The following is a 118,992-nucleotide window of genomic DNA, read 5'->3' as shown; positions in this document are numbered from 1 at the left end:
CTCAAGAATTATGAAGTAGGAATGTAAATTGACTAAGATAGATGTGAGAATTGAGGGAGACAGAAAAGTTTAGTGTATTTTGTTTTCTGTCTGAGGTTTCTTATTTAAAGAACTTCTCATACCCTTTTAAAAGGAATATGACTCTTCAAATAAAACACAACTCTTAAATATTATAAATAAATAAAATAAAATAATAATAAGTTTTTTATCTTTAAAATAAAATATTATTAAAATATTTAAAATAACCAACAATCCCCCACAAGATTCAAAACTCTATGAGGAATAAAAAAGACACAATTGAAGAAACGGAAGTTTAGGCAATTTATATACCATGCAATGGGTGTAGGTGTCTTTGAACTTGAACCTACACTTAGTATTCATAGTTTTCATCTGAAGGAATCATAGTGAACTAAGTCTTGAACTAGATTCCTCTAATTCAGATTACAACATATGACACACATAGTATTGATCAAAAACTTGGCGCGGGTTAGCGCTATTAATGGCCATGCGCTTAATCTTGATTCTCATGAGTGTTTTTAGAGAACAACCAAATTCTCACAGTCATGGCCTCACGACTGCTCTCATTTAGGTGAGTCTTCCAAGAGTACATGTGATCTGTACTCTGTGGGAGATTGCCTACCTTGGAACTCATTCAAGACAATGTCTTTCCTTAACATCACATATTATCAGCACAAATGTCATAGGGATGAGCAAGGGATTTTATTTCAAATCTCCTATTTTAGAGTGTTGGAATATAAGTCACGCAATATAGATTGTTTCTACCCATTGAACCTTCTTCATGGGATCTCCAATCACAAAGGTTGGGTTTCTTCCCTAGGTGACTTCCTTATGGGTTTAAGCACACCCCTCGACAAATCTAGGGCTCCATTCCTAGACAGACATTTGGTCAATTGATCAGCAATGTTCTTTTCTGACTTCACATAGTCCAAAGAAACAACTTCTTTATTTAACAAACTTCTCACAGATTTGTATCTAACATTGATATGTCTATTTAATTTCTTATTTGTATGTGTTTGCATCACTAAATCTATCACGGCCTTATTATCACAATGTATGGAGATGACAGGTATAGGCTTGCTCACCAATGGGATATCAAGCAAAAAATTCTTAATGCATTCAGCCTCTATACATGCAGTATCAAGAGCTATGAGTTCAGATTCCATTGTACTTCTATAAATTATTGTTTGTTTCTTAGATCCCCAAGATATAGCTGCTTCTCCCAATAAAAATACATATCCTTAAGTAGATTTCACTTCGAAGCTATCAGTGATCCAATTTGCATCATTGTACCCTTCTACTTAGATACTTAAACACTCGCCTTAAAGCATTCTAGTGTTCTTTACTTGGATTATGAGTCTATCTACTTAGCCTTCCAATTGCATAAGCTATATTAGGTCTAGTTTTATTTGCTATATACATCAAAGACCCAATCATTTGAGAATACTGGAGTTGACACACGGGTTCACCACTATTTTTAAGTAAGCACACACTTGGTTCATATGGTGTCGAGACATGATTGCAATTGAAAAAATTGAACTTCTTAAGTTTTCTCAATTGAACTAGCTTGGTTTATAATAAAACCCGCTTGTGTTCTTTTTACTTTCATTCCCAAAATAATATTGGCTTCTCCTAGATCTTTCATATCAAATCTCTTTGATAGATAAGACTTAACATCTTTCACAATTTCCAAACTTGTTCCAAATAATAATATATCATCAACATAAAGACATAAAATTACACACTGTCCATTGCATTCCTTATAGTAGACACACTTTTCATGCTCATTAATTTCAAAATCATATTCTAAAATGACTTTATCAAACTTCTCATGTCATTGCTTAGGAGCTTGCTTGAGTCCATATAACGATTTAACCAACTTACACATTTTATGTTCTTGGTCTTTCACTATAAATCCTTCGGGCTGCTCCATGTAAATTTCTTCATCTAAGTCTCCATTCAAAAATGTTGTTTTAACATTCATTTGATGAACTACTAAATTGTGTATAGAAGCTAATGCTATAAGGATCCTAATTGTGGTAATCTTAGACACAGGAGAGTAAGTGTCAAAATAATCAATTCCTTACTTTTGAGTGAATCCCTTAGCTACTAGCCTAGCTTTGTACTTGTCTAAACTTCCATCAGGCTTCAGTTTCTTCCTAAATACCCACATACAACCAATTGGTGTAGTACCGGGTGGTAAATTCGTTAACTCCCAAGTGTTGTTTTGTAAAATAGACTCAACTTCACTATTTATAGCTTCTTTCAAAAATGGAGCATCGACGGAGACCATGGCTTCCTTATATGTTGTTGGATCACCTTCAATTAGAAAAGTATAAAAATCATCACCAAATTTCTTCTCCATTCTAGGTCTCTTACTCCTTCTAAGTTCAGCTAGAGGTTCTTCTTCATTTGTAACTTGATGGCTAATACTTGTGGAGGCTTTGTCAATACTAGTGCATGATCTATCTACCACTTGCTTTTGCATTCTAGTCTTGAAAGGAAATATGTCTTCAAAATGTGTTGCATCCCTAGACTCCAATATAGTGTTATTCGAAATTTCATCTATTTCAGAGTTGATGACTAGAAATCTATTGGCACTACTATTATGAGTATAACCTAAGAAAACAGTATCCACGGTTTTAGGTCCTATCTTCTTTCTCTTAGGTTCTGGGATTGCAACTTTAGCCAAACACCCCCACACTTTCAAGACTTGGAGATTTGGTGTTCTCTTTTTCCAAATTTCATATGGAGTAGTAGTGTTGTCTTTAATGATTACTCTATTTAATATAAAACATGCAGTCAAAATTGCTTCCCCCCACAAATTTTCTGGTAATCCAGAACTCAAAAGCATTGCATTCACCATGTCCAATAAGGTCATATTCTTCCTTTCTGCAACTCCATTTGATTGTGGAGAATAGGGTGCTGTTACTTCATGTGTAATACCATGCTCTTCACAAAAAACACTAAGATCGATAAGAGTGTACTCACCACATCTATCAGACCTAAGTCTCTTTATCATTTTCTCTAATTGATTTTCCACTTCTATCTTGTAAATCTTGAATTTACTGAATACTTCATCCTTGGTCTTTATCAAATAAATATAACAATACTTCAAACAATCATCTATAAATGTGACAAAATACTTATTACTGGCTCTAGTAGGTAATCTATTTGAGTCATATACATCACTATGTATAAGCTCTAAAATTTGGGTATTCCTTTCCACAGACTTAAAAGGTTTCTTGGGTTGTTTTGCTTGTACACAAATTTCACACTTATACTTGAGATTCATGTTTGACTTTGGGACTAGGTCCAAATCCATCATTTTCTTAATTTTGAACAAGTTTACATGTCCCAACTGTCCATGCCAAACATTACTAGATTCAACATTAAGAACTTTTGGAATATTATTGCACTCAGAAGAAACACTTAATTTAAATAATCCTCCACTAATAAAACCTTTTCCAATAAATACATTATTCTTGGTTATTACAACCTTATTTGATTCCATTACAACTTTATAGCCTTGCTTTCCGAAGCATGATCCACTAATTAAATTTCTTCTAATATCAGGTACATGCCACATGTCCTTCAAAATTAAGACATTTCTGGACGTCATCATCAGTTATATATCACCAATTCCAAACACTTGCGACATTGAGTCATTTCCTAGAGTTACACGTCCTACACCTGATTTCTAATAGGTTTTAAAAAATTCACAATCAAAATCGACATGTACATTAGCTCCAAAATCTACCCACCAATCCTTATTTTCATAAGTAAAATTGACAAAGGAATCATACTTAAAATATGTTTGAGAAGATTGTTGCTCCATCAGCATATTCACTTGGGCTTTTGGACCATTATGATTTGACCTAGACTTGTTCTCCTCAGTCTTCTTGTAGAAGCAATCCTTAGCCTTATGATTGGTTCTTCCACAAACGAAGCAAACCCCCTTCTCTTTCCCTTGATCCTTAGTCTTGTGGAAGTTCTTATTTTTTTGGGTGATTTGAATTTAAAATTTGTTCTTCTAAGTTTGAAATTCTTCTTATTATTTATGGTGAACTTGTTTTTGTTTTTCCCAATTTTGTTGGTGTCATTCTCAACTAAGTTCACAATTGTTTGCCTTTCGGTTTCCTTCTTTTGGCTTGACCTATGATTCTCTTCGATCCTAATTAAATTTATGACTTGAACCAAAGTAAGTTCTCCTTGTTTATGCCTTAAGGTTCTAGCAAAGTCATTCCAAGATTGAGGCAGTTTATCAATAAGGCAGGAGACTTTAAAGTCCTCACTGAACTTCGTTCCTTTCTTTTCAACACCTCTTAATAGCTCTTGATACTCATGTATTTGTTCCCCCACAGACTTATTATTAACCATCTTATAATCATTAAAGTTTGGGACCGTGAACCTATCCATCCTAGCATCTACAATTCCATATTCCACTTCTAAAGTTTCCCAAAGTTCTTTGGCGGTGGATGTAGTAGCATGATACACATCATAGAGGTGATCAGAAAAGGGCACTTAAGATTCTATTATGACAATGGTATTCTATTAGGTCAGGGGTTAGTTTAGAAGATGACTCTTTAGAAGATGAATCTTTGTTTGATTGAGTTTCTTCAAGTGCGGATGCAAATCCTAAGACAGTTAACCAATATTTCACTTGTTTTTGCCACCTACGGAAATTATGGCCACTAAATTTTTCAGGCTTAACACTATTAGCTTCTTCTATACTTGCCATTTGTTATGTAATATTGACTAGTAATAAGTGAGAGAGAATTAAGATTGCTACAACACTGTAGAAATTAAAACAAGTTTGTCACTCAAAAGTTTCAACACATATAGTATGAACTATACTATTGTATAATATCCGTAGATCAATTAATAGTAATAACTACAAACAGATTTGATAAAAGCACCTTAGATCAAATAATATATCAATATTCAATTACAAATCAAATATAATAAACAGATTTAATTACCACTGGCCAAGTAATAGATCAATATGCAATTACGAATTAAATATAACAAACATATTTGATTAAAGCACCTAAGATCAAGTAATATATCAATATGCAATTACGAAATAGTAAACAGTTAACTAGAAAATTCAAATAAGATATCAATACACAAACTAATCTGATTTATGAAATATAATGCATAGATAATGACAATGGCATAGTAAATGTGTTTCTGTAGAAGAAGCCTAGGACCTAAATTTGCAGAATGGTGTCAAATTTATTCAATATGTGATGGTGATGACAATTTGGTTGTTAATTGATGTAAAGTACACAAATTTATGATGTGTAATGATGTCACCGTCAATTAATTGGAAGGAATTCCCCAAAATTCCTCTAGTTACTGCTTCTAGGTCTAAAATTCTAACATGAAATCCAGTAGTAGGTTGAAGTTTAATATTGGATATTTCCTAAGCACAGTGATTTGTCGAAAACATGACCAAAGGCAAGGTTACCCTTACTACGTGCAGAGAGTCAAATAAAAAACAACGACAGGACCAAATAATAATTATAAAAAAAATGCTAAGAGTCAAAGACGCATTCCCAAAAAGTTCAACGACATGAATATTATAATTATTGGGCTTTCAGAGCACTGTGAAAACTGGTTGTAAAATTTGCAATTATATTATCACACTTTTACGGCTTTAGATTGTGAAATATATTGCAGAAATATACCAATTATTTATATGGTCAAATATATCAAATCAAATGTATAATTACTATCAAACTTATGAAAATTAAACTAGGAGAAAAGGAATAAGAATATCTAACCTGTGAACCAAAGAGAGACGCGATGTCGTTGCCCTAAAGCCGTAGACGCCTCCCTAAGTGTAGGTTATGGCGGTGCCTACAACTCCATAATACAACCCAAAGCCTCACAGGATGTCTGATATGATATGCACGCCAACAGAAGACGAAATTACCAAGTAGTGATCAATTGCCCAAAAATTATGAAGTAAGAATGTAAATTGACGGAGAGAGATGTGAGAATTGAGGGAGATATAAAAGTTTAGCGTATTTTGTTTTCTGTCTGAGGTTTCTTATTTAAAGAACTTCTCATACCCTTTTAAAAGGAATATGACTCTTCAAATAAAACACAACTCTTAAATATTATAAATAAATAAATAAAATAATAATAATTTTTGAATCTTTAACATAAAATATTATTAAAATATTTAAAATAACCAACAGAATTTGATTAAACATTCTTTTTATAATTGTGGTGATTTTATTAGTAGTGTTGTAATTAATATTTAGCATAGTGTGTTGTGTAAATCCTAAATAGAGTTAAGTTAGGAATCCTTCAGAATCTAAAAGATCTTTCCTATTAGACTTTGTATTACTTGGAGAGCAAGATATATTCTCTCTTATTACTATAAATAAAGGCACTAGACATGAGGAATGTCACACACAATTTAGGATTCTACACACTGCACGTTTGCATTTTGTGGTTCAATGATCAAGATGAGTAAAAGTGGTGGCAAGCCACGTCAATTCTTGGTGTCCTTGAAGAACACAAGTGTGACCTTCTCTCCTTAAGGACAGGAAGGTTGACTCATCAAAGTCACAATCCGCCAACCAGGTGGTAAATAGATTTTATGTCAAGGGTTTCAGGCATGGTCTAAAATATCCATAATATCCCAATATTTCCATCAAAATTTCCGTGTTTTTGGATTACCAATATTTTTTTGGACTATCGATATTTTCGATATCATCGATATTTTAGACCTTGCTAAGTCACTCATGTATTTTACCATGCAATGTATAGAGTGTAAAATATTGTACTAATTCATTATATATAAATGATTATGGTGTGTTTAAACTTCTTTCATTAATTACTACATATTTTCTACACTCACAATGTTTGCCAGCTCGCTATATAATCAACTTAAATCAGTTATATCTATCATGCAATGCATTTCCTTCCAATTTTTTTGTGATAAACTAATAGATAATTGACTAAATAAACATCCTGCAAAGTTTCAATAAAATTCCAAGTTTTTCTTACAATTTTCGTGGTTTTTATTCAATTTTTATCGATATCGATAATATCCCGATATTTCTATCGAAATTTCAGTGTTTTTGGACTATCGATATTTCCGATATCATCAATATTTTATACCTTGGCTTCAGGTAATGGATGATGGAAGAGGACACGTAACTGATATAAGTTTGTTTCCTCAGTTGAGGGTCCACTTTGGAACATTGTGGCGGGGTAATTGGCACAAATATAGCCTACCTAAATATGCGTAAATACGAGACATCTGGCTCATACCCAGTCACCAACTGTTGTGCATAAAAGGGATTAATGGGTAACAGAGGGCCTCGATCTAAGCAAATTTGTTGCATGCATTATTGCTTAACCCCAGGCAGAAATCAAAAGCTTTAACCTCATTACCAAGTTTTGGGCTATCGTCTGGATAAACGCTTTTCGTAGGCCATTTTAAGTGTGAACATAAGCAACTAGATGTTCAACTTCAATACCTAAACTCATGCAATTATTGTGAAACAAAACGTAAACTCTACAACATTATCTAGTCCTACATGTTTTAGTGGATAATCCGGATGATGGTACCTCAACTTATTGATTTGGAAAATGAGTCTTGCAAATGTAGCACTCCTTGTGGACAATAGGGCGATGCGAGACTATCAAATCATGCATCAATCTAAATCATAGAGTAGCGAAAGGGTCCACATGGTGGTTGGATCGGTTGATAAATATCTCCTTGGATACTTTCCAATAAAGTGGCGTGATCTTTAGAACTGTTTACATAGGACAGCTTCTGGCTACTTTTACCTAGTGAGCAACCTTTACATGGTGCGGTCGATTGGATCACGTATGTCATTGTTTTCAATGGATGACCATGTGATGCACAGAGTATGTGACATATATCCCTTTCCGAGTGTGCTAAAATGGTTATTTATAGGGAGAGGATGATGCACAAACTTCAAATTTCGTCCATTCCTTTTGCTCCAAGCATATGCCATCCATTCCATGCCCAAAAATACTCCAAAAATGCTCCAAAATGCACTTATTTGCCACATTAACCCTTTGGACCTACAAATACACGAAAATAGCTTAAAATACTAAAATAACTACGAACTAACAACATAAATGCCAAGAAACAAGCTAACTAAGTCGCATAAATATGCTCATATCAACTATCGCGATAACCAAGGGTATCGCCATGATAATCCCCGACCTCAGGCAGTCAACACAGTAGGTCAAGCACGTGTCAGGACAGCCCCTACCCTGAGGTATGAGGCATACACACCTTTGAACGCCACATGCGTGGCCATTTACCCCAGCATAGCACACTTGATACTGAAGCAAAAGCCGAGGCACCCGGAATACAAGCCCACGAAGAACACGGGCACGTTTTGCTACTACCACGAGCATAATGGCCATGATGGCGAGAAGTGTACCACCATTCGTGATCATATTGAAGCTTTGGCACGTGAAGGAAAAATTGATCAATTCCTTCTTCACCCTCCAAGGGGTAACCGTAACCAACGCCAGGTAAATGTGATATATTCCATAAGTGGTGGCACACCCATATCTAAATCTTCCAATAGGGCCATGAAAAATAGTGAACGAGCTTTAAGGTCTGGCCACCAAGTGTTTCACGCGGAAGACATCAAGGGAGGTAAGTATCAAAAGCCCAACTGGGATCCAATATTTTTCTACCCTGAGGAAGAAAGAGGTATCATCTACCCTCACAACGACCCACTGATCGTGGAAGCTCACATAGCCAACTTTGAAGTATGACGAATCCTGGTAGACATGGGGGTTTCGGTTAATATCATGTTTGCTGAAGCTTTCAGGGCACTTAATGTAGCTGAACACTTGCTCGACCGCTCGATTTCCCCTCTGATAATCTTTTCCGGTGATATCGTGCAACCTTTGGGGAGCATACACTTACCTTTCACCATTGGTACAGGTCCTTACATAGTTACCATTACCACTAACTTCCTGGTGGTTGATTGCCCAACGGTATACAATGTCATCTTCGGATGCATAGGCATCAATGATCTCAAGGCCATGGTATCCACACATATGTTGTTGATGAAATTTCCAACACCCTATGGCAATGGTTACATCAGAGGAGACCAACTTAGTGCACGATCATGTTACAACACTTCGGTCAAGCAACAGCACCTGCATGTGCCCAAGGAAACCTTTTCTATACATGACCAAGTCATAAAAACCAGCCCAAACGATGGTAACAGTCAACCTGACGATCCTCGAGATGACTTTTTCACCCAGCAAGCATAACCCGCTGAAGAGTTGGAGAAGGTCTTTATCTCAAAAGATTATCCGGATCGCATGGTGAAGATTGGTACCACCTTGTCACCACCCATTCGGTTGGCATTGATCTCTTTTTTGCAAGAGAACACTGAGGTCTTCGCCTGGTCACACGAGGACATGCTACGCATCTCTCCCGATATAATCTGTCATCGCTTAAGTATTGACCCCAAGACCAAGCCAGTGAGACAGAAGCGAAGATCTTATGATGCTGAACGGTACGAGGCAATGAAGGCAGAAGTTGAAAAACTCAAAGGCATAGACTTCGTCGGCGAAGTCAATTATCCAACGTGGGTAGCAAATGTTGTCCTTGTTAAGAAAAATTCGACCAAGGAAAGTCTCCTGCTCTAAAAGGTCTTGCGGAGAATGTGTGTCGATTACACCGACCTAAACAAAGGATGCCATAATGATAGCTTTCCTCTTCCTCTTATAGACAGACTTATAGACTCTACGGCAGGGTGTGAACTCCTGAGCTTCATGGATGCTTACTCAGGATACAACCAAATCCTCATGAACCCTTCGGACCAAAAACACACAGCCTTCACTACTAACAGGGGACTATATTGCTATAAAGTCATGCCCTTCGACCTAAAGAATGCAGGAGCGACTTATCAGAGACTGGTCAATTCAATGTTCGTCGAACAGATTGGGAAGAGCATGGAAGTTTAAGTTGATGATATGCTAGTCAAGAGCAAACATGTTGACCAACACATCACCAACCTATCTAAAACTTTCACCATTCTAAAGAGATATGGAATGAGGTTGAACCCCAACAAATATGCCTTTGGTGTAAGCTCTGGCAAATTCTTAGGCTTCATGATAAGCCAACGAGGCATTGAGGCTAATCCCGAGAAGATCAAAGAAATCATCGACATGAAGGAACCGGTAACTTCAAAAGACATCCAGAGCCTTACTGGCAAGGTGGCAGCCTTAACTAAGTTCATCTTTAAGGCCACCGACAGATGCGTTCCTTTCTTCAAAGCACTTAAAGGAAGTAAGAAGTACATTACATAGACTGATGAATGTGCTGAAGCATTCAAGAACCTCAAAGACTACATAAGTAAAGCCCATTTGCTTTCCAAACCTGAGGTCGGTGACACTCTCATTATTTATCTATCGATATCGGCTTCAGCAGTAAGTTCTGTTCTCATTCGAAATGATGGTAATGTCAAACGGCATGTCTACTACGCTAGCAAGGCCTTACAAGATGCGGAGACACGATACTCCAACATTGAGAAATTGGCTCTAGCATTGGTCATGTTTGCTTGAAAACTTCGCCCTTACTTCCAAGCACACTTCATCATCGTGCTTACCAATCATCCTCTTCGACAAATACTTCAAAGTCTTGACACTTCCGGGCGAATGATCAAATGAGCGATAATATTGGGTGAGTTTGACATCTCCTACCAACCAAAGCCAGCTGAGAAGGGCCAAGCAGTGGCAGACTTCACATATCCGGTTGACATTGTTTCTACGCCTAAAGAAGTGGTTTCATTAACCTCAGAAGCTCAGAAAATAGAACCAACAGCCCCAGCATGGAGTCTATACGTTGATGGCTCGTCCAACCAACAGGGTTATGGAGCAGGACTAGTCCTTACGACCCCTGACAAAGTGGCGATGGAGTATGCTATTCGTTTCAAATTCAAGGCGTCGACCAATGAGGCCGAATATGAAGCCCTCATAGTAGGCTTACGTTTGGCCAAACACCTTGGGGTTAAACGAATTGATATCTTCAGTGACTCCCAATTGGTGGTTAACCAGGTCACCAACAACTTTGACATTAAGGATAACTCCATGGCAGCATATCTGGCACAAACACAATTGTTGCTCAAGCACTTCCACTACCAGATCACCCAAATTCCTCGAGCGGCAAACAGTCATGCAGATGCTTTGGCTTGCCTCGCCTCAGCGGTGGAAGACAAGATTGGGAGAAAAATTCAGGTCGAATTGTTGGCAGCACCAAGCATTATGGTTGCGGAAGTGTGCAACTTATAACAAGGATATAGTTGGATTACCCCGATTTATAAATTCCTTGCTCATGGCACCCTTCCAAATGACAAAGTCCAAGCTAAGCAGATTCGATACAAGGCTACCCGTTACTTGATCATTAATGACCAACTTTACAAGCGGGGTTTTAACCTACCATACCTAAGATACCTTAAGCCCGCAGAGGCGAAAACTGTCGTCGAGAAATACATGAAGGAGTCTGCAGAGATCATGCTGGATCTCGATCCCTAGCACACAAGGTTTTTCGCCAAGGATATTACTGGCCAACATTCCACCAAGATGTCATCAGAATATCCCGCTCATGTGATAAGTGTCAACGCTACACAACTATTCCTCACTCCCTTCCTGAGCCCCTCACTCCTATGATCAGCCCTTGGCTCTTCGCCCAATGGGGACTTGATTTGATCGGCCCAATGCCTGCAGGGAAGGGCAAGGTTTGCTATGCAATCGTTGCAGTTGACTACTTCACAAAGTGGGCCGAAGTAGAACCCTTGGCAACCATTACTGAGGTAAAAATAGAAGACTTCGTATGGAAGAAAATCCTTTGCAGATTCGGCATTCCCAATGCGATAGTCACTAACAACGGGCGACAGTTCGACAACAATAAGTTCAGGATGTTCTGCTATAAGTTCAACATCAACTTATGTTTTGCCTCCCCAGCTCATCACCAGTCTAATGGACAAGTTGAAGCCATCAACAAAATAATCAAGCGAACTTTGAAAACCAGCTTGGACAAGGCTAAAGGTTGTTAGCTAGAATTTGTTCCCCAAGTTCTTTGGTCATACCGCACTTCGTATCGGACATCAACAAGAGAAACCCCATTCTCACTTGCCTTTGGTACAGAGGCAGTGGTCCCAGTTGAGCTTGAGCAAGCAACGTTCCGAGTCCAAAACTACGTGCAAAACGAAAATGACAAACAACTTACCCTCAACTTAGATCTAGTCGAGGAACACAGAAACTAGGCTCACTTGAGGAATGTCGCCTACAAGCAGCGCATCTCCAACTACTATGACTCAATGGTCAAACCTCGTTCTTTCAAAGTAGAGGACTGGGTATTGAAGAAAAGATTACTCTGTGACAGAGTCCCGAGTGAAGGAACACTTAGTCCAAACTGGGATGGACCGTTTGAAGTTGTTGGCATCAGTCGCCCTGGCTCTTACAAGCTTAGAAGCTCCAATGGCAAGACCATTGGCCATTCATGGAACGCTGATCACTTGAAGTACTATTACAAGTAAACTCACATTGTACAAGTGTTAAGCTTCAGCCGTTCGGCATCCTATGTAATGAAGACTATTTGGCATGAATTCAATAAAGAGGTGATTTAGACAACTTGATCGTAATCCTCTTACATTCCTAGCAATGAAACACTCGGGTTCAAAGCTTCAACATGAATGCTTCCAACATGAAACAAAGTCTAAGTATATGTCACCAAGACTATACAAATAAACGAACAGCTTCACAGTATATTTGTTCAATCATACATTCCAACACATTCATACATAAGCCAACTGTGCTTTGAAAGGGTTCAATATATTTTGTGTCATTCGACACTTGCTACAATGTGCCTAGACACCTTGCCCTTATTCTCACCAACCAGGTGAAGAATGAACTTATCTTCATGCCACCAACCAGGTGATGAAATGTACAACCCGTACTCTCCTTCATGCCACCAATCAGGTGATGAAATGTGTAACTCGTACTCTAATATCATTTGGCAACTTGTCATTCATACCACTAACCAGGTGATGAAATGTACAACCCGTACTCTCCTCCATGCCACCAACCAGGTGATGAAATGTACAACCCGTACTCTCTCTCATGCCACCAACTAGGTGATGAAATGTACAACTCGTACTCTAATATCATTTGGCAACTTGCCATTCATGCCACCAACTAGGGGAAGAAGGAACTCATCCTCGTACCACCAACCAGGTGATGAAATGTGATGAAAGGTGATGAAGGAACTCACCTTCGTACCACCAACCAAATGATGAAAGCAACTCACCATTCATTCCACCTACTAGAAGACGAGTGGTACAACTTGTACATGTGAACTCCTAGCATTCACAAATAATCAAAAACCCTCAAGCTTGACAACTCAACTAGGGATCACTTATGCCCAAAAAGAGTTATAGTCACCAACAAAGCTTTATTGCAAGCCAACAACAACTTCAGTGCATGGCACACAAAAGCTTGACCCACAAAAGCTTCACCTACAAAAGCTTGACCCACAAAAGCTTCACCTACAAAAGCTTGACCCATAAAAGCTTGACCCACAAAAACTTGACCCACAAAAGCTTCACCCACAAAAGCTTCACATACAAAAGCTTGACCCACAAAAGCTTCACCTACAAAAGCTTCACCCACAAAAGCTTAAGATAGTGTGAAGCAAAATCAGTTCATGGTGCCCAACAAAGCTTCAACCTCAAAGTTTCGCCTACAAAGCTTCAACACCAAAGCTTCACCTACAAAGCTTTAAAATATATATATATATATATATATATATATATATTTTCGTAAATTCGAAAATTCGAAAAAAAATTCGAAACAAAAAAATTGCCTAGGCCTCATCTTCTTTAGGCTTAACAACTTTCATAACAAATATATATGAAGAATGAGTTTTGGGCTATCACTTAGAAAGAAAATGCCTCATTCGTCAACTCCCTCGACCGGAGACTCAGGGGACTCCTACCATATGCTACTGCACCTTGATACTCGGAAGTCTCACGACCACTCAGTGACTTGGATTTTTCAAGTCTCCAAACGAGAAGTTTTCCTCACTCGGGAAATTAAGGGAGCACTACCTTAACCTACATGCTTCACTCACAAGGCTTCAACATACAAACTTCAACAAAAGAAAAAATTCAAAGAACTTAGTGAAGAAGGCCTTGGTGTATTTAACACAATACGTTGAAATGAAGCAAGGCTTGTTTATTGATATCTCTGATAAGTTACAAATATGTACATATACATGAATCAAAATAAACAAACAAGAGGGAGTCTTCACAAAGGTTGCTCAGAAGAAGTCTCAGTAGTCGGCAGAGCTCCAGAAAGAGGAGGCACCAAAGGGTGATTATTCGGAGCCTCAGTACTAGGCAGAATCCCAGAAGGAGGAGGCACCAAAGGTTGATCATTTGGAGCTTCATTACGCGGTATAGCCCCACAAGACGAAGGCAATAAATGCCTTTGGAATAAACCCACAAACCTCTGATGATCAAGTAAAATCTGACCATCAGATTCCTGCATCTGGTTAAGCTTCCTCTTCATGTTTGTAGCATAGTCATGTGCAAGCCTATGCAACTGTTTATTCTCATGCTTGAGCCCTCTGATCTCCTGTTTAAGACTTATCACTTCAGCCGCCAATGATTCAACTTGGTCGGTTCGAGCAAATAGGCGTTGGGCCATATTAGATACAGAACCTGCACACTGAACACTGAGAGCCAGAGAATCCTTAACAGCCAACTCATCAGACCGTTTGGAAAGTAGTCTGTTATCTTTGGGAATGAGAAGGTTCCTGGCCACCACCGCAGCGGTCATATCAGTCTTCATCACAGAGTCCCCAACGGTAAGAGGATCAGTAGGGGATAAGAAGGATAGACGCCATATGTTGTCTTGAGAAGGCATGGCTGCCTCTTCACTAAAGTTCAAGTTAAAACGACGGTCGGATGGGCCAAACATTCTCAGAAATGATGAAGGAGAAATGAGGTGCAATAAATCTTTGAAGTAAGGGGAAAATTCCTACAAGCAATAACTCTCTGAATGAACTCCTTGCACACAATTGGTGCCCTTATAAAAGATAGGGCAACAGGGTCGTTGGTTCAAAAATCAAAGAGGCACCACTCTCCGGATTCCGAAGAGGCACCACTCTCCGGATTCCGAAGAAGCACCACTCTTCGGATTCCGAAGAGGCACCACTCTCCAGATTTCGAAGAGGCACCACTTTCCACATGCAACATCAGCTCCTCGGGTACCACAGATAACTTTGCCAAAGATCTCTGACAAAGCTTAGACACATAAATTTTGAAGGTACAGCTACCCTACTATTACCCACAAGGGTAAAAGAACAGCACCACTGCTTGATAACTAGAAAGTCTCAATATGTGTCAACCTCCGTGCTCCGTGGCAAGGCAGACTGGCAAAAATGCCCAACCTTTACTCACATTAGAGAAAACACTCCCAACAAGATTGCTTGCTCAAAAATCGAAGAGTAACCACTCTTCGAATCTCGAGAGCCAGACTCCCAACAGGATTACTTTCTCAAAAATCAAAGAGGCACCGCTCTCCAAATCTTAAGAGCCAGACTCCCAACAGGATTGCTTTCTCAAAAATCAAAGAGACACTGTTCTCTAAATCACGAGAGTCAGATTCCCGACAGAATTGCTTGTTCGAAAACCGAAGAGGCACCGCTCTCCGAACTTCGAGAGCCATATTTCCTTGGATAAAGCTTGTCTGCAATCTTCACACACAACATCAGCTTTCTAGATACCACAGACCACTTTTTCAAAGCGCTCTGACAAAGTTAAAACATGTGAAACTTGCAGCTCCCACTACATTACTATTACCAAGAAGGGTAAAGGAATACCATTATTACTTGCTCAAAAATCAAAGAGGCACCGCCCTCCGAATCTCGAGAGCCAGACTCCCAACAGGATTACTTTCTCAAAAATCACCGCTCTCCAAATCTCAAGAGCCAGACTCCCAACATGATTGTTTTCTCAAAAACCGAAGAGGCACCGCTCTCCGAACTTCGAGAGCCAGATTTCCTTGGATAAAGCTTGTCTGCAATCTTCACACGCAACATCAGCTTTCCAAATACCACATACCACTTTTTCAAAACGCTTTGACAAAGTTAAAACATGTGAAGCTTGCAGCTCCCACTACATTGCTATGACCAAGAAGGGTAAAGGAATAGCATTATTACTTGCTCAAAAATTGAAGAGGCACCGCCCTTCGAATCTCGAGAGCCAGATCCCCGATAGGATTGCTTGTTCGAAAATCGAAGTGGCATCGCTCTTCGAACTTCGAGAGCCAGATTTCCTTGGATAAAGCTTGCCTGCAATCTTCACACGCAACATCAGCTTTCCAGATACCACATACCACTTTTTCAAAGTGCTCTGACAAAGTTAAAACACGTGAAGCTTGCAGCTCCCACTACATTGCTACGACCAAGAAGGGTCTTACTACCTGTTGTTAGGGTGACTCCTATATATGTCAACCTTCATCCTCCACGGACAGGCAGACTTGCAAAAATACTCAACCCTTCCTCATATCTAAGAGGGCACTCCCAACGAAGCCTCTCGAAATACTCAGCTTTCCCCTCTAATAATACCTATGCAAACCAACCACACCAGAGCAAGAGTATCTCATATCATCAGGGTCAAAAGCAAGAGTATCTCATATCATGTTTTTTCCCTGTCTTTTCCTTTGCCCTTGTTCTTACCTGTAAGACTAGGAGAAAGAGAACAATTAGTCAGCACTTGGAATCAAGCTTTCAGTCAGGAACTGACTGCCTGGAACCCCTTGCCTGATTACTTACCTGGCATTGCTCTCGAGTACTCATTTTCAACATCTTATGCTTCCAGAAAAGATACCACATCTGCCTGAGGAACAGTTAAGGCAAGTGAGAAAGATACAAGGAAGCATGTGGAGACAAGCACAACAAAACACGTACCGATTCATCTATTACTTCGTCAACAGCAAAAGTATCCCATATCATCAAGGTCGAACGCACTCTTGATTTGATGGACTTGTTTTGACCCTCAAATTCTTGAGTCAGCCTTATACTCTGGAGGAAACCACTAAACCATCCAGCCCAGTTCAATAATAAGCCTATGGAAAGTTACTTCTTCAAAAGCAAAAGTATCTCATATCATATCTTCTCCATTTGCTTCTCCTTATCCTTGTTGCTGTTTACGACACAAGGAGAATGAGAACAATCAACCGAAAGCCGAAGTTGAACCTCCGATCCAGGTTGTTTACTTGGAAGTCTGATTGCTTACCTTGTCTGTTACCTCTTTCGACAAATCTCCTAGCTCGGCGACTTGAGGGACTCCTCGCACTTGACAAAGCCCGAAACTATAAGTAAGCTTCAAGTGAAATTGATACATTACCTTGTGCATCTTCATCGGTTAAAGATACCACCCCTGGATAAAGGAAAAGTACTTCCAGAGAAGATGCCACATCTACGTATAAGACAGATAAGGCAAGTGAAAATGATACCATACTTTGGTACTTAGAAGTTTCGTGATTACTCAATGGCTTAGATCTTGCAAGTCTCAAACCGATGAGCTTCCCTCACTCGGGAACTTAGGGGAGCACTGTTTGTACCATACTTGACCAATCCCGAAACTACTAAGCACCGGTCAACGTTATACCGTCAAGGACACAGAAGAGTTTCCCTCCAACCAGGAGGCCAATCACAGCGCGACACATGTCGACATCAGAAGCCAATCATAGCGTGACACGCGTCGACATCAGAAGCTAATCACAACACGACACGTGTCAATGTCAGAATGGTGCCAGAATGAAACTAGAAACTCTCTTCTATAAATAGAGATCATTCTCTCACAATATTTCCTAATGTCATTTGTACTAAATCATTCACTTGTACTCACTAAATGAGAGCTTGAACCTATGTACTTATGTAAACCCTTCACAATTAATGAGAACTCCTCTACTCCATGGACGTAGCCAATCTGGGTGAACCACGTACATCTTGTGTTTGCTTCCCTGTCTCTATCCATTTACATACTTATCCACACTAGTGACCGGAGCAATCTAGCGAATGTCACAAACTCAACACTTTCTGTTGTACCAAAGTCCTCGCTGATTTATGCATCAACACTTGACAAGCGCACAAACCTCAAAATCGCCACCTTAAATTTGTGCAACAATTGTCACTCTAAGATATGAGGTGAGTAGTAAGTCATAACCTTTGCTAAAGATCTACTCTTCAAAATGAGAAAGTGACCACAACCATAACCACAAAGGCTCTCCTCAACAAAGTGAGAGAGCGACCCTTCTAAAAATAGGAAAAGAAAGAGAAGAGATTAGGAATGAATGTTGTTAAGCCCAAGGCTAAAGACTGGGTCAGCGACAATATGTTTTTTCTTAAGGTTTCTTTTCCCTAACTGCTAAAGTTTTTTTTATTAAGAAATATTGAAACAATAATATAATAATTTTTTTTAAACAAACGATGTTATCTACACTTAGGGGGAAAGGGTGTGCTCAGTCTCACAATGGGCTAGCAATAATGTGGTTAGAATGCGCTTTTGGCAAGAATCGAACTTAAAAATGTCACTTACAAGTCAAAAGGAATACTACTAGACCGTAGTACTAAGTGGCATATGATAAGCTTTTAAGTGGATATATAAATTTTTCCTGAGTATATCGATATTTTTACACTAGGAGGAGAGAAGAGTTCGGCTAAATTACGCAATAGGCAACCTAATTTGGTATCAAATTCGCCATCGACGAGATTCGAATCTAAGACCTCTCACTTCTAAGCGAAGAGGAATATCATCAGACCGTAGTATTGAATGGCAAGTGGATATATAAATTAAATGAACATCCGTTTTTTTTTTGGATGAAAATGAAAATTTTGTAGAGAATTATAATTTCCTCTGTTGATTGCAACCAAAAGGCCGCTTTGTTTGGCATTTTTATTCATAAATGGGTCACACTCATAAAATACTTTGTTGAGTATTTGACAGCCCACGTTTCATTTACCCTTTGTTTGGCCCAAGTGCCATTTTAAGGCCCCATCCAAGAGGTTCATCATACACTAGTTTTTTTTTTTTTTTTTTTTTTCTGATTTTGTTTTTGTTTATATACAAGTCATAAAGCAGAAGAATAATCAAACGGGTAACTTCTGACAGTGCAAGAAACTGCCGATGGTGGGAGGAATAAAGGTTGTCGGCGGTGCAAGAAACTAAGAAACTGTCCGGTGGGGATGGGTGGTGTGGAATTGGGAAATAGAAGCGAAGTAGCAATATGTTCTCTGTAATCGTTTTACATTGACAACTGAATTGTGTTTATATGCAGATAAGTAGCGGCGGGGCCACGTGAAGGCCAGGGTTGGTCCAGGCCCATTTTAGAAATTTTCTAATGTATATTACTATGTGCAAGCTTAGAAAATACGAAGCATGGCGTGTCAGTATAGTTTGATCGGTAGAGGTTTGAATCTTCTTGTTTCTTACATTTTTTTTCTTTTTTTTTTTTTTTTTTTTTTTTACACCCAGCTTTATAACTAGCCTTGTGTTTTACCATATAAAAATCAGTTCATTTTTTGGGTCAGTTCATATGCCCTTCCTTCCTATTATTGATGTCTAATTCCGCCACTGCAGATAAGGGGTGGTGATCAAACAGGAAGTAGAAATATTCTAAAATACTACAATATACGAGAAGGGTGATTCACTTAAATGAAAGGGGACGAGTACGATGTCTAACCAACTGGTCTAATTCATATTGCATGTTAGATTAGATGGTCAAAGAGAATATTTTTCTTAAGATAAGAATCCAAATATTGTTTTAAGGAGTTAGGCAAGCAATTAGTCAATGCGGGTTTTTATCATCTCCCTCAATTATTGTGGGATTGGATCGAAAGATAAAAAGAAATCCATTGAATCTTATTAAACAAAGTGGAACACCTCAAAAGAAGTTCTCTCTAAATAGAAAATGCTTTGATTACTTTAGCCGTTCGGCCATTGACTTGCCGAAGAAGACCAGAAAGATAAGGCCGACCAAGTTTTTCGTACCATAACTTTCCCACTGTGAATGTTTGTTTTGTCACCGTCTTCACACCTATAAATGCACAACAAAATCCACCAAAACTAACATTAGGGTTAGTCAACCCAAAGAACGACATTGACAAAAGCAACCCACCCCATTAACCAATCCTTTTCCTTAGCCTTTTCGATTTATAGGCAGCTACATCCTCCATGCCTTTTGCTTTTAAACATCTTTTCCTACTTAACTTAAAAAGACAGGACTTGGATAGTGAGCTTCCACACATAGTTAAGTTACATATCTTAATATATTACATGCAATTAGGCTTAGTTTGACATATATTAATGAAAACAACCCTGGTAATTTGAAGCTGCCTAACATTTTCACCCCAACTTACCTAATTCTTAATATAGTGCCCCTTTTAATCCTAAAATAATCAAATCCATCTTTGTCTCAAGATTTGTGTTTTGTTGCGAAGTTGGATTACGCGTGCTCGTGAGCATCATACATTGTACACATAGGAACTAATTAGGAATTGAGGACAAACTACAAACTTTTCTTACAATAATCTATCTTTGTTGAGTACGTATACGTATGGAAATGCTTAATCTTTAGGTTTGGTTTTTCGTTTATGACGATTTATTTTCAACTGAATCATGATTAGGTTTTGATCAGCTTTCAGCTTAGATGAAGCATTTCTTAGGATACCTAGGAAACTTTTGAAGTCCAATGCATCAACAGAGATTAGTACAGAGAGTATTTCCCTTTGGACCTTGTGTGTATGAGAGAGAGGGAGAGGTGAAAATATGAAGAGAAGATTATTTCTTTATGTTTGTTCATCAATGTATATATCAGCACAATATTCCTTAAATCCGGCTTGAAAAAGATGCTGCAACAAACAAAATAAGGGTAAAATAGTTGGTTAATTTGAAATAATGACTCAAAAATTTTTTATTAATTATTAGCACGAATGTGAAATTCACTAGTACCACGTCATCACTTAACCGCTAACTTAACAGATTTTCAAACAGTTGTAGAGAATTGAAATGATATAATAACTAAACATATGAGATTGAAATGTTTTAAAGATTGTATGATGTTGTAATTGCACTCAAATCTGAAAGGTGAAATGAAATTTACCCATTAATATATGTAATAAAAAAAATTCCAAAGTGCTTTATCCTACTACCTTGAATCATTTGGTACACATATGCATTAGAAAGGATAACCTACAAAACTAAAGGTATGTTAAAGGTAGAACTTATAAAATTAGAGTTATGAAATGCAGACACACGTTTTGATACACATATTAACACCTAATGTGTAGAGTCTACTTCGTAATGTATTTCAATGAACCAAATGTTTATATTTTACTACATCGTTCATAGTACATCCTTGCAAAAAATTAGAAAAATCCAAGACCAATAAAATATTCATTTTTAGTGAAGAAATTGACGAATACAGTTTTACAAGGAAACACTAAATTTAATCCAAGGGTGATATAATTTCAGATTGAGTGGTTTTTATATAGATATGATCTTTGAGGTAATACATAAAAATTAGACGATTTGACTGTTGAAATACATTATAGAGTGTGTCCTACAAAATGTGTGTCAAAAGTGTAGGTTCTAGATCCTAACCTATTAGAAGATGGATTGTTTATGAATAAAACCTATCTACTCCAACTAATCCTCCTTAAAATAGTATTAATTTCCTTCATAACTGACAAGATTAAAGTGAACTAAGGGTGCGTTTGTTGCACCGAACTGTCTCGAACAGATTAGCTTTAGGGACTAAGCTGGACTGGCTTAGACTAAACTAAGTTGGACTAGCTTAGTGAAGCGTTTGGTGCAGTGTCGGATTAAGAAGCAGGATAATGAAAACAATACTATAACCAGCTTGGTGTTTGCTTAGACTAGGACTACATTATTGTTATATTTTAATTGCTTTTTTTTATTAAAAATATTATTAAAATTAATAATATTGGATGAGAGTAAGACTCAATAAAAATACAAAAACTGAATTTTCTTGCCAACGAAAGAAACATACATTATTCAAAAGTAGCATTGTTCCAAACTTCATGCATCTAGTAGAGCAACGAAACCCTAATCTAGTAAAGCAACTAAACAAAGAATCGAGAGATTAAACGAATCAGCTAATTTGTAAGGGTATTCTACTGTAGGCTCCCAATGTTGGCAAAGGACATGAAGGTGCTATCACATGAACTCAGTCACAAGACAACGACACAGTTTGAATTCCACAAGGAGTATTTCTAAAACTAGAAGACCACCATCATCAAAGTACCAAGTAGCTATCTTTTTCTAATCATATGGAGTATCCGTAGAGAAAGATAAATATAAATGTATAATGATCGTAGCTTAGAAAGATGTAAATGCAACTGTTTTTCATATATATCCAATATAATACAAACTGTCCATAAAACATGGGAAGAAAGATGACCTGGTCATATTGACAATAACAAAAATAAGAATCTACAATGACGAAACAAAATTCAAGCGAATATGCACCCAACATATTGAAATTTCGATGGAAAAACAAGAAAAGGACAAGAACCTAGCTTGGAGAGTATGAACAAGTATTCATGGTAGACAATACAAGGAAAAGAGATACCTTTCCGACTTGATATTCAGAATTCATCTGACTTAAATCACATTGATCATATAAGCGAGGCTAAATTAGCAGATGCAACAATTCCAAAGTACAGGAACAAAGGCACTGCTGATGGTTAGCTTGTAAAATTTATCATTAACATAATAAAAAACGAAGGGTAACAATATATGTTGATCAGGTCAGAATCGTCAGAAGCAGTGTTACTATAATCGCGGAAAGCTAATCAAAATTGCACCCTCTAGAGAAAACAACTATTGTTGGAGAATCATTCTTCTATGGAGAACAACACATTAAATGGATCAGTATAAATGCGATCCAGTTGCAATCAATCATCTCTGATCTTTTTAAGAAGTTTGGAAGCCCAACTTTGGACGCGTCGCTTCAGCGTATAACCAACAACAATTCCAGCAACAAAGTGTACAAAGCTTTGAGCATGTCCATAGTGAAACCACCTGCCTGCAAGTAGACATTGTAAAAATTGCCAGTTTAGTGTAAAAAAACAGAAGACATCTGCAAAAAGAATTTGGAAAGTCGATGTATTCTCAAGCAACATTACCCTATCAACCGATGTCTTCTGAAGAACTACCCAAAGAACTTGGTGTCTTCTGAAGAAGCACTGCAAAAAGAATTTGGAAAGTCAATGTCTTCTCAAGCAGCAATACCCGATCAATCGATGTCTTCTGAAGAAGCACTCCTAAATGAACTTAGAAAACTGCTTGCTGTTTACTGAAGAAGCACTTCCAAGAGAACTTGGAACATCAATTCTGGAAAAGCACCGCCAAAAGATCTAGGAACGTCGATGACTACTTATGGCTCAATTGGAACTAATTCAACAAAGAAGCAGAATTCTTGATGAATCAAGTCACTACTTTCTTGACTTCTTTTTGTTAGCAAGAACCCTTACCATTTGTTTCTGTGACTGGGACTGGAGAAGAAACTGGTATGTAATTGTAAATACGGCTTCAGAACTTGATTGACTATCTCTCTTTATTTACAACATATTTGCTCACCTTGAGCAGGCTTTTCTGCGATTTTTATCTATATATAAATTAATAGCACAATAACTAGCAAGCACTTTTAATAAGTTGAAACATACCAACCCATATGTTCCATCAATCCTGGCAAATTCTTCAAACAGTGGTTTCACCTACAAATTTCAGCACAAAATTAAACTACAAACTCTTTCTGTGAAAAGTTTGCACCAACCAAATCTAGTCATCACTATGATCATCAAATGGCATCAACAAATCATGCAAACTAATTCAGGTGTTGGGATACGCTCTCGGCAATACACTTACAACTATCCTATTCAAATGCACTTCAACAGCCATGAGAAACTGCAAATCAAGAAATGATTTTATGCATAGTTGCAACATAGCTAGTCAAATGCATATATCAATTAAATCTCATCCAAGAGAAACACCAACAAAAACCTAATAGCAAAAACAAACACAACAAATCAATGGAAACATAATTAGGATATACCTCACACAAGAAAAAAGAAACAAGTCTCACATTGCTTAATAGGAGCGATCTTATTGCACATAAGGGATGCCAAAGATGGAAAGAGAATCATATTTGATTTACATCATTATCTCTCTTTTTTTATAATAGGTGTTACCCATTAGTTCATCAATGCGTCCCCTCTTGTATCAATATTTTTCCATATAGGATTCTGGTCCTTCCTTTATGGTACTTGTATTCTTCCCTTTCTTCTTTTCAATGACCTAACTTTTGATCTTGGCCCAAATTATCATCACACCGATCTTCTCAGTCTCCCTTTTCACTCCTACGACGACCTTCTATGACTTTGGTTGAACCTCATCATAACAAGCATATATAAGAACAAACTCATGCATGAGTAATGCATCAACCTCAACTCTTTAAAAAAACACGCAAAAATCGATTATGGAAAATCATTGAAAGCTAAACCTAACAAAACCCAAGCCTGTAGAACCCTAAACCATGATTGCGGAAATCATTGAGCAAAAAAAATCCTACAATTTGAGATTTCAAAGACAACTCACAAATCCAAGCCCTCAAATCCTACAATTTCTAGCATTGTTGCATTCATAATTTTCTAATCACAAAAAATATATACAAAAATTCGCATATCGCCCTCAAATCTGATAGCCTGCAACAAATACAACAATCTATTATACATGTTTTTTGCACACAAAAAACAAAATTCATAAAACAAGCATCACCGAATAAAACCCATAAAACAAAATCAACAACAAACAACAAAAACACAAGATACTAACAAATACTCAGATGATCATATATTGGAACAAATTGCAGTTAAAAAAATGGGGATTAAATTTAATAGTGAGAAATTTATAGAAATGCCTGACGACAATCGAAGTTCCATTTTTGCCCAATTGAATCGAAATCTCGTACCCGATTTTTTATACTCTTCTCGTTAGCAAAGCCATGGTGACTCCATTGTTCTCTCTTTTTATCTCTCTGATAGACGTTTCTAACTTTTCTGAGAGAAGAAATGCGGCGAAGCTCAATTGGGATTTCTGGGAAGGGGATGGCGAAGTGGGGAAGTGGGGAAGGGTGAAGTGAAGCAGAGATGGGGCGAAGCAAGGACTAGCAATCCACTCCTTTTCGAGGGGTCTTACTAAGACCCCCTAGCGAGCGTTTTTGTCGGAGCAAGTGAGACTTAGTCTCATTAAACCTAGTCCATGTCGAGAACAAACATGGGACTAGACTAACCCTTAGTCCTGTCCAGTCCAGCACACTTTAGTGAGGGCAAACAAACACCCCCCAATAGTACTGGTAATAGCAATAGATCCTTGCCCTATTTCTAAACCATTCTAAAACTAATCAAACTGATGTTATTAGTTTTTATAATACAAAATCTTACAGTTTATAATTTCCAGAGGCCTAATCGGATAAACGGTCCCCGTGGTGATAAGGTAATTGGAAAGTAACCCCCATGGTAAAAAAAAATTAGGATTTAAACCCTCGTGGTGTAGTCCGTTAGCAAATTTAGTCCAAAAGTGATTTTTCGTTAAATGTTCGTTAAATACAAAGGTAAAAACGTATTTTGATGTGTGACTCAAATTCCCTGAACTTTTCCTTGTTCCATTCCTCGACTTTGTTATCATCGAAGTTAGCTTGGTTCGCCCACTCCCTCATTCACATTATCGAAGCTAGCTTCCTCATCTCCCTTGGGTGTGTGGAAAGATGCAGATGAGGAAGCTAACTCCAATATCCTTGAGGTCCTCCAATGTTAACATGGGCAATACCTCATCATCCACCTCATGAATTTCAAACACTAGCACAAACCACCCTAACCGTAACCCATTGAGCCAAACCCTAACCCCATCTTCCCCACACCTTCCTCTTCCTTCATTCCCCATTCTATCCCCACTTGTCCCTTTACAATTCCAATCCTTGGCATCGTTATCTGACGGCCCGAATAGCTCAATACCATCATAGTTATCCCTACCCTTCGAAATCCTGGTCCTAATGGGTCTTCTACTTCCATGGTAAAGCAGCTCCCTTCCATTGGTATGCCCATCCACACCCAAATTCTCCGAACTATGAATTGCCCATCCACACATCGGATAAACGGTCCCGTGGTGATAAGTAATCGGAAAGTAGAGAGACGAGGAAGGAGACAAGGAAGAAGAAGGCACACGTCAATGTACATTTTTACCTTTGCATATAACATACATTTAATGGAAGAATCACTTTTGGACTAAATTTGCTAACGGACTACACCACGAGGGTTTAAATCCTAATTTTTTTACCACAGGAGCTATTTTCCGATTACCTTATCACCACAGGGACCGTTTATCCAATTAGGCCATTTCTAGACATTGTTAAACAGAAAACATGGTCCTAACCGAACTAAAGGAGAAGGCATGCCTATAGCAATGATTAATGAGAAATGCTAAGGAGACTATCTAAAAGTAGAACTTTTCATGAGCTCTCTATCATCTCATAGTTTCACGTTAATTCATGTACTAATATTATAAAATATTATGCTAAAAACATAAGGTGACAAAGAATCCATAAAAATCTCACTTTTGAGAGAGTTTCTTAGCATTTCTCATGATTAATTATTAATAAATTAAAAGGTAGCTTTACAGTTACATTTTAGTATGATTGATATTATTATCATGCTCCAGCAAAGTGAGTCCAAGATATAATTGTATTTAAATCTGTCTCCAATTACATGGTCAATAGGTTTATATTTTTTAAGTAGGATTCTCTCATCTTCTTTTTTTTTCTTTCTTTTACATTTCTCTCTTATTTGAATAGTCACGATTAAATCACGTTAACTTATTATATTAATTTTATATAAAAATAAAAAAAGACAAAATATAAAATGTAAGAAGAAAAGAGAGAAGATGATGGAAAGAGAATGGGAGATGATTCTCATGCATGAGCTGGAAATCACTGAGCAAGTCAGAATGCAGATTACACATCAATTTTTCATATTTCAACCAATCCGCCCTCAACACCTCATGAATCATATGATCTTTATAGCACAAACCCCGTGAAGGCCACAAGACTCACTCACTCATCCACCAAGGCCTATGCATTTTTGCGTGCGGTACCTATATTCTCATAATTTTACTATAACACACTGTATGTGATGCACTGATAATTTAACGATTAGATTGAAACTGTTAAAATTTAATTATGCAAATTTAGTGGTTTCATGCATGCATCTCTCCATCTCACTCACCGAAGTATTGTAGAAGTCTCTTGTTTCTATCCTGTCATCAATCACCCCATTTCCAATCTTTGATAGATTCTTCACTATCCAATATGTTTAATTAATTTGTCCTCACTTAATTTGTAACTTGTCGTCCTTCACATTAATAATACGAAAATTATTAACAAGTGTACTTTTAAATATGTTGATAGTGGACCAACAACAACGATAGTTATACCCAAAAGATGGAGAGTAATTTATTAAAGATATGTTAGTCCCAAACTATCTTTTAGCACTTGCTAACAACACTTGGGGCATGCGTGACATTACTCTATTGTTTAATTTGTTTATTTTGATATGCTGAAGGATAAAATATACCATCACTTTTTCCATGCAAAAGCTTTCATCTTTATTTGGTATATTTAGCTGGACATAAAAGGCACGTAACCGATCACTGCACAATGCTCCACAATATCTCTATTTCCTTTTTATAATAATATAGTTGAAGTTTCAATAGAAAACGTCCCAATCCAAGGCATGATAGGAACCCACCAAGATGTCTCAAAGTCCAAATCAGAAGCACCATAACGAGGAGGGAAAGCGAAAGCTGCTTAATGCTTATGGAGGAAGGGAAGAGGAACAAGAACAGAAAAAAGGAACACTCACACCGCTTAATCGTACTTCCTGGAAAAACTTTAAAATATAGCTCTCATCCTGTTATGTAGTGTTTTTATTCACGTGTTATCATATAAGTATATATATTGTATTCATATTTTAAGATACAATATCTACATATAAACACATTGTGAGGATGTGAAGATAAAAGAGTCTCACATCGGAAAAAGGAAAAACCTTGCAAGTGCTTATAAGAAGTTGGGCTACACTTTATATTGCCAATTGATTTTATAGTAGAACCTCCACTTTCTTCATGGTACAAAAGCAGGTTAATCGATGTGTGAAGTCCAAAATCGCACGTGCTCCACGTCACCCAATTCGTGTCGTCTCATGTTTGGCTTGAAAACGTGAAGAGACGTGTGAAGATATGAAAGTAAAAGAGTCACACATCGATGAAAGAAAAAACTTTGTAAAAGCTCCTAAGAGGTTGGACCATTCATATTGCAATTAATTTTATGATGGAACTTCAATTTTTCTTACACACGGGCTAATACAAGTGAACTGATTACACTAGATATATGACGTGTGACCTCGAAAACTATCTTTGTACCTTCCTCCTTATGTATCTTGCATTGCTCTCGATCGTTATCATCTTTTTGGTGCTAATATGCAAAACCCACGAAGCAAGTAAAAGCCAAACTCAGCAACATATGGAAAAGCAAATACAACCAACAACCCAAAAAGAAAGAAAGGAAAAATCCCCCGACACCACCCAGCCACAAACATGAAAGTTCGTCCACAGAGAGTACTACCCCATTATATATATATAACACCATTTATTAACAAAACAGTGCTTGTTTGTAATTTGAATGCGACATTAGTACTAGTAAATCACACAATTTGGATTGTAGTCAATATCACATATTTATAATATTCCCACTACCCTTAACTAGAAAGATACTAATCAACTAGAACCTTATTAACCAAAAACAGAATAAGGGAAAAGGCCCCCTTCCCCTTCCCTAGCTAGCATATAATCAAGGACAAATGATATGGTCTAATCAAGGCTCCAAAAGTAATCTCGGAAAATGCTTATGTTATGCATATATTCCTTTCAAAGTTCTTTTGCATGCACAAACTCAAGAGGATATTCCAACGAGTGTCACATTGCTTAAGATTTTTTCAATGATAAATGATTCTACAATCTTCTTTTTCTCCGCATCCACACTTTTTGTGTACTTTGCTCAATCGAATCATCATAACTAAGTATAAAGTGTGCAAGTAGAGAAAAATGATGTGTCGAAATTAGTTCATTTCTTCATCACATATGTTGGAGATCGTCTAAAACGCCACATCAATTTACAAAAAACGTTACATGGCTAACTAGGAAAATATAAAGTTGACTCCAAAAACCCATCTTTCCTCTTCCTCTCGTGTTTTTCTCCTTAATTTCTTCTTTCTTCTCCATTACCACCCCCAACACTTGCTTACTCTACCCACCTAGGGCCACAACCAAGTTACAATGGCAGACCCAAAATTTAAAACCCAAAAAGAAAAATAATAAACAAAAAGAAACAAAAAAAAGAGAAAGTTGGAAACTAATTCGGATTCTTTACGGAATTAGATTTCTCTGGGGTCGACAAAAATGGACATGCCAGGTGCCGACTTTGTCCAGTCACCGACAGAGCCGTCACTGTAGTCTTCCCCGAGCCGCTTGATGCACCACATGTCCTCGTCGCACGATAGCCTCTTCCAGTGCGGGATTCCTAACCTCAGCGGTTCGCGGCTCGACACCTCCGTCGCCACCACCCCGCAACCGCGCTCCTTCGCCAAGTTGTGCGCGTGGCCGCACAGTGCCTTCACCATCTTTGCCGCGCGTGGGCCCTCTCCTCCGAGCCCGTACAAGAAGTGTACCCCGAACGGCCTGAAAATGTCCGGAACCGACGGCAGCCTCATCCACGGCAAGGCCCGATCCACCAACCTCGTCGTCTTCGCGAGCGTGCGTTTCACGAGCGACGCGCCTTTGACTTCTAATGTGAACACGTCCTTCGAGTTCCAGACGCTGAGGATGGCCCATGACTCGGGCGGGTCGGCCAAGAAATGATCCGCGCCGGGCCACGTCTCCTCCGTCACGCTGCCACGCGGCAGGGCGAGGAACGTGCCGAGGCTGAGGCGGTTGTTGAGGACTGAGTCAATGTCGCGGGGGAAGAACTCGGTGGTGGCGAACCGGCGGCGGTAGAGTGCCTCCGCGTCGGAGGGGGAAAGCTCGATGACGGTGACGCGGGAGGAGACCTTGACCCGGTGGGCGTAGACCGGGTTTACAAGGATGGTGGGCGTACGGAACTTGACGTAGCCGCATTTGTCGGTGAAGAGCTTGACGGAGGCTTGGTTGTCGTTCTCGGTGGCCATGTACGAATACTCCGCCCCGTTTTCTCGAAACCACTCCTCCACTCTGCTCACTAGCTTTAACCCTATTCCCATCCTCCTGTTACAAAAAAAAAAAAAAAAAAAAATGTTAAATTAATAATTATTATTTAAAAAATAAGGAAAATGGAAGGGTTTTTGTTTTTTTCTTTTCCGGATAACGTTTCAATTCAATAACTCAATGATATTGATTGTAGAACATGGCCGTAGCGGTGTACCGATGAAAAAAATAGGGGTGTGGAGGAGCGATTAGTATACCTGTGAGAAGGAGAGACACGGAGGCCCAAGATGTAAGCGAGTTTGGTGTAAACAGGGAGGGGCTTGAGAGTGACATCGCCAGCAGTAACGCTTTTACCATTTCTAGAGAGCTTCTTGCCGCATGTAACGGTTTTGATGCAACCTCTTATCATCCCAACTATCTCTCTCTCCTTCTCCGCCCCCACCACCTCTGCCACCTACAAAACCAAACACAAAATTTCAATTAACCGGCACCTAATATTCGTAAACTAAACTAAACCAATTATTTATTTATTTACTTATTTTTGGGAAGAAAAGAAGTTGATGAAATACGTGGTGGTTGTTAATTTGTTGACACATACCAGCATGAGATAGGCAGGAGAATGGCGGACCCTGCAAATCGGGTCGCCAAGGAGGTCGGTAAAGAGGGAGAGTCCGCCGCTGGGACCGACCTCGCAGCGCCTCTCAACGTCTTGAACCATTTCGCAATCCTTGATGGGGTCGAACTCTCTCACCACTAAACTAAAAACCATTCCGTCATCCTCGCCCATAATTAACGACGACGATCAAATTCGGGTGCGTATATCAGAACCAAGTCGTTCAAATTACTCAGTGCACCCGAGTTATTCGTGACGGAGCGGAATGAAAAGGGAAGGAGGAGGGGGTGTGTATAAAAGAGTGAGAGTGAGAGTGAGAGAAGGGAGGGAGCGAATATAACGTGAGTTGTAAGCAAGAAAGGGTAAGCTATATATGTCTTACCTCCATCATCACAATACCTTATATAGGCTTCAGCTTGCTAAGGCCCCCACTTATATATAATACTATCAACTTAAAAACCTCAACAAATAATTAAATAAAATAAGAAAATAATTTCGGAAATTAATCTGAAAACGAAGGGTCTGGGTTAAGGGTTTTGGAATCGGGATGGAACCGAGAGAGAGAGAGAGAGAGAGGGCCGTTTTTAAGTAGCTAGTTCATCATTGTGGAGATACAGAGTGCCCTTTCCCTTCCCTTCCCTTCCCTTCCTTTCCCTTTCCTAAACCCTTCCTTTCCCTTTATATACCTTATTTTTGGGCTTTTCCTTTTCCCATATTTCCCTCTCTCTCTCTAGAATCTCTCCACCTTCTTTTTTTTTTCTTTTTTTTTTATCATTCCACTTTTTGAATTTTATTTATTAAATAAAGAAAAACCAGAAAGCTTTATTAAATTCGGTGCTGCTGCCTGCTGCCAAGTGCTGACTATTTTTATGGCTTTCTATCTCCCATTTTCTCCCCTCTCCTGTCCCGTCTATTTTTGCTTTTCCATCCCCTCTCTAACACTAACACTAATATGTGGTAAAAATTTGTTGTTTTTTGACAAATTAAATAAAAATTTTGTCATCGTGCCTTATCTGTATATAAATTTTGTCTTTTCATTTTCTAAAATGCTATATAAATTTGTTGTTTTTTTACAAATTAAAGCTTTGGTGTGATTTAATAACAATGGCAGTCATGGCATTAAATGTAAAAAAGAATACGGGGGGGGGTTAATTCGAAAAATAGGAAATCATAACAGAAAAAGAAGAAAAAATGGGAAATGGCGGCTTTGGCTGCGCGCAGTTAGCCTACTCTTGGTTGTTTTCTCCCAGTTTGTATCATTTATTTCCACGGAAAGCAGGCGTTCGCCATCATTACCCCATTTCTAATCATTATCTATTAAATCGATTTAATCCCCTCTCTCTCTCTCTCATCTATCCATCATGAATACATGACCATCATCGTTGCTTCATTCTCCATACCAATCATCTTGTTACCCACAATTTTATACAAAATATAATCATTTTACATGAAACAGACACATATATTATTCGACGAATGCTTTAATATATTATTATAAAAAATAAACACTACATAACGATAAACCTCTCGTATATGAACCTTTCTCCATATGACGCGAGACCAATCGAATGGAATGAACGGCTTTTCGATATATTCCCCAAATCTAGTTCTCTAATGGAAGTAAACTTCTCTTAGACCATCTCCAACCATTGGGCTAAAAGTCAAATTTTTTAGCTCGGAAAATTTAGCTTTTAGTTCAGAAACATCTTTTCTGCTCCAACCCTTCTACCCTAAAATTTTAGCCCGGAATTATTAAAGAATGAAATTAGCCTAAATTTTTTTCTTAAATCAATTTTTTTTTTTAAATAAATATGTAGATTATTGTAAATTAATTTTATGAACATTTTAATCTAAAAAAATTTAAATTCCGATAAACATTTCACATTTAGCCCGGGGGGAAAGCTGGGGGGTATTTGGCCCAGAAATAGTATTTGGCATTTAGCCTAAAATTTTAGCATGGTTGGAGAGTGTTTGGGGGGGGTAATTTGGCTTTTAGCCCAGGGTTGGAGATGGTCTTAGAAAACAATGGAAGTGAAACTTGATGACGTGGCGTAGCGGATGCCATCCGGTTTGGGAGGGAACTCCCTGGATTTGGGGCCGTCGATCTTTAGTTCTGACCGACTACTGATAAGAAGTGAGTAGTGCAGCTGCCACTGCTGCAAAAGCGGCTTTCGCTTTTAACAACCACATCAATATCATCATACCACAATTTTGATGTTTTCCAGATGGACGGCTGGGATCGTATCATTCTAGGGACAGCTAAGCGACGCCGTCCTACTGCACTTGAATTGATGGGCAGCCACCCCCACCAGCCTACGGCGACGCTAAAACTTAGATATTTGATTATCCCAACCGTCGATTCGATTTTTTTTACTAGTGTGCAGCGTGGTCTATGGGACGCCGTAGCATCCAAGTGCTGCTGCTTCTAATCATATTAAAGCGTTTGATTATCCGCAACGGTCTAGACAATGATTGGGTAATTCAAAACAAGTGGGCACGTCGCCTAAACTTGGCCTACAATTAATACTTTTTTCAACCATTTATTATTCAATCATTTCTCTTAAAACCTTTATAATTATAGGTAAATGCACATAAAGTTTTTTATGTCATTGAAGGAGAATTTTGTTTGGACAATCAATAGAATAATGATATATTTATACTCAAGAATTCGCTATGCACGTCATTTATGTTGAATATAAGATTTCTCATTTTAAATGACGAAAAATACTACTAGACTATAGTAGCAAGTAATTATAAAATAACTGTATTGAATTCAACTAAACTATAATGAGGGGTATTCGAATTTTAGTATAGAGAGGAAATCACATTTTCCTAAGACCATCTCCAAAGAAGATGTCATAAAATGCCACATAAATGACGTACCATTTACTCTAACCGGAATGTCAAAGGTGACATGGATAAAGAGATGTCAAATTTGAAGCTGCCTTCAAATATGACTTTTGTTATTTCCAAATGCATTCCACTTGCCTTACCTTAAATTCTAGCATATTTGAGTATTATTTTATTATTTTTAAACCAACAACAACCCAACTTTTATGATTTTTGTTAAAAAAAACATAAATGAAGAAATAAATTTTGACATATCGGGTGGAATGAAAATATTGATAATATGTTAAATTGCCAAATCAATCATCAAATTGAATTTTGATGTTTTCAATTTGACGTTTCTTTTGGAGATGCTCTAACCAACTTGTCTCAACTTAAGATTGTGTAGCGAGCAGTTAAAGTGGGGCATAAAAGTATTTCGAAAAATTGTTTTGTTTGCTATAATATTAATGCTTTTGTGATAATGGCTAAAATTATTGAGCACATTAAAATTAAAAAGGTGGGAAAGTGGGAAAAAAATGCGAGGAAAGCAAATAAAATAGACGCGAGGTTTGGCACAGAGGCAAATATTTTATACACATTATTTTGCACACTACACTTAATTTATATTAGACATATAAAGACATTTTTTGTAAGTTGGGGGTGGGGCGTGCACATAGCAAACGTTTATATGACTGATATGCTTAATAAAATGATATACATAAATTTGCCAAATAAATTGATATACATAAGAGACAGATTATTAGATTAAGATCAGTGGGTCCCTACTTTTGTCGGTCTGGTTTGGAATATCTGTGGGCCACTACTTGTGGAGTGGAGGTTGGCCTTGAGATTATTTGGGTTGATTTTAGTTTTGGATTTGTCTCTCATTTGAAACCAGCAATTATTGTTAGAAAGGTGCTGTTCACACTAATTATCACTTTTCATATATTTTGTTAATTTTTTGTCATTGATATTTTTCACTTCATTTGATCCGATGACTATAAATTGAGAGAAATCTATGAGAAGTAAAAATGAGTTTGTGGATAATACTACCCTTATTGTTTTTAGTATTTTTAAGGGCTGGTTTAGTATTGTGCTTTTTAAAAATATGTTTCTGCTGTACTGAGAGAATAAGTTGTAAAATAAAGTTGTTGCGTGTTTGGTAAAATTTTTTTTTTGTAAAAATGCTTTTAACAAAAAAAAAAGTGTTTGAGTGTTTAATAAACTTTTATATAAATTGTTGTAAATATGTTAAATGACTTAAATTGATATGATATTTAATGTGATATAATAAAAGTCAAAGAGAATAATGAAAGGGCAGTGATAGTAATTTTATAAAATATGTGGGGTTATACTTGTCATTTGAAAATTTCATTAAATGACACTGATTACCATGCTTCTAAAAGCATGGTAGACCTGTTTCTGCTTTCCTATGCTTTTTTACTATTATTGACAACTGTTTTTAAAAAATAAATACTTTTTTTTCGTTTTACCAAATACATTTGATGTTGTAGATTTTTTAATAAGCTGTTTTTTTTTTTAAAGTATCACAATCTCAAACCAGCCGTTAGAATAAACTATAAATTATATTTAGATGGGGTTATATCTCTTTACAGGCATGCTTGTTGAATGAGCTACTATTATTTACGCTATAATTTCTTAATGTTTTAGTTTTTAGAAGCCAAATACTTCTCTTCATAAGAAGAACACTCTCTCTTATGAGTGATTCAGTTGTGCAAATGGACTACATGCGCTTACAAATAGATGTGACATTGAAGTGATGAGTGCTTGAAATCTTAAAAACTGTAGGCAATTGGTTGTTAGAGAGATTAAGGGTGCATTTGTTGTACTGGATTATTTCAGACTGGACTAGCTTCATGAACAAAGTTGGACTGACTTATAATAGACTAAGCTAGACTAATTTAATAAAGCGTTTGATGTAGTATCAGACTAAGAAGCAGGATAATGACAAAAAGAAAAAAAGAACCCTTGATAACAAAATTTTCAGATGAAAACCAAGAACCCAAATGAAATCAGAAGAACCGAAATGAAAATCACATTGATTTTTCAACTGAGGACTTAGAAATACCCAAATGGAAGTGGGCTTCCGCTATAGCTGTCCGCCAGTCAACCTCTATTTCTTTGTTTACCAACAAGGGCTCAGGCGACACAAGTAGACGAAGTGAGTAGCGAGAGAGGAGGGAAAAGGACGTGACTTGGTTCTGGGTTATCTGAGATTTGAAACAAACAGATGAAGCGATTCTAGGTTCTCTACTCTTCTGGGTTGGCGAGTGTGGGGTGATGTTGGCGACACAATTAGACGAAATGAGCAGATGAAGCGAGTAAAGGAGGACAAAGAAGACACGACACGAGAGACGCATCGAACGTCTTAGAAATCCCGTGGTTTTTTTTTTTTTGGGAGGGAGTCTTGCTAAGACCTTCTAACAAATGAGAAGTTGACGTGAGTCCCGTTAAACTTAGTCTATGTATGTAACAAACAGTGGACTAGTAGTTCAATGAGAGTTAACGAGCCCAAACAAATGCAACCTAAAGATCCTTATGTTATTAGGTAAAGGGTCAAATGGTAGCTCACGTAGTGCAATGAGCTTTTAGATAAGGTCATCTCTAAGTACCTATACATAACATTTGAGTTATATTGAAACTTATATTTGGGTTTCAATGTAAATATGAGTCTAAAATGTGGCCCGCTCCAACAAGGAAATATACTTACAAGAAAAGTAACATTCGAGTTACACTCTAACCATCTCCAATGTACATACTCAAGTTTAATTTTCTTTTAATACAATAATATGTTTACACTAAAAGAGCGGGGGATTAGGGCTAAACCAAATTATGGGTCAACCAAAATAATTTGGTTCAAACTTGCTTTTGACGAGAATTAAACCTAAAACCTCTCACTTACAAGTAAAAGAAATACCATTTAACCATAATACTAAGTGACACTCAAATTTAAATTTTAACATTTGAATGTGTTGGAGTAAATCAAAAACTCAAAACTTGTGCGAATATAAATTTTGCACTAGAGATGGCCAAAGAATAGTTACCCATTCACACGAGGTTGTGTTCAACTTTCCATCACAGAATATCGATTGCAATAAAAATAATAATAAATAACTAGAATTTTTTTCATATATTCTAAACATGAGTAATATTCAATTTAAAAAAAAAATAAAGAATCGCTCGATAATTTTCCTGTTACAGCAGCAAAAGATGCATGTTATTATAGTTAATTAGTCAAATTTTTGCACTTGAGGTCATCCATCCTTCTAAAAGTAGACGAAAAATCTAGCGATTTTGCTTTGGAGCTAAGGGCAGAACATAATTTGAATTTTAATCTTGATATATAACCACTGATCTTTTTTTCTTTTTTTTTAAACCGAAGATAGAATAAATTAAAGGCGAATAGAAATGTTTACATCGTGGGCTAAAACATTAAACAAAAACTTTGGCCCAATACAATCCCAAACATAATCACCACCTTGCTGCAAGGCAAACTTCACCACTGAGTGAGCCGCATGGTTGCTCTCCCTAGGTACAAACAAAAACGTCATGGACATTAACCTCTGTACTAGAATCTCAATGTCACCAAGGATGCATTCGATGCTGTAGTCTTGATATAACCACTGATCTTTCAAAGATTCTAAATTGGAAGCCTAGATTTCGATTATTCTTTAGTAATCAATTTTAGTTAGAAATATAGCAGTTAATAATGAATAACACGATCGTTAAAACAATTTAACAATAATGAACTTACGATGATGAGTATATAAAAAAGTTTGACGAGATGACGACGATGATAGTTTGGTAGAATATGAGTCGTCACACATCCATAAAATATAATTAGCTATTTAAGATTTGTAGCTAATTAAAACTATTTTCAATTTGGTTTTCTCAAATGATTGCTGGTCAAAATAGAAGAAACATACTACGTGCATGTACTTTGCATACAAAATTGTATATAAATATGTGTGTGTGGGATTAGAATAAAGTGACAAAGATGTAAATAAATGGGATTCTCTTGCTCTTGATTAAATTATGTTTTGTAGCTTAATTAAGTTGAACCTAAGAATCCAACTACGTACGTATCCACCATATTATTCTGTCAATGCGATTGTGGAGACTCTATTGGAAGATTATTAGGAATCATAGGAAGTATTTGGTCTGATTTTTATCCTAATAAAAAGTGTTCAAACTTTTGAATTATTGAATAACTACTTAATCTAAAACAATTCTTTTTTACAGGATTAATGTCTCTTGCTTTAGATTTTATCCAGAATCTCATTTATTAGTGAATAAATATTAATTGGCTCTGATCCGACCTCAATAATTTTGATCCCATGACAAAAGAGATGATCATGAGCATAATATATATGTAACCATCACGCCTATAAATGTGAACACATGATTCGTGCGAAGCTTTTGGCTTTTGATGCATATTAAACTCAATTAATTCCTTGATTAAGCATTATAATTTTGATTAGGTCGATGATGGATCAAAAAACCAATGTTCATTTCAACACAAATTGTTCTAGTTTGGCCAATCAACTATATATGAATAATAATAATAAGAGTTAGCTAGCTAACAGCTAGGGCATATATAATGCAGGACCACATTGTTGTTTGAAGAGATATATGCCCTCCTCATGGTTCATGCGCAATCTACAATATCACTTTGTAAATATATATACTTAATATCTTTGATTAAATATTAAGCTAGCTGGTCAAAAAAAAAAAAGAAGAACATGGGTCTGCGACACGTATCTTGTTTATACGTTTCACCAAGGTGATAAAATATTTGGAGGAAAGAAAACAGTTAGGGACAAATGTCAAGACAAATGCCTCGAAAACATTTCTGTTTAGGGATCTTGTTCCCTTCCATTGTGATCAATCTTAGGCATCCGTACGTGCCTTTTTACCCTATAATTGCATATACAATTGACTTAGGGTTGTGCACCACAACCAATATTGTAGGGCCGCCCGGTGCCAAACCAGTCCTAGCAGAATTAGGTTATGTCTCACCTTGGATATATATGACATGGGGTAATTGGAGCCGAGAGGACGAAATCGTGTCAAATTTTTTAAGCTTTGAGTGATATTTAGGAGCATATAAAGTTGGTGCAAGCAACTAGGCAAACATGTTCACAGGTAATATTTCCAAATTGTCTTTTGCTCCAATGGGAACGACCAAATAGCAGAATTGTCATTGGGGTTGATTAAAAAAATAATTAAGACAGTTGGAAAGTAGTATTTGAAGTTGACCCTTCATGCTTTAATTTTAGGGAGCTTAAGCGGTTTGTCCAAACTTTTTCTTAATCAATACCACCCTAATAGCTTTATTTAATGAAAATGATTCAAATGACATATATTTACCTCTAAATACGTGTAGCAAAGCCCATCACACAACCCTCCTATTTTTTTTTTCCAACCATTGCCCTAAACTGGCATTAACCTAGATTCATCAAACTACTGCCATTATTTCTAGAACTGAACACTGCCATTATTTATAGAACCAAATAAGAAAGTATCAATTTTGAGGAAGCACTTACGTGGAAAGAAAGCCCATAAGGAGAGGATTAAACTTCTCTCTTGAGTCAAGGACCAATCCCGTCAGGTTTGGTTGAAAATTGGCAAAAGTTGCCAGAAAACGTCACCTTTTGGCGAGCTATTGAGTTTCAACGTGTGGGTCATGTATTAGAAGAAATAGGGTGTTGATACGAACTCATAGCCTCCGATCTTGCATGATTTCGTTACCTTATGATAGACTTATGCAAAATCTAAGATTGGAAAGAATAAAATGAGAGGGAGGAACACTAGACCGAAAAAGAAAATGGGCTAGACTAAAACTAACAGGGGCAAATTGGAAATCGATCAATTATTTTGGCTGGGCCAGTCAAATTGCACTGGTTTGATGTTGAGTTTTGTTCTAACCATTAAATGAAGTTATTAAGGTGCTTTTGGTTAAAGATTCAAAGTTTTAATTTTTTTTAATTCTTTCTTTAATTTTAACTTTTTAGCTAGGGTTAGAGAAAATTGAGTAGTGGAGAGTGTGGCTCAAGGAATAATAGCATGAGTTTATTATAGTGGAGGTTCTATTTGCCATGGAGCTTCTCACTCACTTCGTTTTGTTATTATATGCTTCAGTGCTTGATGATTTGGGTTAATTCTTGGTCAAGTTGGTCAACTTAGCTAGCTAGCCAGGGTTTCTTTGGCATCGAGACCTTAAACATTTGCTCCGGAAAAACTGCTTTCCATGGTCTAGAAGTTCCACGAAAATACAAATTTTATATAGCCATATATGAGCTACCTTAATTAAACAGACCCTTGTTCCCTTCTCGTAGCATGTTTTTAGGGTCGGTGACATGCAAGCCAAAAGCTGCTTGATCTTCTGTCCATATAAATATGATGACCTAATTATATGATCTAGCAAAACCAAGGAAAAAAAATTATTCGTATCTTATAAACAAAGAATTAAGATTTTGTATGAACCCTAGTCACCTAAGAAGAAAAATTCATATGAAGGGTTGGTGACATGCAAGCTAAAAGCTTGATTTTCTGTCCATATAAATATGATGACCTAATATGATCTAGCAAAACCAAGGAGAAAAAAATATTTGTATCTTATAAACAAAGAATTAAGATTTTGTATATGAACCCTAGTCACCTAAGAAGAACATTTCTTATGAAAAAGTTATACCATGTCATTATACTGATATATGGTTTGTCAAACTATTTAGGAGAAAATATCAGTACATGCTATTGTGATATATAACAAATTTATACTAGTTTATCGCTCAACAAGATAGTAAATTCTGCCTTTGTAAAAAGTGATGGTCAAATATGACAAGCTTATAGAATTAAAATTATCAAAAATTTACTGTTACAGTAGTTTTGTTTCTCAATATATAACTAGTAACACTATTCTTTTGACCTTATCTAGTTATTTCAGTTTCAGACCTTTGCCTGCCATATTGCCATGTCCATTTGTTTAGGTTACAGCTTTTAAAGGTTGGGACTAAATGGCAAAAGAGGGAGACAATGAGGGCAGAGACATATGGTGTGATTTGGTGGTGTAAATGGGTAGATCAGATTGAGAGAGGGGGAGTTTGAAGTTGAAGGGTTGGGGAGACGTATTTGGATGGTTGAGGATCTGTCATTTCCAGCATTTGTTTTTATCTGTATGGTTTTGGGCATTTGTATGGTAAGAGTCCGACACTAGGGTGCGGCCCTGGCTGGGACGAATCCCCAAGATTATGCACCATGTTCCCCTCCACATTGAGACGTGCCCTTGCCCCCATCACCCATCTCTCTCTCTCTCTCTCTCTCTCTCTCTCTCTCTCTCTCTCTCTCTCTTATGATGATATATCTTCATGCTTTGACAAGACCCTTCATTCTTTCCCAAACCATAAACAATCAAATCCCTCGTGTGTTCACTTTGCCAGGAAAGTTGATTCAATTATTTATTGATTGATGTTGATGCAAATCTAGTGCTTTAAAGGAGATCCACCGTGGAGAAAAACTTCGTTACGGATCACGGGTCTTGTTCAACCATCAGACTTAACAATTTCTGACACGATCTGTTAATCTGATTCAAAACGATACGAAATTAATAGGTTTTTGGGTCAACATGAATGAATCGTGTCGTTATCGAGTAACCCGATAAGTACCTGTTAAGATAAAGGTTGGTCCAGGTATACACATGGATAACACGTACATGATAAGAAAAATATTAATTTAATCATTTTATACCACTAAAATAAATTTTAAAAATTGATGACCGTTGGATTGGCTGTCCAATGTTTTTCTCAGTCTTAAATCAGACTCTCTCTCTCTCTCATCAATATAATTCTTGAAAACAATAGATCAAGCCAAACTTCCAATACAATTTCTCCATAATGATTGATGAAAATTAAAGGATTTTGTAAAAACAACAACATGCAAGCTTTGAGTTTCATTGACAAGGTTTTAACTTATGAGAAGGACTTCACAACCTTGAAAAGAAAAACTCTTTCATTTTGCATGTCCTTGCACATTTGATATTTTATAGTAGTGTATTGATGTTTTTTTTTATTAGGCTCTTATTTTGGAGCATGCAGTACTTAACACCAAATATGTTTTTATGTTTTAAAGTAATATTTATGTGATAATGTGCAAGTTTAGAAGAAAAAAAATCTTGACAGGTTGAGTCATTTTACCCAACACTAAATGGGACACGACACGACACGATCCGTTAAGATAACATGTATTACATGAAAACGATACGAACATGAAAAACACCACCCGTTTGTCAGGCCTACAGACCACACACACAAAAATCCCTTTCACTTCTCTCATACAACTGATATGTGGCTGACACTTCTGTGTCAGCTATTGTATTAGGACAGTAAGATTTTCTCAATATATGCCGGGACAATTTAAGTACATATTAGTAATATTGCCAAGTATCGACTGATAATATATGAACAAAGGATTGAGAAAAGAAAAAAGTTAGGGAACTTTAACGAAAAGCTCATGATACTGTACACTTTAACGAAAACCCATATTTTTATACTAAAAAGTCAATCATAGTACTATTCACTTTACCCTTTATTTTGTCCTTATTGTTAAAACTCAAAGTTTTTAAACCCTTTTCATTAGTTTTCCTAAAAAGTTATTACAAAACTTAACATTTAGGCAGTGAGCTGAGCTGGTATCCAAATGTATTTTTAAAATTCACAATTTAATAACATAAATGGTTATATAGCAGTTTAAGTCTTACAAGAGCATATTAATCAATAATGTATACATTGATACCTATCACTAATTAATTAATTAACTGCATATCTTTCCTGTTGCTATGTTTCACACTTCACTAAATTCACTCAGGTATATACTTGATTCATATTTCCTTTAATTACCACATCCCCATTAATTACTTTTTAATAGCAATGCTAGGTAGATCAATTTTTTAGATTAAATTTGTAAACCATGTGGTGAGTCACTAATAAGAAATAAACACATTAATCAACATTTAAGTAATAATTCAATTATCAACGATCATGTTATATGATTTACAAAAATTAATTTAAATAGTTAGTCTCCCTGACATTAGTCATCGCCTTATAGCAAGAGAATACTAATTGAAAAAACAAACATTCAAAGCAGTTGGTTTCGTTAAGCTCAAGCAAGTGAAACAAACTCGATGGTCGGTCCAATTAAAACGTGCTACAGCTGGAGAAAGGCTTCATTTTGACTAGGGCACAGCAATTCAGAAGCAAAAAATTCCAGACTTCATGAAATGGTAATATATTATTACTGCACCCTGCAAATGACAGCTATTGTTGTCATCCTTTCTCTTCTATCTCAACAACAATAATTGTTTATGCAATAAGTTATATGCTTTTGTGTTCACTCAGTTGAAATCCAAATTGTGATCCAAAAGACATGCATGCATGCATGAGATATGGCTGTGTTTGTAAATGCTACTGTTTCCTTTTATCTTTTGCGCGTTCATCGGCCGATAGGTATAACTAGGGATGGATTTTTTTGCCAAATTGACGTGCCAACCGAATTACCAACTGTTCTATATCGATTTTGTGTCAATCGGTAATGGTACGGTATTGTACCGTGCCAAAATTTCATGGTATGGTATTGGTAATGGATACTATTATCACGGTATTACCATACAGTACTGAAAATATAATATAATATATAATTTATAAATTATATAATATATAATTATATAACACATATTTATAATATTCTAATAATTTGAAAATAAAACCTTACAGACACAGAGTCACAAACTACTCACTCTTTCTCATTTCAGCCGTTCTACTTCTATTCCCTATGCTGGAGACAAAAACTCACCCACCCATCTCAGATTCTCCCATTGAACACTTCCCGTCGAACAGTCTCATCCATCTCATCTTCGTCTCTCCCGCGACTCCATTTATCAAGGTTAGTTCTCTAGAGTTAGATAAAATAAATAAAAAATTTAGAAACCCTAAATTGATAAATTGGGGATTTGTAATTGATTTGTTAAATGGAATGACTCAATCGATTAGGAATTGCATGACCTTTTGATTGAGTTATCACTTGTCAATGATGCATATCTTTTTCTTCATCTATGCTTTTCTGCTTTTGGGTTGCTGGGTTTGTATAATTTGCTTTGTTGGGTTTAGTTTCGAGGTTTTGGGTGTGAAATGTGAAGGGATGAGGGATTAGCTTTAGCTGAGTGTGTCCGCGTGTGACAGAAAGGTGTGAGATTTGGAGCTGTGTGGGATGCATGTAGCATGCCTACTATCATTTCATACATAAAAGTGAAATACAGGGAGAGGGAATTTCCTTTTTCCATAATCCAATTGCTTACTTTGATCATGACTTTTTTAAAGGTGATGCATGATTCTGCTTACTTCGAACAACTAATTAATCATGACTTGTTTTTTATTTGCTTTTTAATTGATACAATTGGAATGGGTGATGTTTTTGGTAAGATGTGTATACGAATTAGCTTCTACTATATTTGGATATGATGTGTATACGATATAATGTTGTGTTTTATTTTCAGTATTAGATCTAGATGAAGTCTAGGATAAACCAATCTCTATGTGGCTCTACTACTAGTACACCTTCCACCACTCAACCCCAACCCCAACCCCAACCTCAACCCCAAACACTTGAAACACAACATCAACAACAAAATCAAGGAGAAATAGATGAAAGTGTGGGAAGTGGTAAGAAAGATGTGCCCGATGAATATGAAGATGTAAGTGGGTTGCGATCCATATGTGTTGGTTACATGCTAAGAGAGTGAAAAGAACCTTGAGTAAAGGGAACACATTCACCTTGCAATTTGCTCATATTGCAAAAAAGAGGTTCTGGCCGATCCTGGGAAAAATGGGACATCAAGCATAGGACATCACCTTAGAAAAGCTTGTAAAGACTCACCTCTTTACATGAAAACGGATAATAATCAACCTGTCTTAACAAATGAGTCTATGGGCAGTGGATTGGTCCCCCACACCTTTAACCAAAAAAAACTTGAGTCAAAGGTTGTGATGTTTGTCATTAAGGATGAACAACCATTTAAGGTGGTTGAAGGTAGTGGGTACATTGATATGATGAAAGAGGCTCAACCTTGGTTCAAGATTCCAAATAGGAAGAAGATTGCGGCTGGTGTGTGGGATTTATATGTGTTGAAGAGGTCTAAGTTATTTGAAGCAATGGTAGTTACCGCTCACTTCATGGATAGTGAATGGAAGTTGCACAAACAGATCATAAACTTCATAAAGATCACAGGTCATAAGGGAGAAGACATTGGGAAAGTTCTAAAGGTGTGTTTGAACCAATGGGGGATAGAGAAGATCTTTAGCATTACGGTTGATAATGCTTCCACCAATGATGTTGCGATTGACTACATGAAAAAGAGGCTAGGGGAAATGAATTCTCTCTTGGTTGGTGTGAAGTACATACATATGAGGTGTTCTTGTCACATCTTAAATTTAATTATCAAGAGTGGGTTAGAGGAGCCTGCTAAGTCGGTTGAGGGGATTCGAAATTGTGTTAAGTACATTCATTCCTCACTGGCTAGATTGGATAAGTTTAGGGATTTTGCTATCTTATTCAAGATGGACAAGATGTCAAATGTGCCTTTTGATGTGTATCTATAAGGTGGAATGCAACATATAAAATGTTTGACGTTGCATACAAGTTTAGGAAGGTGTTTCTTAGGATGGCGGAGGAGAATGTGCAATTTCATGATTATTTTGAAGAAATGGAGATGGATTCAAAGAAGAATTTGGGAAAGAGAGTGGGGCCTCTGGATGAGGAGGATTGGGAGAAATCACTAGCCTTTACGCACTTTCTTAAGAAGTTTCATGATTCTACTTTGAATCTTAGTGCAACAAAAAATGTTACATCAATTTTGCTATGGGAACAAGTGGTTGCTTTACAAATAGAGATTGAGAAGAAAAAGAACGATCCTACCAATCCTACTTTGCAAAAAAACAGAAAGAACTATTTGGCAATACCGAACTTCGGTATACCGAAAGTTTGATATGGTAATTGTAATAGATTTTGCCAAATCAAAAGTCTAGTACGGTAATTGGTACGAGAGTTTTGATATGATAACTATACCGAACTCACCCCTGAATATAACATACAAACAAAACGAAACGTACGCAGAGTCTGAAACGGTAAGCATGGACATTGAGTTGAGACCTATCTGTATCTGTATAATTAAGAACAAATATTTTACGAGCCTTGCATGCACACCATCACCATCATCATCAACAGTTATCATGCATCATCAGTTCCATGCATGGATGATGGGCACCATCATCATCATCATCATCATCATCATCATCAATAGTCATGCATGAATATCCATATCCATGCATGGAGATGGAGGGTACATGGGGTAGGTGCAAAGTAAACTAGTCATCATATCTAATTTTCACTTTAACGTTCTCGATCTACCCATTAATCTAAATAGGGTTGATCAATTCTTTCCCAAAAGCATACATATTTTACCCTAAAGAACAATAACTCGTATTTTAACTAGCATATTTTACACCAAATGATGGGATTTTTTTAAGACATTATTTGTGAAATTTTATGTGGATTTCCAACCAATCATATTGACCTTTTGCACAGTAATGCCAACAAAACAATTACGTAACTTATTATAATGGAAAATTGCATTGCCCCAAGAAATGAGTTTAAATAATATTTCACTTGGACCCTTATTATATTTCTTTATATGATTCGTAATTATAAGACACGAAATATATTTGAACAGAAAATTGGAGACATTGCCTTGTAGTTCCAACTTGGCAGTCTTCATACTTCGACCTAATTCAAATTGAAAATTAAAAAAAAAATGTTGTTCTTCTTCTTTTGAAATTGGTTTGGTGTATTGCTTTATGCCTTAATAATGTTGTGCACTGTGAAATAAAAAATAGGGATAATTTGATTGCGGTCCCTAATCCTTAACATTATTTGATTAAAACCTTAATAGTATTCAAAGTTTGATCAAGGTCCCTTGACTTTGTACACCTCATTATATTACTATTAATATTTATATTTTTATAGTTTTGACATTAATTGTTTGATATTTTATGAGATTTATAATCCTATAAATTTAAAATCCCTCATTATAATACTATTAGAAACGGTTACAATAAAAAAATTCAAACATTTTAATTGAATAAATGGATAAAAACTATGTAAAAATAAGAAATAATAAATGGCAAAAGAATGTATCCATAGTGTTAAAAAAATTGGTACATTTCACATATAACAAAGTGGTACATTAATAAAGAAGAATGGGTACATTATAAATAAATTAGGGTACAAATAAAAAATTAAAAATTATGAGTACAAATGAATTTTTAAAAATATAGATGCTAAAAGAAATTAATAAATGGGTACAAAATAAAACTAAAAAGAAAATACTACAAATTTAAAAAAAAAAATGTTGCAAATTAAAAGTGGGTACAAACTAAAAATATAAATTTATGATACAAAGTTTAGGCATAAAACATAAATATACCATATGTAATTTTTCTATCATTGATTAAATATACAATGTCACGTAATGGTATACACATGGGTACAATCACAAATAAAACTTTAAAAAATATGGGCACAAAAAGAAACTAATATATGGGTACAAATTAAAAATGAAAACAAAATTGGTACAAATTAAAAAATATTTGCAAATTAAAAATTGGTAACTAAAAATAAAAATATATGATAAAAAATTTAACCATAAATATAAATATACTAATTGTAACATTTTTAACAATAAAGGAATATATTTAAAAATAAAAATATTTTATTATTCAAATAATTAATGATGTTATTAATACCCAAGGACCTTGATCAAAAATTAAAAATAAATAGGATTTTAATCAATGGAGTAATCAATTGAAAATTGAAAATTGTACTCAAAATTTTTAATTTTTTATTTGTACCCTAATTTATTTATAATGTACCCATTCTTCTTTATTAATGTACCACTTTGTTATATGTGAAATGTACCAATTTTTTTAACACTATGGATACATTCTTTTGCCATTTATTATTTCTTATTTTTACAAAGTTTTTATCCATTTATTCAATTAAAATGTTTGAATTTTTTTATTGTAACCGTTTCTAATAGTATTATAATGAGGGATTTTAAATTTATAGGATTATAAATCTCATAAAATATCAAACAATTAATGTCAAAACTATAAAAATAAAAATATTAATAGTAATATAATGAGGTGTACAAAGTCAAGGGACCTTAATCAAACTTTGAATACTATTAAGGTTTTAATCAAATAATGTTAAGGATTAGGGACCGCAATCAAATTATCCCTAAAAAATATATATGTTGTCAAAAATAGTATGAGAATTATGCGTTGTAATGGTGTGTGGTCCCCTCTATACCAGTTCCCAATATAGGATTATCTGCCAAATGTTTCATAAGCATAGTTAAGCTTAAGTCCTCTATATTAACCTTGTCTTCAATTATTAGGTTTTTTGCTCTATCCCCCCATTCCTCATACCCTCAGTCAAGGTGGGTATTATACACCCCATTTGAGGTTTCATGTAGTCATTTTAATTTTAATTATTTTGTTGTAGATTGGGAAACAGTAACTCTGAAAGAGGAACAAATATATCCTATGGAAAACATTAATTTGGGACAAATCCTTTAAGCTGGTGGATTTATGGGAAGGTTGGAAGACCCCAAAACCCTAGAAACAGAAGGGAGAGGACCCCAAAAATCAACGCTTCTACTTTTCTAATCCTAATTTGGTGGGAAATTCTTGGAAAAAGGACTAAGGACCCATCAAACAAAGGAGACTAGGGATACCATGGCTGCTGACACGTCCCCAAACACCAGGGTAGGCACGTGATGGCCAACACCCGAAGGTAACGAAGCCATGTTAGGATGCATGAGGAATAATAAATATAATATTATGAAATTGAGGAACGTGTTCAGAGCATACAACTAATCTAGAACACTAAAAAGAAATAATATAAAATTGAATGCACAAAGAAGTGGGTCCTACACCGAGAGGACTCGAAGATGCCAATGTCAGAGTGCCTTGACACCGGGATTATACGCCTCGATTCTAAGTCCTGAGAGGGCGCTAAAAAAACATGAGTGGACCAAGTTGATATATATATATAATACTGAAACAATTATCAACATACTAACCCCCAAAGTTTTATAAAAACTCAATAGCATAATATGTAGTAGGTTTTCCAAAAACCTTCATAAAACATATCTCGTATATAATGTGCTAACTAGTGGTATCAAATCGCCCATAGGTACTATATTTCTCGGTCTGAAGCCAGTGCATATATCTCTCGGCACGATGCCATCTACATATATCTCTTTCGGCCCAAAGCCATCTACATATATCTCCCTTGGCCCGAAGCCATCTACATATATCTCCCTCAGCCTAAAGCCAGAACAATGACCACTAGATACGCACAAAACATTGAATATAATATTTCCAACATAAGTACATATATCTCAAAAACATCTTCATAGTATATAGTCATCCATCATATATACTATAAAGAAGTGTGAAAACATGTTCATAAATAGTATATAGTCATCCATCATATATACTACGAAGAACAATAATTCTAAAGTATGGTATTCCAGAATATTCTCAGTAAAGCATGATAATCATAAAGTGTAAATCTAATTTACTCATAAAATGTTTCATAAAACGTAACCATTAAATCATGCTTTTCATGTATGCATTTCATCCATTAAAGCATACATTATAGAAGGGTTCCACTCATAGATACTCCGTCGTCGAAGAGCCATACGAAATAGGAATGACGGAATCACCGCTAATATTCGTACCTAAGCACATAAAGGGTCCAATTAATAAAACTATATTCAAACAATTGAATTTGGGAAAACGGATGTCGAAATTAGCCTAGAAGGGGTCCCGAACAAAACCTGAAAAAGTCAACCCAAAGTCAATGTTGACCGGTCAACGGTCAAAGTCAATGGTCAGCATTAACCGAAGTCAACGGGTCAGACCGAGTCAGTCAAATGGGTCGAGTCATCGGGTTTAAGGCTTAGGGTTTGGACTTGGATTAGGGTTAGGTTTAGATGGGTTAGGCTTTAGGTTAAAAGGTTAATAGGTTTAAAGGTTGGGCCCGGGTTAAGGCCGAGTTACAAGGCCAATGGGTTTAGGTCATAAGGGTCACAGGTTGGACTGGAGGCCCGTGGGTTTTGGGCTAGGTTCAAAGGACTTGGGTCGGGTTGACCAGTTTTCAAGCCAATGAATTGGCCGGTTTCTGGGCACCACTTCAAACGCCCATAACTTCTTCGTTACTTAACCAAATCAAGTTATTTAAAAGCCAAAATGTAGTTAGGAATGTGGAGAAGAGATTCATACCAAGTGGGGACTAAGTAGGGGTGGGCACGAGTCGGGCCAGGCCCATTTTTTGAGGGACCGGACCGGACCTGTGTGAATAGGAAACGAGCCGAGCCGAGCCGGGGATAGCAATTTGTAATATAGAAATCGGACCTAATCCGGTCCGGTTGAAACGGGCCGATTCGGGCGGGTCCACGGGTCCTAGGTTTTTTTTCTGTTATATATATTATAAAAATAAAAATAAAAAAAAACAGTAACATTTGCAGTTTTGCACAAATTCAACATTTGCACAGTTTTGCACAGATTCAATTCAACATTTGCACATGTTTTGCACAGATCATATCCAATCACCAATCCAGTGCAGATTTAGCACAAACACAAAACTGGAAGCACAATGGACCTCGTCTCATCCCATCCGTCGACCGCGTCAAAACGGTCCTGGACTCGCTGTCCCCCACACAGACTCGCTCATCCCAACCGTCAACCGCGTCATCCCCACACAGACTCGGTTCTCCTCGTCGCCTTCCTCAAATCCATCCTCAAATCGCTCCAGGACCTCATCTCGACCAAGCCCTACCCGACCTAGACCCGCTCTCAGAATTCGACCTCCCAGATCCTCCGCTCGTTCCACTACATCCGAAACCTCTCGATCGAGCTCTGGTTGGGTGATCTCCGGTTCAGAAATGAGCAAAAACTGGCGCAAGTGCATTATCGGAGACTGAGGTGTTTGGAGAGATGGTGGGAAAGAGAGAGACTGTGGAAGAGAGAAAGAGATCGATATGGAGGAGATTGAGAATCAGATATTAAGATTGGGGTCTGAGATCAAGAGGGATAACATCGAGATTGAGGTCTGAGAGTGAGAATAAGAGAAAGAGGGTGAGGGGAGAGTTGAGTGGCAACTCGGGATAGAGAGAGGGTGAGGGCTTGAATGTGAATTGGGCCTGAGAGTGAGAACAAGAGAGAGTTTGTAAATGGGTAATAATAAAGGGCAGATCACAAATGCAATGAACGGTCCGGTCGAGGGCCCGTTTTTTCTAATTTTTGGAACCGGCCCACCCCATTATTTTTAAGAAATCGACCCGGCCCGGCCCGCCCAATTTTGTATTTTTAAATTTTGGAACCGCCCCGTACCCACCCTGAACCGCAAAGAACTGGCCCGCCCCGAGGGTTCAGGAACCATTTGTCCACTCCTAGGACTAAGTGGTGGCCAGAGTTAGCCGGAAAATGGCTTGAAAGATGGCCAAATGACCACGGCCTGGAAATTTCCAGATTTTCACATTGCTTTCCTTGAGCTTTTCCGAGTTCCTACACCACCAAAACAGCCCAAAAACATACTAACCATGAACCTAGACATGATCTACAATGATAGGGACCAATTTTGAGGCTTACCTTCGTCAAAAATGGCGAGAAATCGTCGGAGAAGTTCCTTGAACAATGCAGCTCAAGGGTGAGTTTTCGAATGGTTTTTCTTCTATTTTCTTGGTCCAATAACTCGTAGGGACAATGAGGAAAGGTTGTGGTGTAGTATAGGTTGTTGTTGTTTTAGTGAAAACCCTCTATGAGGGTTGGTTTTTTAGAGATAAATGAGAGGGCCAAGAGTAAAGGAGAGAGATGAGAGAGTTGTGAAAGAAAGAGAGAAAGTTGTAAGGGAAAAGAGAGAGATGAAGGATTTGCGCCTGGGGGACAAAATCAAGGGTGGGCCCCTTGGGCACACCAATTATAACCAAAAGCAATCCCATTTCAAAATATCTAGCCCAAAGTGAAAATTTACGAAAATACCGTTATGTTCCGTAATTTCCGGATGGTTTGTTACAATCTACCCCCATTAAGAAAATTTCGTCCCGAAATTTGAAATAACTTACAATACAAAAATACTCGAAGATAGGTAGAAGAAAATATATGTAATGAAGAAATCAAGTCAGAGCGGTTGCATAAATGGGAAGATGCCACACCATCACGATCGGGTTGCAATGACTCCATCTTTCATGTCTCCAAGCTCATACCTTCTTCCCCTATCCGTGTAAAAGTATAAACATACTTTGTAAAGATATAAAGTCAAAAATGTATAATAGCATAGGGTCAAAAGTAAGAACGTAGAATACGATAACGTCAAAATAGATATGTAATAACATAAAGGTCGAAAACTCCTGCTGAGCTTAAAACTGAAGACGAAAAAGACTCAACCAAACATTTGTAACTTCGAAAAGATATATTTAATATAAGGTAATTCAAAATACTTCTATTGAAAACCAAAACTGAAAATAAAAGTGGGTATCACCCAAGCATACGTAACGTCACGTACTACGAGAAAAGTTGTCTTTGGGTCGAGCCCCAATAATGACTACTCTGTAACATTTACCGTAGATGGGTCTACCTGCCCACTTGCTTAACGAACCCAACAAATAAGCTATCAATATCACAGTATGCAGCCTGCAATATTGACAACACATTGTTGTCTCGATATGTAAGTGAGAAGTTCCCAACGATGCCAAAATACCATTTTTCCCCGCACGTGAGAGTGTGCAAAGATCGTCTGATTCTCACCTCGACCGCGCTGTTGTACCGTTCCAGAGCACACCAAATAGATCTGCTAGAAGTGTCTCGACATCCACGTACTCACGAACAAAAAGGTCCTGGAGTGAAGCAGTGGAAAGATGCGTTGAGACGAACACATATCGTTGGAAAAGAACTACTAGAGTAAGATATGATGTTTATGAATTGTAGTAAGATAATGAGAAGTGACAATTCATTTTTGCGTGAAGATAGTGATTGGTGATGCAGTTCGCTGACTACTTGCACTACAACCTTCATCAATCTCTTACTAAAAGACGGCTCAAACCTCACACCCACGTAGAACTCTGGTAAGCTTGTGAAAAGATTATGCTCCTAACATTCTTGTCCAAATCGATATGAATTGGGTGTACACTTCAGCCGAGTCGATCCTTCGTGAATTCCTTACTGATTAAGTGAGAAACCATGTCGAGATGGCTAAAAGAACACTCAAGAATTTGAGGGTCAAAACAAGTCCAAGGATTATTCGTACTTCACAACTCTTGTGAGGAATTTCAATTTCCATTGGTCGCAACCCCTTTTTGGAAATTGATGAGAATAACGTCTTGTATCGAGAAGTCTCCCAAGAAAACTATTTAATCTAAATGAAAACAACACTCGAAGAATTTATTGTACAATTGACAATCAAGGTTTAGTGAACTTGACCTCGTGATTGGAGTAAGCGAGAATGCTAACGATAGAACAATCACTGAGGACTTATTATAAAGATCCACATGAATTTCCTTAGCGGGAACAAGTCCGAGGACACTGATTCGATCCCACCAAACCACTACTAACTAAGCTTCGTAACAACTAGCACTTACTTGCTTTCTCCAACATGCACTTCAAATGTTTCGAGCAATTTCCATATATGTATGACTCTGCCCGCTATTCCAAGGGAACACATGTCACAAAGTACATCACCATTTTGGATCTCCAAAGTTAAACCACTTAAATTTTTCCGTTTCACCGTAGATATGACTCTGCCCGTCATTCCTAGGGAACGTATGTCATAGAGTGGCATCATCGTTTTGGGTCTCCTGTTGGTCTTAACTAACTCATACCACGAAGATTTTCCGTTTCCCAAAACTTCTATGTAGATCCGACTCTGCCCGCAATTCCCAGGGAACGCATGCTGTAGAGTATCATCCTATGTTGAAAGTCGTCTAACAATCCAACTCGTCACCGATGAGTTACAATCTCGACAAGAGTTTATTCTTCTTCCATAAGATGTGACTATTCATGCAGTGTAAGGGTTGCACAACCGTGAAAAGACAACAAATCCGAAAGTCGTGATATCCAAATGATGTCATGACCGACACACTACTAAAGTAACAGAAGGTCCTAAGTATGCTCTAAACAACCATGCTCTAATACCAAATTGACACGCCCAACCCTGATATTCTCCCAAACACCAAGGTAGACATGTGTTGGCCAACACCCGAATGTGACGAAGCCATGTTAGGATGCATGAGAAATAATAAATATAATGTTATGCAATTGAGGAACGTGTTCAGAGCATACAACTAATCTAGAACACTAAAAAGAAATAATATAAAATTGAATGAACAAATCAGTGAGTCATACATTGAGATGACTCGAAGATGCCAATGCGAGAGTGTCTTAACGCCGGGATTATATGCCTCGATTCTAAGTCCTAAGGGGGTGCAAGACAAAAATGAGTGGATCAAGTTGATATATATATAATACTGAAACAATTATCAACATACTAACCCCCAAAGTTTTATGAAAACTCAATAGCATAATATGTAGTAGGTTTTTCGAAAACCCTAGCATGCCATAAAACCTTTATAAAACATATCTCATATATAATGTGCTAACTAGTGGTATCAAATCACCTGTAGGTACTATATTTCTCGGTCCGAAGCCAGTGCATATATCTTTCGGCCGAAAGCCATCTACATATATCTCCCTCGGCCCAAAGCCAAAACAGTGACCACTACATACGCACAAAACATTGAATATAATCTTTCCAACATAAGTACATATATCTCAAAAACATCTTCATAGTATATAGTCATCTATCATATATACTATAAAGAAGTGTAAAAATATGTTTATAAATAGTATATAGTCATCCATCATATATACTATAAAGAACAATAGTTTAATAAAGTATGGTATTCCAAAATATTCTTAATAAAGCATGATAATCATAAAATGTAAATCTAATTTACTCATAAAACGTAACTATTAAACCATGCTTTTCATGTATGCATTTCAACTATTAAAACATGCATTTTAGAAATGGTCCACTCACAGGTAGTCCGTCGTTGAAGAGCCGTACGAAATAGGAATGACGGAATCGCCGCTAATATTCGTACCTCAGCACGTAAAAGGTCCAATTAATAAAACTATATTCAAATGATTGAATTTGGAAAAACGGACATAAAAAAAGATTCAGGACATTGAAATTAGCCTAGGATGGGTCCCAGACAAAACCCGAAAAAGTAAACCCAAAAGTCAACGTTGACTGGTCAATGTTCAACGGTCAAAGTCAATGGTCAGTGTTGACCAAAGTCAACAGGTCAAACCAGGTTAGTCAAACGGGTCAGGTCACCAGGTTTAAGGCTTAGGGTTTGGACTTGGGTTAGGGTTAGGTTTAAGTGGGTTGAGCTTTAGGTTAAAAGGTTAATACGTTTAAAGGTTGGGCCCGGGTTAGAGCCGAGTTACAAGGCCCATGGGTTTAGGTCACAAGGGTCATGGGTTGGGCTAAAGGCCTGTGGGTTTTAGGTTGGGTTCAAAGGACTTGGGTCGAGTTGACCTGTTTTTAGGCCAATGAATTGGCCGGTTTCTGGACACCACTTCAAATGCCCATAACTTATTCGTTACTCAACCAAATCAAGTTATTCAAAAGTTAAAATGTAGTTAGGAATATGGAGAAGAGATTCATATGAAGTGGGGACCGAGTGGTGGCCAGAGTTTGCCGGAAAATGGCCTGATAGATGGCCAAACGACCACGGCTTGGAAATTTCCATATTTGCACATTTACTTTCCTTGAGCTTTTCTGAGTTCCTACACCACCAAAACCATCCAAAAACTTACTAACAGTGAACCTAGACATGATCTACAATGATAGGGACCAATTTCGAGGCTTACCTTCGTCGGAAATGGCGAGAAATCGACGAAGAAGTTCCTTGAACAATGCAGCTCGGGGTGAGTTTTTGAATAGTTTTTCTTCTATTTTCTTGGTTCAAGAACTCGTAGGGACAATGAGGGAAGGTTGTGGTGTAGTCTAGGTTGTTGTTGTGTGTTGTTGTTTTAGTGAAAACCCTCTAAGAGGGTTGATTTTTTAGAAAGAGATGAAATGGTCGAGAATGAGGGAGAGAGATGAGAGAGTTGTGAGAGATAGAGTTGTGAGGGAAGAGAGAGAGAGAGAGATGATGGATTTGGGCCCGGGGGACAAAATCGAGGGTGGGCCCCTTGGGCACACCAATTAAGACCAAAAGCAATCTCATTTCAAAATATCTGGTCCAAAGTGAAAATTTATGAAAATACCCTTCCGTTCCGTAATTTCCGATACGAGTTTTTACAGATGCCCCTCAATCTAAATTTGGATTAGACATATGATGATGTCCTTTCACTTTCTATTACTTAGTGTAGAATATTAGAGGGATTTTTGTCTTTTCAGGATCAATAATCATCTCCCTCTATTTATTTTTTCCCTTTCTTTTTCAAGTTTAACCAAAATGTCTATAGAATTAATAGGAAGGGATTTTCGATGGTGCTTTGGATTATCAAATATGTTAAGCTTTTAAATGATTAGATTTTAGTTAAAAATAAAAACCAATCAAGATCTAACTTATTACTTTTTAGAGTCTCTTATATTCTGAAATTTTTTACTATTAGATCTAAGTTATTATTATATTCAAGAAAATTAGAATTAGATGCCTCATTTTAGACTTTTGTAGACTAAACATTATGCTTTTTGAGTTTTTGATTAAGATTTTGAAACATTTATTTAAGATACTCAGACTTGAACTACTTCAGATCAATTGAAATTAATTTACATTTAAATATCCGCTATATATTTTAAATAATTTCAACTATATTTAAGCCTAAAAATTTAAACTTTTCAAATCTAAATGTACACCCATGCCAAATGGACATGTACCAACATTAAATGAAAACGTACCAAATTCAAATGAAAACGTACCCAATTATAAACTATATTGAAATGCATATTCATCTTTTTGGAATGTTTAAAAATATGTTTGATTCATACACAATGCTCTAGGTAGTCTTGTTTTTTGATAGATAAGTCTCTTGAACAACTTTTAGTTGATCGGTGATAAATCCTTATTATTGTAAATAATGCTAAATAATAATGATAAATCATATAATTTTGAATTAACAAAAAACTATTGTCTATTGGTTAATGACTCTTTCTATAAAAAAAAAATAACTAATTACAGTAATTAAACTTTTACATTGTTAACTACTCTTTCTATAAAAAAAAAATTAATTAAAGTAATTCCTCATTATTAGGACAAAAGTAATAAAACTTATGTTTTGAAAACAAACGTACCAAAAATTCAAATGTACCAAAAACTAAATGTACCAAAAATTCAAATGTACCAAGAAGCCAAATGTACCAAAAATTCAAATGTACCAAGTAACTAAATGTACCATTATAATCAAACGTACCGATATAACTAAACGTACCTAACAACGAGTTTTGTTACATTCTATTTAATTTACTAAAATAAATATTTTAATAAAAAATAATAAAAAAATCTTAAATCATCATAATAAGAGATGCATAAAAATAGGAGGAAAACGGGGAATGCTAATGTGAACAAACTTCTAATGAAATAAAATTAAAGTACCAGAACTGTGGGCCCATGTTTAATCAAATTTGCAAAATGAATAGAAGTTTAGTCTATGACATTTAAAAACGATGCGTCTATATTAAAACGTCCATATATTTAATCAAGAATATAAAGGCCAAAAACTCTACAATATATTAATATCTCGAAGCATATTACACGTATATAATTAAATTGGACAGATCATATAAACTACTATATATGAAGAAGTTGACTATAATACATGATGTTGAATATAGATGTGCAAATTAAATTGGACTACAATATTAGTTTCTCTCTTCATGTATATATAGGGCAACATTATACCGAATACACGTACTTTATGGTTCTAGATAAAACGATTCCCAGTTAACAACCGTACATAAGAATGCATGTGCAAGCAGAACTGATTGCAATGTATACAAATATGTATGTATAAATAGAGGTCAACAAGTTTTTTACGGAAGCGGTTTCCCCAAATGACAAGGATGACCATTATGTTGCACAATCGAAAGAAAAATAGCCATTTGCCTACGTAATGAATTAATTTGCTTCTTCCAAGTTGCAGGTACACAGACTTTCTAATTTCCTTTTCATTGATACAGTTACAGCATGTACGAATGATCATCACAATGAACATCTTTTCATTGATTGAAGAGGAATGGAGTAAATCAAATTACACAATCCAGCCGGAAATCGGATTACAAATGCATACACAAGTTTGAGCCACACATGACAAGTTCAACAAGCAAGTCCCGCAAAAATCTAATAAATCGAAATTCAAGTATTACGGTCAAAATGAACCAACAAGAAAGAAGTCTTATAACAACGCAAACGCTTGCAAACCCTGCATCTGAACTCAACCACCACAATAAAAACTGAGGTAAGATTACAGAGGGAGGATCCAACCGAGTGCGACACACAGCATGATTCGACAAGCATCAGAACTCAATTTACTGGGTGCGAGTCCGGCTGCTTTCTGCATTTCTAATCGGGTAGAAATAAGGATGGGCCTGCATCACGTAAAAAAGGTTATTTTGTCATTACCACACAATGAGCATGGTGCCCATGTTACAGGGATTAAGACTGTTCAAAGCATGCCCCCTTGAAAAGCCCTGATGTTCTTTCCCAGTAATGAGCATCCTATTGATATGAACATCCACTCCAATTTGGTACACCATTACTTTTTCCTCACATGCTTGGTAGATGGACACAACTGTAATGCTTATTGTTCATGCCCAGTAATGGAAAGGAAAATCATCTCAACGAGTGATGCTACTTTCAAATGACAAGCAATTACGAAACCAGTAGAAATTATGTTTCTCTTTTGGTTGGAGGAAAAGATATAAACCTTTTCTGTTAGCCACACAAACACCAAAAGGTTATACCTTTCATCTCAATGTCAAAATAACCATATAATACTAGCATTCTACTCATTCGTCATTCACAGATTAGTTGGTATTATATGGTTAGTTTGACAGTGAGCTGAAGTCTAACCCTTTGCTGTAAACAATGGCTACCAAAACAAAAAAGATAAAAGCTTCATAAAAATTTCTATTTGTTTGGTAATTGCTTGTCATTGGAAAGTAGTAGTACCTCTGAAATGATTCTGTCCATTAATGTGAAGGAAACGCTAAAGCTTCAGTTCCTACCATCTCTCATATGAGGAAGAAGTGAAAGTGTAACAAGTTGAACTGGAAGTATAAACAAATATGGGCTTCTGACTCTCTGTAAGGAGTAGAAACAGCCAGTCCAAATCTACAAGTTTACTGATTGTGGACCCAATCGGGCAGGGACCAAGCAGCGCTAGACCCTACTTAGGGTCATGCTTTGAATAGTCTGGGTTGAGGAAGAACTAGGATTTTACCATTGCTTCTTTTGCAGTTGGTCTTTCCTGGTGATCATAGTGCAACAACTTGTCTATAAAGTCAAGCGCCTACAGAAAATGACACCAGAAGAAATTTAGACCAAGGAAAACTCATTGCAAGTAGTATTAAAGACAATGACAGGAATTTACCTCAGGAACTGCTAAGTGCTGATTATCAACATTAATGAATTTTGTCCATGGTTTCCTGCTATGCCTGCATCAGAAAGTTTTTTACGGAAAAAAAAAGTCAGCATAGCAGGTAACAGAGGAATAAGAAACAAATTATGAGAGAACACCTACCTCCCAACTAGAGCTGCAAGGTGTGGGTCTAATTCTATGTGGTACTTGTGTAGATAAGCGTTTAATTCATCTGTCCCAAGTACCTGTTGCAGTAGAAAATTCCAAGACGTCAGATTTCAATTGCTCTTTCTTTTGAAAACAACACTAAATTATGATAAAGCACGCACAGACACACATTTGTTATATGAATTGAATATACTCCAAACCATACACAACATAAAAATCTTTTTAACAGAGTAAAGCATATGATTAATTGTTTTTCAGTATAATAAATACAACAGGAAGCGACAGAACTGAACTTTCTTATAAGAATGAATACCTTTGCTATTTTGACTAGCTGGTCATAGTTATCATGCCCATAGAAGAATGGCTCCTTACGAAATATCTGTACAGCACAAGGCTCAAGAATAAGCATCAGAAGAGAGTATCACATACTTTGACACGGTATCAAATTTTGAACCTCCTTGCCATCTGTCACCCATGGATAAGTAGACAAGCAGATCAAGATCACTGTCCATGGATAACTAAGAAGAAGAAAAAAAAGTTCATCCTTCCCATCTAAATACTCATTTTGGGACACAAAACCTATTTCTGATATTTCATCATCCCTAGCAAATGCACAATCATTTTATCAGGGGATGATTCTGGGCTGGATGGGGATAACCAAGATTACACAACACTTGATATTTCCAGGCCAAAATACCAGCATAACCAGTGTTCTAAAAATCCCCGCCTAGGAGCTAGGCAGTTGGCCACTGCCACGACGTTTAAAAAAGAAAGGCCGCCTTGATCGTCTAGGTCGCAACTCTCACATAGACAGAAAATAGATAACTTCCATTTGCATTTTATTTTTTCAATAGATTGTAAGAGACTTGTTGGATACTTGTTTGAACACTCATTATATCCTTGTTTCCAATGTTTTCAATATGTTCTAGTACATTATGATTTATATGTCATTCTATTTTGCAATTTATGTATCCCAATACAATTATGTATTCTTTTAAGTATAAGTAGACATCTATTTATATATTATATAATAAACTTAATTACAATTAAAAAAAAACTGCCTAGTGCTGTTTAGAACCTTGAGCATAACCATAGTCAGTGCAGGAGTATCTGATATCTATAGGGGTGCTTAGTAGTTAATAGAACAGAATAGATGGGAATGCTCACCATTCCAGCTAACATACAACCGAGACTCCACAAGTCTAAAGAATAATCATAATCTTGTAAATCAACAAGAAGTTCAGGACCTTTGAAATACCTGCAACCAAATGTGGATGGGGAAAGAGTATAAGACAAATTTAAAGAAATTTGGATAAACCAAATTTAAAGCAAAAAGGTGTCTCATGATCATTTACATTTATGAGTTGTAGTCAAACCATAAACATGAAACAGGACTCCTGATGCTAACGGCAGGTAGCTAATGAGAATTCAATTTAAAGCATAATGCTGCACATATAATGCAAATAGAAACTAAAAAGTGTCCCCTTCATTGTGCATCTGTCTGCTTCTTTACTATTGCTCCTCTGTTCCCAAATACTTCCCAAATAAATTGCAGGTATGATTTTGCCCTAATGTCACACATTTTCCCTTCAGACCATACCACATCATCTTAATCCAAAATACCACCTCAAGTCAGTTAACTTTCAACCCCTCCTTGGTAAAAGAAAGGTAATAACAAGTTAGCCTCTTATTGATAATAGTCCAACTCCTGGTTATATTTCAGCATATGTAACTTTACATCACCGCGTGCTTCAAAATTTACAGCGTGCAACATGCTTCAGGCATCTCAAGAACTATAACACATTAGTTTTTCAGCATGAGATCCATGATTTACAATTTCCTGTAATCTGTATTTAAAGTATGCATACAATGTCTTGTCATAGCCAAACAAGGAATTGAACAGGTCCTTTGCAAATTGCAATCCAAAATTACATGAAGCCCATAAGGGCACTACGGCACGAGGTTTAAAACATAGTAAACCCACAATAAAATTAAGTTATGGAAGTTTCAGATAACAATATATGGAATGTGACAAATCTTGATGTGTTTTGTGAAGTAGAATATCAAATGAAAATAACCTTGAAGCAACCCGAACATTATATTCCTTCTCAGGATGATAAAACTCGGCAAGGCCCCAATCTATAAGGCGAAGCTTACGCTGCTCATGATCAATCATAACATTATGGGGCTTCACATCTCGATGCATAATACCTTGTGAGTGGCAATAATCTAAAGCCTACAAAGAGATCAATAGAAGACCGAGTTAGCGGATCTTACAAGCCGAGGAACTTTACCTTTGAGCTAGAAAATGAAAGTGCACACTTTGAGCATTAAGCACAGAACATAGAACTGCATCAACAACAACCTGGCCCTTGGTACCAGTTGGTTCAACCAGAAACTGAAAATATTTAACAAAGATCATAAGAGACCTCAAATTTTAAATTCAAGATTGTATAGAATTAAGGCCCGATTGCCTCAAGTATGAAGAGATGAATCTTCCCTTCCTTCTTTTTCAATGGTTTTGTCCTACATAACTCCTGTGAGTTGAATTGTTCCACCTTTCAGTGTCTATTAATAGAACCTTATGCTTGGGATAATTGAGAAATAAGCATCTGAATGAACTTCTACTTTAGTATACGGACAGTAGATTTCAAGATCCAACCTAAAGTTCACCAATAAAAAGATCCAACCTAAAGAACATTTAAGATACGAAAGAAAATTCAAAAAGGATGCTGCCTGTATCTGAGTCCTATAGGGGGCTCAATCCATGACTTCTAAGTAGTAAAACTATAACCGTTCAGCATTCTCTTACAATACTCTAATAATCACAAGCAGAAAGGTATACCCCATCTTGTAAATTTCATTGAAACTCTTAGTGTTAGTCACTTTGAAGACAATATGCTTTCTCCTTGCTTATTGGGATCATCTACCTTTGTCAATATTTTCTTCCAACCAAATTTGTGGGTGAAGATTAAGGATCACTATAATCTCGTGAACCCAAGGCCCCAGAGGGGAAAACCTGCCCTAATGTCGCAGATTTGGGGGAAATAAATAGCAACTGAAGTGGGGTGGTAAATCCCACCTCACATTCAGGGCAGGATAGGGATGGCAAACTCCAAATCACATATGCTAATTCCAATATTTAACTTTTGCTATTTTATGATGTACATAGTTACTCAAGTATTGTGTGTAAAATGTATTATATTATGTTAGGGTTGTAAAAATGTATTTCATTTTTATTATCTAATAACCAAAAAAAAAAATTTAGGAAAGGGTGGCAATGAGGAGGGGTTAATATTATCGCAGGGCAGGGTGGGGAATTTCTGTATTCTTTAAAAAAACAAGGCAAGTGTGGGGATGAGGATTGAGAATGGAAACGGAGATACCTAAGCTAGACCATCCCACCTTGTTTCCAACCCTGGTGGACATGCATAAAGGTGAGCAAAGTACCTAGGCCATTCCCCAAAAGAACATAAACTAACTAGCAGCCAGCCAAATAAATCCTAGATCTGTACTGCAACCCAAACTTATTTCTAGTGTAAAGTGAGAAACAAAAATTGCACAGAAGAAAAATGCAGTGAAGTTACCAGTCCCAACCCATCACTCCCAAAGAGAAAGAAATCGATCTTTTTTAGGCCTTGAAAAGAAACTGACCTTTCAAACCTTGCAAATGTAAACAATTACCTCAGTTTAAACCTCACATCATTATGGACATCTAATTCATGTTTCTTCTAAGGGAATTAAAGTCTCACAACTCGTCATTTTAGAAATTGCAGAACCAAAACAGCAAGCTTACCTTGAGAAGTTCATAGATGTAATATCGTATGTCAAAGTCTGAGAGCGTCGGATAAAGGACCTTAAAATCTGTATTATTCACATATTCAAATATAAGACTAGGGGTCTTTGATTGCTGGTCTCTGACAATATCAAGCAACTTCACAATATTTGGTCCTCCACAAAGATTCTGCAATATTTTTATCTCCCTCTTAATCTGAATTTACAACCAAACAGAAAGGTAAGTGTCACGGTAGTGATTCAATACAAAGCTCTTGTACAGAAGAGAACTTTTACTTCATATGCCAGGTGCAGTCAAGATTGTTTCTTGGGGTTGGTTAAACCTCCAAATCAAAGCCTTTTTTCGGTTTTCCAGTGAATAGGTTGCACGAAACTTCAGGAAATACATCATGATAGAATTTCACTCTATACTTATCCTCATTCATTAGCTATACAACAAATGAAAGAACAGAAAATATACTAACTTCCCACTGTAGGTAACTAATCCTATGAAAACATTAGCTGTATACTAGTAAATAATCCGCGATTACATGAATATAAACCAGGCAGACATGATAACCAGAAACAAACAAATAGAATTACCCAACTGATAAGAACAATGAAATGTCAATCGTTTCGTTACACAGATAAGAAGGTAAAGGAATGTAATTTAGAACTCACCTTCTTCTTTTTAACAGGTTTGAGAATCTTGATAACACATTTTTCGTTATCGGTACAGTGAACCCCCTCAAACACCTCACTGTATTTTCCTCTCCCAACCTTCTTCACCACCTCGTAATCATCCTGCTCCCTGTACAATAATCCCAATTAATTCAGAAAAGCAAAAACATTTATCCCTCAAAATTCAACCTTCCCACCAACCTAAACCAAATTTTCCTCCACTTTCTCACAATCCAAACAAGAAACAGAGAATTTCATCAATTCGTTACCCCCATTGGACGGTGAGGGACTCGTAGTCCCAGTAATCCTTGGGTCGGATCACGTTGACATCGGCGTAAGTCCTAGCCTTGGAGGGGGCGCCAGGGCGGCGAATCGCTTTACAGATCTTCTGCGCCAGGGTTTCGTGATAAGGATGAAGTGGCCTCGGGGGGCGGTGAAAGGACGTATGGCGGTGAGGGAGCGGAGTCGCTGAGGACGCTATGCAGCGGACGAAAGGCGGCGGGAGCTGGTGGAAGAAGTGGGAGGAGAAGGAGAGAGGAGACGACGGAGGGTGGGGGCGCGCAAGGAAGAGGCAGAGAAGGTTGTGGTGGTGGGAGACGGTGAATTCCAAGGAGGGCCTTATGGCCATCAATCAAATCGCCCAATACAAAAAGTAGGACAGATGCCCGGTCCTTCGCCCTTCTCTCTCTCTCTCTCTCATTCTTTTTGGTATCACACATTTTTTTTTTTACATTTTACGTACTCTTTTCAACTTTCGATTATTAAATCGAATAAATTGAAGACACAAATGCGTGAAAAGTAAAATAAAAAATGTGTAAATGAGTGCTATTCACACATTTAATTTGACTTCTCACACACCTTATTAATTTTTTATCGTTAATATTTTTTAATTTATTCAATCTAACAATTGAAAATTGAAAAATATATAAGAAGTAAAAATAGTGTGTAAATAGCATTACTCATTCAAATTATGTGATTAAATTCCACATTTAAATTTTAATAAATGGGATTTTGGTACAGCTATTTATGTAGATTTATTAATAGTTTTGATTGCCTAATGACTCAGCCATGAGTAAGGATGATGGATGAACTCTCACAATAATACCCTTCTAACTGAAATATTTAAATTAATACTTTTGCTTTTATGTGGTACGCAGACATAACATGGTATTGTTATATTGACTAAAACGGTTTTGCTATTATAAAAGGAATTTATAATGAAGGGATTTCAAAACTCGTACTTTCGATTTTATGAATGCATAATATTTGACAGTGTAGTGGAAATTTAAAGTCTTTGTTGACTCGATGCATCAAGTCTTCAATTGGGCAGTGGAGTACAAGAAAAAGACAAAGACTATCACCAACTACTCTTTTAGTAACTTTCTCCTCTTAATATTGGAAATTTAACCCTCATGTTGCACTCAATTAAAATTTTCGAGATCTCATACGTCAAAAATTACAAAAAACAAACATTCAGAGATCAAGTAACGGGACAAAACTTTTCGACGGTTATAAAAAGAAAAATCATGATTTAACGGTTATTTTAACTCCAATTTTGATGATTCTTTACAGCTACACTCCTTGACCCTATATGAATACAATGAATGAATTCGATCTTCAATTTAAAATATTTACACTAGTGGATACCACAAAATCTCATGTTATACTTAATGAAATTATGAATAAACTCTTAAATTTTAGTGAATCTATTGTTTTGATGGGATACGCATTCTACGAAACTAGTTTCAACGATCCAACCGTCAAACATGATTCTATATACTTCGAGATCGCATACGCCAAAAATTGCAAAAAACAAAAATATAGAGATCAAGTAATGGGACAAAACATTTCGACGGTTATAAAAAGAAAAATCACGATGTAACGGTTATTTTAACTCCGATTTTGATGATTTTTTACAGCTACACTCCTTAACCCTATATAAATACAATGAATGAATTCGATATTCAATTTAAAATATTTACACTAGTGGATACCACAAAATCTTATGTTATACTTAATGAAAGTAAGAATAAACTCTTAAGTGTTAATGAATCTATTATTTTGATGGGATACGCATTCTACGAAACTAGTTTCAACGATCCAACCGTCAAACATGTTTGTATATACTTCAAGATCGCATACGCCAAAAATTGTAAAAAATAAACATTCAAAGATCAAGTAACAGGACAAAACTTTTCGACGGTTATAAAACGAAAAATCACGATTTAACGGTTATTTTAACTCCGATTTTGATGATTTTTTACAGCTACACTCCTTGACCCTATATGAATACAATGAATGAATTTGATCTTCAATTAAAAAAATTACATTAGTGGATACCTCAAAATCTTATGTTATACTTAATGAAAGTATGAGTAAACTATAATAATTATATATATTAATTTAACATTTTTATACCCCTAAAAACTAAAATAATTATATACATATATATATATATTACATTATGTGTTTTAATGTTTTGAAGTAATATTTATGTGGCAAAGTGTGGTATGTGCAAATTTAAGAATTTTTTTTTCTTAACGGGTCATAACAGGTCGGGTCACTTTACCGTGACTCGACCTGTTAAGGACATGTTAAGATAACACGTGTGACACGACACAACCCGTTAAGATAACATATGTTACACGAACACGACAGACACAGCCCGTTTGCCAGGCCTAATCGGACCACTCACACTTGACCAGAAAAAGCACTAGTCACACATTCATTCAATTTCACACACACATCCATTCAGTCAGGGTGGAGATTCGAGAGTATGATTCTCTCTCATTTCCTCTCTTTATATAAACGGTTATTATTAAGTTATGTTAACATTTTGGTTTTAAATTTTGTATATAGAAAAAAACAAAAAGAAAGTGTGAAAAGTGGGGAAAGAAGGAGATGAGGAATAAGAGGATAGAGAATTCTATTCCGAATATCCGACCCAAAAACACACACAAAAATTCAGAGGGGTGCCATGAGGAAGAGCGTGCACCTTTTTATCTCATCCTAGTCAGTACGAGTTCATTGAAAAAGTGTGTGCAGGGAGAAAGTGCAGGTCTTTCCCACGTGAGCCGTTCTGTGGCTATAGTATACACGGAAAAGTCTCCGGCCGCCGGAATGGAATTCCACAACTGCTAAAATGGAAAGAAACAACATAATTAATTAATTAATTAAAAAAAAAAACGAAATAAAATCATCATCAGGGAGGGCATTTACCTCTAATTAATTATTAATGATTATCGTGGGAAGGGTAACGAAAAAAAGACACCAGCAAAAGCGGGAAACTTGGAACCAGGCACAAGTCCCACTCTCTGTCTCTAGGGTTTGAACTTTGAACGCAGAGCGCCGAGTGGAAGCAGCCATGGACGATGTTAGGGCAAGCTCTGCTTGGGTCGCAAGCCATTCTTCTCACGTCCTCGTCGATTCTTCAGGTCTCTCCGCACCTTGTTCATGTTTCTCTAGTGTTGGTTTTTGATTATTTTAATTGGGTTTTAATTATTATTATTTTTAATTTTTAGGGATTGAGAAAGTGGCGGAGACGATAGATACAATTCCGAAGGTGGAATGGGATTTCGAAGGGATACACTATTTCGACAATGGACCTCTCACCGTTCAGTACCTCTTTGTGTTGGACGCTTTGAATTTCTGCTTTTGGCCTGGTATGTATCCATTTTTTCAAAATTTTAATTTGTTTTGTTGGAGCTCAAATTTTAGTGTATTTTCTTGTATTTTGTAGCTCAAATTTTGTTTTTGTTATTAGAATAATTCAAGAATAATGGTCAGTGAAACAGAGCACCTTAGTAGATTAGAGAACAAGGAAAAAATGTTTTGGGCATTATACTTATTCTTTTCTTTACCGAGCCAAGTTGCGAAATTCGGCTACAAAAAATGTTCTTTATAAATGTGCTTGCCAGTTTTATCAAGATTTGAACTTTTCATGGCAGTCAAACCAATACTTCAATGTGTGTATGTCTGCTGCTGTGTCGTTGTTGTAGAGCGGTTTTCATATGGTCGCTCATGGAACCCTATGTCAGTTGCTGGCGGAAAGTGATCAATTATTTTATGGATTGAAGAGATTATATTCATATCAATGTTGCCAAATGCACTTTATTCACTATGTTTTCTGTGCTAAAATTGTTTCTTTATAATTTTTTCTTTTTCTTGACAGATAAGGACTTAAATTACGACAATTTGGCTGCCGGTCTGAAGGCAGCAATACAAAATGACAAATCTGTGTTTGATGCTGATCGTCTGCAGAAATACACCGGTACTCATCTTCTTGAACACATATCTCCATGTCCATAAATATGTATTTTCACATGTACACACCAATTGCGATATATATATATCAAGTGTACTCCTTTGTCCCAATTGGTAGAAGAAAAATGACTGCCTCTACAGAATGTTAAATTTTTGGATGTGAAGCTGTGCTCTTGTTAACAAGTTTGGCAGTTTAAAAGTTCTAAACTCTGACTTAAGTGACACTCTTCTACTTGAAAGTAATTTGATTAAAGAGGTTTATGTTATAAGGTCCTGAACTGCGGGAGCTGTTGAAATGGCCAAGGTCACTACCTTTGGAGGACGAGAGAGTTCGTTTGTTACAAGAGGTAAAATTTACCTTTAAATTTACAGAAGCTTTTATTCTTACATTTTCTCTTATTCTCTTAAGAAATGCCCTTCCAGTTTCTTTTTGTTTGATTTTTTTATTACTCTGGGTCTGTAACTATTAATTTCTCTTGAATTTATCAGTCTAAGCAGGAGACAATATACGTTGATGTTATGGATTATTTTTTTATTTAAAGAATCATCCCACCCTCAATTGAAAATACAAATACCATTTTAGGAAAATGATGCATCCCTGTCAAATATTCAAAATATTGTTAACTTTTGTGGCCCAGGTTGGGTTTGAACTGGAGAGAAGCTTTGATGGCAAAGCATCTAATCTTGTGGAGTCATGTGGAAAGTCAGCTGTTAAGCTTGTAGCTCTGGTTACTCGTCACTTTCCTGGTACATTTTAGGGTTTAAAGTCATTTTTGATAGCTGCAGAGTTTGTAGGGGTTATTCCCAAGGAAACAGGCATATTTACTGTAACTAATTAAACTTTCTAGGTTTCCGAGACCACTCAGTATACAAAGGCCACCAAGTATTTTTGTATAAAAGAGCTCAGATATTTGCAGCAGATTTATGGGGTGCATTTGGAGGCCAAGGATATGGAGAATTTTATGACATTGGCTCAATCACTATTATGGCGGACTATATTGTTCCAGCCGTGCTTCAACAGCTGGGTGTGCTGAAGTATAGTGCAACCCTTGCCAGCGCTATTGAGGCTAATAGTCAAATAGTTGCAGGCAGTGAGGAGGAAGTTGAACTGCGAGCTTGCTCCATATATGCTGTCGAGAAAATGAAGGAGTTGATCAGTATGAAATCAGGGAAGCAGGTATGGTTATTTTCAGTCGTGGTCATAGTCTGTAATTTTTTGTATGTGAACATTTAAATTCTTCTTGTGGCTGCATTTAAGTAATAAAACATTCGGATTTTTGCACCAATTCTGTTCTCACCCAAGTGAACTGTTGTTGGACCATGTTGTGCCTTTGCACTTGAAACTGTATCCTGCATCAGTTTTCTTTTCTTTATCATCTCTAATCAATCCCTTTGATTTACTAGTGGGGTTTCTTTTTCAGGTGCTGAGTATTGAGTTAGACCTTTGGCTGTGGTCTTTTGGCATTCAGTGTCCTGCTCTGCAACACCATCGAACCCTCTCTATATATTATTGAGTGCACTATATCTTAGAGTACACCTTTGCTATCTATGTCATTCGGAGGATGGAAAATTTTTGGCTTTGAAGTTTCTAGTTAGTCTTTGGATTAGTATGAAACAATTTCTGACATCCTATTTCCTTTTGGAAGTGTTGTGGCTTCTATAATTTTGCATAGTTCAGCTAGTAATTGTTGAACAAATGAAGATCAAGAATGTTATCGTAACTAAATGATTTAGTATGTAGTTTCCGACTGAAATACTTTCTTTACCACGTGTCAATTTTTGTTGTGATTTTACTGAACATAAGAATTTTAATGCCTTTTGAATGTGGCAGCAGGCGTTTAGTAGTTTTTGTGATCAGAGAATTGCATTGAAGTCAAGAGTCCAATAGTAAACACTACTCCTGCACTCTACATGTGTCTGTTCCTCAATTGGTTTATATGCATTAAAAATTACCATCCATGTATAAACTTATATCATGGCTCTGATCTACCTTGTGAAGATTAGTTCAATCTTGATATATATTGGCAGTTTAGAAGATGATTGGTGAAAATAAACTCTCAGATTATTGCCAATTTAAGTAGTAGATGGGTAAGAAGACTCAGCTGATGAGGAGTAGCAACAGCATGCTTGACATCAGACCGATGACGCAAGCATATTCTATGTATTAGTGCCTTGTTCAGATTTTCGAGGTCCAGTCTAAACATTTACCTGCTGCTGCTATAATAGTTTTTCATTATTCAAACTTGACGTCATAGGGCAAATAGGGTTGAACTTTTTGCTGCATGATTTGTTCATGATCTTTTTACCCTATTACAATGTACCTGCACTGCTTACATAGAATGTAGATGGTTTGCTTTGACAATTCAGTTCTACTTTCTATATATCCCAATACCTGCATAACTTAGTAGGAATGAAAAATAAAGGCCGAAATGACTTTTATTTACTGAGCACTCTTGATGATGGTTATGTTGCAGAGCTAGGGTTCCTTGTCGTTGGCAAATTTCCATCATAACTACATTTTAGGACATCTGGTTTCCTCACTATCCGGGGACCAACAGGCACCTTGTTTGCTTTTGGGCGAATATCCTGTGCATTTAGAGAAAGTAATTTAAACATATCAATAGGCTTTACAACAAATCATTTCTGTTTATGAGTAATTTATTGTGAGCTTTGTTGTAGGAAAGCACATTGCCTCCATTATGCTTGTAGCCTTGGGTTAGTTACCTTGGTGTGCATATGAAAAAGTTTTTGATCAATTACGACTTCTACGGATAGCTTAGACCTTTCTGCTTGAGCATTAAGGTTGAGGGATCATCCAAGTTAAAGTAAAATATAAGTGTACTGTGTAATTAAGTTGTTATATTTTGTGATTGCTTTTGTTTTGACTAGACAAGCTCATTTTTGCTCCTTGAAACATGAATTTACTGTGAAAAAGTTCAGGAGAGGACTCTTATTTATATTTGTATGTAGTATGCATGAATATAATATAAGCTATTGCATTAAACATCTAGATATGTAGCTATTGTAACTTCAGTCATTTGAGTAGGTAGTGTAAAATAGCAACATGTTATAACTGGAAACATTTTGTGGATGGGAAAGTGGTAGTATTAGAATAGGGTAATATAAATCTTTAGGAGGCTTGGCCAGAAATAATTACCTGGTCAAAGATAGCTGTTGGGATTGCTAGGGTTGCAACAGCATTGGGAGAGTCAACTATACCGGAAATTCTTCCCTCACACGGGCAGCATGACAACAGAAGGTAGCTCTGATACGTGACAGATGCTAGATCAGTAAGGAAGACTGCAGTAATATGAATCTTTCGTTGTCTCTGTGTATGCTTGTGATTGTGAGTTGTTGGGAATTGGCTATGTGATAAGGAGAGAAGTCGAAACCTGTTCTTTGGAGTATCCAAATTTAGAGAGGTAGTCAATAGCATTGAGTACTGCACGCTTGTACGCCACAGTTGCATCTAGGTAATGCTGCTTCCCCCTCTCGTCAACACTGATGCCCTCAAATACCAACCACTCTGAGAATCTTGGCTCGACCGGGCCTATCTCAAAGATTGGGTTTACGTGAAGAGGTGTGGGCCCCATTGGTGTAAGGTATTCTTTCATTCCTCCCCTTATAATTTCGCACCTAATAATAGGATCATATAGGGTAAACTGAACTGTATTACATATATGTGTTTGTATACTTATCTGTATGTGTCACATTTTGTTTTATGCCAAATTTGAATGTATAAGTAGGATCGTTTAGCTATTATAACAAGTTCCTGCCCTTTCTCATGAAGCCTCTAGTTTGGCTGTAGTAAAAGTTTAAGAGATGAGATGTGGAATATTTACTTGAGCTCCAGGAATCCGCTCATCTCAATTGCCCCGCAGAATGAAATTTCTCCATCACCCTGGGAAAAGTGCATGTCACCAGTACTAAGATTTGCTCCTTCAACGAATACTGGAAGGTATACCTTTGAACCACGACTAAGATTTTTGATGTCACAATTGCCTCCATTTTCTCTTCCTGGAATGGTTCTTGCAGCCTCCATGGCGATCTTTTCCCATTCAGGAGTGCCCTCTTTGATCTATGTATAACCAGGACGTGTTAGTATAACAAGACAGCATGGTTATTGTGATATTGTCTCTGTGCAGTTGGCTGCAGGGTTTTACAATTCTTGTAGTATGCAGCAAAGCAATTATAAAAATTGAGTTGTGCTGCAGGTTCATTGTTATTTTGATAGCCTAAATTTTGTAGTTTTCAATGTCGCATACCCCTCCAAGGACACAACCTTTTGTTGATGGTAGGTTAGCCAAGGGTCGTTGATGCAAAACCTCACATAATTTCATAGTCTTGAGTCCATTTTCTTCAAGTTCCCTCTCCCTTTCATTCCATATTTTCAGGAGTTCCATTGATGGTGCTGTTCCAACTATTCCGGGGTGGGTTAACCCTGGGAATCTCACTCCTGACATGCATATACAATACCATGTTAGTGACAGGAGTACCCTACTGAATCTTTTAACAACGTTACTGGCACGAGAAAAGGAAATAGGTTGAGATTTCACCTGGTATGTGAGGCGAGTAGGCATATATCCCTTCGAAATACCAGATAGCTTTGGTTGCAGAAGGAAAATGGTCAGTCAGAAAACCCCCTCCATTTTCTCTGTCAAATGTCGCAGTGAAACCCCATTCATCTCCTGGGAGAGGACCCAAGTTGCATATCTCAACCACCAGAAGATCGCCTGGCTGTGCTGGAATTCCATCGGAATCCGAAATTCTAATCGGCCCACTGAGGTAATGAACCTGCACAAGTTTGAAACATATTACTCTTACATTAATTTACCATTCTAGATGTTCTTGTTCTCCATACTACTGATTACATTATAAACGAGTAGTGACTGATGATCTCAATAATTTGTAGACTCAAGATCTTAACTCGATCCTATATGTACCATTTTTTAACATAGGATAAAATCCATACTTACTGTTGAGAGGTCTATGGACTTTATATCTAGTGCAGAGTCATCATCTTTAATAGTACCTCCAGTCCAGTCTACCATCTCAATTCTAAAGACCTCACCGGTTTTAACCTCCGCCACCGGGGGTAGGTCAGGGTGCCAACGGTTGTGAAGGGGTAGCTTTTGCTGCCACGGTTTTCTGCTCAGGTCTACTGGCACGACTAGTCTCGGAGTCCGGGGAGCCATAGATGAACTAGTGGAAAAACAGGGAGCATAGGGATGTATGTTTTATACAATTAGGTCAACTCAATAGCATCTATTGTAGGAAAGAGGAAGGACGATGGTATCCTTACATTCGCTGGATGACAAATGGGGTGATATATTTTTCCAAAGGTCGGTCCCCAACTACCTTTCAAGTTTTCAGCACGGGACAAATACAACACAACAGTTTTCCTATTTTTCACTTGACTGACAAATCCAGCATTTAAATTTATTTCCCCAGAAACATGTAGATCTGGAATCATACTATGTTTGAGGATGTTTGGTTGGAAAGGTAGAACTGCATGATACTCTGCACATACAATTCATGTCATTTTTTCGCTTTTTCGAACCTCGCGGAACTCGGTTTTTGGCATTGCTCTTCCAAACTAGATGGAACTCAGTACGAGTGGAAAAGCTACAAAACACACGTGAATATGAAGGGGCACTTACAATGGAGGGATTGGAATGTTTGATGTCCTCTGCAGTGTACTCTTTGGTAATCCCACCACCACTGAAATCCACCATCTCGACCCGAAAAACCTCTCCAGCTGCCACTTCTGCCACCGGTGGTATGTCCGGGTGCCACCGATTGTGAAGAGGAAGCTTCTGTTCCCATGGCTTCTTCTTCACGTCTATAGGCACAACCAGTCTCGGTCCATAAAAGGCCATGACTCAACGAGTCTCTCCGAGTTTCGCTCTTCTGATCTCTGTTGAATGCAATTGAGAAAGCTAAGGTAAAATTAGATGCAAGATTCCTTGTTGTGGATGAAATTATATGGAACTTTTGAAATTTCATATCTTGATAGAAATTTGACAGCCATGATAGGAACCACTTATTTGTCATTACATTTCTTTTTTCTCCTTTAAGTGGATGGACCACTTGGAACTGATTGAGATTTTGTCACAGTTTCTTTTGAAAATTTGTGATCATAGTAGTATGGAAAAAGTTGAGTCACTAGTTATAGAATAATCCCCTGTATCGGATTGGTTTGCGGTCACTAGTCAAAAGTGTGCTTGGTTAATTTTTTTAGTGATCTTCATTTACATTCAAACGTCGTACACTTTGATTTAACATAAAAATGAAACTCTATCGGATTGGTTTGCGGTCAGTGGATTACATTTACTCTCGAATTTTTTAGTGCACGATTAATTGTTAAATTCGATTATGTGTGTCGGATGTTGGTTCGCTCTTGAATTTCCGGGTATGGACGGGAATTTGCTAACTGAAGTTACCTTCTTAGAGGACCCCACAAATCGGAATCCGAAGGATATTGGTGCTATTTTGTTTATGATGACATGAGCTTCGGTTTGTTCTTATACAGAAATTGTTGCCCTCTTTTTACATTGATGGCTGGTCCCAACTTCCAACAGCTGTTTTGTAATTATTTCGTTAGGAATTTGGATTATGATGTCTGAACTACTGAGAATTGGGATTACTGGCATGATTAGTTAGACGAAGAATCTCTAATACGTGAAATATCAGATAAGACTTAATAGTAAATTGCATTCACTATTTAGTACTACAATTTTAGTAATATTGTTTTTCATTTGCGAGTGAGATGTTATAGGTTTGATTATTGTGGATGTTAAGTTTGTGAATTATTATGGTTGGCCCGTTGTGTATCTAGTCTGCCATATCTCTCACTTAGTGTGAACACTATCGTTTAGTTATAAAAAAAATAGTAGACTGCATTCAAGTTTTGAGTGTTTATCACCCATCATATAGGAGTGCGGTATGACCTACTAAACTCGAGGACTTAAGGCCATCTTTAACTGAAGGAATGACAGAGGGCTCTCTTTAGCCTTATAGCCCTCCCATAAATTATATTTTAATAAACAGTATCATACCATATTTCATACCATCTCCAACCGAGGGGGCCAAAGGACCATAGGCCAAACATAGCCCTATGACAAAAAATCATCTCCAACCGTAGGGGTCAAAGGGCCATAGGCCAAATATAATTTATTATTTCAATTTAAAGACTACAACAACTTAAATTTAAAAACTATAACTTAAATATTAAAGACTATAACAACTTAAATTTAAAGACTATAATCATCATTATTTGCCATTGTAGAAGTATAGTTGGATGTAAACAACTCTCGTTGGCCATAATTTCCCTTTTTTTTTCTATCAAAATATGCCTTACTCATTGGAGTGTAATCCAAAGTGTTCCTTTGCATGTTCCTATCATCCATCTCTTCTTGTATTTGTTTTGCCCATTCTTCGTGCCTGCTGTTCTTTTCTTCCGTGGCAAAGGCATTTTGCTAATCCATTAATCACAATGAAGCCGCCATTTTCTGTTGAAAGGTGTAATCATCCTTTATCTTGCCATTTTCCTTCAATTTTCGGGCCTTATTTCGTCCCATAGCCTTAGGTATGGAACCTTCACTCGAAGACGGATTTTCTACCCTTATTTCTTGAATGGTAGGAGATCCATCTTCATACCCATCTGCATTTGAGGATGCGTTTCTGAACGGCATAGGACCAACTCTTTGTTGAGGTGGATCTTCAAATAACACCCACACTTTACAAATTTCCTAACAACAGTGATGACTAAAGGTTTTGGAGTTGTCCTCCGTATACAATTCCTCCACTTGGCGTACTTAGAAAATATAATTACAAAAATTAAAGGAAATTAATTTATGAAATTATATGTAATATAATTAAATATTTAAAATAAGTTGTGAAAACACTTACTTTGTCATAGTAATTGGCTCCGCTTTCATGTCTGCTTGCGGCCTTTAACACTGCTTGATGCCATTTATTCAAACTTGGATGAAGATGTTTTTTCCCATCTTGAAGAATAACTCTCGTGGTTTCTCAAATTCTGTGGAGTGGTGTCTTCGTATAACTAATTGTACTTTTTGGACGTACGAGTCCAAACACCTTCACTTGTTTGAGAACTCCCCCTCACACTATCTTCCAAGACCCATCTATAAGGCCTACAAAGAGCTTCGTCTTCTTTTCGGGTTCAAGCCTTACCTTTCATTGCAGATGTGGCCATTTGAAAATTTGAAAAAATTGAAGAAAAGATTAGTGGAAGAGGTAAGAGAATAGAATGTGAAGAATTGAAATAAAATGAAGTAAGATAGTATGGAATGTTGAAAATTATGTGAGAAATGGTGTAGGAATGACTTAGGTATTTATAGGAAAGAAATTAGATTTATTATTATTATTTTTTTAAATTTTGTCTGGAAACAAAAAAATTTCAAATTCAACGGTAATCTGGCGTCAACTAGCCGTTGCTAGCTGGCGTCATGCTAATGCCAGGTAGCAGTTGGATTTGAACATTTGAGTAGGCCCGGGGCTGGCTCATTTGGGCCAACTTGTTGGCCTAATTTGGTGTTGTTGGCCCGGTGGGGCCCACATGCCCTTTGGCTTAGCCCTCAGTTGAAGACAGTTTTTGTGTCATTTCGGGCTATTTTTAGCCCTATAACCCTCTGGCCGGATTGGTTGGAGATGACCTAAGTATGTTTAGTTTGACCTCAAAGTAAAGCGTGACACCGAATCTCTCTTCCCCTTGACATATGTTTCATGCTCTGCTAAGCTTGACAATAGTACATTGGTAGCAAGAATGGGTATGTGTATCGACTTGAATTTATTTTTCCAAATACCTTGTCTATCTACCCATACGAAGTAATTAATTCACCAAATTATTTGTTGTAATGAAAAGGTAATCCTTGTTTTGTTGTGACTGACCAGAGTCTACTGCTCCTTCTGTTTGAAGCAAGTCGGAGTTTCAACTTAAAATTAATTGAAAATATAGAGAGCAGTCCAACTTCTTACAAGCTCTTGAATGGTTTGGTCTTTCATTGATAGAGGACTTTGTCCTCACATTCCTACACACCCCCTTACGTATGGCAAATTTTCAAGCCTAACAAGTGGACAACATAAATTGGCCGTTGGCTTTATGGCCAACCTGCTTTGATACCATGAAGAAAGTTGAGGTTCCACCATAAAACCAATTAGTAATATAAGGAGTAGCCAAACCTCTTAAAGGCCCTTACAAGGTTATTCCTTTCAGTGAATAAGTGAGGTCAAAGAGTTTGTAATTCAAATTATTAAGGGCATTTACCGCATTTAAGACCTTATTTTCAATTCATCCTCCTCACTTTCGCATATTAGCAGATGCACATTGGGACCAAGGTGGTCTTAGGATTATTCAGTGTCCAAAAACTATACTTGTGAAGGTCTTTCAAGAACCCTTCAAATTTTTGATATGAGTCACTTTTATATTTGATGTAATGTCTGCTAGGCTTATCTCAGCAGTACTCAACAGATTGCATCAAGAGCACCCAACAAATTCTCTCAATAACAATCATCATATTGCTTCGGCATATGTCAATATATGTTGACATATGTGCTACATGGTTCGCACAATGTTTTATCAAAAAACTTGAACCTTTAACACTGAGATCCTTAATGTCCAAATTTCTGAATCCACCAATGCTTTCGCCAGGATAAAACAATTGAAAAAAGGTTAATTGGCTCCTCTAATCCTAATCTTAATAGTACGACATAATGTTGTAGCCTTTTGCCCTCAAACATTTCTCCAAAATCCAAATTTAAAGAACCCATTGCATTAAGTTTTCATAAACGGATGACAAATATAAAATTACCAAACGCATGGCAGCATAAGTTCAGCTAGCAATTGTTGAACAAATGAAGATGAAGAATGTTATCGTAACTAAATGATTTCGTATGTTGTTTCCGACTGAAATACTTTCTTTACCACGAGTCAATTTTTTTTTTGTGATTTTACTGAACATATGAATTTTAATGCCTTTTAATTGTGGCAGCAGGCGTTTAGTAGTTTTTAGTTTCTTACTTATTGTGAATAAGTGAAGTCAAAGAGTTTGTAACTCAAAATATTAAGGGCATTTACCATATGCAAGACCTTATGTTCAATTCATCCTCCTCACTTTCGCATATTAGTAGATGTACATTGAGATCAAGGTGGTTTTAGGATCACCCGGTGTCCAAAAAATATACTGTGAGGGTTTTTGAAAACCCTTTGAATGTTTGATATGAGTTCTTTTTGTGCACACAAAGTATTTGATGTAATTTATACTAGACATATCTCGGCAATACTCAATAGATTGCGTCGAGAGCACCCATCAAATTCTCTCGATAACAATGATCATATTGCTTCAATATATGTCAATATCTGTTGGCATAAGTTCAACATGGTTCGCGCAATGTTTTTATAAAAAAAACTTGGACCTTTAACATTAAGATCCCTAACATCCAAATTTTTGAATCTGCCACTGCTTTCGCATGAATAAAACAATAGAAAAAGGTTAATTGGCTCCTTTAATCCTAATCTTAATAGTATCACATAATGTTGTAGCCTTTACACTCAAACATTTCTCCAAAATCCAAATTTAAAGAACCCAATGCATTAAGTTTTCATAAACTGATGACAAATATTAAATTATCAAATGCATGGCAGCATAAGCTTGAAATTGCTGTTATATCTTTAAGTTGATAATTCAAAATGTCTTATACCACCAAAAGTCTAATTTGAGTTAAAAGGGTTTAATTTCAGGTACCTAAATTAACATGTAGATTCTTTCAACTCATAGGATTGAAAAGAATTCATGCAAACGGGACGTTATTTTAAGATAACATTACCGTCACATGGTAAATTAAATTGCACAATAATTTGTTACGTTAAAATTATTTTGTATCCTATGTCTGACTCCCACACAAAGGAGTCTAGTCATTGCATTAAAGTTTGTACTTGCATAGATAGAATCAAGTGATACATAAATACAAAAGAGCATCGTGAAATGCAAAATTTTCATATGTGACTAGATACCATCACAGTGATATTCAAATATGATAATTTTCTTGACTTGTTAAAAAGTAGCATAACCTATCGCTAACCTCTACCTCTTCATATTTTCGTTTGCTTTGTTTTGGGTCAAGCCTTTACTTCCTCAAGGCTTAAGTTACGTGTGTTGTTTGCAATGTTGCAGTGCAGGAGTAATATAAGTCCGGCTCGGAAGTGACCCCCTCCTATCCCATGCGCATGGCTCAGGAGAGGAGGAAAGTCAATCAATTGCCCAAAACAACGCATTTTATATAGATATATATATATATATATATATATATATATATATATATATATATATGTATTAACAAAGCATGGTTGAAAAGAAAAGAAAATTACAGGAGAATAATTTATATAGTAACATTTATTGTAATGAGATGTTTCATATTAATAATATATTGTTAAGTGTAAGATTATAACGTTTTAAATCAATAATATATTATAAAATGTAAAATTGTATATACAATAATAATATATTATTAAATTGAGATTCTACGAAATAGTGAATTCGTTTTAGGAAAAGGATCCTCGTCGGATTCTTTTTTTAGGAATTTTAGGGATTCCTATATTTATCGTACATTGTGCGATCAGAAATAATTTAAAATTTAAAATTCAATTATAAATAGTATCTAATAAAAATTGATCGTACGATGTACAATAAACAAACACGATTATTAAATTTTTAAGAACCCTACAAAAAGAAAGAAAAACTAATGAAAAGAGCTTGAAAACTTTGAGTTTTAATGATAAAGACAAAATAAAGGGTAAAGTGAATAGTACCAGGTTTGACTTTTTAGTGTAAAAATATGATTTTTCATTAAAGTGAACAGTACTGTGAGTTTTTTGTTAAAATTCCCAAAAAGAACCGACGATTATTTTCCTTCATTTTAAACAAGTCGATCTCACATTACAAAGGCAAAATATGAAGTGATTGCTTTTATTTATTTGTGATAATCTTGTGTTTGTACACGTTGTGGTTTGGTTGAAAATTGTCAGCACCTGCAAGTTGGAGGGCGACATGCCTGGCGGTAGGGATAAGAACGCCACGTCTCACCAGACTAGGACACTCCTACTATTTCCTTTGGTCTAAAATATTCATAATATCTCGATATTTTCATCGAAATTTTCGTGTTTTTGGACTACCGATATTTTTTTGGACTACCAATATTTTCGATATCATCGATATTTTAGACCTTGCTAAGTCACTCATATATCTTACCATGCAATGTACAAAGTGTAAAATATTGTACTAATTCATTATATATAAATAATTATGGTGTGTTTAAACTTCTTTCATTAATTACTACATATTTTCTACACTCACAATGTTTGTCAGCTCGCTATATAATCAACTTAAATCAATTATATCTATTATGCAATGCATTTCCTTCCAATTTTTTGTAATAAACTAATAGATAATTGATTAAATAAACATCCTGCAAAGTTTCAATAAAAATTTCCAAGTTTTTCTTATAATTTCCGTAGTTTTTATTCAATTTTTATCGATATCGATAATATCCCGATATTTCCATCGAAATTTCCGTATTTTTGAATTACCGATATTTCTGATATCATCGATATTTTATACCTTGCTCCTAATTCTTCTCTTTTCAACAGCGCTTTCTTTCACCCTTACCAATAATTTGGATGGAATTACATCTCAAATCACTGTTTAAGACGCTCTCATTGTTTTTTTCACTTTTCTTAATCGCTTCCTTTCTTTTAACACTTCCTAAATTAAGACATCTCGTGTGCCCCAGCCACCAAAATTTTCCAGCTATAGGTGACTGTCATTGATACCTTTGGCGTGAGAGAAACCACCCGACGTGGTTTGTTGACTAAGACAGTTCTTATATATATCGAGTGAGAAAAGTTTTATATTTTTGTGGAAGGTGTCTGATGGATAATATATTGTCGATCATCCGTACCTTTTATTTTTGTTAATTATGCAATGCATTTCAGCATGATCGCTTGATTATGTCAGTAATCACACTAAGTGAGACTGGCGAGATGTTTGTGAGAGGCGTCTGACAAGACAAGTGACTTGAGCACCATTTATTGTTCCTCTCCTATGATGCAATGCACTTTGGATAAAACGTTTTGATTAAAACCATTCTTGCACTGAGTAAGATCAATGTGTGATTGAGTGAAACCAAATAAATCAAACGCTCTGTGAGATGTGTCCCAACAATTGACGTCATCAAACACTAGTACTTAAATTTCATTCCTTTGATGCAATGCAATATCGGACAGAAATTGTAGGTGCAATGAACATCTAAGTCTCCATATATGGTGCCATTTAGTATACAGTTTAACGGTATTTTTTATATTTGTAAATGCGATCTTGGATTCCAATCTTGTCAAGGATAAATTTGAATCATGTTATTACTAGTCCATTATGAGGTTATGCTTATCTATTTTTTTTAGTGTAGATAATATCGTTTATTAAAAAAATGTATTTACATGGTGTAAAGGGTATTGGCCATTTGGGTAGTTCCTCGTGGAAAATGCATGCCTTGTGCAGTTGCCTTATGCCTGCGGTACTACTAGTACCAACTGGTGCCACTTTTTTAGGCTAATCGTACTATTATTCATCATAGTAATGATAGGAATATCATATTTTTAATTTTTTTTATAAATAATAATATCTACATTAAGAGAGAAGAGTGAGTTTAACTTTATAATGGATTAGCAAAGATATGGTTCAAATTCGATTTTGACGAAAATCGAACCTAAAACTTTTCACTTACAAGTGAAGAGGAATATCACTAGATCGTAATAAAAAATAACAAAAATATCATATAATCACATTCAATTAGATAATTAAAAAAAATATACACATCACTTATTGTATCATATGATTCGTAAATATGATTCGAAAATACAGTCTTTCTAATAAATTTTATATTCATAATGGACTATTTATTAATTACCAGCTCGGTTATGCAGAGTTTTCAAGAACACTGCAGATATTTTGTGCAGAAAAATGTTTCATAAAAAGATACGTATCTCGATTCAGGACAAAAATAAATTGATCATTTTATTGGTAACTAGAACCGGATTTTGTGCCATAAAGGTCTAGGGAAGAATTTTTTTATATATTAATTGTATATTATTTTATCATTAACACTGACGTGAGATGTTATTCTGGAACACAACCAAGTCAGAATGATTAAAGAAGTGGAACTCTTGCATTATTCAACTGTTATAATCCCAAGTAATGTAACTACTTGTTTAAACCGTGAAGGACTTATCTTCAATCATTCACAAGTCAATTGGATGCTTTCTTCTTCCAAATGAAATGAACCATTTTTCTTCTTAATATTTTAAGGAGAGAATTATTATTATTTATGTTTCTACATATTATATATGATATAGGGCTGGTTTGGTATTGCTGTGCTTTGAAAAAAAACTGCTGTGAGAATAAGCGGCTGTGTTGTGAGAATAAGCGGCTGTGAAATAAAACAGCAGAGTGTTTGGTAAACTTTTTTGTAAAAGTGCTTTTGGAAAAAAAAAGAGTCTGATAGTGGGTCTTTTCATTAAAGGAGCACTGTAGCTTCGTGTGCTTTGAAAAAAAGCCAGTTTTCCAAAGCTGCAAATAGCAGCTTCAGCTTTTTCCTTTGATTTCAGCTTATTCTCACAGCAGCTTCCAAAATAAGCCATTTTTTTTCAGTTTACCAAACACCTAAAACCTTCACAGCTTTTTTTCATGGGTGCTTTTTTTTTAAGCACCTCACTCCCAAACTAGGGCGCAGTCACCTTTTTAGAAGCTGCGGCGATGATGTAAGAAGGCACTGCGATTCGAAGAGAACAAAGTGAATTACAAGACAACATAGAAGTGAACATACAAAATTGAAAGTTTGTTTTGATTATCTTCACCAAAAAAAAAAATGTTTTGATTATTTATTCGTAATTGTTATAAATTATTGATTAAGTATAATTATTCCATCATAAGTATAGGAGGTGTGAGCCTTGAGTAATTAGGTCTTTTAAGATAAAACTTCCCACCTAAAAATGACAGTGTGATGTAGTTAATATTTAAGGAAAATTGGGGCGATGATATAAACATCAAGAACTAGCAATATTCAGTCTAAAGAGAAAATTGTACATGTATAAGTTGGTGTTTTTTCTCAACACGTATATCAATTTATGGCCCATTTTCACACTGTATCGTCATGCATACGTTTATTGCTAAGACAGTCGATGTGCCTCCATTTGCAATGTAACTTCTCCCTACTCGTTTTAGAAGAATTAAATTAAAAGAAATTACCTAATATTGATTTTTCTGATTAGGATTTTTTTCTCCTTTTTATGTTAACAAATGTCTTTTGTGAGATTTGAACTCAAGATTCATTTCAACGAAGTTCAGTTGAGACTTAATATTTAATTGGACCAACTAATCATATAAGATTTGTAGATATTTTGATCCTTCAATATCTTTAACATATTGATTTTCCTTCCATGAGATTGATTTATAGGATTTAACACTTAACCCATTCCACCAAAAACCCACTTGAGTCCAAGTTCATGTGCTTCATGGTACTATTTTAATTTTAGAAAACTAGAATCTCTGGGTGTTCTGTCAGCATTTTGCCACTGGTAAAGACAAGATTAGAATCTTAACCCTTAACCCATTCCACCAAATACTACTCTAAGATCATCATAAGCAATTCCCAACTAGAATGTTGATTGAAATTGCTTCACTTAATTACGATACCCTTAGGTATTTTTTTTATTTAAATGCAGAAGGAAGGACGGATAGACATACTTAATTAGCGATGCCCAAATCCGCTTGATTAATTATATTAGGTTAAATAAGAATAACGTGACTTTAAAAAATGTGGAAGAAAGAAAAGGTTTAAAAGGCTTGAGAGAATCTAAAACATATGCACCTCCCTCCATGTTACTCCATGTATGGTAGCGTGACACAAAATATGGGCAATATATATGTATTTCCAACATTAATCAATAAAAAAACATAATTAAAAATAAAAAAATGAAGACGAACCCTGAGTGCTGACTTGTCCCCCATACCACCCCCACCCAGGCAATGGCTTACATGGTTAAATTTGATTGCACCTCCGGCTCAGAATCTCATCCCCATTATTCTTTCACTCATTTAAGCTTTCAAAAACTCCTCGAAATCCTAAGCAAAGCCCTCAATGGTTAATCCCATTATAAAACATTACCATATCCCTTTATTGGACCTTCTCCCTCCCCACTGTCAAATGCCATATATTATTACTTCATAGATAGGCAATATATAATCCTCTTCCCTTCCCTTACTAACGAATGGTTATGGTATGCTTAAATATTAGCCCTACATATGCTTATATATATATATATATATTATAAAGATTTGAGTAAAATGTCTCGCCTTCTGATTGCAAATCACAATTTGACGTGCAATCTAAACTTTTATTTTATGTTTTAAACTAGTTATTTGTGTCTTTGTATAAAATGTCTCGCTTTCTGAGTAAAATTTCTCGCTTTCTAATTGAAAAATGTAATGACTAAAACTGTGTTTTGCAAGTAAAGACCTGAGCAATTTTCTTTTAGTTGTGTATGTCGACAATAAGGAGTGGAAGATGACCACATTGTAATTGCTAAACAAAGAAAAATGTTAGAGAGACTACGTTTTAGTATCAAATTTGTGTATTATATGATGTGGAAAGTTATGTATATAGAAGCCTTTTAAGAGAAGTGATCTTTATTTTTAAAAAAAGTGGGGACTAATTGTGTAACCCACTTCACATCGAATTTCAACGATCCAAACCGTCTAATTTGTAAGTCTTGATCGTAGATCATCCTTACAAAAATTCAATTCAATTCGAAATAATTTGCCTATTTAATTATTACGATGAAATTTTAATATTTCTTATAGAACAAAGTGTTGGTCAATATCTTTGAACTCAATTAAATACCTTAAACATTTCCGATATGACTAATATTTTGTAAGGATGATTTATGTGGTGCAACTTGCAAAAAAAGACAGTTTAGATCGTTAAAGTTTGGTGTGGTGTAAGCCCAACAACTAATGAGTTTATTTTCTTAAATATTTGCAATATACATCACTTATGACATCATATTGTACCCAAATATAATATAAAGATGTGATGTTCCTAAGTTCACTCTAAAACGAAAGCATCTAAACCAAATTTACCATGCATTATTATATTGATTTTATTTATTTTGTGAGTGACGCAACGCAAGCCTCCAATGCAAGTGGAAGATTAAAAAAACGAAAAGGCAGGGAGCAAAGGGCCACGAAGGGGCAAAATAAATGAGATGAAAAGGAAAGCAGCTGGTAGCGATTACCCCATATCCAATCCCATCAAGTATAATCCACATTCCACTCTCCAGTGTTCCCACAGTCAAAAGCAAAGAATCCAACGGTGGAGGAACATCCTGCGCGGAAACACGGAGCCGCTCTCGCCCAACTCCTTGGAATCTCCTCATCTCTCTCTCCAGTCTCCACACCCAGACCCAAACACTCCCCCCACTTCTCAGCACACCCATCTCCGTCTCTCTCCTCTATTTATATCACCTTCCCCGGGCCTCCTTGGCCAGCTTAGCTTAATTTTCCCCTCCTCTCTCTCTCTCTCTCTCTCTCTCTCTCTCTCTCTCTCCCCCCTTTTTCTTGGACTGAAAGCAATCTCATGTAATTCTGACTGTTTCACTTCCACAACAAGGATTATTATCATGAGTTGCAACGGCTGTCGAGTTCTCCGAAAGGGCTGCAGCGACTCCTGCATGCTCCGCCCCTCCCTCCAGTGGATCGAAACCCCCGAAGCCCAAGGCCACGCCACCGTCTTCGTCGCCAAGTTCTTCGGCCGCGCCGGCCTCATGTCCTTCATCTCCGCCGTCCCCGATTCCCAACGTCCCGGTTCGTAATTATTCCGATTGTACCCTTCGTTTTCACGACTAGTTTTTCCATTTTTTCGTTTCTGATTTTCGTTTGTTTTCAGTTCTGTTTCAGTCCCTGTTGTTTGAAGCCTGCGGCCGTACGATCAACCCGGTCAACGGAGCAGTTGGGCTGCTCTGGACCGGCAACTGGCACGTCTGCCAGGCTGCCGTTGAGACCGTCCTCAGCGGCGGTACGCTCCGGCCGATTCCCGAGCTCCTCGGCGGAGCGTCCACTCCCGACGAGGCCTCCGAGGCCGATGTCGGCGGCGTCACTATCTCTACCGACATGTGGAGGCTTCGAGATCCGAGTCACAACTCCGGTTCCTCCTCCCGGTTCACCAGCTCCCGGTCCGCCAGGGCCTCCTCGCCGAAACGCAAGCGATCCGCCGCGGCCGACGAGTCCTCCACCAAGTTACTTCAGCCCCAGCAACACGCGGATCTGGATCTCCGGTTGACCCCGACCCCGTCTTTCAAACCCAAGCCCAAACCGGAGACCCGACGACCCGGAACCCCGTCCATGAACTCGGATGAGTCCGGCGTCAGCACGTGCTTCGAGAGTGGGTTCGAAGATCAACACCCGTACTCCTACGCCGTCGGAACGGAGAGAAAGCTACTCAACTTGTTCCCATGAGGAATTTTCCCTTCCGCCAATTTTTTGTTGGTGAATCCGACGCGGCTATATACTCTCTCTCTTCTGTAATATCCCTAGTTTGATCTCTTTGGGGGGGTTGCCCGGAATCCATGTCCGGCGAGTTTTTGATGATCTTGTTACTGTTTATAGAGATAAAAAAAGAGAGAGAAAATTGAGAGTTTGTGTGACATTAATAAATATATAAATAATTAATGGTATTTATATCTTCTTCTTGTTTTTACAATTTTGTGTAGTTTTTGTATCCAATTTGGTTTCTATTTTCAGAATTTTTTATTTTTATTTTTGTTAAATAAAGATTTATATTAACAGGGCACAAGCCCAAAGAGAACATGGAACAAGCCGAGAGAAACTCTCACGGTACCAAAAAAAAAACAAAGGGGAAACAACTCTCAAAATTTTCAAGAATTTTTGGACTAATATCGCGATATTATAGTTAATATCACGATATTAGGCGATATTATAATTAATATCGCGATATTATAACATGGAACAAGCCGAGAGAAACTCTCACGGTACCAAAAAAAAAACAAAGGGTAAACAACTCTCAAAATTTTCAGGAATTTTTGGATTAATATCGCGATATTATAGTTAATATCACGATATTAGGCGATATTATAATTAATATCGCGATATTATCGATAATATCGCGATATTTTGACGAAAATTCATTGGATATTCATTAAAATATCGGTAACTCAAAAAAACGAAAATATCGCCGATATATCGGCGATATTTTGGATATTTTCTTCCATGCAAAAACAAAGGGGAAACAACCCCAAAACAAAGCCAAACCCACCCAGGGAAAGACGACGGGAAAGCTTAGAGCCTAAAGAGCAGCAACATTCCAATTATGGAGGATCGTCATGTTAATGGTTGCGGGAGGGAGGCAGGCAGGGAACTTCTTTTCTGGTTGGTTCTGCTTCCTTCATCCTTAACTCCTCCTCAACTTGCATGTAATGAGTTAGACCAAACCCTACTACCCATTAATTATTACCAACCCTTCTAGGTCTCTCCTTCGATTTCATCCTCTCTTTACTCCACTAATATAATTAGTGAGATCTTGGAGTGATAGTGGGTTGAAGAGACTCATAATATTCACAACTACAATCCATCTCATGCAGACAAGGTTAGAATTTAAACACTTACATGTTTAACCTATACAAGTTTACGTAACGTGTGAGTATGGAGAAAATAAAATAGTTTGAATTGCAGATTGTTAAGAACTTAGAAGCGTCAACATGCTTACTCATTTGGAATTGGAAAGTCATTAATCGGGAATGAAAAATGAATGGATTCAACTAGTTCCTTCAGTTGATCAGAGCCGGGTATTGAATTACGGAGTTGGAGTAGCACCCACACCGTTTTTAGTTTCATTTGTCTTAGCAAACAAAGGTGGAGAAAACTCCTACATTCTCAGGTCCTCTTGGAGCATTCAACTCAAAGCCTAGATCTTGAAACCACAAAATCTCCTAACATTACAAAAATAGTAGACAAAACAAATGGTCCACTCATATCCTCTTGTATTTCTTTTTGTTTTTTTGTTGGTAAACATATCACATTCACATCGCCATGTACTTCAAGAAATGTTGAAATGCTGCTTGCCATAGCATAAGTTCCCATTCCATCCTCCCCCAAAAGATTTTTATTTTATTTTTTTCTATACTACAACAATCACTTAAGGAAAAAAAAAATTTGAAATGAGAGCCTTAATTCCGACACAACATTATCATTGCGCATGATTTTTAAAATAGTAAGTCAATGTGCTCATAAACATTACTTAACTACTTGATAGACCGTTTAGCATAGGGGTGGGCACGGGTCGGTTCAAGTATTGTTTTGAATGAAACCGAAATTAAAACCAAAACTTTTTGCAGTTCGGTTGGGTTCGGTGCAGTTTCAAACGATTTCAGTTTAGTTTTTAAGCAAAAATGTACAATTTAATATATGAAATGCAATCAACAAAGAAGAACAACTTTTTTTGTTTTTTTTGTTTAACTCATCTAGAAGAATACCTTTCTCGGCCTTTTGGCTAAGATCAAGTGTAGCAAACTCATCTAAAAGTACAATAATTTCTAGTAGGATCATAGATTAGAACTTGAAATGAAAGACATCATAAATTAGAACATATTAATAAGCATCTCCCAATCTGAACATCACAGAGAGTGCTCCTAAAGGGTACAAATCCAATGTGGGATAATGCATTCAAGTGCCTGATGATCCAATTTTCAATGCATTTTGTGTCAATTTGTCAACGTCCTTTGTGTGGAACATTTACCCTTTGATCACATGTCTAGTGTAGGATAATGCATTCAAGTGTCCACCCCCATTGATGTGTGATGATATTATGTTGAAGGCTAAAGAAAGAAAGTATGAATAATAATATTCTAGTGTGGTTTAGTCCATACGATGGGTATGGACTCATAACAAACAACCAATTAAAACATGACATTTAATATGGACATTTAATTAAATGTTTATTAATATTTGCAGTGCGGTTTTCAAAAGTCAAAACCAAAACCTAACCGTTTCCTACATTGCAGTTCCCTTTCACAATCTCAAAATCGAACCGTTAGGTGCAGTCCAATTTGGTTTGTGTTTTGGTTTTAGTTTTCTATATCAAATGCCCACCCTTAATCTAGCATATTATGTTATCAGATAATACATGTGTCAAACTATAAAAGTGATAAGAGTGGAACTATTGCAGTGAAACATGAATAGTTAAGGGTAAAATTTAGGGAGTTTTAACAAAACACTCCCGGTATTGTTCACTTTTAACAAAAAAAACACATTTTTACCTTTAATTGTCATTATATACTATACCTTTAAAAATGACTTTTCATTAAAAGAGAAGTTTTTTTGAATTTTTCATTAGTTTTCCTTAAAATTTAATAGGGTGAGTTTAATTTAATTTATCTACTTATAAGGGTGGAACTGTTGCAGTAAAACATGAATGTTGAAACTCAAACTATAAAAATGACTGAGTGAAACTTTTGATAACTTTTGAATAAGTTTAATTTGATTTATCTACTACATAAATTTTGAAATTTCAAATAATTTAACGCAATATGAGCATTACCACGACTTTATGGTGGTAAGGAAAAAGGCACTAAAAAAATTGAAGTAAGCTATTTGGACGCAGGGTGGGTGGGAATGCTATCTGGTACATTAATTTTTATAATATAAGTGGTCAGATATTTGAAAAAAAATCAAAGCACTTATATTATGGGAACATTTTGCTCACTATTATAACTATGATGTATGTTCACCATACATCTCATCATCCGACATATGTCATTTCAACTAACTCTACTTCACTTTAATACTAAATGTTCCTTTTCTAATTAAAAAAAAAAAAACTACGGTTAAGTAAAATAACATGTGTCAAATAATGAGGTCTATACCAAGCAAACCCCCATACTTAATGATATGAGCAATAATGCACCGGGCGTACAGTAGAGAGAAATAAAATATATTTGGTAATTTTAATGGAATGGATGCAGAGAGAGAAACTCAGAAACTAAACTGTACAGATGGAGAAGGAATCAAAAGGGTTGTGTTTGGGGGGACCCACTGCTTGCAACGCTCTGAGGAATTTTTAGTTGTGACTGGAATACAAGTAGTATTCCACGTGTTTTAATAGGAATGATGAGAAATTTTATTTTTTAAGTTATTAAATTTTTAGCACACATATCCCGTAATTTGTTTAGTGACATGTGAAGTACTATCCCGTGTACCGGTTACATCGAAAAATCTCTCCAAAGCTTGTGGTTTGTGCGTCTCTTTCACCCAATGGCAAGCCAAGATAGACGGACCATGTCAGCGTCAATTTTGGCTGTCTTATTTACCATATTAATAATAAACATAAAATTATAATGAAATAGAGTTTCACTTTGGTGCTATATAGCCTTAAATGATGCAAATATTGGATGACTTAAAATCAGAAGACTAATAAAAAGCAATAATCTAATAGAGTTTTCTCATCATTTGTAAGTGAGATATCTTAATTTTGATTCTCGTCAAATGCGAATTTGAATCACATTATTACTAGCCCATTATGATGCTTAGCTGTCACATCCCGACTCCGCCGTAGCACAATATTCTCCGCTTTGGGCCACGCCCTCATGGATTTGTTCCTAGGCAAGAGAACCTCACTACCCAAGACATGTCATGCTAGGAAGAGAGGGGCAAGTACATATAAGGCTAGGAACCAACCCTCACCCCACTGATGTGGGATACTACATTAGCCCCTTCTCCACACTTTAATTTCGATAATATCGTTGTTTAAAACTAAAAAAACAATTCCGGTCATCCAATGCCCTTAGCATTTAATACTACGTAGCAACGAAGAATTTTCCTATGAAATAATGTCATATTATACGAGATATTTGATATTTGAGTCTAAATAGAAGGCAAAACATCTCCAAATACACGTGAGACTTAAAACTTATATTTGAGTATGAAGGCAAAGTGAGACTCAAATTTGGATTTCAATATGAGATTTGAGCGCAAGGTGAAACACATGCTAACCAGTAAAAATGTTATTCAATCTAGAAAAATGAGATTTGAGTTTTGAGTCCAATGCAATGCACATAACCAAATTGTTAAAACTCAAATATGAAGTTTGAGTTTAATGTTTGCTCCTCCAATGCATTGGCACTCTATATTTGGAAAATTTAATAAAAAGAGTTAGTGACACATTATCTTATTCTATTTTAAAGTGCGCATAGTTTGAGATAAGCCACACAGTAAGTTAACACACTAATTAAGTATTCAACTCATTAACATAATTAAATTAGTTAAATTTGAAATCTTCGACTTATAAATGTAAAAAAATATTATTAAACTGTAATTTAAATTATATTTAGATATTTTAGTTCTACTTTGATTCTTTATAGAATTCCATCCGCTTGAGCATTAATCAGCATTGCCTCATCCTCCTGGGGAGTGGGTGGGATCCACTTCGACACCACCATCATAAATTTACCTTCATTATTTTAAAAATGTTCAAATATGGCTTCTTTAGAGGGAATATTTGATGTCAGCCACCAATTTACAATTCTTTTTCCTCATATCTTTTTCAAGTTAAACCTAATTATATCTTTAAATAAATAAAAGAAATGGGAAAAAGAAAAGAAAAGAAAAGAAAGGAGTAAGTGGTTGAGTCACTAGCGGGGAGACGGCAGGACTCGGGGAGGTTGGAAAATGGGGGGTTTTCTTTTGGTGCAGCAAAGCTGTGTCTTCAATGACAGAGCTAGAAATTTTTTACCGGATATGCTAACTTAAAGATTTAAATCTTTATTAATAAAGAAACTTGATATTATATTTTAAATCTTTATTAACAAAGAAACTTGATATTATATTTTTTACAGTATCAACTAGCTTAAGAAAATTTTCATAAGATGAGCCAATAATTTTTGTTATTTAAACAACTTCAAACTTGTACATGTACAAGAAGTGATGAGAAAAAAGATATGAGAAAAAAAGATGGTTTGTAAACTATATCATATAATTAAATTGAGAGAATTCGCATTAGTGACAAAATATATGGTGGGCTACATTCGCAAATCGATAAAAATTACATGTAAAATTTTATTTCCTACCGAAAACTACCTGGGCTACAGCCCAAGGTAGCCCTTAATGTGGTTCCGTTGGTATGCGTCTCATCGCTTTTGTAGTGGAGCCCACGGAACATTCTCCCTCCCCAACATTATGAATGGGCTCTACTAGTAGCTTAATTTTGAGTGCAACTTATATGGAATGAGTTCACTATTGTATAGTATTACAATCCAATTTAATATATTATTATGTGAAAAAAAAATTTGTACTTGATATTATATTATTAAACAAAAAACACTACGTGACGGTGAACTCGTTCAATATAAGTTATTCTCCTAATTCTCCGCAGGGCTCCCTCCAAGTTTCAATTCAACCCACTTGGAGAACTTGGCGTTGTCTGGTCTTTGATGCCCTAACCCAAGGAAGCAGCAACTCCATAAGCTACCTACTTGCTCAATGCACTCATCAAACGATCAAAGAAGCTATGTCCTACCTACCCAACAGTACAGTTTTAATATTGAAGGAATCCTGCCACCATTGTAGTACATACATGCATGCACTTGTGTAATATTACATTGCATTTGCATGACATACACGTTTTTGTCCGCAGGAATGCATGAAAATTTACAGTTACATGACACGCATTAGTAAATTATAATTTGAATATTTACTTCACCAAAAGAGAGTTTCTTGGGTGCCACAGGCCACCAGACTGTACAGATATTGCACTAACTAAAAAAAAAACGAAAACAAATGAAAACTTATCCCACTATTCTCTCTCTCTCTCTTTCCTCACGCTCATCTTCTCTCCTCATCTGCTTCTCCATATTTAGACGGAACCTTGACCATAGAAAGTAGGACGTCCTCACCTCCTCTCTCTGTAGCAACAACCACTGCCGTCGCGATAACCGCTATCTTAGTAGCCATCACCATCACCAGCATATGCACTTGGGTACACGATAAAACCCATAAGGCATGGATGACTGAGGGAGTGGTTGCTCAAATTCAAAGCTAGCGGGAAGAATTTTTTTTAGGGTAGTGAGACTAAATTTTTAAACAAAATTTGATAAACTAAATGACATAGAAGTTGATGATTGAATTATTACTTAAATGTTGATAAACGTGCTCATTCTTATTGATGAAACATAATTTAGTTTACAAATATTGTCTACAAATTTAATTTCCCTAACATTACTGTTTTTTTTTAATATTTAAAACCAGGGAAGTAGAAATTCAGCAAAAAAACTTTAAAAACCCTGAGAAATTGGGTATTTCTAATTTAGTGCCGGCTTCCGAGAGAGTTGTCACGTTTGAAATCCTCTGCGGCACAAGAATCTTTTTTCTCACTCAATTTCATAGATTATATAACAAAGGAAGATGAGAGAATAAGCAAAATAATAGTCAGCAAGCGATGAGAAATTTTTTCATATCCTATAAGTAAAAAAGAAAGAACAGATTAATTAATATCACTAGAGAACCTTAGTTTTGAATCTTTGATGTCAATAAGGGATGGTTTGGGAGTGAGGTGCTTAAAAAAAAAACACCCATGAAAAAAAGTTGTGAGGGTTTTAGGTGTTTGGTAAACTGAAAAAAAAGGGCTTATTTGGAAGCTGCTGTGAGAATAAGCTGAAATCAAAGGAAAAAGCTGAAACTACTATTTGCATATCCTATAAGTAAAAAAGAAAGAACAGTTTAATTAATATCACTAGAGAACCATAGTTTTGAATTTTTGATGTCAATAACTAAAGCCATTGTATTTCTTTGTTGGACTGAAATAGATTTGAACTGACCAATACAATTAAACTGAAGTTGATAGCTATTATATTCGCCAAATTCAAATGCTAGATTGTAGTAGAGATCTATAAGAGAAAATTTCATAGTAGGCTTGAGCCTAGAAAATTTTAGACTCGACCCAGGCCTACCTTAGTCCTAATCTTCAAACGGGACAACAATCTGGGTTCTTGTGAGATCAAGCATGTGCAGAATGTAAGGATATTTCAATATTCTAATGTAGTCCACATGACATGGTTCATGTGTAATATATTCGGTTTATTGAATGTTGTTTTGGAAGCAATTTTATTGGTCAAATCATGAGAATAGATTTTTTGTTGTGGCTTATTTTAATTTGACAAGGGAGAGAGGCGGCACAATAGAGAAAGAGAGTAGGGAGAGAAATGTGTTTGTAGGGTTGTGTAGAGGATGTGTTATTCCCCTACGTAGTGCCTTTATTTATAGTAATAAGGGAGGAAAGAATCCTTCTCCTCCAAGGAATACAAGTCCTAATGGGGAAGAATAACTAGTATCAAATCTAATCTAGGATTCACACAATCACACTTTAATACAATGTTTATAACACTCCCCCTTGAGTGTGTAAATACTCAAGTAGATTCGACATCATGTAGAGTTAAGGAAGTGGACTCATTGGCACTAATTTTGGGAACACACTAGTCTCAAAGTAAAGTAGGAACTTGCATATGGAACTAAGTCTCACAAAAAAACCCAATGGCTATGGTCAAAACCCATAGTCCAAGAAAAAATCCGAGAGTAATACAAAGTCAAGAAACATCTACAGGACATCATTAGGGATATGATCAACCCAAGGTGAGTGCCTCGTCAAAACCTCGTTACATTAAGATCAAGCAAATATACTTCAGGATACTCCCTATGAGTTTGACAATAATTCCAAAAAGAACTAACAATGTTACAACTCAGAAAGTTTACGCATACTTATTCCTTGAACAAGTTTCTGAAACGTCGCATTTGGTAGTGATTTGATGAAGAGGTTCGCCAGGTTGTCTTGTGAATGGATTTACGTGACTCCAATCTTCTGATACTTTTGTTGTTGATGTAAGAAGAACTTCGGCGCAATGTGCTTGGTGTTGTCTCCTTTGATGTAACCTTTCTTGAGCTGTTTGATGCATGCTGCGTTATCTTCATAAATTGTTGTTGGGACGTCAACGATGGGGTAAAAATAACAGGAGCTTTGAATATGACCCACAATTGCTCTCAGCCAGAAGCATTCTCGAGTAGCTTCGTGTAAGGCGAGAATTTCAGCATGTTAGACGAAGTGGTAACTAAGGTCTGTCTAGTTAACCTTCAAGATATTGCAGTGCCTCCAACGGTAAAGACGTAACCCGTTTGAGAACGCGCCTTGTGTAGGTCAGATAAGTAACCTGAGTCAGCATAACCAATAAAGTAGGAATCGACTCAAGATAGGGGTGCGACATCACTCGAGGATCCGTAGGGATAGAACAGGCCCAGATTCGTAGTACCTTTAAGTAATGGAAGATGTTTTTAATACCAGTCCAATGTCTGCATGTTGGTGCATTACTTTTTTTTTGCCAAAAGATTAATATCGAATGAGATGTCGGGTCTAGTGCATTGAGATAAGTAAAATAAAGTGCTTACCGTACTTAGATAAGAAACTTCGGGTTCCAAAATCTCTTCATCATCCTTCTTTGGACGTAAGTGATCTTGTTTTGCATCTAGCGATCAAATGACCATATGAGTACTCGATGGCTTCACTTTATCCTCGTTAAAGTCGTGCAACACCTTCTGGGTGTAGTTCGATTAATGTACTAAGATTCCATCCGGACGGTACTCTATCTCGAGACTGAGACAATATCGAGTCTTTCCTAGATCTTTCATCTCAAATTTTGACTTTAGGCGCACGGTAGTTCTCTCGAGCTCTCCAGGAGTTTCAATGAGGTTTATGTTGTCGACATACATTGCAACAATCGTAAAATTGAAATGTGACTTCTTAATGAACACGCAAGGGCATAGTTCATTGTTCACATATCCCTGACTAGTCAAATACTCACTCAGACTGTTATACCACATTCTTCCAGATTGCTTTAAATCGTAGAATGAACGCCTCAATTGAATTGAGAGCATGTTCCGGGGTTTGAAAATATTTGATCTAGTCAATGTAAGTCATTTGGGAACTTTTATATAAATTTTTGTATCAAGATCTCCATAGAGATACGCAGTTACTACGTCCATTAGCTGCATACTCAGTTTTTCGAAAACTACCAAACTGATAAGGTAACGATAATTAATCATATCCATAATAGGTGAATAAGTTTCATTGTAGTCAATCCCGGGGTGTTGTGAGAAGCCTTGCGTAACAAGATGAGCTTTGTAACGCACAATTTTGTTCTTCTCATTACGCTTCTGAACAAAAACCCACTTGTAGGCAATGGGCTTCACATGTGGAGGAGTATGAGCTACATGTCTAAACACCTTACGTTTCGCAAGCGAATCGAGTTTGACTTGGATTGCTTGTTTCCAGTTTGACCAATCAGTTATACGTTGACATTCATCCACAGAACGGGGTTCAATGTCATCGTGCAACATAATCTCAGTAGCTACAGCATATGCTAATGCATTGTCGATTATCATCTCATTTCTACACCAAACATCATCGAAGCTAGCATAACGGACCTAAATCTTGCGATTCTCGGGAGGTAGATTCGTCTCTTCAAGGACGATTCCGTAATCTAGAATTTTCTCATAAGTTGGATATAATAAGTAGGCGACAATCGAATTCACAATAGGCTCAACAGCCTGTGTCGTGGGTTTCCTCTTATGGGGGTGTGAATCCTTTTGAACCAAGAGGTTAGCCACGCTTTGTGTAGGGGCATAGTATTAACTAGCTACTAATGTATGTGGATTAGCCAAAGTGGCATCCTAAGCTTCCAGGAAGGAAGTCCGTCATACATTTGGTACATCCATCTTTGCAGGCACATTTACAGTTGGAATATGTGATCTTGTCACTCACGCTAGATTTATGAAAGCATCTGGCATGCTCTGAGCTATGGTCTAATGATCTAATGTGCATTGCACTTCAGTTTATGATTGAGCGGTGCAGAGATCTAAATAAGACAAAGTGAGAGTCGTCCATGATAATTCGTGTCGTTCTTCAGGAACGGTGACTTCTTATCTCCCTTTAACGACTGGAAGACTGTTTCATAGAAGTGATAATTTATGAAATGAGCGGTAAAAAGACCGCCTGTCAAAGGTTCTAAGTAACAAATAATCGAAGGAGAATCATATCCGACATATATTCCCATCATTCGCTTATGCCCTATTTTTGTACGTAAGGGCGGCGAAATCAGCACGTAGACCGCACAACAAAAAATGCGCAGATTTGATATGTCAAGTTCATATCCGGTAACCAACTTAAGGGCACTATATGGTTGTGTCGCAATATGCCTTGGGTGGACCAACATGGCTGCATGCATTATTGCATGGCCCCAAGCAACGATCAGGAGTTTAGTACGTATGACCAACGATCGGGCAATTTGTAAGCACTTAATGAATGCCTCTGTTAGGCCAGTTTGGGTGTGAACATGGGGTAATTTCAACCCCAACCGATATGCAATAGTCATCAAAAGTTTTAGATGTGAATTCTCCAGCATTATCCTATCGAATATATTTGATTGGATAATCAGGATGGTAAACCCTGAGCTTGATAACCTAGCCAACAGTTTGGAGAAGGCATCGTTCCTTGTGAATAACAAGCACATATGTGACCAATTTGTGGAAGCATCAGCCAATACCATAAAATATTTAAATTGTCTGTAGGGAGGGTGAATTGGTCCACAATTGTCCCTTTGAATCATTTGTAGAAAAGTAAGAGGATTTGAGCGAATCTTGTCATAAGAAGGCTTAATGATAAGCTTTCCTATATAGCAGGTTTGACATGCAATTCCTTGAATTGAACCTAAACTTAGGGTTAGTGGATGCCCATGTGAAGATTTGAGGATACGGCGCATCGTTGTTCGTCCAGGGTGTCCCAAACTATCATGCTAAAGTGTAATTTTGTGCGTGGTCCTTAAGGTAGGGCTAGCCATATATTGGCTCTCTATAGGGCGTATGGTTGTAATATATAGACCACTCGGGATACGCTTCTGGCCATAGGAAATGATGCATAGAAATTCAACTCCACTTTCTACATAAGTTTCAACATGGTAATTATTGTCTTGAATGTCCTTGAAACTCAACAACGTTCGTCCGGAATGTAGAGAATAAAGTGCCTCTTAAATGGTCAAGATAGTGCCATTAGACAACATTATACGTGCCTTAAGTATCCTTTGATCAGGTTGGATGGGCCTAAGAGGGTTGTCAGAGGCGCATTTTTAGGTACAAAGTTAGTGAAATAGATGTGTTCACGGAAAATAGTGTGTGTGGTTGCACGATCTACCAGACAACTAACTTTCCCACTAGTCTTATCTAGAAATAAAAATTATTTTGAATCGGTCACATGCATAAAAGTTCTAAAAAATAAATATCCATTCAAAATAATTTAAGTATTCGAGGATGGTAATTAAAAAAGAACTTAATATAAACAAATCACCAACAAATAATCCAAACATAAAGGTAAATTGTTCAAACTTAAACCAAAAAACAAGGTAGGGTTCAACCACTTTGTGGAATTCAACCCCAAGGGTCTAAAATTCAACTAAAAATAGTTCATGTCTAAGATTCTAATATTCCATAGGGGTAATTGCCTCTTGAAAATAAAAAATCTCCATCTTGGTACTCTCCGGTTCATCCACTTGCATTAATTCAAACTTCTTACGTCGAGAATGATATTCAGCTACAACTTTCGGGGGAGCACGACAAACATAAGACCAATGGTCTTTTAAACCACAGTGGTAGCCTATATTTGTATTCAGGTGCTTTGCCCTTATTCTTGAAGTTTGGGGTCTTGAGAATGATGTTAGAACGCTTCTGGGCTCGTTTTCCTTCATTAGATGGGCTTTGGCTCTGTTGACGTTGGTAGGGTGGCTTCTAGCCGCCTCTACCACGCCAATGTTGGCGTTTTGGGAGTTAGTTTGTGCTATGATGTGCTTGAGGCACAATAGTCATCCCGGTAGGTTGAGCTTGATGATTCTTTGTTAATAGCTGATTTTGTTTTTCAGCGATAAGTAAAATGGAGATCAAATCTGAAAACTAAGTGAACTTTTGAGCTCTATATTATTGCTCCAATACAATATTAGTAGCAGAGAAGGTCAAATAGGTCATATCTAGGAGATCATCTTCGGTCAAGTTCTTGTTACAGAACTTGGAAAGTGATCAGATTCAACAAACTTCATAATTATATTCATTCATAGATTTAAAGTCTTGGAAGTGCAGATGCTACCAGTCATGTCTTGCTTTAGGCAAGAAGATGTCTTTTTGGTGATCAAAGCGATCAACCAAAGCGACACAAAGTGGTTGTGGATCTTCCTCAGTAAAGTACTCGGTTTGCAGTGCATCATGAATATGTCTTCAAATGAAGATCATAGCAGTAGTTTTCTCAGCTTCGCCAACCGGGTTATCCGTTTCATCTTCAATAGTGGGACGCATCCTTGCGGTGAGGTGGAGCTTCACAACTTGGACCTACTTGAGGTAGCTTCTTTTAGAGACCTCTAATGCAGTGAAGTCGAGTTTGTTCAAATTCAACATGTCCCTGTCATAAAAATAAATGGACAAGAATGTGGTTAGTGTAATAGAGATAAATCAATCCATTCACATAGGAGTAGAACATTCAGGTTCTAATAGACATTTTGTTGGTTTAAAGTTTGGATGAAAAAGCTTCAGGTTTTCATGAGTGATGTTTTAAGAAAACTACAGAGTTTCAAATAAGGCATGTTTTGAAAAACTTTGGGTTTCGCAAGAATTATGAACTTCAAGTTCATATGTTTTATTAATACAATATTTATAACATTTTCTATTAATACAATGCTTATAACATTTTCTATTTTATTATTGTGATGGGTGATAATTGATGATGGGCTTCATTAGGAAATGAGTCATCTTTCTATCCATAATAGTGCACATACCCATCTAATGTATACATGAATGAATAGCATGTATTAGGGTTTCAACATGCAAACAAGGCTAGAGAGAGAAAACCTAATTTTCTCCATACCGACGGCTCATCTATGGATGACTCAAGATAGAGATTGTAGATGACATTTGACGGCTAATTATCGATGTATATAATTTACGTATTCCGCGTTAATTGTTTGTGAAATCATGGAATTCAAGATCTTGGCTCATGAATTGGGTCTTATGACTTTACCCAAATTTATGTTTACATGTGGTATAGAGCATGGTTAAGAACTCTTATGATTTTCCATAAGAATTTTGGGTTTGATTTATTTCGTACCCGTTTTCCATGATTGATGATTTGATTACATATCTATCAGCAGCTTGACTGTATGTATGTATACTCTGAATTAACATTGAGTGCAGTGATCTTTGATCGTTTTTAAATTAATTTCACTTTGATTTGGCCGGACATGAGTGATTATAAGAACTTTTCGTTTGGTTCGTTCCGTTTTGGCTTTATGCGTGAAGTCTGGAAAGTTTCCATAGATTTCTAATTGGTCAGACAACATGAATGATAAATTATCATATGCTCATTTAACTGATCTTGCAGGGTTTTTGTTTTTTTTGTTTTTTGTTTTTTATTTTTTTGTTTTTGTATAAAAGATAATGGCACACAAATTTATATTTGAAGCTCATGCCTAGATGTGGTGCATCTTGTTTGCATGATTAAAGATAGCTAATAAACTGATCTTTTATATGGCTAGATTGTTCAGTTTTTAAATGTGTATATATGAGATAATGCTATCCTGTACTGAATGTATTGCTCTTATGGGTCAACTTTTGTGGAGTGGTTTGACCAATATTGCATACTAATTAAAGTTAAGCAATGTTGTATGTTGATGCACAAAATTAACGTAAAGTGTCAAGTTTGTGACTTTACAAGGTTGCTCCGGTCACCTAGTGAGGATAATATGTAAAGAGATAGGGATACGGAAGCAAACACAAGATGTACGTGGTTCACCCTAAGTTCAGTTACGTCCATGGGATAGAGGAGTTCTCATTAATAGTGAAGAGTATATACAATACATAGGTTCAAGCATAATCATCATTAATGAGTTCTAATGACGAGTTTAAGTATAATAATGACATTAGGACTTCATAGTAGGAGAATGATCTTCTTTTATAGTTGAGAAGAGTCCGGCTTTCGTTCGCAATCAATGTGGGACTCTAGGAGCTTTATTCTGATGTTGACACGTGTGCTTCATCAAGGGTGCCTCAGCATGAACCTTTCAGTGGGTCTCTGATAGGAGCATATTTATGCGACTGAGTTAACTTGTTCTCATGCATTTATGTTGTTATTTCTTAGTTAATTATGTATTTTAAACTATTTTCGTGTGTTTGTAGGTCCATAGGCCTTATAAAGTAATAAGATGCATTTTGGTGCATTTTGGAGCAGTTTTGGGCTTGGAATGGATAGCACATGCATGGAGCAAGGTGGATGGACGAAATTGAAGACTAAAGAGGGTAGGAATGTGTTAAAGAGAAAGAAGAATTAATGTAAAAAGGACAAAGAGCTCAGCCACAAAGGGGTGTCACTCCACCATTCACCTTTCCATCATTGCCGTGTACCACCATTACACTCCCTTTGGATTCCTATGCCGTGCATCATCATCCATGTTCCCTCAATTGACTCATTTGTTGTATCATTCCACTTCCTTTCCTTTGTCTACCATGTGCATTGTCATGCCCCGGACCCGGGGTCGATAGTAAAAACTTGAACCCAAATCCGAAACACGAACTAAAAACTAAAAATAAATAAAAGGAAATTTACACGGGTTGGAAAATAAACTCTTCTTATTTAAAATAACTCAATAATTCTTTACAAGGCTAAAATAAAGAAATACAAAATTCTATCCTCACACTTAATCTAATCTCACCCCATCTACCCTCTTAGATTGTTTAGTTCGTGAACCTGCATAACAATAGAGGGGTGAGCTTTAACAGCTCAGTAGGGACATAACCTTATTACATTAAATTGACAATATTAAATTAAGTGTCATGAAATCATATAGCCAAATATTAAATCATTATTGATAATAATGCATGAATGCAATTGAACCTCTTCGGCTACCCCCGTTACTTTATATAATAAAACACGCGGACCTGTATGTCCCATACCATGCATTTTACCCCTGCAGAGGTGGTTCGAATGTTCTATTATACAAATTAACCCCCCGTAACTCAATCATCCCAATTTCCCCTTTTGTTAGTCACTTTGCCAAAACTCTTCGTCGCCAGTCCCGAATTACCCTTAAAGAATCTGTGCATTGTGGGCTCACCTGAGACCTGGTACCTGCTCAGAGTTTGACTCAACTACACAAAAGATCATTTCCATTACCCTCTTTCCAAATTCCTTTCTCACCTACAAAGTTCCAACCACTTCTGACACATGAGTGATGCACAAGCAACGTTATTACATCTTCACATGTCACAATATATCTCCATGTCACAATATATATCTCAACGAATAACATTCCAGTAGTACTAACAAGTAAACAACGAACTGAAGCAATAATCCAAACAAGGTCCAACCACATTAATAAACCAACACAAATATAGTACTTCACGAAATTTAATAGAATCAATATCTGTAAAGGTCTGCCGTATTTCCCCTACCTGGACTCCAAAGCATTGCACCAACTCTCTATTACAAGAGTGCACCACTATTGTGATCAATTCCTATTTCACAAGTACAAGCAAATCACTAAAATGCATAACAAATGTAACCCTAGTTAGACTACTTGGTATTACTAATCTAACACCACTTGATTCAAAAGTCATTTTGGTCGATATGAAATAACGCAACTGCAATAGAAGACGTTTGAATGTAAAAGGATTTAGGAAATAAGCAATATATATATATATATATATAGCTCACTGTATAATACAAGTTCCTCAAAACACTTTGGCTTATATAATTGCATAAAAGCCTTGTCATATTATACATATATACATATATATTTTCCTGATATGTATCAGTATGAACTATTTTACAAAATAATACTCCAACCGAGTTGGAATTGTAAAAGTCGTTTTATAAGGGTATTACAAATAGACCAACACTTTAAATCAAAACATGCTTTGCATTATCCAGTACTATATAGTGAACAAACTGATCATACCATACTTGAAACAAAAAGGCTGTAGTTGTAAAAATAGGTATACGTTATATAGAATAGTTTTGCATCAAATAGGCAGCATTATATAAAACCCTTGCATATAAAACTTGTTTTGCAGTTTCTGCCTAAAAGCAACCATGAAAGACAACGATTTACTACATAAAATAGCTAAGCAAAGAACAAAGAGAGCTGCGAATCATTACCCTGCTGCAGGCTGACATCCCAAGCAGGAAGATAAATACGAATAATTCAGCACCCTTATCTCTGATTCTATTTGATTTCTTAATCCCTTCCTCCTATTTGTCTTCTCTTCTCTCCTCTCTCTCTCTCTCTCAACATATATATATACAAACACAACCACATGAGCTGCAAAGCATGCATTGCATGCTAGCTTGTGTTCGAAAACAATGGAGTTGATCTCCTATTTATAGGCTACTAAACGGAAACTACAAAGCCTCTTATTGGTTGAAGTTGGCGGCTAACCACAACTGTTAAGCTAGCTGTAGGCACTGAGGAGAAAGAAGATAGCAACTAATTTAGGTGAGTATACGTGGTCTTAAGTCATAGACCGCAAGAAGAGATGGCAATCTCATTCAAAATATTTGTGTTGGCTTCTAAGTGGTCAGGTGGGTCAGTCAAAACAAACTAATTATATATACATACATATAAATACATACGTACATGTACACATGTATACAAATTAAATACGGGATCTTACATGCATAATATCCTTTCACCTCCTTGCACTCATTGATTCACCACTTACTCACATTTCCACCCATGCCATGCATAATCACCCTTGTCCCCTTCATGCACCAGATTTCTTGCACTCATTTCATGCACCATTACACTCATTATCCACCCATGCCGTGCACCACCCTTGTCTCCTTCATTATTTCTGATTTCATGCATCAAAACATTGAATAATTGCACTCAATTGCTGCACATTTCTTGTCTCATTCACCCATTAGATTTCATACAACTTTTACCTCCATTACATAAACTCATTGATGCACCATCCACCACATTTGGAATCCCATGCCGTGCATCATGAGTCTTGCTGCACCTTTGACTCATTTATGCACCATTCCACCTCCTTTTTCTTTCTCTACCATGTGTACAATCATTCATGTTCCCTAGCTGCAACACCACTCCATTTTACCCCCCATGCTTTGCATCATCACTTCACTTTCACCTTTGAATCATTTCAAACACCACTCAATGCACTCATTGCTGCAACACCACTCCATTTTACCCCCATGCTTTGCATCATTACTTCATTTTCACCCTTGAATCATTGCACACACCACCAATTTCCCTCCATTGCTGTGCACTTCCTCTATAAAAGGAAGTGTGTGTGGCAGCCATATAATTGAGTTTTTGCTTGATCATTCATCCCCATTTCAATACCACTTCACCCAAACACACTCATTCATCTTCACATCCATTCCTCCATACAAACAAACCTTCAAACACTCACCAACACCTTGTGCCGTGGCAAAGGAAGGGAAGGAAAGTGCTTGGACGTGCTTGCTGTCCAACTTGGATCGTTGGAGCGTTTAGGTGTTTTCTTTCTTTTGTTTCTAATGTTTAAATTCATTTCTTTTCATTTTATTGTAAATATGAGTGGCTAAACCCCTCTTGGCTAGGGGTGATTTCAAAGCCATGATTATGTGTGCAATATAATTTGATAAATTCCAGTTATGAACTATTGAATCGTAAATGCAATTGGCTTAACTATTTGATTGATAACTTATTTGTATTTGTTAATTAAGGGTCGACACTTAATTGGCATGCATAAATCCATTGCTAGAATATAAGGAAGTTTCACATAATCGTTACAAACTTATATTCACATGTAGTGAAGGTCGCTTATAAATGATCGCGTTAAGTTCAATTCCTAGTATAAGCGACATGATGTCATTGTTGCAAGTGCTTTGTCAATGCTTATGATTTTCATTAAACGTAATGATCTTTGATTGTATCTCTATTATGATGTCATGTAGGGAACTTTTGAAGAATGTTTTGGGTTGTCGAATGATGTCATCCAATCCAATAAAACAAGGAAAATCTGAGAGTTAACTAGTGATGTCACGGTTAATTTGGAGCATTGTTGTTCATAATTCAATGAAGTAGTAACTGGAAATCAAGTTATTTGCATACATGTCATGTGTGGAGAAAAAGCCTCTAGCTATTCCATCCATCATCTTATTTCTCAAATTTGTTTTACAATCTGTCTAGTTTTTCATACTTGTTTGTTTGTTTCAACTTCATCCAAATCAAAATCCCCCTTTTAGTTTCTTGTTTCAAAGTGTTTCAAATATGTTTTAGTTTGTGTTTTTAAGTGTTTTAATTCAAGTTAAAGTCAATTTTCGTCCAAAGTCATTCCTAGTGTCTAGTTTAAGTTTATTTGGTTGTTTTAAGCTGTTTTGAGTATTTTAAGTTTGCTTTGAGTCTTGTGAGTCTTGTTAAGTGTTTTTAAGTTTAGTTTTATGTTTTTGAGTCAGTTTAGAGGTTATTAGAAAGCCTTCCTAATCCTCGGTCCAGAATGATCCCTACTTATACTTGTATTACAATTGTCAAAAGAGGGTTAAATTTGTATGTTAAGATAATTTTCGCATCAAGTTTTTGGCGCCGTTGGGATTAGCAACTTTGCTAATCCCTTGTTATTTCTTTTTGTTTATTTTCATGTGTTTTTGTTCCTAGTTGCTGATTTTACTTGTTTTCTTGTTTTAGGTGGTTTATGACTCGAAGTTCTCAACCTGTTCATAAGCATATCTTTGACTTTGACGACGATTTTGAACGAACTTTGAGACGAGCAAGGAATCAACAAGATCCCCAACCATCTCAACCTGCACCAGATCTTGAAGAAGACAAAGTAGAAGAGCAAGAGGAGGCCACGACAAGGATTTTTGAAGAAGTCCAAGATATGACAGTAGACAATCAAACAATCAAGGAGCTTTCCACTTCGGGATTGGACAATGCTCTGCCTTTATGCATTCAATATCCAAGGGCAGCCCAAAATAAGACCAACGAGTTCGAATTAAAGTCCAGTTTATTGCACCATATTCCTAAGTTCCATGGGTATTCCATGGAAGATCCTAATAAACGTTTGAAGGAGTTCGAGGTTGTTTGTTCGAGCATGACCCCTGTGAATGTTGATGGGAGCATTCTAAAAATGAAGGCTTTTCCCTTTTCTCTCTTGGAAAAGGCTAAAAATTGGTTGTATGAGCTAGCCCTCGGAACTGTCACATCATGGAAGAGTATGAAACGGGCATTTTTGGAGAAGTTTTTCTCAACTTCTCGAGTCATTCTATTACGTAAAAGGATTATTGGCATTCAACAAAACCAAGGTGAATCTTTTCCCACTTATTATGGGCGTTTTAAAACCCTTGTTGCTTCATGTCCACAGCACCAGATGAAGGAGGAGCTTCTTCTTCAATATTTCTACGAAGGACTTCTACCAATTGAACGCCAAATGCTAGACGCCTCAGCGGGAGGAGCTTTGGTGGACAAAACACCCATGGCTGCCAAGACCTTAATTACTAACCGAGCATTGAATGCTCAACAATATGAAGGTGTTGGTCAAAGAAACAACCTATGACAGCAACAAGTTAATGAGGTAAGTGCTATTTCCGAACTTCAAAATCAAATGGCTAATCTTACTACTCTTCTTTCACAGGTGGTTGAAAAACCAAAAGAACAAAGTGTAGTTGCTTGTGGCATGTGCTCAATGAATGGACATCTCACGGATAAGTGCCCTCAATTGATGGAGAACGGAGGGTGGGAATCTGCCAACGTCGTGGGTTTTGGGAGTCAAAACCAACCAAGGAATGATCCGTTCTCAAATACATACAATCCAGGTTGGAAAATCATTCAAATTTCAAATGGAGAGAGCCCCAATAAACCCAACAACAAAGTGCATTCAGACAACAACCTCCGGGATTCTATCAAAGGCCGTATGCACCTGCACAACCCCAAACACAACCTGCCCAAAATAACTCAGATTCGTTTTTTGATAATGCTCAAGTTATTCAGTTACTAACTATGTTGGCGAAGGGTCAGGAAAATCAAGCTCGAGAGGTGACTGAATTGAAGAGGTAAATGGGACAAATGGCTGAGTTCATGGGACAATTTAGTAGAGAACCAGGTAAGTTACCTAGTTCGACGGATGTGAATCCAAAGGAAGGCTTCGAATCTGCCAAAGCCATCACCTTGCGAAGTGGAAAAGAAGTTGGATCTGATCCCAGCCCATCTAAATCCAATCAAAATGAGGACGAAAAGATGCAATCTGAGGAGAAGGAACAAGGCTTGCCCTCGGCAAGGATTGAGCAATCTTTGCCGCAGCCACCCATACACCTTAATTCAACCACCAAAGGTAAGTTAGGTTCAAATTCCATGACTTCTAATTCCATTCCAACCAATGCACCATTTCCTCGCAGGTTTATGCAATCAAAGAAGGATGAGAGTGACAAAGACATCCTTGACACATTCAGAAAGGTGCAAGTCAACATTCCACTTCTAGATGCAATTAAACAAGTCCCCAAGTATGCTAAGTTCCTGAAAAAGCTGTGCACTACAAGCAAGAGTGCTTCGAACAAAGAGGTGGTAAGGGTAAGTGAGAATGTCTCAACTGTGTTCCAACGAAAATTATCTCATAAGTGTAAAGATCCTGGCAGTTTTACAATTCCTTGTGTTATAGGAAATACTTGCTTTGAATCTGCCATGTTAAATCTAGGTGCATCAATAAATGTCATGCCTTATTCAATATATGCATCTATGAAGTTGGGAGAATTAAAAAATGATGGAGTGATCATTCAACTGGCCGATAGATCTAATGCGTATCCAAAAGGTGTTTTGGAGGATGTTTTAGTGTAGGTGAATCACCTAGTCTTTCTGGCGGACTTCTACGTGCTTGAAATGGAAGACTCGAACCATTCCTCTCAATTACCAATATTACTTGGCCGACCATTCATGAAGACTGCCGGTACAAAGATAAATGTATTCAAGGGAACGTTGACCATGGAATTTGATGGGGAAGTTATTGATTTCAATATTTATGATGCTATGAGATATCCTTATGATGGTCACTCTTGTTTCTCTATTGATGTGATTGACTCTTGGGCGCAGGAATTCCTTGATGATTTGAGTGAGGATGTACTTGAAAAAACTCTCACGTAAAGCATTGGATTAAAAAACGAAGGATTAACACTTAGGCATGCACACGGCAACAACAAGGAACATCTTGCCGTGCCTATTTAAGAAGAATTGGTGGAGATGGTTACTGCCCTAGAGTCAAATCCAAGGCATATTGGTAAGTCTACTAACCTAATTTCAATTCCCATTTCGACTAACAAGTTGTTTCCTTCTGTAATCCAGCCTCATTCCCTAGAGCTTAAACCATTGCCTAGCCATTTGAAATATGTGTTTTTGGGAGAGCAAGAGACGCTGCCCGTCATCATCTCTTCTTCACTCACTGCACAAGAGGAGGACAAGTTGGTGAGGGTGCTTTGGGAATACAGAACTGCTATTGGATGGACATTGGCCGATATCAAGGGAATTATCCCTACCACTTACATGCATCGAATACTCTTGGAAGAAGGAGCCAAACCATCTAGAGAAGCACAACGTCGGCTCAATCCACCCATGATGGACGTTGTGAAGAAGGAAATCATCAAGCTACTAGATTGTGGAGTGATTTACCCAATTTCTGATAGCCATTAGGTCTTGCCAGTCCAAGTTGTTCCTAAGAAGTCCGGAGTCATTGTGGTAAAAAATGAAGATAATGAGCTTGTGCCCATCCGAATCCAAATCGGATGGAGAGTTTGTATTGACTATCGGAAGCTCAACGCTACGACAAGAAAAGATCACTTCCCGCTGCCCTTTATTGATCAAATGCTGGAAAGGTTAGCCGATCATTCATTTTATTGTTTTCTTGATGGCTATTCGGGTTATAATCAGATTGTGATAGCTCTTGATGACCAAGAAAAGACTACCTTCACATGTCCCTTTGGTACCTTTGCTTATCGACGCATGCCATTTGGGCTATGCAACGCACCAGCCACATTCCAAAGGTGTATGGTAAGTATTTTCTCAGAATTTGTGGAAAAGATCATTGAAGTGTTTATGGATGACTTTAGTGTCTTTGGTGACTCATTTGATGCATTCTTGAATAATCTTACTCTGATCTTACAACGATGCATTGAAACTAATCTTGTTTTGAATTGGGAAAAGTGTCATTTTATGGTAAAACAAGGTATAGTTTTGGGGCATATCATATCAGAAAAAGGGATTGAGGTTGATAAATCTAAAATAGATCTTGTACGTCACTTACCCTCTCCCACTTCGGTGAGGGAGGTTCGTTCTTTTCTTGGCCATGCAGGATTTTATAGGAGATTCATCAAGGATTTCTCAAAAATCGCCCAAACCTTTTGCCGTTTACTCTAAAAGGAAGTAGCCTTCGAGTTTAACAAGGAGTGTGAGATCACTTTCAAAACCCTCAAGGACATGTTGACTTCGGCCCCCATCATCATGCCACCAGATTGAAACCTTCCATTTGAGCTAATGTGTGATGCATCCGATTATGCCATTGGTCTGTTTTAGGCCAAATAAGGAACAAACAGCCCCACGCCATCCACTACGTTTCCTGGACCCTAAACGATGCTCAATTGAATTATTCTACCACTGAGAAAGAACTTCTTGCAGTTGTATTTGCTTTAGATAAATTTCGTTCATACTTACTTGGCACTAAAGTGATTGTATATTCTGACCATGCAACGTTGAAGTATCTTCTCACCAAGAAGGAGGCCAAACCAAGGCTGATTCGTTGAATGCTCCTACGTCAAGAGTTCAACATTCAAATAAGAAACAAAAATGGGAGTGAAAACATGGTGGCTGACCACCTCAGTCGTTTGGTGCACGAGGAGGACTCTTTACCCATTCTAGAGACATTCCCTGATGAGCAATTGCTGTCCCTAGAGGTAAGTAAGCCTTGGTATGCTGATTTGGTCACAAAACAAGTTCCTAGCACTCTAGATAAATACAAGCGTGATAAACTCAGAAATGATGCACGATTTTATGTGTGGGATGATCCATATTTGTGGAAGTATTGTCCTGACCAGATTATTCGTAGATGTGTGCACAATTCCGAGTTTAATTCAATTCTTGCATTTTGCCAAAGTTATGCATGTGGGGGTCATTTTGGCACCCAAAGGACATCCCTTAAAGTTTTAGAGAGTGGTTTCTATTGGCCTACATTGTTTAAGGATGCTAGAACATTTTGTATGACTTGTGATATATACCAAAGAATAGGTACAATAGGTGCCAAGGACCAAATGCCGTAAACCCCCATCTTGAATGTGGAGATCTTTGATGTATGGGGTATGGATTTCATGGGACCCTTTTCGCCCTTATATGGTTTTACTTATATTTTGCTAGCCGTTGATTATGTGTCGAAATGGGTGGAAGCCAAAGCCACCCGTACTAACGATTCTAAAGTGGTGGCAGATTTTATCAAGGCTAACATCTTTTCCAGATTTGGCATGCCGAGGGTGTTCATAAGCGATGGAGGCTCCCACTTTTACAATCGCACCATTGAGGTGCTGTTTAAAAAGTATAATGTGAAGCATTGGGTTTCCACATCATACCACCCTCAAACAAGTGGCCAAGCCGAAGTTTCAAATAGAGAAATCAAGCAAATCTTGGAGAAGACTATTAGGCCAAACCGGAAGGATTGGAGCTTGCGTTTAGAAGATGCACTGTGGGCATATTGCACTGCCTACAAAACACCTCTAAGGATGTCTCCATTTCGACTAATCTACGGCAAGCCGTGTCACTTACCTGTGGAATTGGAGGACAAAGCGCACTGGGCTGTGAAAACATTCAATTTGGACTTAAATGCTGCTGGAATGAATAGGAAGCTCTAACTGAATGTACTTGAGGAGATACGGAATGAAGCCTATGAGAATGTGTGAACTTATAAGGAGAAAACAAAGGCGTTTCATGACAAAATGATTCGGGGAAAAACATTCTCAATTGGACATAAAGTGCTACTATTCAATTCCCATCTACGATTGTTCCCTGGAAAGTTACGGTCTAAGTGGATTGGGCCATTTATTGTCACTAATGTTTTTCCCCATGGTGCAGTCTAAGTTAAAAGCTTAAGGAACGGCCATGAATTCAAAGTGAACGGGCATCGTCTGAAGCTATACTATGAGAGTGAGGTGGGGCAGATTATGGAAGAAATCCTACTCAGTGCCGTGGGCCCTATCCAAGCTTAGAAGGAAGTTTCGTCCGGCTGCAAGATGTTAAAGCAAGCGCTTCTTGGGAGGCAACCCATGTTTTGCGTTCCTAAAAACCTTCCATTTTCTGCAATTTTATTTTGCCATGAATGTCATTTTTATTTGTTGCTTGTTTAATTGTTTTTGGTGTGGGTTTATTTTTGAAACATTGACAGATATGCAAGGTATTTTACATTAAAATTCGTTGAAAATGAACAGGAGGCAGAAAAATACAAGAGGAAGCCTTCACAAAGGCTGCTTATGAGAAGTCTTAGTAGTTGGCGGAACATCAGCAGTCGGCGGAGCCACAGAAGGAAGAGGTATCAGAGGTTGATCATTTGGAGCTTCGTTATGCGGTGCAGCCCCAGAAGACGAAGGCAAATGCTGTTGGAACAAACCCACAAACCTCTGATGATTAAGTAAAATCTGTCCATCAGATTCCTGCATCTGGTCAATCTTCCTCTTCATGTTTGTAGCATAGTTATGTGCAAGCTTGTGCAACTGTTTATTCTTATGCTTGAGCCCTCTAATCTCTTGTTTGAGACTCATCACTTCCGCCGCCAATGATTCAACTTGACGGGTTCGAGCAAATAGACGTTTGGCCATATTAGACACAGAACCCGCACACTACACACTGAGAGCCAGATAATCCTTAACAGCCAACTCATCAGACCGTTTGGAAAGTAGTCTGTTATCTTATGGAGTGACAAGGTTCTGAGCCACCATCGTAGCGGTCATATCATTCTTCATCACCGAATCCTCAACGGTAAGAGGACCAGTATGGGATATGAAGGATGAGCGCCATATGTTGTCTGGAGAAGGCATGGATGCCTCTTCACCAAGGTTTAAGTCAAAATGACAGTTTGAGGGGCCAGACATTTTCAAAGGTGTTGAAGAAAGAAGAGGTTGGACAAATCGAGATCTTAGAAGTGCAATGAAGGGTGTTTCTACGGGCAGAAATTCAAGTGTGCTTAGAAACGAACTGCTTATCCTCTATAAAAATCAGCACTCGACGGGATTTCAGAGATTGAAGAGGCGAGCTCAGAAATTGAAAAAGCCAATTCAAAAATTAAAGAGGCGCTAGCTTTCTCAAAAGCCGGGCTTGCTTAGAAACCATGGGCCATCGTCTTTTCCAGATTTGTTCGAACTTGTCACATGCAACCTCTGCACTTGACAGAGCTCAGAAATCGGAGAGACATTTGCTTTTCCAGACGTGTCAGCATCTGTCACATGCACACTCAGCTTGCGAAAATCACGGGTAATTTGTCGAAGTGCATATTTCAGATATCGAAGAGGCATTTGCTTTTCCAGACGTGTTAGCATTTGTCACATACACACTCAGCCTTGCGGAAATTACGGGCAATCTGTCAAAGATTTCTAGTGATGTAGAAAGCACGTGAAGATTACTATTCAATCATCCAACGATTGCCGACAAGAGTGAAATAATAGTATCGGTTATTAATTCATATAAATGTCGACCTTCACCCTCCATTCCAAGGCAAACATACATAACCCTTCTTCTCCGAGAATGCCTTCCTAACAAAGCCTCTCGAGTCACTCAGTGTTCCTTATTCCCTGGGATACCTCTGCAAACAACCCATCAAAAGCAAAAGTATTTCATATCATGAAGGTTGAAAGCAAGGGTATCTCATATCATGCTTTCTCACTATCTTTCTCCTTGTCGTTGTTTTTCACTTGCGGGACAAGGAGAAAAAGAGCAATCAGCTAGCACTTGGTATCAATCTTCCGATCTGGAACCGATTGCCTGGAACCCCTTCCTGATTGCTTACCTAGCCTTGCTATCGAGTACTCATTTTCAACATCTTATGCTTCCGCAAGCTACCACATCTGCCTGGAGAACAGATAAGAGAAGTGAAAATGATACCTCGAAGCATGTGGAGACAATGTGCTAATTCATCCTCAGCTAGGGACAAGCAGAAAAAAAGCAAATGGTCAGCACTTAGAAAGATTGAAGAAAGAAACAGACCATTACCTCTACCTCGTGCCTGCCTGCCGTGCAGAAGAAACAAGCAGAGAAGAATGCAGATTGCACAACCAAGGAACTCTAATATTCCTTGCTCAGAATTCCAAACCAGTTCGAGATCAAAGTTGTGGAAAGTCAACAAGATCATCTATCTCCAAAACCAGATTTGCGTTCTTAAACTCTACTCTGTCTGGTTTTTACTTTGCTATACTTATCATGTTTATTCGTTGTTTGTTTGTTTGCTTGTTTTTGTGTGTGTTTATGCTTGAAACATTGAAGACAATGTTTGATTTAAGTGTGGGGGGATAACCAAGTTGTTTTGCATAAAATTCGTAGGAGTTTATCACCTATTACTTCTAGTGTTGTTCCTTGCTGTTTTTAAGTGTTTTAAAGCTGTTTTGGAGTGTTTAAGTGTGTTTTGACATAAAAATCCGAAAATCTCATAAATTTGAAAAATTGTTTTGAAAAACCCAAAAAGAGTTGTTTTTATGTGTTTATTTGTGTCTTAGGGTACCTTCCAACACAATGATGAGGATTTGGTTTTTAATTACATGACTGTTAAAAAGAATTATAAACATGGATGAAAATTTGATTTACTCTTTGGTGTATGCTTGGTTGTGGTTATAATTTATGAATTCACATGTAATCATATAGGAAAAACCAGTTTTTGTAACATGCTTGAAGGAAGGAACTTAAATGAACGCTACAACCTTGTGAGACTTGAGCCTAAACATTTATTTGGAGAGTTAATAATATGTGCATCATTGTTTTCTAAAGTCGTTGCATGATCTCATTATTTTTTGCTCGGTTGCTACTTAGAAGACGTTCCATCATTTAGTTCCAAATGCTAGAACTCATGCCTATTTCATTCAAAACATGCTATTGATTTGCATAACCCATATTCAAGATGAAGTTGTGTAGTGACCACCAAAGCCAAATTACCATGCCCCTATTTCATTAAGTGTTTAAGTTTAACCCCGTTGAGCCTTGTTAAGCCTATGTTCTTTGTTAATCCACACTATCCTTACCTAGCCTAGTTTTAGGACCATCCATACCCTTGTTCTTGAAGCATAGTAAAGCATGACTTAAAATGAACTCATTTTTGATCAATGTATTGCAGAAAGCAAGTGTGAGGGAAGTGATTCTTGTGTGTGTGCGTGCGCGCCAAAATCCTTAATATGGCACGGGTAGAAGAGTGAAAAGAAAAAAAAAAATTGAACAGAGTATGGAAAAGAGCTTAAAGTGTTGTTTGTTAAAAAATGGTCCAAAACATTGAATTCGGCCCTAAGTGTTGCATGAATCTTCCCTTTGTATTTAAAAGTTGATTCTACATTCTAAAGTGAATTCCAAGTGTCTATTTCATTGCTTTGCTTGCTATCGCTTTCAGAACGTTTGTTATTCCTACCATTTCTTTATTAGCCATTACCCCCAAGCCCTGTTACAACCCTTAACTTCAATCTTGAGTGTTGTGTGTTTCAATTTGTGGAGTTCAAAATTGGTATCAGATTATGGTGTCACTGGTTCTCGCATCTAAGTAGTAGCATTCCATTCATGAGATCATATCTAAACATGCTTAATAACTCCAGAAAATTGCTTTATTTGTTATAACATATGTGAGTCCTAGTCTTTCGTGTTTACATCAATCTTCTCACATATACTAGTGTAAGGTGTGTAGTCAGAAAATGTGTGTGAAAATAGAGAGTATCTTGTAAGGAATTGAGCAAATTCTCTAAGGCATGTTACTACATTCAAAACATTGTTTTAATTGGTTAATTGTGAACTAGTAAGTGGTGACTGTGATTAAGTATGTGCTCAAGTGTAAAGATGACCAAAATTTGTGGGAATGATGGTTTTTAACATGTTACGTTTCATTAAAAATCCCTGAGGCAATTGTTGGAAGGTCTAGGTTATGTTTTGTTTGTTTTGTTTGTTTCGTTTGTTTTGTTTTGCTCGAGGACTAGCAAAAGCTAAGTGTGGGGGAATTTGATAGGAGCATATTTATGCGACTAAGTTAGCTTGTTCTCATGCATTTATGTTGTTATTTCTTAGTTAATTATGTATTTTAAGTTATTTTCGTGTGTTTGTAGGTCCATAGGCCTTATAAAGCAATAAGATGCATTTTGGTGCATTTTGGAGCAGTTTTGGGCTTGGAATGGATAACACATGCATGGAGCAAGGTGGATGGACAAAATTGAAGACTAAAGAGGTTAGGAATGTGTTAAAGAGAAAGAAGAATTAATGTAAAAAGGACAAAGAGCTAAAGTACTTGGGATTAAGAGATGAACCTAGTTTGGTTGAAGGTTTGGTTCAGAGTCTTATGGAGATTAGGATTGGTTGAAGTTTAATCAAATTAGTTTGAGGAGTTCTAATCCTAATATGTTTCTAGTTCGGCCATAGGGGTTCTCGCTGCTATAAATAGAGGAGGGAGTGCTTCATTCAAGCTCTCTCCAATTCAACACATAAACTGCCCTGCTCAAATTCTCTCTACGCGAAACCTCTCAACAACCTTGAGATTTTTATTTTCTTTTTTCTCGCTGACACATCCAGTTTGGATAAACAGTACTGTGAAGGCCACTGGTAGCATCTTCAGTTTGGATAAACATCACTGTTGTCGTAGAATCAACCGATCGCGGAGCACCTTCAGTTTGGATAAACAGCACTGCGTCGAGGCCGACTGATTATATATCCAAGTCTTTGTCATGAAGGATTTTCGAATCCTTATTGGCATAGGTCATCTCACTAGCCTTCTCGATGAAGTGAGGTGTTACAGATTACTGAGCTCGGCGCATTGAACGCCAAGTTGTTTATGATTGGATATTCACAAATAAGTTTTAGAGTTCAACATTCTGACGGCCGAACCACATGCACCATCAAGAGATACATCTCTTTTGAGTACTTGTGTCCGTATAGTTTGGTGCCAGTTCGGCGTGCTTATATTCTTACGAATATAATCATTGTGACTGAACTCGGTGCCGACGATCCGTGTGCTTTGCAAGACTAGCAGCCTTGTCTTCAAGCTATAGAACTCGAAGGTCGAGACGTGTTCCTTCCTCAGTCGCAGTCGCAAGATTGAGAAGTCAGTAGTGGCTCAACGCAACATTAACACATTTTACTCCCTAGCCGAGCTCGGCCGAAGAGTTGGTACACCCCGCGCACAATCGAAGAACGTAGTTAGCTTACTAATTACATGGCCTGCGCGCCACGTAGGCTTGATAGTTTTTTAGGGTCAACTGATACAAACAATGCTCTCCCAAGTTCCTGAGTGAAGAAAGCTTTTCGGTTGGGGACTTGCAAAATCCAAGTCACTAAGTAATCGCGAAACTTCTAAGTACCGAAATATAGTAGCATACTATGAAAGTCCCCACAAATCTCCAAGCAAGAAGGATATATAGCCGAAGAAGATGGCTTGGTTTTTGTTAGTTACCGAGGGATCAAAGTTCCACTCTTTTCCTTTCTCTACTTTTTTAGTAACATCTCTAGTTTTTTGTTTTTTAAATGGCAGCCCAAAACCTTCTTTGTTTTATCTGCTAGGCCCAAAGTTAAAATACAAAAGGGTTTAAGGCTGGGCTGTAATCCGAAAGAATAGAAAAATAAATTAAAAAGTCTAAAGCCCATGTAAATTCCATGGCAAGCTGAATGTCGATGCTTCCCCAAAATTAAGAAACATGCACCTTCCATCTAGCACACAATGTGCTTCCACTCTATCCCAGTTCATTGTCCCGACTATAGACTCTGGAGATACACTGGAAGAGCCTTCAGGATTTTGAACCGAATGATGAGCTCATCTTCTTGAGAATGTTTATGACATGAGTGATATTGATGACACCCGTATTGCTTTTGAATGTTTTGCTATGCATGAAGAAATTTATTGTTTGAATATGTGAACCATGTTGGTTGTATAGTTTCATTTACTATGTGTGAAACTAAGTACGTATGTTGAAGCTCAGAGTTAAGAGGATAGAAGTAGGTCAAAGTGGACCAAGTGTTCCAATGTTAGGAATGTAAAAGACTTAGACGAAGTTGTTTGAATTCCATCTTTGTGAAATAGTTGCTAATGGCTTGTGTTACAAAGGATCCCAAACGGTTGAAGGTCAAAACATTTGTAATATGTATGCCTTCTTATAATAGCATTTCCTTCAGTACCTAATCCCCCATTTTGAAAGAGCAAGGCATGACCCCATGGTCATAATAGTTGAAGGTACGTTCACCCTTGGTTGTCTTGATACGAATCTTTATCCCTCTTGTTTTAATGAGCTTGTTGAGAGTAAAAATCACTACAAGAAATCATAGAATAGGTGACCAAATTTTATGTGGTGCCCAAAAATTTGTCACATATTTTTTCTATATGTGACGAATTGTTTAGATGCGTCACGCATGACTAGTTTGCTAGGAAAGAAATTTAAGAACACTTAGGTGACAATAAATATGTCACATATTCTAGAATTAAGTGACGAATATCATAAGCATCACCTATAATTGTTTTGTATCTTTTAAGATGAAAAAGTGGAGGTATAAGTTTTTTGAACTCCTTACTAAAATATATGGCGGGGAACAATGGAGCCTTAATGAAATATGATATGTGACGAATTTCAAGATGGGTCACATATATGTATTCTCGGTGACAACAGTGGTTCCTCACATTTTCAACGGTGAATAGAATTGCCAAAACAAAAAAGAAGAAATAGAGTACAATATTAAACACATTTGAGAAAGCTCATTCACTTTCCTTTTCTCTCTATTTCTCAAAGACTCAGGGCGCGTTTACTAATTCAAAATCAAATTGAGAGGAATTAAATTGAGAAGGAATTGGAATGAGGTGGAACCAAAATCAGATTCTTGTTAGAGTTGTTTACTAAAACTGTCTGGAATCGGAGTAAGAAAGACATTGATCTATATAAACTATTTACTAATTCTTATGAATTGGAATGAAAACTAATATGCTAATAAAACTTTTAATCTTTCTTATGAATCAGAGTAAGAAAGGCCAAAACCCATCATTTTTATTTTATTTTTAATGGAGAGAACAAATTT

At 36.9% G+C, this 118,992-nt stretch overlaps 5 protein-coding genes and 2 long non-coding RNA genes across 9 annotated transcripts; 2 read left to right on the top strand and 5 right to left on the bottom strand.

Moving 5' to 3' along the window:
- Positions 1–27,856: 27,856 nt before the first annotated feature.
- Positions 27,857–104,076, bottom strand: LOC126602064 (uncharacterized). Its single transcript, XR_007615966.1, has 3 exons — positions 103,902–104,076; positions 103,030–103,258; positions 27,857–27,869 (listed from the first exon to the last, which is right to left on the bottom strand). It is a non-coding gene; the product is annotated as an uncharacterized LOC126602064 (long non-coding RNA).
- LOC126602061 (probable N-acetyltransferase HLS1) lies at positions 29,281–31,664 on the bottom strand. The gene is made up of 3 exons (XM_050268874.1): positions 31,024–31,664; positions 30,683–30,879; positions 29,281–30,485 (listed from the first exon to the last, which is right to left on the bottom strand). Exons 1-3 carry the CDS (start codon positions 31,210–31,212, stop codon positions 29,621–29,623), a joined length of 1,251 nt encoding a protein of 416 aa, XP_050124831.1. The 5' UTR covers positions 31,213–31,664; the 3' UTR covers positions 29,281–29,620.
- Positions 58,265–64,979, bottom strand: LOC126602060 (casein kinase II subunit alpha-2-like). 2 transcript variants are annotated; one of them, XM_050268872.1, is made up of 10 exons: positions 64,541–64,976; positions 64,272–64,401; positions 63,613–63,807; positions 61,895–62,052; positions 60,984–61,074; positions 60,130–60,195; positions 59,811–59,893; positions 59,661–59,724; positions 59,511–59,579; positions 58,265–58,656 (listed from the first exon to the last, which is right to left on the bottom strand). In XM_050268872.1, the coding sequence occupies exons 1-10, from the start codon at positions 64,897–64,899 to the stop codon at positions 58,597–58,599; spliced, it is 1,275 nt and encodes a 424-aa protein (XP_050124829.1). In that variant the 5' UTR covers positions 64,900–64,976; the 3' UTR covers positions 58,265–58,596. The 2 variants fall into 2 exon arrangements, with proteins under 2 accessions (XP_050124829.1, XP_050124830.1); XM_050268873.1 differs by lacking the exon at positions 63,613–63,807 and having other exon boundaries at positions 64,541–64,979.
- Positions 67,174–67,623, bottom strand: LOC126602065 (uncharacterized). Its single transcript, XR_007615967.1, has 2 exons — positions 67,491–67,623; positions 67,174–67,405 (listed from the first exon to the last, which is right to left on the bottom strand). It is a non-coding gene; the product is annotated as an uncharacterized LOC126602065 (long non-coding RNA).
- On the top strand, positions 67,503–70,288 carry LOC126602063 (uncharacterized). The gene is made up of 7 exons (XM_050268876.1): positions 67,503–67,705; positions 67,793–67,933; positions 68,443–68,541; positions 68,805–68,881; positions 69,173–69,281; positions 69,383–69,711; positions 69,956–70,288. The coding sequence occupies exons 1-7, from the start codon at positions 67,636–67,638 to the stop codon at positions 70,046–70,048; spliced, it is 918 nt and encodes a 305-aa protein (XP_050124833.1). The 5' UTR covers positions 67,503–67,635; the 3' UTR covers positions 70,049–70,288.
- LOC126602059 (uncharacterized) lies at positions 70,747–74,573 on the bottom strand. 2 transcript variants are annotated; one of them, XM_050268870.1, is made up of 7 exons: positions 74,195–74,573; positions 73,091–73,328; positions 72,800–72,990; positions 72,377–72,612; positions 71,927–72,170; positions 71,692–71,799; positions 70,747–71,120 (listed from the first exon to the last, which is right to left on the bottom strand). In XM_050268870.1, the coding sequence occupies exons 1-7, from the start codon at positions 74,411–74,413 to the stop codon at positions 70,998–71,000; spliced, it is 1,359 nt and encodes a 452-aa protein (XP_050124827.1). In that variant the 5' UTR covers positions 74,414–74,573; the 3' UTR covers positions 70,747–70,997. The 2 variants fall into 2 exon arrangements, with proteins under 2 accessions (XP_050124827.1, XP_050124828.1); XM_050268871.1 differs by lacking the exon at positions 74,195–74,573 and adding an exon at positions 73,511–73,830.
- Positions 85,887–87,365, top strand: LOC126602062 (LOB domain-containing protein 37-like). The gene is made up of 2 exons (XM_050268875.1): positions 85,887–86,470; positions 86,553–87,365. The coding sequence occupies exons 1-2, from the start codon at positions 86,287–86,289 to the stop codon at positions 87,119–87,121; spliced, it is 753 nt and encodes a 250-aa protein (XP_050124832.1). The 5' UTR covers positions 85,887–86,286; the 3' UTR covers positions 87,122–87,365.
- Positions 104,077–118,992: the final 14,916 nt, after the last annotated feature.

The sequence above is a fragment of the Malus sylvestris genome, chromosome 15 (assembly GCF_916048215.2).
Source record: "Malus sylvestris chromosome 15, drMalSylv7.2, whole genome shotgun sequence".
Classification (NCBI taxonomy): Eukaryota; Viridiplantae; Streptophyta; class Magnoliopsida; order Rosales; family Rosaceae; genus Malus; species Malus sylvestris.
Note: the sequence above shows the minus strand (reverse complement) of the source record. Positions and strands in the feature narration are given on the sequence as shown.

Coding starts and splice junctions, on each gene's coding strand:
- LOC126602061 (XM_050268874.1), bottom strand. CDS start 31,212: ATGGGCGAGGATGACGGAATGGTTTTTAGTTTAGTGGTGAGAGAGTTC. Junction 30,880..31,023: donor CTCCTGCCTATCTCATGCTG/GTATGTGTCAAC, acceptor TTGGTTTTGTAG/GTGGCAGAGGTGGTGGGGGC. Junction 30,486..30,682: donor CGTGTCTCTCCTTCTCACAG/GTATACTAATCG, acceptor TTTTTGTAACAG/GAGGATGGGAATAGGGTTAA.
- LOC126602060 (XM_050268872.1), bottom strand. CDS start 64,899: ATGGCCATAAGGCCCTCCTTGGAATTCACCGTCTCCCACCACCACAAC. Junction 61,075..61,894: donor AATGTTCGGGTTGCTTCAAG/GTTATTTTCATT, acceptor ATTTGGTTGCAG/GTATTTCAAAGGTCCTGAAC. Junction 59,725..59,810: donor CTTGCAGCTCTAGTTGGGAG/GTAGGTGTTCTC, acceptor TTTCTGATGCAG/GCATAGCAGGAAACCATGGA.
- LOC126602063 (XM_050268876.1), top strand. CDS start 67,636: ATGGACGATGTTAGGGCAAGCTCTGCTTGGGTCGCAAGCCATTCTTCT. Junction 68,882..69,172: donor GAGTTCGTTTGTTACAAGAG/GTAAAATTTACC, acceptor TTTGTGGCCCAG/GTTGGGTTTGAACTGGAGAG. Junction 69,712..69,955: donor GTATGAAATCAGGGAAGCAG/GTATGGTTATTT, acceptor TTTCTTTTTCAG/GTGCTGAGTATTGAGTTAGA.
- LOC126602059 (XM_050268870.1), bottom strand. CDS start 74,413: ATGGCCTTTTATGGACCGAGACTGGTTGTGCCTATAGACGTGAAGAAG. Junction 73,329..74,194: donor AACATTCCAATCCCTCCATT/GTAAGTGCCCCT, acceptor AAACTTGTGCAG/GTTCATTACCTCAGTGGGCC. Junction 72,991..73,090: donor CTACTCGCCTCACATACCAG/GTGAAATCTCAA, acceptor TATGCATGTCAG/GAGTGAGATTCCCAGGGTTA.
- LOC126602062 (XM_050268875.1), top strand. CDS start 86,287: ATGAGTTGCAACGGCTGTCGAGTTCTCCGAAAGGGCTGCAGCGACTCC. Junction 86,471..86,552: donor CCCCGATTCCCAACGTCCCG/GTTCGTAATTAT, acceptor GTTTGTTTTCAG/TTCTGTTTCAGTCCCTGTTG.